The sequence below is a fragment of the Saccostrea echinata genome, unplaced genomic scaffold (assembly GCF_033153115.1).
Source record: "Saccostrea echinata isolate AGI-Se365-2 ecotype Australia unplaced genomic scaffold, CSIRO_AGI_Sech_v1 ptg000044l, whole genome shotgun sequence".
In the NCBI taxonomy this organism is placed as follows: Eukaryota; Metazoa; Mollusca; class Bivalvia; order Ostreida; family Ostreidae; genus Saccostrea; species Saccostrea echinata.
The window spans coordinates 977,807-1,106,818 of record NW_026889793.1 but is presented as its reverse complement, the minus strand read 5'-3'; the positions used below and the strand labels follow the sequence as shown (position 1 = coordinate 1,106,818).

The following is a 129,012-nucleotide window of genomic DNA, read 5'->3' as shown; positions in this document are numbered from 1 at the left end:
AATAGAGATATCATTGAGATACTTGAGAGTAAAGTAGATACAATCTAAAGACATATGCTGAGACATAGAAATGTATTCCCATTACCTCTTTTTTTAATGCAGGTTGATAAATATGTGTTTGATCATATTCAAAGTGAATTGCTTGAATTTTAAACTACCTGATGATGCTTCCATGTCAATATAACAAATGGCTATGTTGTACTTCAGAATGTTCAAAAAAAAAAATCCCATATATTCCTTTGTAAAAATTAAATACCCCATTGTGGCTTCTCCCTATCCCAGTAGTCACCATTTGAACAAACTTGAATCTACACTACCTAAGGATGCTTTCATATCAATATGACTAAACATAGCTTTTCTGTTCTTGAGAAAAAAAATTTTCTATGAGGTCTTATGTAAAACTTTCAATCCCCCATTGTGGCCCCACCCTACCCTCGGGGGTCATCATTTGAACAAACTTGAATCTTCACTACCTGAGGATGCTTCCATATCAAAATGACTAATCATGGCTTTGCAGTTCATCAGAAGATATTTTCCTATATATTTCTATGTAAGACTTTGATCCTCCATTGTGGCCCCACACTATCCCTGGTGGGTAATCGTGTGAACAAAATAAAATCTACACCCTGAGGATGCTTCCACATAAATATAACCAATAAGGGCTTTGCTGTTCCTGAGAAGGAGATTTTTAAAAATTTTCCTATATATTTCTATGTAAGACTTTGATCCTCCATTGTGGCCCCACCCTATCCCCGGGGGTCATCATTTGAATAAACAGAATCTACACCCTGAGGATGCTTCCACATAAATATGACCAATCAGGGCTTTGCTGTTCCTGAGAAGAAGATTTTTAAGATTTTTCCTATATATTTCTATGCAAAACTTTGATCCTCCATTGTGGCCCCGCCCTATCCCCGGGGGTCATCATTTGAATAAACTTGAATCTACACTACCTGAGGATGCTTCCATATAAATAAGACCAATCAGGGCTTTGCTGTTTTTGAGAAGAAGATTTTTCCCATATATTTCTATGTAAAACTTTGATCCTCCATTGTGGCCCCAACCTACTCCTGGGGGTCATGATTTGTAATGAACAAACTTGAATATACACTACCTAAGGATGCTTCTATATTAATATGACCAATCAGGGCTTTGCTGTTCCTGAGAAGAAGATTTTTAAAGATTTTTCCCATATATTTCTATGTAAAACTTTGATCCTCCATTGTGGCCCCACCCTACCCCCGGGGGTCATGATTTGAATAAACTTGAATCTACACTACCTTAGAATGTTTCCACGTGAGTATCTTTCCTGGTCCTGTGGTTCTTGAGAAGAAGCTTTTTAAATGATGCTATTAATTTTTCACTAATTCTTACTCATCTCTCCTTGAAAGAGGACATGGCCCTTTGAACAAACTTGAACCCCCTTCATCCAAGGATGCTTTGTGGCAAGATTGGTTGAAATTGGCCCAGTGGTTCTAGAGAAGAAGTCGAAAATGTGAAAAGTTTACAGATTGACGGACAGACGGACTACAGACAAAATGTGATCAGAAAAGCTCACTTGAGCTTTCAGCTCAGGTGAGCTAAAAAACTACAAATTTTGGGACGCATTTGATTGACACTTATCCTTGCATTTTCACTAAGTAAATTTATGAAATGTTGTGAATTTGTTGTGTATTAATGAACAGTGTTAAAACTATAATCCAGAAAATTCAGATTAGAAAAGTGAAAAAGCACATCTGATCAGACTGTGTCAAGTGATTTGTGTAGAGTAAACAAATTGAACACACCCGGTAAAAAATCCGTTAACTATTTGACAGAGGTCATGCCCATGTTTACAAACACAGATATTTAACGTGAGTTTATCAAGAATGTCCTTGTTATTGAATTTTAAGCATGTTCATTTAAGTTTAACGTATTAAACTGAAGTTTAACCGCAATGCAACAGTGTCCATATGTTAAATTTTATTGTGAGATAAAACATTATGATCTTTTTATTTATCATATAAAATTTTCTTTTTATCATGATTAGACATAATATTCATTTCTGAAAAAGTCAGCAACGCTTCATGCTTCAAACTATTTTCCATTTGAATCTAATGCTATTGTTGTTAACGAAAATCAATTGTTGGGAATTTGAAAAAAAAGATGGTGATATTTGGAGCAGCGGGATATTTCACCTTAAAACGAAACTAGATTATTTTTATTATCCTAAAAATGTCACTCTTTCAGATAAAAATATCTGATCCGTTTAATACTTTACCTCATGTAATAATCTCTCTATATCTCCGAAATCAGGTACACTAGTTATCCATCATTTGACGGATAATTAATGCTTCCTACAACTTTTATGGCACCCTTCAGTGACCTTCACCTTTTTTAAATACCTGTACTTTATATATAGTGCACACGTGTTTAAATGTTTTAAATTCCTTTGACGTATTTTCTGACTATTATAAAAGTGTTTGTTTTTTTCGGGAGGAGGGGGGGGGGGTCTTCCTCAAGTTTGTTATAAGTAAACACTAGTTTTACAAGGATTTACTACCGTAATTTTTTTTCTTCTTAAGTATATCCGATACTCAGCTGTATATAGGAACGATAAATCTTAAATCTATTATTTAATTTAAAAAGTCTCAAAATGAAGCTTAAAATTGAAATATATTTTTTTGCAACAATTTTCATTTTATGCATCTCCATATGATTCAAAGTTCTTTGAAGTCTTAGAAATGGTATTGTAAAAAGTTGACATTTGTACCCCATAAAAGTAGAAAAAAAAATTTAAGAGAAATTGGATTTCTTTTAATCTAGCATAAGGTACCAATGCTTATTAGCATGATATGAAGTTAGAAGTGATATTTGATGTCTTTGCAATGATAACACAAACTTTTGCACTATGTATTATAAAAGGTTATAGGTAAACAAGAATTATAATAGACCATGTAATTAAGTCAAGCTCCAGACAGCTCAGTATTACGTTACGCTACAACTCCCTATCATCGCTGCTAGAAATTTTAAATTTAGACTCCCCCTTCTTTTGGCATGTTAAGGATTTTCCAGGTATGTCGTCAATTATTTTCCCGGTCCTCAACCCTATACCACCTCTTTCCAAACATGATCAATCAATGGCGTTTGTACCTGAAAATATTTACCGGATGTATCATTAGAATGTTAAATTATTATTGAAAGGACCAAAAAATTTATTTTTCTTACTTTTCAAGTGTGGCCAGAATCCTGCCATATCTATATTATAATATCAATCTTTTTCAAAAGTTAGAAAATATATTGTAGCGATATTTTACGTAACTACTGATTGTTTATATAACATTGCTCTATAGTCTGTCCCACGACCGGAACGTCACTACTTTTTGCAAGATATCTCAAAATATATAAATACCTTGGCTTTCAACCTAGGTTCGATCGGTAGATTGATTTTTTTCCAAACTTCCTGCATTTATACGAACCCTCGAAGCCAACCAGTGTATTGACACGGCGGCAAATTCAAAGTCTACGGGGATTTAACATGGTAAACTCGTCCATTAGCGTCTAGATTACGGGGCGGGGAACCAGTTTTTGAAGGGAGTAGTCGTTCTTTCCAAAGTAAAATTCCGAAAAATCAGAGAAAATCAAAGGACGTAATTTAAAGTGTTTTTATTAATAATATGAGTATTTATTTGAATTAACATATATTTTAACACTGTATAACGAGTTTTGTCATGAACGCCGAGAAAATAGTCCGCGGTCGAATCTAATGCAGTACAAGTTGTGGATACGGATGTTGACATGGCCATGATGATGCAAGAATGTGTTTTTAAAAACGTAAGTTGTTTGTTTTATTTATTTTTTGTTGTTTTTGTTTTACTATCTAATGTACACACAAGAAAGAAGTGTTTCCAAATCGTAAGAATATGCCAAAATGCGTGGTATATGTATATTTGGCATTTTAACAGTGCCCCATATACAGAAGTGTGTTTAAAAAACGTAAACGTAAACTTTTATGGTTATAATGACACAACCAGCTGATTAAACAATTATAGGGAAAAAAATTTAAAATAACACCAAGATTACATAAAGAAAATAACAGCTGGTAAAAATCTTAAACATTTTCAATATATGAAAGACTATACTTTATCTTTCAACATTTCATGCTTTTGACAGTGAATCACTATCTACATGATGTAAAAATGCATATTTGTAGTGTCAACACCCTGGGGAATCAATATAGGGTTTTCTATATCATGTATATATAACACATAATTTTGGCATTTTTTTTTTTTTTTTTTTGTTGAATTTTTATTGAAAATTAAATGTGTCTTTTTTACAAGTTTTAACATCTAAAATATACCTTTAGCCCAAAGTTTTGTCAATTTTACAGGACCGAGTTCTAAGGGTCATTTATGTACATGTATTGATGTATAGCACAACCATCTTGGTAGATGAATATACAGAGTGTTTCAGCAATCATGTCCTGACTATTCAGTTTAAATAAGAACACAAGCAAAAGAGGAAAAAGAAAAAAAATAAAGAACAAGCCATGTCTATATAATTTCAACAGTATAAACGTTAAGATAAAACTGAATCATTTATTCTGAATGCAGACACCCCCCCCCCCCCCCACCCAAAAAAAAAATGACATCAGAGGCAATTTTCTATTTAATGCCATGTGCCACATTCAGTGTTCCAAATTGTTGTGTTGTGTTTCTCAGGCAGCAGCTTCATTTTGTCTCCAAGGTCCCATACTGCTCAAATATGGACTTAATTTGAAAAACCTGTTTCCTAGTAGGGTAGAGTGGGGTATTGAACAAAAATTTAAACTTCTAAATTCAGAACAGTTTTCAATTTGATGAAATAGATGCCCTGTATATACAGGTATGGCACATTCTCTTGATTCAGCTATGTACATGTAGCTTGATTTAGTGATAGGAGGGTAGCAGATCAGAAATCATGGCTATAAAGCAAAAATGATTTACATAATAAACCAGTCAGACTATTATAATGTCTAATATCTTCAAATTATCCTGTCTTTTTAAATATTGAACAATCAGAATGAAACGTTTAAGCTTAGCACACTTCATGTCCACATTTTACAAACTTTTTCTAATCTCTTGTGTATTTTTTGTTTTTGTCCCTCAGCATCCTCAGTGTTTAGATTTTTTCTCTTTCAATCAAGAGATTTTGACTATAAAATTTACAAGTCATTTTTCTTTGTTCAAAACTTAAAAAAAAATAATTTCAAGAAACATAATACTACCTAACTTACACAATACACACAAAAAAGTAATAAATCCTGATACAAAAACCTTACATATTTTTGTACACATTGTATACCGTGATATATAACATTTTATTAAGCTGTGTCATCTTTTTTTTAGTTTTATCTCCCTATTGCAGTCCTATCTATTTAGAAAACAAAACATTGATCAAAGAAATGTAATGATAACTAAAGCAAAAAATATTTGATAATGCCTTTATTAATTACTAAATAACATTTTTGAATGTATAATTAATTGGAGTGCAAAGTTATGATGACCAGACAGTGTGACTGTAAGACATGCAAGCATGTAGATGACTATATATTCGATTTTTCAGAATAATGCGATTGGAATTCATCTGATAGTGGACTGAACATTCAGGTTTCAGGACATTCTTCTGGACTATAGCTAGCAAGTATTTATATAAATGAACAAGATGTGTTTGTGAAACACTGATGCCCCCGTATGGCAGCTTATGGCTAAGGTTTAAGTTTCTTAAATGCAAGTCAAACTCCAGGTCAAGAAATTAAAAAATGTTGGTACCCAAAGAAGGTCTTGTCTCGAGGAATATACCTGTGAAAAATGAAAGCCCTAGTACATACCGTTGAAAAGTTATGGCGAAGGTTAAAGTTTTTTCAAAGTAAGTAAAACGGCAAGGTCAAGGTCAAATGGTGCCCAAGGGAAGTACTTGACACAAGTGATACACATGATCGTGAAATGTGAAAGCCCTAGAACCAAACGTTCAAATGTTATGGCCAATGTTAAAAATTTTTAAATGTAGGTCAAACTCCAAGGTCAATGCCAAAACTGTTGGTATCCAAAGGAAGGTCTTGTCACAAGAAATATACATGTGAAGTATGAAAGCCCTAACACCAACTGTTCAAAAATTATGGCCAAGGTGAAAGTTTTTCAAAAGTAGGTCAAACTTCAAGGTCAAAGGGTCAGGGTTGTTGGTATCTTAAGGAAGGTCTTGGCACAAGGAATGCATTTGTGAAGTATGAAAGCCCCAACACCAACTGTTCAAAAATTATGGCCAAGGTTAAAGTTTTCCAAAAGTAGGTCAAACTCCAAGGTCAAAGGGTCAAAGTTGTTGGTATTTAAAAACAAGTCTTCTCACAAGGAATGCATATGTGAAGTATGAAATCCCTAGCACTATCTGTTCAAAAGTTATGGCCAAGGTTAATTTTTTTCAATATTGAAGTAGGAAAAACTCCAAGGTCAAGGTCAAAAAGTCAAAATTGTTGGTATGCTAAGAAAGGTCTTGTCACAAGAAATACACATGCGATGTATGAAAGACCTGGCTTAAACTGTTCAAAAGTTATGGCCAAGGTTAAAGTTTTTTCAAATACACATGTGAAATATGAAAGCCATAGCTCCAACCAATCAAAAGTTATGGGCAAGGTTAAAGTTTTTGTGGACAAACAGACAGACAGACAGACAGACAGATGGATGGACAGGGCAAAAACTATATGCCCCCGAATCTTTAACTACTTGGGCCTAAAAAGCTTTTACTCTTCCTATGTATTCTTCAGGTTGGAATCTGAAATTGAAGATTGACTATGTACATGCATTTTTAATATGTATCAGTTCATGTTAACATGTAATGCAAGTTCAAGTATAATCATTTGAATTTTCATTATTCCTTTAAATTTCACTTTGCACAGACTTAAAAGTATTTTCATGCACCAGAATCTTTATGATGGATTAAAATGTGTTTCATCATCATCTTTTTTTTCAGGCCCAAAGTATTGGCTGAACGAAAGATTACCTGGTAGTCGGCCAATGGGTTGATCATTGGATGAGCCAGACACCCAACCATTTTCCATAGAAGTTTTAGTGGACAGAAACATAAACACTCCATCTCAGTCTTCATTCATGACTTGTTTCTCACTATGGATTCTGAGTCATGACTTCTTTTTTCAAAAGCATGGACACTGGCAGCATTGGACACTCAATTTTCATAATCATTTAATCTTCTAAATTTGATCTGATATCTTTAAATAAAGGAAAGACAATTTATTAATTGTTTGCAATATTTCCTGTAATCTCACTAAATGTGTTTAAAGTTTGAAGCAATTCTATTTGAAAATTTTTAAAAACATATAATTATATCTAGCTGATAAACAAGCAGTAATAAAATTTTGAAAACAATTATCTGAGTATGATTAATTACTTTGCCCATTTCAGACAGGTAGCTTACAAAAACTGATTGACATCTACTGTGGAATCATCATTGTTTGTGGGGGACCAACATTCTTGGATTTTATCACATGGATCAACTATACCCATAAATTTATATTTCCACAAATGCTTATTTTAACATTTTAATCAATCCATTAATTCCTTTGATTGTATTTTTGTTAACCTTATTTATGTCCTGTCCACAAAAAAGCAAAACTATATGCCTGTCCACAAACACTGACCTCCACAAATTAAAATGATTCCATAGTATAATGCAATTTAGAAAAAATGTATATCATGTACTAGGGAATGGAATAATGAATAAACAATTACTTTGAAAATTTACAAATACATGAGGAAAAACATTTTGCTTGACTAGGAATCAAACCTAGGACCTCTGCATTACAAATACTTGTATACTAATGAGGTATTCTGACAACTAAGGTGCCCAGACTGATACACAGATCTACAGTCCATATAGCCAAAATTACTTAGGATGTATCTGCAGCTACTTATGGCTGAGTTTATTTTATGTACTTGTTTGTTTGTGCTTGTCTATATTGTGTCTTCACCTGGTAGCTATTTTGGTATCCTGCAATTAAATTCTTGTTTCAAAAATTTCATCTATTGTTTTTATGAATAAATTTTTTTTTATTATATGAGAATCAGACTAGCAGCTGACTCTGACTTTATGTCTTGCAAATGTATTGAAAGTGTCAATATATATACATGTATAATCTTTTTTTTTCATATGTAAAACTATTAACCTTTCTACCAAAAGAAAAAAAAGAAGATTATAAAAAAGAAAAGGAAAAACTACAATAAAAAAAATTAGAATATAATCTTTTACACTTGTGTTATGTAGTTTTTGTATGTAGGATTGAGTATTTAATTTTTGGCATTCTGTTATATTTGTGGAAACACTAAAAATATATCCAAGGGCCTGAATTTACCTAATGCCGATATCGAAGGGCAAGGTCAAATTCCATTGGTGACGTAGTTTGATGCAGACAACAATTGTTGTTTTGCACCGAGATTCAAAATGTAATATTGATTGTGGATTTATGTGTTTAAAGTGTTGAAAGTCTAACAAAAACAGGATACACTGTGCAGTTATGGACATCAAGTGATACGATGCTTATTTTGACCGTGTTTACAACAAACTATAGGAAGTTGGATTTATGTGGAAGGCTAAGGAGTAAGGTAAAGCAGCAATTAATTTTAATAATCTTAATAATAATATGACTACGCTTACTAGAAGTTAGATCTCTACGTTTTGGCAATAAAAGCAGTCAAATCACTTGAGCTAAATTTGCAGTTGCCTAGATTGTTTTTAACATAATTCCAAATCATATCTCAAAGGATATATGAATTGAGTCATACCTCTTTTCTTTATGCAGTGTATAGGCTAGCTGTTTTTAAAAATCTTTGATCCCTTCTGCCTGGGTATGAAAGTTTTGTCGAAGACGCAATTTCTCCTATATATAGGCCTAAATATATACTTGGCAAGTTTCGGGCTTTATAGCTTTTTGGACGTCGATAAGTACAGAGCATTCCCGAACGTGCGTGACGTCATTACCTCACTGACGGCAATGTACGGAAAATTACGAATAATGATGGATCCCCTTCCGAAGTGGCTGCCATTTTGACAATGTTAAATCCCCGTAGACTTTGAATTTGCCGCCGTGTCAATACACTGGTTGACTTCGAGGGTTCGTATAAATGCAGGAAGTTTGGAAAAAAATCAATCTACCGATCGAACCTAGGTTGAAAGCCAAGGTATTTATATATTTTGAGATATCTTGCAAAAAGTAGTGACGTTCCGGTCGTGGGACAGACTATAAATGAGCAATGGGTTTTTGTTTACATTGCATTGCTCCGCGCGAGCAATGGGTTTAATGTATAAATATAGGAGCGATTTTAGACAGAGAGTCAGTCAGTTTTCATGTGTCATTGCAAATTTTTATACTTACTGTGTTTGTGCCAATGTGAATTTTAAAATGTGAATAAACCGTAAACTTTATTACTTGTGTATCATTTCAAGACACTTTGAAACTTTTATTTTCACTAAAGCCCCCACATGGGGTATGTGTTTTACAATTGAACAAATCAAAATGTGAACAGTTAATTAAAACACTGAGACTTATTCCCCTTAGACCGTATCGGAAAAACGTTACACTATGATTCACTTTTATTTTTAATCATCGGGTTTGAGATGCTAAAAATGTAGAAATAGTGTAAGTAAAATGTTTACATGCTCATGATGCTGAAAGCTGTAAATGTAAGCTCTACGTTGACACATTTACTGAATTTTATTTCTTGGTATGTATTAAGGAATATATCTTAGAAACTATATTAAAAGATTATTGTGCGGTTATGCTCAGTAGAGTTTGCACAGGCACTATACATATATGGGTTTTGGTGCAGTCATCTGAAGTCATGGAGTGATGGAGTGAAAACTGAACAGTGGTGAAGTGTCTGCTTAACAGCTTAATGATAATGTAAATAATGGCATCTCTAGCCTCACTCTATCTTTGTTTAAAGCTAATCATGATCTTCAATGCCACATAAATTGCTGAGAACAGTCTATTCATTTCATTTGAAATAAGGCTACTATTCTGCTGCTCTAAGATGGGAATAATGATAATATAATCTTCTCTCTTGCCAGTCTTGGACAGTTGGGTTTGAAGGGGTATAAGGTCTGTTCACCCTGTCTACCTGTTCGCATGAGTCTGTTCGCTCAGGGTTCATTTGACATAATTCTCATTTACCCTGTACCCCGTTTGCCCTATTTGAATATTATACATGTATATCAGCATTATTGTTGAATTTTAATGTCATTTCTTATTTTAGTTTTGTTAATTTATAGATCTGGTAAACTTATTTCCTTTCCATCAGTATTGACTTGATTTCTGATGTGAATGTTTATCAAAACATAATAGGTTTAATTGCTGTTAATTTAGAACTGAAATTAACTAGGGAACACTTTCTCTTTTCTTCTTGTTTAAAGATTCATTTTAAATGTATGTTTTGAAAATAATTAAGGAAATTGAGACATAAATTATGTTAAAATCGTACTTGTGATTAGTCAAAGACCACAAAACTGTACAGGAGCCATAAAAAACTGGAATTTGGGTGAAAAAACTGTACACTACCTATTAAAAAACGGTACAAAGAACGGTATAAAATATTGCTTAAATTCTTCTGATAAGGCACCTTATTTCTAAACCAACAAATATATATTGTTGCAAATGTCTTATTTTAAAAGTTGTAATGCAGATTTGAATGCTTTAGAATTTCATATATTGTGTTTTATAATCACAGTGTTCTTATGAATCGATTATAAATTAAGTTAGTTTAAATGAGAGTTTGTTTGTCAGCTTTATATAGTATTAACGTGAGAGTCAGAGTCAGTGTCAATTTACATCTTGTTCATATTACTGATATATACATCAGCAATGCTAACAGCAGCAAATACAATCATACATAAATTTCAGCTCATAAATATAAAATTAAACTTAAAACTATATCCTTTATTTCATCGTAATAATAGTAATAAACATCGTATATTTTATACCTACGGAGATCTGGGTCAGATTCATGTATACTAAGTCATGTATATCAACTTCAGAAGTTGGCTTAACTTTTTTCAATCAAGTTACGAAACATTAACAGTTATAATTAAGTACCCCTTTAAAAATAAAGCTACCTAAAGGGGTATCTTGATACAGATTTAGAGCAAGATAATTATCCCAATTGGCAGTTCACACCTTCACACGCGATGGTTTGTGTACACTACACAATTATCAGAAGGTCAAGTGTCAAACACAGGTGATGTTTTCCAGTGTCTCATGAGCGAGAATGAGAGGAAAATGGCAGTATTTAGCATTTAGTGAGAAATTCAAAATACTGTACAAATTTTCATATTCCATGAATTTTGGTGTCCCGCCAGCACACGATGAATGGACTCGAAAAAATGGTACATTTTGCATACCGCCGGTACATATCACATGTATGTAAAAGGCCTTAATTGGTGATGGGCAGTCTCTAAGCAACAGGATTATTTTTTGAAGATTCTTCTATTCTCAATTTAATATATAATATTAATATAAATTAACAAGTATCAAATCAACTATTTAACATTTTTTTTCAATTTCTTCACTTATACTGAATTTTCAAACAGAAAAAAATTAAAATTTAAACACAAAACTCATGAAATTTGATAAAATCAAAGGACCTTACGAAAATTAACTGACTACCGTAACAAATGAAGGTCAAACGGACTTTGGACAAATGAGTTTTTGGAGCAAACGGACTCTGGGCGAATGAGAATTAGGGCCAATGATGTCAAGGGCGATTGTGTTTTAGGGCAAACTAACATACATTCGTTTGGAGGAGCCTCAACCCGAGATATCTATTTTTCAGACATGCAGCAGGCATTTGATTCTGTAGTAATTTTTACCCAGTAGTATCATAATAATACTAGGTATGTTAAGCTCCAAATTTCGTGGTCATTGGAGTACAAAATGTACTTCTCCCCTAGAATCACAGACATTTATGCATGTTACACTTTCACAGAAAATTCACTGATGAACTGTTTATTACCGTAACCATTCTTTGTACAATAATTTATATACAAAACCATATCATTAATATTTTCTTTGAGCTACAAAAATGTAGCCCTCTCTGATTTTTTTAATCTGATTTTTTCTGGAGGAAAAAAAGGAGAGCTCAAGCTAGGGCTACATTATTGCAGGTAATTTTTTTTATATCTCTGTAAATGGTTCATAACTGTGCTTGCTGACTGGAAAATTTTCTGGTGATTTGGAATTAGAAACCTTGCATATTTGTTCTACTATGAGGTAGAAATTTTATTACAGATTTAACAATTGATCAGACAACCACAAATTAAGACAAGGATATTACAGTGAAACTTGTCTAACCATGATGATGTGTATTCTGAAATCTTGCCTAATGCAATGTAATTTAAAAATTTAAGTCCGTTTCATGAACAGCTGATTAAATTTAATTTGTTTAAAATGTATAATCCTGAATGTGGTCAAATCTGGCCAATTTCTTCGGAACACCTGGTGTCTGGATTAGATTATTAGATGACTTTCGCTGTATTATTGTACACAGTGCTGGGTATCGCAAATGAAAAATAGTATCACAATATATTGCAATGTTAAATTTTGTATCATAATATTACAGCAAAACTCAGTTATAGCGAAGTTCTGGGGACCTGCGAATTTACTTTGCTATATCCATAATTTGTTAAAGTATGTATAACGAATTCATTATATCAATTTTTTTCCTTCAAGCATGACTATCAAATGTATTTAGGGAAGTTTAAAATATGAAATTTATCTTTGAGTTCAAAATTTTTGGAATGAATTGAGTTTCAGATATTTATACTTACAAAATTATTATCAGGCTGAGTTCAATATTTTAAAAATTAAGTTCTTTAAAACTTCGCTATAAAAGATGTAAATTTTGTTATATTTAACTTCTAAGGGACACAAAATCAGGCCACTATAGCTGTAAATTCGCTATATCTGAGTTCGTTATACATGTATCCGTAAAATTTTACATGAAATTGTTAAGAATTTTGTCGGGTATTGCAAAAAACTTGGCCATATCTGTAAATTCGCTAATATCCATGTTCATACTAAACAAGTTTTACTGTACATTCATATTCATTTTGCTTTTTCTTCTTTTATTATATTAAGATGAAATGAAATGACAAACACAAATATTATAAAAATGGATTCTTGTTTAAGGTCGAGTTAACATCAACATTGCCTGGCCACATGGTGTGGCACAAATGGCTTCCCAATTTGGTTGTGCCACAAGAATATATAATAGTCTTGTTGCAAAAGTCACAACATACAGCTCTTACTTGAACTGGTTTCATGTAGCACCATTTCTTTTTCATCACATAAATGTTTTTTGCTGCCATTTATTAGTTGAACAATTTAAAGGCAAGTAACTTTTTCTGTTATATTTTACAGAATATCAAACTGGAACCAGTATTTCACCAAAAAAGAAAAACCCACCAAGATATATGTATTGCAGACAAACAGACAAGTGATCATTTAGAAACCACAGACAGCCCAAGGATTCCATCCTCTCTGGCTACTGATACTTGTAGAAGGAATATGAAAAGTCTTGTAAACAAGCAGTACATTCTATCAGACTGATGTGAACATGAACAGCCTCAAAGCTAGTATTCCTTTCAACTTTACTTAAACACAAGCAGTCCTTGGATGCATTAGTCATCATCTCAGGCTCTCAGCTTAATGTGAATATGAACAGTCTTGGAGTGCATCAGTCATCACAGATTACTATGAACACAAACAGCCATGGGATACAGCAGCTCTTTCTGCCTCCTTCGAACATTAACAACCTCGGAGTGCATCAGTCCAGTCAGCCTACTGTGAACATGAATAACATTGCACAGCTTAGATTTCCTTTTGTGATTTACCCTGTGAACAATCTGTGTAATATGGTGCAGGTTCCAAACAATATAGTGTTTTCATCAACAAACAATGCAAAAAATGCTGAAAATTCTATGGCAGAAGCTGGTACAAATACTACCACCTTGTTCAATCCAAATCTCAACCACAGTGCTGACAATGTACCAAGTACCATGCCTATACACCAAAATACTGCTATTACTATCTCCAACTCAAATGTTATAGATAATACAACTGTCAATAATTTCAGCATTCTGAACAATGGTGTAACTGTTCAAAGTGCTGTTGCTCTTAATCAGATTTTAAATGTTCAGACACCTGTGGTTTTGAAACATGCTTTTAATGTTCCCAGTGCAGTGGCTCCACATTCAGTGGTACCTGAAAGTGTTGTAAATCTGGCTGTAACCAAAAAGTGTTTCAAGAAAAAATTGACACCAATTAGGCCTGCACCCATGAAAAATTCAACAACAGACAATTGCAGACCAACACATGGCACAGAGTCTCAGAACAAAACATTGCCTGTGAACACTTCAAAAACATTAGTACCAGCAGATGTGGAGGTTACAGAGCAAACCTTTTCGGTCATTTTTCAACCAGTCCAGGAGCAGGATTCACCTCCAGAATCAGAAAAAGTTCAAGTGAAAATGGAAGAAAATCCAGTGTCAAATGAACTCCAGTCTTCCACCAGTATAGGAAAAGATCAAAGGGTTGAAAATAGTCTAGAGGCATTATATGTAAGTATCTAAAAAAAAGTGAGGAAACAAGTGTCTATGCTTATAATCTAAATTATCTAGGATGAAGAAATGAAAATATCATATGATGTAATTATACCCCCCGCAAACGAAGTTTAGGGGGGGTATATTGGAATCAGCTTGTCTGTCTGTCTGTCCGTCTGTCTGTAGACGAGATTTTGTCCGGACCATTTCTTGGAAACTGTTGCAAGGATTTGTCTGAAAATTTGTACACTTATTATTCGCCACATGAAGGTGTGCACCTGGTATTTTCATCATGATTGGATAATTATTTTGCATTTTACAGGTGTTTTTTTTTTCATTTTTATTGTGTGGTTTTGTCTGGATCTGTTCTCAGAGACTATTGCAAAGATTTGTATGAAAATTTGTACACTTATTATTTACCATATGAAGATGTGCACCTGGTATTTTCAACATTATTTGATAATTTTTCTGCATTTTACAGTTTTTCATTTTTATTGACTTAGTCATTTCAGGTTCATGTCGAAGGTTTGAGACATAGAATCTAGAACATCTGTACAAAAATGTGAACTACAGCTTAAAACAACTCATTGGAACTAAAATTAAAAATATCACAAAGTATTGAAAACAGTTTTTACATTACACAGCAGATAGTGTAAATCCATTTGTCCCTTGGGAGTAATGAGTGGACATGCATCCAGTTAAAGATTAATTAATGAGTTCAGTGTGGGAAGCTGTTAGGGCATCTCGGATCAAGCAGGTCTTATCTATATCTCCTGGGAATTGGGCAGAAAGAAATAAAGATCTCTGTTGTCTAAGTCTCTTAATTGTAATTTATGTCTGTCAAAATGCATAGTTACTGGAACCAGCCTTTTATTTTTAAAATGAGTTTGATATAAAGGTATTAAGATCAATTTGATTTTGTATAATTAATTATGATAATTTTTTTTTAACAATCAATTTGCAGAGTGTCATGTCTCACAAAGATGACAGATAGTTGCAAACTATTTTTTCAATGTAATAAAAAACACTGCAGGGTCCGTTAGTCTCAGACTAATACATTTTCATTCGGACTAATAAAATATGTGGCTAATTAGTACGAACGGACCAATAAAAAATTCTGAAAAACAATATGAATAAATTACCGATGTCCGATTTTCAACAACTTTTACTGGGATACCCCGCGTGTATTTTTAGATTTCTAGCTTTGGCGGGTAGTAACGCAATGCCGGGTCAATTCAGCGCTTAATTTTTTGACTGATCAATATGAAGTACAAGGTTTTAGTGATCATGATTTAGTATGACACTTTTAAGAAAGATGTTGGACGTTTTGGATGTAATGTAAAGATAAAAAAAAAAAAAAAACGAGATCGGGAATACGATCGTACTTACTGATTGCGAGATTTCATGAATCTGTGGAATAATATATTTCACGTAAATACTTTGTTTCTTTCAAAAAATAATACGTATATTAATTGTCATGTTAAATTAATGTTAAAAAACATTGATGTTTCTTTTTTTTTGACGGACTAATAAAACCGCGTGCGGACTAGTAAAAGTAATGAAGCACTAGTCCGGCTGGACTAAAGCCTTAAAAAGTTAGTGTCGAACCCTGCACTGTAATTATTAGTATTGCTGTTTTATTAGGCTGCACCTTAGTTTCATTCATTAAAAAAAATATAATGAGTAATTAAATTTTCACTCTAAATGTTTGAGCAAATTGTGAACACCTCTCATATCTAGAAAACATTAGTGATTTGGTACCTTCTTTGAAAAACCCAGAGGGGGGTATTTGTCCCTTTTGGACAGTTCTAGTTTCGGTTATTTTTATTTCTCCTTCCATGCATTGGGTACAGTATACAGAGTTGAAGTATTTTGCATTCTTCATGTTCTTTGGTCTGTGTAATTTGCTATTTTGTGATCACTGATGGGTAGAAAATGCATGAAGTTTAATAAAAATTTTATTATTTCAATGGTTGAAATGCTGTGCAACACAAGTTAGATAATTTTCTGGTGATTGAATTTTTGTACAACTTACCTTTTTTTTTTTTTTGAAAGATTTACATATGTCAGCCTATTACATATGATTAAATTATAAACTGCAATTACCCAACATTTATAAAAAAAAAAATAATATTAACTTGTCAAAGTCAAAGTACTAGGTCAAAGTCTCAGATATGTAATTGACCTGAATATACATGTTTGTACATGTTTATTGAAGTGGTTTTGAACTTGCCACATTTTAGCTCACCTGGGTCAAAGTCTCAAGCGAGATTTTCTGAAAAAGATCGAAGGTTGACAGACTGTCCAACGTCTTTTTGTTTAGTGACATTTGTAAACTTTTCACATTCAACTTCTTCTCAAGAACCATGGGTACAATTTCAACCAGATTTTTGTCTGGTTTGTTTAGACTCCTTAAGGGTAGGGGGGCCACAATGGTTGATCAGAGTTTTATATAGGGATATACTTTGTATAGGAAAAAACTTTTAAAAACTATCTTCTCAAGAAAAACAAGGCCATGATAAATCATTTTATATGAAAGCATGACCTTAGGTAGTTCAGATTTAAATTTGTTCAAATCATAACCCCCAGAGTAGGGTGGGACCACAGTGGGCAATTAAAAATTTACATATAGGATATATGATTTTTTTTTTTTATTTCTCAGGAACTGCAAAGCTTTAGCAATAAAAAGTCATATTTATATGGAAGCATCTTCAAATAATGTAGATTTAAGGGTAGGGTGGGCCCACGATATGTGATCAGAGTTTTACATTGATATATATAATTATGTAGAAAAAAATCTAATTATGGAGAAGACCAGGGCTTTAGAAACTCCTGTGAGCAATGTGGCCATGGGCCTCTTGTTCTTTTATGACTAGTTATTTGAAACTCAATATCTCAAATGCCTGAATGTAATTTTTCTTAATCGGAAATTACAATTTTTTGGGTTTTTTTTTTTTTAACTCATCATGTTTAATTACATTTTTACTTATTACATGTAATTTTATTTATATATTATTACAAAAATATTTTTACTTATGAAAATATTTCTAAATACTTCAGGTGTTCCATAAATATTTTGAGACAAATGAGTGATATATTTTCTTCTTTTTTGTATTTAGAAATGTTGCAAGAAAATACCAGAATATGATAATTATGGGAGAAAATTTACAAATCTAGAGGCATTTGCTCAGCACAAACATGACAAAGAGGCAAGATATTGTACTATTTTATGTCATAAGCCAGAGAACAGGCCAAAAATGAACGCAGATATGATGATGGAGCAGAACAAAAAAGGAAGTAGAATGATATTAGATGCAGCACATCCAGGTTTAAGTCATAAAAAGTCTGTGGAGGAGGTAAATAAGTCCTACGATTGTGTGGATTGTGGAAAACCCTACAAGAAAAAATCTTTATATGAGTTGCAGCAGGAACAGTCACACAGCACTGTAAAAGCACAAACATGTAAATGTGATTTCTGTGACAAAGCTTTTGTGTTTTCCTCTTTGCTGAGATCACATAGACTTTCTCAGAAAAGAACTAAACCATTAGCATGTGATAAGTGTCTGAAAACAATCAATTTAAAATATCTTCTTAAAAAATATCAGAAGAAAACGGAGCCTGGAAGGTTTCCATGTGATGTTTGTGGAAAGAAATTGAAGTGGAAGTGGAAGCTCGAAGATCATATGAGACGACACACTGGTGAAAGGCCATTCCTCTGTGAGATTTGTGGGAGGAGGTTTTATAGTCCATTGGCTAGAAGTCGACATATGGATACCCATAATTCCTCAAGAAAAAGACTGTGTGAGATTTGTGGGAAATTCATCAAGTGGGGGTCTTCTTTGCGACTTCATCAGATAAGGCACAGAATCCATGATGATTTAAGCATGAAAGAAAGATCAGATATTGCAGACATTCCCTATATTTGTGAAATTTGTGGCAAAGGCTTTTGTAAAAAGTTGCCATATGAAAAGCACAAATTAAACAAGCATGAGCGTAAAAACAAAGTAAAGAAAACTCCAGATGGTCGAATGATATGTGACACATGTGGAAAATCTTTCTCCAGTAGGTCGTCTTATAGGTGTCATATTGCCCTCCATAAAGGAAAGATGCAGGTAGCTTGTGAAAAGTGTAACGTGGTAATGCATAAAAAGTCCTTGAAGAGGCACATGTTGAAAATGCACAAAAGCACTTAATACCAGTCTAGATGCTTTTCATAAATAAAATCAAACAATATTAACAAGTATGAAAAAATTTACTGTATCTCTTTCAGAAAATGATATTCGAAATTTATTAAAAGATAAAAAAAAAAAAATGCCATCATACTTTTCATGTGTTGAATGCTAATATACATGCATGTATGAAAATTTTGTTTCAGTCGTAAATTTCACTTAAAAGTTTTTGTGGTCTACAGTGTAATCTTTTTACTATAGATCTGTTCATGCTTAATAAAACTTTTTAAAATCTGCTATTACTGGATGATGTAAATTTGATTTTCAATTAGTTTTAACAGATCAGTACTAGTATTTTTGCTGCTGTGCATAAATTTATTGATGAAATTTGTGGAGGTTAGCAACTGCTTTTTCTACTATTATAAATCCACTTGTATTTCTTGGAAAAATTACATTTTTATGAATTGTTTTGCATGACATATTTTAATATCTAAGAACCCTGATTTTGTAATTTAAAACTGTGTGAGCCTGAAGTCTAAAACAAAATAAATTGAAATGTATACAGTTTATTTCTTGATTATTTTTCATAGGCCAAGGTACATTTTATTTAATTGAAGACTTCAAATGCATGTATTACTGTTTCCCTCCATTTGAGGACAGATGATACAAACTTTTACCAGAAATCTTGAAAATAACAACTTAAATCTTGATTATGTAAGTAATATAAATATTAAGTTTAACTGCAGAGATTTTAATTTTTCATTCAAAGTTTCATAAAAATGATCGAGATTTAAATTGACAAAAAGTTGTATAGAATAATAAAGATGATTGCAGAAAGATAGAATTTTGAACATCATAGAAAGTTTACAGTTTCTTAATATTTTAGAATTTTATTATTTGCATGATCTACAACCAAAATAAGTCCAAAAGTATATACCAATCCCGCCATCATTTTTTTTTTTTTTTTTGTTTTTTTTTTTGTATTATCTGTCCTTAAGTAAACAACAGTGATATCTGGTCATCAATATTTTGTTTGTAGTGGTTGAAAAATTTTTTCTGGAGGTAACTTCCAGCTACTCTAATTCTGAAAATGAAATATATGAGCTCAATATTTACTTCTTTATAACAATATAATTTTCTCAATGTTAAAAAAAAAATAGTTTAATTATAGAGTGTTCTTATTTTCAAAATGTTCCCTTCGGTTTTTTTTTCCAGTGAAATAAAATGTGTTCAAAATAAAAACATTTGTTACTGGTTATCATTTTATTAACAGTTAAAGTTTGTTAGCTGGAATACTTGGGATTATAAAATTAATGTCAAAGTTACATGTAGCTGGCATTCCAAACTACTTATACTTTATGATTTTTACACAGACAATTGGGGGATGGAACCCCCCCCCCCACCCTTTTCATTTTTTTTCTTTTTAAATCTGGAATCGAAACACCAGCTAGCTTTTTACTATTTTTGTATTCTAGACTAGTATACACTACATATTATTGATAAAATGTAACCCTTTTGTCTCTGTAAGCTGTCATAAACTGGAATTAGTTTATCTGTTAAATATACAAGGACGGTGAAGAAGATTTTCCAAAAAAAAAAAAATAATAATGCATTAAAAAAATAATGCCAACTCTCAACCCCCTCAAGAACCCCTGATCCACGGGCCACAAATTTCACAATTTTGGATGTGGCACTCTTGATCATAAATATCCATGTACCTACTTCATCTGATAGAAACCCAGGAGCAGAGAAGTAGATTTTTAAAGAACTATATTACATTTTCACTCTATAATCAATAGAGCCTGGCCTTACGGGTAACACCAGAACCCCAGACCCAGGGGCCATGAAATTCACATGTTTAGAAGAGGCACCCTAGATTATTATAACTATGCAACTGGTTTGTTTGCTAATAACATAACCAGGGGCAGAGAAGAAGATTATCAAAGAAATAATGCACTTTCACTATATAATTCAATAGACTCCTCCTCCTTTTCTGCAGAACCCCTGACCCAGGGGCCACAAATTTCACAATTTTGGAAGAGGCACCCTTGATCATGACCATCATAACCATGTACCTAGTACAAACCGTGATTTTACTTACGGTGGGAGAGAGGAATATTGAAGAATTTATGCATTTTCAGTATAGGATCATTAGTGCAACCCCAACTCCAGAATCCCTGACTGTTACTGTGAGAGAATATCACTTTTATTCGATAAATAATTCACAATATTTCACTGTTAAAAATGTAATGTAGAGATAGAGTTTTGTAGATGAATATGGAATTTATTTCTTGAGTCGGACAGGATTTTTTTTTTAATATTTTCACGAGTGCGAAGCAGGGTGAAAATATAAAAAAAAAAATCCTGTCTCACTCGTAAAATAAAGTTCATATTCATCTACAAAACATTGAATTTTCTGTTTATTACATTTTGAATTCTTAGATTTTCCCTTTGACCCTTTCTTTTTGTAACACAGTGTCATAGGCTGTGACATCATAGTTGAGCGGTTGAGACATCATGTAGCTAGGCGATTGCGAGTTGAAAAATGTTGTGAACATGGATTTTTAAGGACATATTTGGAAAAACCTTGGCAGTATAAATATAAGTCTCTGTCAGGATGGCTCATTAACTCTACCTTATAACAAGCCAGGGATTTTTTAAACAATCTGCGTGAAGAGAAGGAAAAGTTTTGCCGCACTTCTGATACGTGTATTCTCACACTGTGAGAATACCATTTTGATAATCCTTTCACAATGTGTCAGAATATCACTTTTATTCAGTAAATATATATATACCCGGTATATATATATATATATATATATATATATATATATATATATATATATATATAATATATATATATATATATATATATATATATATATATATATATATATATATATATATATATATATATATATAAAATCATAGAAGAAAATGCACAATTACCCAAATTTCAACACAAGCGCTTTCTGGATTATTTCATAATCCGTCTTCAGGTGTACATAACATTTGAACTGTTTTTCAAAACAGATCAAAGTTTTATAACGTGATTTTATTTTAATATATAAATATCTAGAATTTTTTTCCAGAAATTCCAAAGCTATGATTTATAATATTGATATGCAAGAAACCTCAGTTATGGCGATGATTCAATTTTATAGCAGAGTTTTAAAGCTGACTCGGGTGAGTGATGTGGCCCGTGGGCCTATTGTTTATCATCGGGTTCGAGATACCATGCTGTAATATGAGACAAATGATTGACTGGACGAAAATTTGATCGAGATTTGCAAGCGCTCTACCGAGTCTATGTTGACACTTTCCTTTTTAGAGTATTTGTAATTAGGTATGTACTTACAGAGATGTAAACCTTAATTTTTTAAAATTCCATCATGCTGTAATTTAAACAAAAAATATTTGTTCGATCTGAGTACTCGGCTTGCTCCCGGAATGTACAGCTGCTGGTAAACTATATTTGTTAATATTTTAAAAACCCCATATTTCAGGAATAGACATTAACTTTTAGATTCACTTGCCCAAAGGGCAAGTAATCTCAAACTTTTACGTGCCCGACTGCAAAACTTGGTTGCCCAAATTAAACTTTAAGAAAGATGAAAGTAACTTAAAGTTAAATCATTGCTGAAAATGTCCATATGATAAGAAAAAAGTATGACCATATGCACTAACTGTCTATTTGACAGTTTAAAGTACATAAAAAAAACAATTCAATGCTATGTTTGTACATGAAATTCACTAGCTGTCCTTGTCAATCTTACCTGGAAACATGCTCTGCCGTCCAGCAAAAACCCAACCCCCTCTTGTTTTCTTTACTAATAAAATTCATACTTCTAAAAATTATTTTCGGGAAGATCCTTTCCTGAATTTTCATTTTCGAGATGACTAAAGGTAGTCACTTTCTACGAAGCATACGTCTTGATCAGGATCGATATCTTGTGTTACTTAAATTCTTTGAGTAAGTAAGTAATCTTAATATTTCCTAATAAGTAGGCAACAGAGTTGTTAGACATAGAGCTATTACCATGAAAGAAAATAATAACAAACCCGACTTTTAAATGAAATTATAATATAGAATGCTACTGAGGGATTCCGAATGCAAAAACAATGTCAGGCACCTGCCTGGTGGAAATAAATTTTTTAATTAATTGTTTTTTTTTAATATATAACCTAATGTAATCTTCATTTCTATCAGAAAAATTCACTTGCCTGATGGGACATGTATGTTGACAGTTTCACTTTCCCGAACTGAGATTTTACTTGCCCCGGGTAATCGGACAACTGTTAATGTCGATCCCTGTGTTTGTGTATTTATTATGTTTATATATTTAAGAAATAAACAACAATGTTAAAAAGTTCTCTGGGAAATGAACTTGGTTGGTCACGTGATCAAATCCTTTGAAGCCGGAAGGGCTTCTCAGAAGATTTGATCATGTACCAACCAAGTTCATTTCCCAGTGAACATTTTAACGTTGTTTATTATGTTTATTTACATTTGAGACGAATATTCTGAATAGAACTGAATTTATTACACGAACGGCCCGCTGTATTGCTATGTCGTGACGCGCAATGACCTAGAAGCTGTTTGGTCTTGAGAGTTCGCCTCGCTCCAACATTTGAATACTTACATTGATGTTCAGCAGTCCAGTCCAGGAAATATCTGTTTGTAATGAAAAAACAATGATCGCTACTGAGAAAAATCTTACTATTATTGTATGAGTTCTTTATATATGAAGTCAAAAGCGGTGGTATCGTCTTCAGTTTACATACCTTTAAAGGAATTTCGGGTTAAAAAGGTAAGCGTGATTTTAGGCTAGGCCTAATTAAAAACATTCTTCACACCGAAGAAAGATCTAATGATCATTTGCTGCACGAAAAAAACATATATGTTACGATAATTTTATCTTTTTCATCGCTTTAACGGCTTAGAAATTCTGACACCAGTTTCACCATGACAGAAATATGTAGACAAGATATCATCTCGCTCTGTGATTCGGTCACGCTATGACCTCTGACCCCCTAATAAGTTCATACAGAATTGAACATATTTTCTTTTCAATAGGTTCATCTAATAAGAAAAATATTTGCAAATGTAAATAGTTATTAATATAAATCTTTTAAACAACTCATTCTTTAAAATTAGTCATGTTGCTATGTTTTCACACAATATTGTTAAGTGTGCTCGTGGTAACAAAATGTGTTATTAAATTCAAAATTAAGTAACATGGTTTCAATCAAATTGGACACGGAATTGGAACGTAACCACCCGACACCAATTGCACAATCAATTAATCACATAGAAGTGTAGGAACTCAAAGAACATAAATGCATATAGGATTAGAGTTCACAGGGGAAAGTTTTCTGTCTTTCAAACATATTTAAAACTTGGAGAGTTACTCCTTTTGACAGTGTTGCAAAAGCATTTACACTTGTATTGTTTTTTTTTTATTTCTAGTTTTGATGCTGTCTTTCCAGATTCAGAGATTACTGATGTAACCTTACCATGTCCAATTTCTGAGATTGATTGCATTGTCACCATGATGGACCCTTCCCATGGGTTAGCAACTGTACACAGTTTTAAACATGAAGAAAGGCAGGATTACAACTTCATGTCTGCCTCAGAAGAAACAAAGTACCCATTTGTAGAACCATAAATCCTAGGTTGTATTCTAATTGGACTTGATAAATAATTATAATGACCACTTGTTCTAATAGTGAAATAAACAAGGACACACCTGGTGAATCGGCTTCTCCATCTACTAATTTGTCACCCACCATCAAAAGCAACTTGCATGAAGTAATTGTCGTTAAAATGAAGAGTTTCACCCCACAGAATGATGTCCACCTTAAAAACATTCCCAAAATCCAACCAAAATCAGCATCTGCTTCATGTAAAACTTCTGATGGAAGTACATCTACAACTTCTGAAAATCAGATTTCACTCACAAATTCAAGTTATTTGCAAGCAAGTGGACATTCTGCTTTGCTTAATAATTCCAAGGTAATTATTTGTACATTGAATAATAGCCTGCCAAAGATTCCAAGTTCACCTGCAACAATACTAAGTGATCCTTTAGAGAGCACAAACAGCCTAGGGGTTCATTCTACCCTTCCTACAGCTAGTAGGAGCATGAAAAGCCTTCTAACCAATAAGTTCACTCAGGCTTGTGTGAACATGAACAGCCTCAGAATCCAGCAGGCCTCTCAAACCACTTTGAACACCAACAACCTTGGAATGCATCAGTCACCCCAGCCTAGTTTGAACACAGACAGCCACGAGACACAACAGGTGTCCTCTCTGCCTCCTTTGAACACCAACAACCTTGGAGTGCATCAGTCCAGTCAGCCTAGTGTGAACATGAACAACCTTGCACAGCTTAAATTCCCTTTTGTGATTTATCCTGTGAACAATTTATGTATGGTACAGGTTCCTAAAAATATAGTGCTTTCATTACCAAACAAGGCAAAGAATGCTGAAAATTCTATGGGAGTATCTCAAACCAAGGCTACTACACTGTCCAATGCAATTCACATCAACAATACTGACAAGGTACCAAGTAACATGCCTATTCACCAAAATACTGCTGTTGCTGTCTCCAAACCAAATGTTATGAACAAAACAACTGTCAGCAATCCCAGAGTTCTGAACAATGGTGTAACTGTTTTAAGTGCTGTTACTCTAAATCAGCTTAAAAATGTTCAGAAAACTGTACTTCTGAAGCAAGCTTTAAATGTCCCTAGAGATTCAGTGATACCCAACAGTCAGGATATAACCTCAAATTGTTTTAAGAAAAAATTAACAACAGACAATTGCAGGCCCACACATGACACAGAGTCTCAGAACAAAACATTACCTGTGAACACTTCAAAAACAGTGGTACCAGCAGATGTGGAGGTTACAGAGCAAAGCTTTTCAGTCACCCTTCAACCAGTTCAGAAAGGGGATCCACCAACAGTCCAAAATTTGGATCCATCAACAGAATTGCAATGTCAAGTAAAAATGGAAGAAAGTCCCACTGTTATCAATGAACTTGAGTCTTCCAGACTAGTAAGAGGAGAACCACAGGTTGAAAAGGGACTTAAAACAGTAAGTATTCTGTAACTGTGTATGTACACAATTTAGTGTACAGTTAAACCTTCTTATCCCCTTGCAGGGTTTGACTTTAACTTCTACAAGTACCAGACCAGTCGGGCTACTTCCCATAATTTTTACTAGCCCTTACCATAAAATCACTAGCCCTGACCAAAATTGCAAATTTTAACTCTTATAACCTAGAATTTGAATGAGTTAACTTTTGAAACCATATTTATTAAAGACATCGTCTTTTGGGTGGGCCAATGTTTTGACAGTCTGTTCGATAGGTCCCAGTTAATTGAGTTCATTGGGACTTTCAAGTATTTTAAACCGTAATGATTATGAACATTCAACAAACTAAGTAAAATAATCATTATAAATATTATTAAATTAATTTAAAACTATACTTTAAGGAGGTTGGATCCTGCCATCAAAAGTGATGAGAATTTGTTATCAAGTATATTTTTAGAATTTATACACATAGCTTAATTAAATATCAAAACAAAAGATGGGGGTCAATGCACTTCTTTTGGCGCTACAGAGCATTTAGTTTGACCTTTTTGCACTGTAAATGCGTCTTACACATAAATTAATTTTTAAAGTTTTTCCTCTAATATTTTTTTATTCAAATACATTATAAGAACAAACACAGTTTTATTTCATCTTGAATAGACACATTAAAATTTGTGACAACGAAAAATTTTTCAAATTACTCCGCATGTTCCAGGGACCAACCTAGACCCAAAATTTAGGGAGACTTCACTTCTCCCTCAGAGAAATGTAGGGAGAAGTTTTGAATTTTAGGGAGACTTCTTGGCACGCATGGCACACAATGATCATTATTAAACTTTTTAAAAATAAAAAAAAAATCATTGTTTATTACTTAAATACATTTCAATAATTTTTTCTGTATTATTTAAACATCTTAGTAAAAATAATTAAAAATATTCTTTAAAAAAAAAAAAATTATATTTTTCCAATTAAAAGGTATCTAAACATCTAGCAAAATATATAAAACAGTGACAGTGTAAAAGTTTCTAATTGATAAACTTGTTTATCAAACTTTTTATAAATATCTCGCTAAACATATAAAACAATGACAATGTAAAAGTTTCTAATTGATTAACTTGTTTATCAAACTTTTTTTCATTTCTTGCATAATAGTATGCACAATTAACTTTTAAATGATTCACACGTTTTTCTCTCCTCTCAGGGTTAGATTTTCAGGCTCTTGGCATAGTCATAATTTTGTTATTTTCTCTTCAAAAGTCGTTTTCAATATTAAATTCTTTCTCTGAAAAACGTTTTGATGCACTACTGCATGCAGATTGAACTACTTATGTTTATCAGATGTGAAATTTCTTAGACAGTTAATAACTCCACAATTTAACATTAAAAAAAAATGTCTGTATTCACAGCAGGTATTAATTATTTGACAATAAAAAAGATCTAAAATCATCTCCAACATCTTTGGCATGACATCGATAGCTGTCCAGCTGTTTTGCGTCTTGTGTACAACTTGTAACAATGGACTTTTTCATGGACGGAAGCGTAAACTCTAGAGGAGTTCCGACAGAGTATTGGATGCATTGGTCATTAGTTGCAAAACGGGTGCAAGTGCCCTGCTGTTTCACTTATTTCAGCAGAAATAACACCAGATTTATAAAATAGTGACGATACTACCACGTTTCTTAATAGATTTTTTTTATGATTTTCAATAAAGGGGTTGCAAATATTAAGGCGACTTAAACTTCTCTTTCGTGATAATTTACGGCGAAGTTTGGAGCTCAAAAGCGACTATTTCGCCTCAGTCGCCCCCTAGGTTGGTCCTTGATGTTCAATTATTTGACCTTTTTGCACTCAAAAAATTTCATTTTCCTGGCATTAAAAACTTAACAAGCAAAAAAATCATTTGAAAGTAATTACATTTTACTGAATTTAAAAAGAATTGTTAAAAGTATTTTATATATTCAGAAAAGAAAATAAAAAGTGGGGGTCTGTGATGTTAATTTTTAGATATTACTTAAAAAATGCTAATTTTAAGCTTAAAATAGGGATATTTTTTTTCTTGATTTTCACAATATATTTGCTATATTTATCAAATATAATAATAGAATTCATGACAGTTTATTTGATATATAATTTAGAACCCGTATAAAACAGTTCACTACACAAAATAACTCTTTGTGCTGACTGCATGTAAAAATAGGAATCCAAACTTAACATACTTTAAATACTTCGAAAGAGAAAAAATGATCATTTTCTTCTAAAAAACCTTCCGCCACAAAATATAGTTCCTCACTTAATGCTTTTGGTATGGAATTTTATCATGAAGTTTTAACTGAATATAGTTTAATTGGCATTGTAGAATTAAAATTTATTGTAAGAATTAAAATTTTATGCAGAATTTTTGAAATATAGGCTAAGATATAAATCTGCTCAAAAGCTCAGGAGCGAACCTCGTTAAGTAACCATTTATACCATATTGATACTGAATGACAGTAGTTGTGACTTCTCTATTACAGCCGTGGCTAAAAATAGTGATTGTATGAAGCGGGGATTTTTTTTCTTTTCACAGCGATGGCTGTTTGCAGTCAGAAAATTAAGAAAATTTCTTTAAAAAAGTTTTTAAATTATATATTTAAAAGATTGATCAGAAATGGGTGTTTAAAAGTTATTTTATCAACACGACCAATCGATCTGGTTTACGTACATTTTACATGACCAGACCACTCATTTACTAGTCTGGGTTGGTTTTATGTGCCTTAATGTCAAACCCTGCCTTGTTACAAAAATGAGAAGGGGATATAGTAATGCACTTGGGTTTGTTGGTTAGTTTGCCATTGTGTGCATAGTGGAAGTGATGTAATTTGCACCTGGATCAAATACTGCTTCGATTTATACATAGATGTATTTTAATTTATTCATCTATTGAGTGATCTTTTCTCATATTCCAATCACATAAATAAAGTTTAACAAGGGGATAATGAAACATAACATACAATATTTTGCTCTTTCCAAGTGTAAATAGTTGTGAGCAATCAGGTTCTAAATTTTTGTCATCAGCATTCATTATATTTAGTTACATAGCTTGAACTACCTACTACATGTAGTACTTACTGTGAAGTGGCTTATTACAGGTTCATGTTGCCTTGATTATTGCTCGTACTTTTCAAGCATGTAATTTGTAAACATATATTTCTTACCAGCACTTGAAAATCACCATATTTACATGCAGCTATACAATCATATACATGATACATGTACCTTGAATAACCTACATATAGTGAAGTTGCATTTCACATACCTCATGACATGAAACACATCAATACTCAAAATTTTTAAAAATGACTAAAATTCATCTTTTTTTTAGAATAATGATGAAAAACAGTCATAACTATTTGGAGTTTATTTTAAAATGTATTAGACTTACTTCAAAAAATAAATATGACTGTATTTCATCATTTTTTTCAAATTGTTAGGTCTGGGCGCACTTATTTATCTTGTTAGTTTTACAGGTGCACCAATTTATTTTGGTTTCAGTTGTTTGTCAAGATGTTTCTCTACACATGGATCCATGGCAGGATAGTGTACTGTATCTTATTACTGTAGTAAATGGGTTGGAAGAATTGACTTGGGAATGGAAATATAATGAAAACAAGTCATATTTTCAAAAATAATAAAAACATGTACATTATGTAGTTAGTAGAAATGACTGTTATGAATCATTTTTAAATGTGATGGATTTCAGTCTCACCCCTGACTGTTAAATTAGAATTATATAAATATAAATTTATGTATTCTCCTAGGAAATAATAAAGTATTATTGTGTTTCCCTTGCGAAAAAAGAACAATAAAAATATTACCCTCTTGTATTGAAATTAGAGAGGATATAGTAACGCTCCTGTGCATATGTGTGTGGGTGGGGCGGGGGTGGGGGAGGATGTATGTATGTGAGTGTGGTAATAAAATGAAGCTAGTTATGATTCATATCAGGATTCATTGTGCTCTTTTGGGAGGGAATGCACCACTTTTCAGTACCTCCCCTTTGTTACTTTGAATTCAGTGTGAAAGGATATAGTTTGAGATATCCAAGGATCTTGAGGGGGGGGGGGGGGGGAAACTTGTAAAAAGTAGTTTGGACTTTCAGTGCATATCTACACACGACTGTACATTGAAATGAAAATTTTAGTATTAAAATACTGTAGAAATACCTTTTCCATTTGGTATTAATTTGACATTGAAGCATCCCCATGATGTGTGGATTCAAGATAATTACATCAGGACTAAAGTAGTACCACAATATAGGGTAAAAATTGTCAAATTAAAAAAGAGAAAAAAAATTTGATGATGAACAACAAGGCCAAGGAGACTCAGGTGAGCATTGTGCCCTGTGGGCCTCTGGTAGATGTAACTTATTCTTACACGTTCCATGATTTGTTTATTAGACAAATGAAGTAAGGATTTTTTATTTTTGTGTTTCAGAAAAGGCCAAAGGAAAATTTAACAGACAAAAGAACTAATAAAGACAAAAGTAATGCAGATAAAATGGAAGAAATTGGCTACAAGTTTTATAAGTGTGGAATTTGTGAAGAGGCTTTCAGTGATCCATTAGTCCTGCAGACACACATTCGACAACACAAGGGATTCCAAAGCGAAGTTATAAAATGTGGGTATTGTGAAAAGATTTTTTCTTGTACAACTGGTGTATTTGCACATCTGAAATGCATTCATGGTATCAGTTGCAATAAACCAAAAGCTGGTATGGTTGAGGTTAACTTACCGACGTATGAAAGGAATGAAAAATCTGTGAAAACTATTCGAGTCATTCGAACAAAAATACCAAAATGCGAGATGTGTGGTAAAATCTTTCCCAATCTAGAGGTGTTTGCACAGCACAAAGAGAGAAGTGACTGTGCTAAAGTATGGTTTTTTTGTATCTTTTGTAAGCGACCAGTTCGCAAAGAAACATTTGAGGAAACACCATTGCCAAAAGAGATAATGTGTAATATGTGTCAAATGAAATGGAACAATTTAAAAAAGAACTCAGTTATAACAGTGGAGCATAATAAAGAAGGAGAGGAAAATCTCTCAGATGCAGTCCACCCAGATTTTGTGAATTTTGGTCCAGAACAGTTCAAGGAGGAGGTAAAAGAGTCCTATGATTGTTTGGGATGTCAGAAATCTTACAAGCACAAATCTGCCTATGAGAGGCACCTGAAACTAATGCATAGCACTGTAAAACCACATAAATGTGACTTGTGTGAGAAGGCCTTTGTTTTCCCTTCTTCGCTTAGAGGACATAGACTTTCACACATGAAAACAAAAACATTTGCATGTGATAAGTGTCCTAAAACATTCAAATTAAGATACGCTCTTAAAAAGCATATGTGGAAACATGAGCCGGGGAGGTTTCCTTGTGATGTGTGTGGGAAGATATTGAAATGCAAGCAGAGGCTCAGAGAGCATAAGAGATTACATACTGGTGAAAAGCCGTTTCTCTGTGAGATTTGTGGGAGGAGATTTTATAGTAGGATGGCCAGAGTTCTGCACATGAATACGCATGATTCCTCTACTAAGATACTGTGTGAGATTTGTGGAAAACTTTTTACTGAGCCATATTTACGACATCATCTGGTAAGGCACAGAATCCATGATGATTTGAGCTTGGAAACAAGATCGCGAATTTCAGACATACCTTATGTTTGCGAACATTGCGGAAAGGGCTTCTGTGAAAGGTTGCGATATGAAAAGCACAAATCGAGCAAACATAAACATAAGACCAATGTCAGTTATTCAGAAGAGATCCATAAGAAAAAGAAAAACCCTGATGCTCGACCCAGATGTGGCACTTGTGGAAAATCTTTCACCAATAAATGGACTCTTGAAGCTCATGTAGCCCTCCATCGAGGATTGATGCGGGTAGCTTGTGATAAGTGTAATATGGTAATGCATAAAAATTCTTTGAGGCGGCACATGTTAAAAATGCACAAAACCACAAAAACTAGTCTATGACTTTTTCATGAATGTTAAAAAATATTAGTTCATAATACAAATATTTATGAGGTTAATGTGTAAGAGGAATATATACTAAAATATTAAAAATATTCAATAAAGTGTTTTAAAAAAGTGTTTTACCATTTTTTGGCTCTTCTGAGCCAAGGGCTCAAAGAGCTTATGCTATGGCCATTTGTATGGTGTGCATCAACTCTTTGAAATGTGGGCCATATCTGAAGATAAACAAAACTAGGGGAGATAATATTGGGAATATATAAAAAAAAAAAAAGAAGTGAAGGTTCCAGAAACATGAAGCATGTTTTTTTTTTCTATAAAATGCCAGCCTTTAGTGAATGTAAATATCACCCAGGCTTGACCTTTACTTCAATACAATGAATCTTCTTGAGAACCACTTGTCATACCATGTATTATCATCAAATGAAAACAGTAACTTAGGAATAAGGATATGTTAATTGTAGATCAAAAAGCTGACAACAAGGCATTACATTAGGCCAAAAATCATGGACTCAAGGTCATTTCTTTATAGTAGTGATTGATAACGGTTCATTATCTTCACCTTTTTCATTGACTTAAAATAAATCTTTATTAAAATTTTGATATTATGCCCACTTTATAAAGACTAGGATAATTAAAACTTAAGAATTTGCTAATTGTACATCAAGACATCACCCTAGGTTAAAGGGCATGGTCTCAAGGTCACTTATAAGTTGACTCTAAATGATACTTTGTTAAAACTTTGATATTATGTCAAATTTATAATGATTATTAAGAATAAGAGTGTGTTGATTGTAGATCAATGAGTTAAACATGTTACAGGGAAAGGCCTCAGATCACTTCTAAGATGACTTGAAAGATACTTTGTTAAAACTGATAATATGCCCACTATATAATGACTGATCATTAAAATTTTAAAGATGATATATCCATGTTGATCCATCATTAAATCCCCCCAAATGTAGTTAGGGAGACGTGTTGTTATTGACTTTGCCCTTGGATATGCTCAGAGATGGCTTGAACAGTCTTGATAAAACTTTTCAGAAAGGAAGTCGCTAGCTGTAAATGTGCAAGAAATAATTTCAGTTTCACCAGACAGGGGTTTCTTTGTGCTGACTCAGTTTAGCAAACTGCTTGCAGCAAAAACAATTCCAGGATACCGATGGTTGATGATGGTATACTGAGTATCACCTGGATGTCATTCAGCAAGTAAACTACCTTAAGGATAACTTTACTTCCCAGTCTGGTGATATACTGAAGATAGATTCATTTATCAAGAAGAAAACTTCAAGATATAATGTATTCAACATTCATTTCAATTAAATAAATCATTCTGTACTGATTCTTGAAAATAATTTATGAACCTAATCACTATGTATTTTTATTTGAAATTATTGAATATATAGGATTTTTTTTTATATTTTATTATCTTTTTTTCCAAGAACAATGAATCCATGATTATTACCTCACCTCTACATAGATGAACGGGTGAGCTTTTATGATACCCTCAGTGCCGGTGTCCCACCCAGATAGCATGACTATGTTGGACCAACGTTGGCGCACAATTGTTACCTGCGTTGGATCAACGTTGGAAACCTAACATTGGCCCAATGCAAGTTTGCTCATCAACCTTACGTTGGCCCAACATGTTGGCACAACGTTTGTCCATTTTATTTCTGCATTTGATCAATGTTGTCCCAACAATAGCCCAACGTCCATGTAACGCTAGCGGTTCTGCTAGAAATTGTTTTCATAGAATTAATAATTCGCTCAACTCCTTATATAAATGTACCATTCGCAAAGAAGACGTAAGATTATAAACATTAACAATTAAATTTATTAAGTGCATTATCAACAAACAATTTATTTAAACGTCGACATTCACACCACATTCATACCAAACTAATAATAATAAATAAGTTTAATAAAAAAAATGAATAATTAAATCATACCATAAAACAGACTGAAAAACCACCCCAAAAATCTAACGTATCTATTCCTATGCGTATAAAATATGTGACAACAAGTCGTAGTTATTTATAACTTTGACTTGTAAAACTTAACACCAAACTTTACTGTATTTAACAGGTTAGCTGGTTAAACTCCTAAAATACTTTATTAAATAAGGACACAAGCCGTGGTTATTTATAACTTTGACTTGTTAAACCTAACAACAAGCATTACTGTATATAACAGGTTAGCTTGTAAACACTAAGGGCGAAGAAAGATAACTCTAATAATCATGAGTAAGTTTATCGAGAAGCAACGTTTAAAAATTCCCAAGTACTGTAATAAAATAATTTCTATTAAAAATAATTGAAGAAAAATTTACGTATCTAGAATAATTAAATTACTGTATGAAAATAAAATAAATAATTGACTTTCGTTGAACTAATCAACTTTAGTCATCATAAAAGAGAAAGATAGCAAACGTATAACTTTAGTTTCATAGTTTGCATTAAAATGAAAATGAAATAAAATAGAGTAAAAATGAAAAATAAAATAATCCTAGATCAATTATAATTGCTAAAGAAGACTACTCAGTCATAGACTGTTGAGTCTTTAAAAACAACAGATAGCGGACAATAGTATTTTACTATTTAATGTCCTAGTCGGTTAAAATCTATCCTAACTAAATAAATCAAAAATAAAATAAATTCCTAAATAAAAATAAAAGATAGACAAAATAAAAGTTAAAATAAAATCCTAAGAAAAATCTAAAAGTTCCGTAAAACGGACCTACCAAATCGAAATAAGCAGAAGAGTGACTAAAAATTCTCAGCGTCTAACTTTTATATGACTTTATGACAGAAAACAACGGAAAATGCTGGAAGATGACGGATATTAATAGAATTATTAATTATGAAATTTCATTGGATTATCAATTAATGATCAATTATATCGAACAATCTGATTGGTCAATAGTAAAACGTCACGATCTTTCACGTGAACAAGTGTCACCAAATATTCTATACAAGTATGAAATAATGAATTTTTACATATTTATCAATTAAATAAAAATATATTTCACAATAAATAATTAAAACAAAACAAATTAAACTTAAAACAATATTCAGTTTATCTAAAAATACAGTCATTCATAAGATACCGCCATTCAAACTCGATATATTTATCGGTTATATTACAAATGCAAGGATAAATTTATCAATTACTTTAACAAGTTTCTAAACCGGAAGTACATCGTAATGAAGCGTGAAACTGTCAAACAATGTGACAACAGAAGTTTAGACTATTTCACAGGTATCATATCAACTAAATAGCACTAAACAAACAACAATCACATACTGTTACACACAGTTATAGTCGTACGATGTATACTTAAGTGCTGATTTACAAACGACATACTTTATTAATCTTCTACCAAACTCTAACTCAGTTCGAATCATCTCAGTCATGTTTATGTTATCAAAATATATCAATCTACCCTTGTTTCACAAGTATATACATTTACAATTAAGTGACTTAGGTACAACTCTGCGAATAGCACATTCATATAAAACAAAATAAAACTGTGAATAAACAAACTTCATCAACCCGCTCCAAATCACCACAATGCATGATAACATATTACAGACATTGACCCTATTTGATAGAAAAATCAACCCGCTCCAAGCTCACACATATATAGTAAAATATTACAGTCATTGACTCAGAATGATTAAACACTGTTGTGGATAAAATAAAAAGTTACACCATGTAACCTAACATTACTATTATTACACCATTTAAAAAAAGGGGGGGGGGGGTCACATGCACTACAGTCCACAACCAACAGTGATTGTATCAACGAAGGCCCAACATTGGCCAAATGTACTTTTTGTGTTGGCCCAACGTCCGTTAACCGACATACCATCGGTGGCTTAATGGTGGTCCAGTGTCCTTTACATGTGTTGGCCCAACAATGGCTAATTGTTCCTTTACCGACATTGATTTTTTTTAAGTTAGGCCCAACAGAGACCCATACTATCCCTATATAAATAATGATTTCCATTCAAAATTAATCCATCTTGACAACAAATAACTAGCTAATGTTAACAAGGAAGCAAAGGGAAAAATGATAAACTGTACAAGTTATTTATCAGCTTCTAACAAATTTTTTATCCTTGTTTCAATATTGTATGTGCCAAAGTTCACAGAGTTAAATAAACAATATTTTTCTTTCTTTCTTTTGCTTTCACGCTCCTGCCTTAAAAGTTTATTCAAACCGTCGAATATATTCCACACTTCTTCTGTATCACATTTTGGTGTTTTAATTGCAGCATCTCTTTCAGTTTTAGCGACTCGTGAATGCAATTATAAAGATGGCTGGTTATCTTGATTTATGTATACACTGTATTTAAGCGTCATTCACATCCTGTCCCTGGAAACTTTTAGTTTCTCATTTCTCATTGATTCTATACAAATGAAATAAGTCTTACAATTAGACTGAAATTTTAAGCTTAATTAAGATTTTAAAATTATAAAGAGAAGAGGAAAACCCCAATTTTTGATAAGTGGATACTAATAGTTTAGGAATGACTCTAATTCTTGGCCAAATTATTCGTGTATAACCTGGTTAGGGTCAGTTTACGCTTTATATAATCCGCGAAGCGGATTATAAAACAGCGTAAACTGACCCAAACCAGGTTATACTCGAATAATTTGGCCAAGAATTAGAGTCATTCCTTATAATTTAATTCTAAAATCATTAAACAACTGTGGGTGAAAAATTTCGTTGCTTTTTATTAGTTCAAATTTGCCGCTCAATAATACAACCCTAGTAACGGAAGTAATGGAAAGCGAGGGGAGGTAAAAACTGATACATAGTCCTAGCAGCCATGTTGTTTGTTTACATGTGGTAAGATCCAAGTTACTGTTTGAAGTTAAAGGTACATTTATTAAATCTGGAATTTTCCATGAATCCCGAGGACTGGAAATGAGAGGATTGCATGGATACAGACGATTCAGCTGGTTGTCGGGGGGGGGGAGGGGGGGTGTCCCCATACCAAACCAGGTTATACAGAAATAATTTGTGTTCCTTTTTGGATATTAACCAATCAGGGGCTAGAATACAAACAAAATTAAATTATTTGATAAGAAAGCTGAACATCAGTTTAATTGTCATCAATAAACTGGCCAGTCTCATTGCTATGGATGAAGCTTACCTAATTGCAGAAGCTTACTTAATTGCATGGACAAAGATTGTGCTCTTATTTCAGAATTCAAATCTCCTTAAATTAAGTAAGCTTAAATATAAAAACTTACAATATACAGTTGTATTTGTTGGGCCAACATCGGGCCAATATACTCATCCCGACATGCAAAAAAAAACAAAACAAAAAAAAAAAAAACTCGCCCTATCATAGGGCCAACGTAGTCTTACCAGCTTAAGTGATCTTTTCAATTAGGCCTAGGATATACATGTAACAAATACTGGGCCAACGTAATGTTCCCAACTCATGCACATATCGTCCGTCTAACTGTTTGGACAAAGTTGGACCAACGTACTCACTCTATAACTAAATGAAAACTTAAAACAAACACTCAAGCTTACATTGGGCCAATATACTGTTACCAGATAAAATTATCAACTTCGTTAAGGTTACATTAAAAATGCTGGATCAACGGTGGGCCAACTTTGAACCCCCTCCCCCCCCCCCCCAACTTCCTTGGAAAATAGAGCAAAACGAAATTAGTTGATGTTGGACAAACGTTGGGCCAACGGAAGAATACCAACATGGTTGGGTACTAAAGAGATGATTCACATGGTAACGTTGGCCCAACGTTCGCCCAACATTGTCTACCCAACGCAAATATCGGTCAACAATACAACCATTAGCCCACGGTGGCCTTACGAAGTCATGCTGTCTGGGCAGGTTAAAGTGTTTGGAGCAGATTTCTTTTGAAGTACATCTACACCCTATATTAATCAGAGCTACATTTTTTATTGAAAGATACCTCTAGTACGATTCATTGTACTAGTCAAGGTTTCACTTGCTGCAATTTCAGCTAAGGAATGACCTGTTTAATGTTTTGGGAACAGGTATAATTTCCAAGTAACTATAACACCTATATTGACCAAACTTGCATGGATGATACATCTAAAAATGCACACTACCAGGCCTGCTTCGGAGGCTGTATCTGACCTACATTTTCCAGATGAGTGGCCAGGTTAAAGATTTTATGGAGTAGATCCATAATCCAGAAACTATAAATCCTTTCTGAACGAATCTTGCATCTAGGGATGAACACTTTCAAACTTGCTTCAGATGCTGGATTTAACTTACTTAGATTTTCTGAATAAATTTAAATCATTAGTTAAAAGATTTTGATAACTCTATTTCAACGCTACTGGGAGCCCCATCAGACCAACCTGCATAAATATTGCATCTAATGATTATTAATTTAATTAGACTAATAAGTGTGTGAGTTTGCTTTACTTGAAAGACAACATTGATTGATTGATTGATTGTATGTTGTTTTACGTCCCATTCGAGAATTTTTCACTCATATAGAGACGTCACCATATACCGGTGAAGGGCTTCAAATTTTGACCTTTACTCGGCACTCAGGGCCATTGAGCAGTGAGGGATCTTTATCATGCCAACGCCTGCCGTGACACGGGGCCTCGGTTTTTAAGTTCTCACCCGAAGGACCCGCAACTTTCACTTCAAAGTGCCGAGCGCATGGCGAAGGAACAGTTGCTAACCATATCTTATCGACTCAGGTCAGTCGCGGCCGAGATTCGAACTCACGACCTCCCGATCTCGAAGCGAGCGCTCTACCGAATGAGCTACCGTGAACGGTCAGCATTCATTGAGGTGAGATCTGTAATCTCTGACTACCTATGCTGAATATTAATATGACATGTCAGATCTTTTTACAGACTTGTCAATTATTCATGTGTTTAAAAATTCAATGTGAAAACTGAAAACGTGTCCATGCCATTTTATGTGCCAATCGGTTGACATCATAAATTTCTGACAAGTTGACAATAATATCTGACATGTCATAATTATCTGACAAGTTGACATAAGTAAATGACAAATCAACATAGTTATCTGACAAGTCTACATACATGTAACATCTTACAAGTCGATATCATTAACTTGCAAGACTCCGTAACATCTGACAGTTCACCTTGTCAGATAATTATGTCGATTTGTCAAAATGGTATGTTGACTAGTCAGATAACTGTTAACATATTGGACAAGTATACACGCAGCTTGTCAGAAATTATGAAGACAAGCAGATGTCAGTTAAAGGTATAAACGTGCTTTAATATCAAGATACTTTCTATTTCTGATGATCTATCAAGTTGACATAAAAATCTGACACGTCTACAAAAACAACTTACAAGTCGAGGTAATTATCTGACATGTGATCGGAGAAATATGCCACCATACAAAGAGGAAATCCTTAAGTAAAAATTAGAAAACCCAGTCCTGTCTGGCAAGGTTTGTGACAAGAATGATTGATTGATTGTATATTGTTTTACGTCCCATTCGAGAATTTTTCACTCATATAGAGACGTCACCATATACCGGTGAAGGGCTTCAAATTTTGACCTTTACTCGGCACTCAGGGCCATTGAGCAGTGAGGGATCTTTATCGTGCCAACGCCTGCCGTGACACGGGGCCTCGGTTTTTAAGGTCTCATCCGAAAGACCCGCAACTTTCACTCCAAAGTGCCGAGCGCATGGCGAAGGAACAGTTGCTACCTATTTTTTATCGACTTAGGTCTGTCGCGGCCGAGATTCGAACTCACGACCTCCCGATCACGGAGCGAGCGCTCTACCGACTGAGCTACCGTGAACGGTGACAAGAATGAAGTTTAACAAGCAAATTCAAAGAATTGTGGTCCCCGGCTTTCGGTGTCTTGGTGGATGGGATGCCATTATTTATGAATGACATATGGTGTAAAATATGTACGCCCTATCATATGCCATGCAAAAATAATCACCACAGTTAATTTTTTTTGAAAATTAGGTCAAACATGAAGGTCAAGGAGTAAAAAAATTATAGCATGCTCGTAAACATCTTGTTACAGACAATACCATGTCCAATATGAAAGCCCTGTCTCTTCTCCATCAAAAGTTATGAGGAAAGATAACATTTTTAAAAAGTAGGTCAAACTTCAGATCAAGGTCACGGGGTCAAAAATCATAGTGCATTTAAAAAGGCCTTGTCACAAGTAATGCACATGACTTGTATAATATGAAAGTCCTTGCTATTCTCTTTTAAAAGTTATGGTCAAATTAATGTTAAAATTTTTGAAAAGTATGCCAAACTTCAAGGTCAAGGTCACTGGGTCAAAAATCATAGTATATTTGATAGATCTTTTCACAGGTAATGCACATGTGAAATATAAAAGTCCTATCTCTTCTTATTCAAAAGTTATGACCAAGGTTAAAGTTTTTGTGACAGACTGATTAGATTTAATGCTTTCGCGAAAGCTGGAGACAAAAATAAAACTTTATCTCTTTGCTTTGTTTTGTGTCCTTTTTCCATATTATTGTGTATTTAAGTTTTGTTGTGCATTTAATTGTTGTTTCAAATTTGTACAATATGGAGATAATTTTTGTCACGATATAAATATGTTTTAAACACATCTTGTAAAAGTCTTTAATAAGAAAGAGATGAATGCCCATTATTCACACCTGACAAACATGGAAATAGCAATCAAGGGAATGTCTATTAAATTTATAGATTAGATTATGATAATATTTCAGATTATTTTCATTAAGTAGAGCACTATAATTATGGTTTAAAAGTCCTGTAAGAAGCGATTTTAGTTGGAGGAGGAAGGATGCGCACAACCCAACATCCCCCCTTCCGGCACCTCTACAAATCAAAAATTCCTTGAAAAGCCTTAAAAGGTCATCTGATGTTATTGAGTGGTCAGTGGCATATAGTTGTTATGTTTTGTATAGTAACTATAAAATGGCAAAATTACAGGACCCCCACCCCCAGCTGCTATGACCATTATCAAATAAATTGCATTAACTCTGATTTAAAATGCTTAGTTTTAGCTGTTTTATATATCTTAACATTTCGATTTTCGATATCAATCCTGTCAAAGAAATATGTACTCTACTACATAGAGGATATTCAATGTTTTGTAGATGAATATGGAATTTATTTCACGAGTGGGACAGGGTTTTTTGATATTTTCACTCGTGCTTCGCACTCGTGAAAATATCAAAAAATCCTGTCTCACGAGTGAAATAAATTCCATATTCATCTACAAAACATTGAATTTTCTATTTATTACTTTTCCTTTGATTTTTCCTTTGCCTCTGTCTTAACACAGTGTCATAGGCTTGACGTCATCGTTGAGCGGTTGAGACGTCATAGCTCAGCAGTTGTGAGATTGAAAACATGACATAACATGGATTTTAGCAACATATTTGGGAAGAAATTTGCAGTTTTAGCTCTATCAAGATGGTTAGTTACTATCTCTACCTTATGACAGGCCAGGAATTATTTTTTACTTACTTCGATATCCTCTCACACTGTGAAAGAATATCATTTTGGTATCCTTTCACACTGTGAGAGAATATCACTATTCGATAAATAGATCACAGTATTTCACTATTGAAAATGTAATAAAGTGCTATATTTAATTTGATAAGCTCCTCTCCTCAAGAAGGAAAAAACCAGAATTTTATATCCAAATTACCTAACAATAATGTAAACATAGAAAAAATAACCATTACCAATAGAAAAGCAAACTTTTCTTGTGTTTTGCTCTCAGTGGAACATTCCTGTCAGCAAATAAGATAATGACGACAATTGTTAATTTTACTATGTCATATTAAGAAATTAAAGACTTATACTGACCATATGGCAAGAACATAGTGAAGAATAAACGGATAAAGCAAGTGATCAGATTAAAGGGGTGGAAACCTTGCTATGTTTGTGAAGGAATCTTCAGAAATTGATTATGCCTGCACTTATTATTGTATATGTACATTTCCAAATATTTTTCCTTAAGATTCTTTGCAAATTAAAAGACTGTTCATATCCTCATGAACTACCATGGATGAGCATGAATATCTCAATTGTTAACGTCAAAACTATACTGCAAGCTGTTTTGCTTTAAAAATGACAGTTGAATGGCGTAATTTAAAGAAACTCATCAGAAAATAACGTAAATATAAGAAATGAATTTAATGTTTAAAAATTCATGAGTTACATAAACTACGACGCTTCACGCCAGCATATTTATCATGAAACGCTAACGCGCTTCATGAAATATGCCGGTATGAAGCGTCGTAGTTCATGTCCTCATGAATCTTCAAACATTAATTTCATTTCTTAAATGAAGAACTCGTGAAAAAACAACGATATATTGTAATGTATACACACTGCAAGTTCATCAAACATCAGACATGTTTATTTTATTTTTTTAAAAAAAAAGGAGGGGAGAAAATGGATAAAATGCTAAAAAAAAATAATAATAAAGGAAAATAAATCTGGCATTTGAAAGAAAATACGTCATGAGAAAAATGAAAATAGATAAGGACATGACTAAATTAATAATACTCATGCACCTGGAGGTATGAATAAAGGAAATCCCCCTCCCCTAATTTTTTCAAGACTTAATTAATAATGTTTTGTTTTAAGTGGCATTTGAAAGAAAAAAAAACCAAGAGAAATTAAATGAAAACAAAATCCTTATGTATTATTGAATGTAGTTTTCCCCAAAATGGCTGTCACATTGTGTTTCAATCTTCCTAGTCTATGTACAACAATGCCCTCCTCTTAGGAAATAATTAAATTATAGTAATGGAAGTGAAAGGCAGTGGTTAAACCCAGGCCTGGAGTATAAAAGGAAATGGGAGGAGCTTAAATTTGAAAATCACATATTATCCTACATGTTCAGCTGAGCAGAGATGTTTTGAAAAGTAATCACATCTTAATATGTTGTACTGGCTCAAAAATTGGCACAGTAGTACATTTCCTTTTCAGTTATTCCAGTATGTAAAAATATTCATTGATTGATTATTTTATATGCCAAAATATACATCAAAACATCTGAAGTGAACAGATTTCAAATTTACCTCTGCTCTATATATGGCAAGTTGACCCCTGGTCATATTGAATTGTAATGAACAAAGCAGAGATGTAAATAAACAGAGCCATGTGGATTCATAAACAAGTATATTAGCCACTTACTGCATTGAAATTCCTTGCTGAATTGAATAAATCCATATACACAATCAATATTCAAAACAAAAATATTATATTTGTCATACTTATTATTGAAAATAAAGGTTTTAATGCACATTAGTTGCATAATATTTAGAGTATTATAACCACTTGTGTCCCATGTATGGCCTTCCTGAAGGATTAGGATATAAATTCCTAACTAAAGATAATACACATTCAGGCATTATTTCTCTGAGTGTCCACTCTATATTCTCACAGTCACCTTGATTAAGTTTTTCAGCCTTCTTAGCAATGTATCGCGGATGATTCCACGCATATCTTCTTGACATCATTGTCCAGAATTTCTTGTATTTGGTTTTCCTGATTGCGGAGTTCCTAACATGAGGTGGTGAACCGTTTCCAAGCCAACTCTGTCTGTTTGTAGTTACACATGGATGACAAAAACAATACATGCATTCCTGGTCATTCACCTGTGGTGTTTCATCATCATCTCCATGTCCAGGATTACCACCCGCTGGTTGCTGCTCCTCATTCTGGCCAGGATTTTCACTTGTGTTGCAGACTATTATCTCCTGGTTTACAGCAGGTCTTATCTCTTCATCGGTATTTCCCTCTGACCAGTTATTAAAAACAACACAAGAATCAAAATCCCATTCACTGTGTGAAAACAAAGCTTGGACAGAATTGAGTTCAACTTCTGTAAGATTCAAACAAACTTGTCTCCTTGTTTCAGACATAACAAAAAAAATAGCAAAAACACGATAACTCCTTCACTGATATGGCTTCCAATGGAATGGTCAAGACAAAGAAAATTGATTGACCACTGAAAAATCTTCCCGCCAAACTTCACAGCATGTACTGTGGAAGAGTTGACTAAGTCAAGGGTATGATGGCATCAAAATGTAGTGCATAATGCTGTCCATAAAGTTTTTTTTTTAAATGATTTTTAAATATTTTTAATTTTTTTGTACTGCTGTTCGATTTTTATTAAAATGTAATGTTCAAATTGTTAATAACATTGTCTAAATCGTGTAATGTATACCCCTTACATTACCCTCTATCTAATGAAGTAAACATGTCTATGGTCAGAGATGCAGAGTAATATAAAGGAGGCCACAATTTTGTTTTACCAAGTTGCACATTCTCATAGTTATATAATTAGTAAGTTATAAAAATAAAAGGGCACAAGGCAAAATTAAAGAAAACATTATAAGAAAATTAAATAAGAAACAAATATGATAGCATATGATAATGAGTTCTTAATACAGAAATCATTCTGACTACCCTATGGCACCCCCACTGACCATAGTAGGGCTGGTACCACCTGCTGACTTGACAGACAATTTACTTACATATTCACGAAGTCTGTTATTACATGATAAAGAAGTAAGTAAAGATGGATGAACAAGTACCAAAGAGAATACGGGATGAGAATAGAGAACAACAAGGGAGAAAGAAACGAAGATCTGATGCTGGAGAAGAAATGAAAGTGCGGAATGAAAGGCGCAAAGTACAAGAAAAACCACTTGTTACTGGATGTATTAGATTTTATGTTAAATCTGAAGAAGAAAAGGTTACTGTTTACAACAAAATGGACAAAATCAAACTTTGTTTGGCCGAAAAAGTGTCATCTGTAACAAATGAGCAGTTACTGAACAGTGTGTTTGACTTTTTCATCCAAATGCATGGATTAACAGATAATGCACCTCAAGAGGAAAAACTGAACTTTCAGCCTTATTTTCCATGTGACCAAAAAACAACAGATGAGGATATGTTTTTAACATCTTATTCAGCAATGGGAAACATTTGCTCTGGAATTCAACATCATGGCCAAACTTGTCAGGAGTTTTTGGATATAAAGAAATTGCAAAGGTTTGGTCATACTGCTAAGATGACATTTGCCTGCAAGGAAAACCACTTGATTTCGGCAGATTCATCACAACATTTGCCAGGTGGAATGTTTCTCGTAAATTTGAGAATGGTGCATTCTGTCTATGCAACAGGATTACGCTACAGTCAATACAAGAGACTGTGTGATGCTGGAAATATAGGGGTTATACCAGAGAGTGCATTTGAAAGCCAACATGATCTATACTGTTCTGTTACTAGAGATATGGCTGAGGAATCAGTAACTGAGGCAATCAATGAAGAAGTAGCAACAGAAATTCTAAAATCAGAAGAAAATGAAACCCAGTATAATGGAATAAATAGCATGACAGATGCCCGCCATGGTTGGAGAAGAAATGCAGCCCAATCAGATGTTGTTGCATTAGGCCAAACACACCATCGAGTTGTTGGATTGGAGGTTGTAACAAGACAAGACGATCCTGTAAGTCAGAGACATGAAATGAAAGGAGTTGAACTTCTTTACAACCATTTTGACGAGAAGGATGTTTCTGTCAACCTTCATGGTCATGACAGAAATGCAAGTGTTAACAAATATTTGTCCGAGAATAAGCCTTCCGTAACAAATGCAAATGATACATGGCACGCAAGCAAGAATGTCAGCAAGGAAATGAAGAAAATTGCAAATGGTCCACTGAAATACAGAGGCATCACTTGGCATCCGGATCTTTCAGATAAAGTTGCATCTATTAAAACACATACTTATTATGCCATGAAAAACTGCCAAGGATCATCAAAGAAACTCCGAGAATTTCTGGACAACATAGTTGAACATTATAAAAATAATCATGAAAATTGTTCCACAGAGTCAAGATGTAAATGTGATCCCAACTATGAACCATCCAAACACGTTCTTAAGGATTCAGATGCAGAGAGAATTTTGAGAAATGAAATAAGAAAACTTCAAATTTACAAAACACCAGATGATTATGTCAACTGTATTGACACTCATTATGTTGAATCCTTTAATAACGCTCTTCTTATTTATCACGATAAACGGATTAAATTTGGTGATGAGGAATACAAACGCAGATCTCATATGGCTGTTCTAGACTGGAATGAGAATGTTGATCGCGAGTATACTTCAATAAGTAATTATGAGGATGCTAGACGACCAAGAGCAAGATCTGGACATAAAAACCTTGTGCCTAAAACAAATAAATTTACACTTATCTTGTGGGATAAAATTATTAGTGCATTCTACAAAAAGTGACATTCTGTTTGTGTTGTAACAGTGAAAACTTATTCAAAAAGGTATAATTAATTGTTACAAATACTATTAATTTTGTTGACATCATATTAAAAATATACTTTATCAGATGGTAGCTTTTTTAAATTTGTAATTTTGTATGAGTCATTTATCAGAAAATCTTTTCACTACTATATTTAATTATTTGAAAGCTATTAAATAAAACATATGTTAACCTTCACACATTCTTAAACTGGTAAATTGTAGAAAGCAATGGTCAACAGATTATAAGATTAGCCATGTGCTTATCAGCTGATAAGGGAAAGTGATGCTAAATATAACCAGCTGCTCTGTGTTATCTTGATAAGCTCCTCCTATAGAAAATGCGGTAGTGACTACCGCTGCCTGGGGATTAATTAATGAATCTAAAATGTATAAAGACAAATATAAAGGTCGATCTTTGTATAACAATTTTTTTTAAAATGATGTTGCAAAAGTATTCTATAATTTACTAGTATCATGCATGTGTCTTATTGTTGTTTCTGCAATATGTTTGGGTTTATATTATGAAATCATATTTTTGCTAGATCTTTTTTATTTAAGATAAACATTTAAAGCAAGATGAACACCACTGAGAAGAAGATTTAATTTTTTTTTTTAGAATGTCAGAAACTTTAATCAAAGTGAATTGGACCTAAAAATGTCGTTTGAATTAATCCCAAGTCCAGTACACCTTTCGACACTCAAAGTCATTAAGCAGAAAGATATACAAGTACGCGACAAATTTTAATAATGCTTAATATTTTGAAATTAATCATTTTCATGCAACATACTCGACATTTTTTAATACTATATGTTCATAGAAATTTCAACGAAATATCTCTATAAATAACATTTTTCTTTTATTTAAACGAAAAGCTGTCGGAAACAGCCATTAATCGCTCTTAACTCAAATCTGAATGACATGAAAAGGTTTTCGTTAGCGGGACTTCCGGATATGCGTTGGGGGGACTTTTTATCTTCGCCTCGGCGGTAAATTGAGCTATTTTTCTTGTATTTTAACCCTCTTTTACAAAACAAAGAATGTGATTCGACCCGTTTTATTGAGTTGTTGCTTCACTATGAACTGTTTGGACTGAATTCTGTGTTGTAATGACGCTAGAAAGTTTATTCTGCAAGTTTCGTCAAACAAATCTAACCCGGGGGATACCCGTCGTTTCTGCGATCAACTAAAACAAAGCTTAATAAGCGATTGTGATGCATTTTATTTATGTCAATTTGACCCTCATGGATCGTAAAACACTATGACATATAACATAAGCAGTCCTTTATTGATTTAAGCGGTAGCTATGAATGAAAAAAAAAAAACCATGATATGAGTTAGCGGAAAAAGACATGAGTTAGTGGTACATGATATGAGTTAGAGAAGCAAAATAGAATGCTAGATAATTTGCCTTTATGTTGATATATACCAAACACGAATTTGAATAAAACCATGTTTCAGGTGTAATGATTTCACTATCATTCTAAATTTAAATTGAATACACTGATTGTCACCAGGGAAAGGGTTGGGGTGTAAATGTATCTAAAATATTACTTGTTTTAGCTTATTGTCGGTCTTCTAGGCTATTTTTATCATTGCCATTTGGATATTGTCATGTTTGGACTGAATCAGTTAAAATACAGCTATTTCTTATTCTGCTGAACATTAGATTTCATCTTATTTCAGGTTTCAATATGGGCCTTTTCAAAGGCAAACGCAGAAAAGGGATAGCCATATCACGAGTAAAAGTTTCCTCATATTATAGCAGAAAACGGTCTTTAATTGACCGATCACCATTTAAATCACCGGCTGCAAAAAAATTTATGCTATCTCCTAAATCATCAACCCCCTTAAAAAGTCTGAAGAGTAAACTGCCTCGATTTCTCTGGTCGGGTATTGAGACAATATTTGAAAACACTCAGTCCCCATTTACGACCAGTCCAGAAAAGTTGCATTTTAAACCAAATGAAAATCTCATTGACGATGAAATAAACACCACAGAAGACAGTTTTTCTTTCCTTAACATTAGTGAACTCGAAAGAGAGGAAGAATTAGAAACTTCTGTTGACAAAGAATACAAAAGCATTTTTCAAATTCTACCGTCAGTCCTACAAAACCAAGCTGAAGCTAATCAAGACATTTATTCAGTTTATGAAATTAGTACATGAAAATAAATTCCCGTTAACGAATATTTCGTTTACCTTGTGGATGGATGCTGTAAAGTGGTTTGGACTTAACGATAGTCGACAGATGAGGTATTCACCAAACACTCTAAGCTTTTTTTGGGTAGGATGGAAACTGTTTGGTGCACGTTTTATAAGATTTATGACAGAGCTACGAAATGAAATTGCATTTTTGCAGGGAGAAAATACACTAGATCCACAAGAATCTGAAACCAATTTTGCCTGTCCAAGTGAAAATATATTGATGAACTTTCATCCTTTAGGAGAAGATTTTCAAGTTGAAGGATATCCTGGTATATTGCCTTCCATGATCAAAATGAAGTCCGAGCAAGATAATGAAAATAAATCTTATGTTCGACGGTAAAAAGGTCAGAATGGGTGGCGATGTCGATACTCCTTGTGTTTGAAAAAGGTGAAACTGTGAAAGATCGAATAAAGATGCTTAACGAGATTTTATCCTAAAAATAATTGAAAATGCAGTTGAAATTTTTAAAACAGTAATCATGTTTCAAGTTGATGAAACACCTATTGACAAGAGGATATTGTTACGGGATACATTAATCCATCTGCACAGTAGGTTTTCTCCTGTATTGTATAAAATGAGAGAAATAAAGAAAACAAAGCAAATTGCACTTTCTAGACTGAAAGAAAAAACAGGGAATAATTGGAGAAGTTCCAAATTTGTCCCGGCAATTGATCTTTGTAGCACCCTAATTTACAAAACAGATAATGCTATCGAAAAAACTATGACTGTTGTCAAAACAATATGTAAAATCGGTGCTTACTTAAACGAAGTTGGGTACCTTTTTGCGAATTCTAGTTCAATTGACTTGAACAGTCAAGAAAATATACGGCTACTGAAACCACCAGATGACATAAAACAGAACTTCAATACAGTTTATATTGAAAGTTCTCTTACAAAGTAAATAACAGATGAATGGACGAATGCACGAAAAGACAAAAGAGTGACTGGGAGTTCCATATATGCTGCTATTGGATGTGATACTCTGAAAAGACAAAAAGAACACTTCGATAAAGTTCTGAGCGGTGTATTACCAGCAGCGCCATTTCGATCAACAACAAACACCAATGCAAAGAGGAACTGAATGTGAAGTTCACCAGATAGCAACTTTGTCCAGCATCGTGTTACCTTTCCTATTTCCGGACCTTGTGTATTTCGAAGAAGGTTATTTCATTACAGATGATTTCTTGGTGTCGCCAGATGGAAGCTTAAGATCACAAGATGGTACATGTATTTTATATGCATTTGAAGGTAGAGCTCCCATGGGAAATGTCTTCACGACACCCATACATGACCAGGTACCCGAGCGTCACTATGTTCGAACAGAGAGCAACAGGAGCGTCACTTGGTACAATTTACATGTCATGGTCGACAGAATGTAGCACAGTATTTTTAGTGCAGGAAAACAAAATACTTTGTGATAATATTATTTCAGAAATTCAGAATGTCTACTTCTCGAGAATACCGAAACGTCCCAGTCATTTGTCAGATCATTCGAAACAAATAAAACAAGATTTAATTGCAGCTAGTCGAACACGTACCCTCTTGGGAGAATTTCCATCAGTAGAAGGGTTTATCAGTGAATTGTCTAACAGTAGAATGAATGGAAATAGCGAATCGCCTTATGTATTACCAGTCAGGACTTCTAATTCTACTACGCAGGTTACGTTCGATGACATATAAAAGTGGGGAAAAAAATTGTGAACGAAGCATATGAACTTCAGAGGCAAATGGCTTCACAAGTGGTTGTTGTGCTCTTAGCTGACTTGGATCGTTTATGGAAATCCGAGGAACCTCATGCTGTGCCCGTCATGTATTTTTTTTTTTTTTTTTTTTTTGGTGGTTACAGTTTATCCATGGAAATCATGCGACAACTGATGAAAAAGTGTAAAGACGAATGTAAGAAAAATGGCAATGCTATAACAATTCCAGAGATGGCGAGTTTTTGCAGCTCATGGTACGAGGAAAAAATAATCAACCGCTGACGATGCACCAGCTGAGTAAGGATATCTGGGCGAAAACAAATAGACTGACTAAATCGCAATTAATACGGAAGTGCATAGACGCAAGCAAATTATACTCTTCTACAAAACACCGAATATCAAGAGTTGGTCGACAAAAAAAAGAACGTGTAGTCGTCAGTATAGAGGTAAAATCGGACAATGGATCGGTTAGTAACATTCGGACTCCTGTAAAAGGCTGGAAAACTTTAAAGAAACCATCAAAAGAGTCGCAGGAAATGTTAGAGCTGTCCGAAATGAACGACAATTTTCCTAACCCAAATGGTAATAGTCCGGAACCCGTTTTATCGGATGACGATGTAATACAAAATGCCCTCATGTCAGCGACAACTGAGAGAACAGAGAATGAAGCGAGTGCAGCAAGCACTCCAGACCTAGATGAAACCATATTTTACAATGTGGAAGTTTTCAGTAGTTTAGAGAATGATAAATCAAAAGTAGTACTGAATGAGAAGGACATTTCAGATATTCTACACTTACTTCAAACAAGCAATGAACAAAAATGGAGCAAAGTAAAGACCAATGAGTTAAGTAAATATTTCCTCTGCTGACTCGCTGAAAAAATTCATTGTGAAGGAACTGATTGAAATCACAAAATTTCTCAAAGTTAAACCAGAAGTTGCTGGAAAGCAGCTAAACCTTTGCAAGGGTATCACAAAGATAGATTTGGTAAATAAATTGTCGCAACGTGTTTACGATGGGTCAAACTTAGAGAAAAGAGTAACGCGTAGCAGATTGAAGACTCTTTCTTCGCTGAAAGAATTAGCAGCTAGAGCTATTACAAAGAAGCAGTATCCAAAAGAAGTTCTTGCAACAAAGAAGAAGGAATATCTAAGAAGTCATGGGAGAAGGTTGCTACTCAGAATCCAGAAATCTTGAATCCAGTACTCTTGGAGGTGTCAGAGGAAGGAAAAATAATGGATCAAATGAAAAAAAAAAATTAGCGAAGAATATGTTTAGCAGTTTAGTTGAAGAACAAATGATGGCAAATGGTGACGAGAAAGAAACCATTTTTTGTGGAATCATTCGGAACGCTTTATATATTGCAGATGATGAACCTGGGAAATCATCATTAGATTTTTGTAGAAAAATGCTGACGTTCATCAACTGGCTTCAAGAAGATGTAGATTTCGGAAAGTTCCCGCCGTATGGTGCCAGAATAAAGGGCCTATCCTATATATTGTATGAAGGTCTAAGGAGCAGTCAAGAAGCCAAATTATATCTGCGCGGATATGTTAAGGCTACACCCAGAGATATCCTACTTGTTTTAACAATATGACGTCATAGTAAGCTGTATGACGTGATCTTTACAAATAATGATTTCTTAAAATCTATATTTAAAGTTTAATTTCAGATTCAAGAAATGAATGGAATCATTCAAAAACATAATATAAACTAAATCTTGTCGTTTTTGGGTGGTATAAATGGCTAAATATTTATCAGGGGGGTTAAATACCAAACCCATGACGTCATAACTATTGATCAAATATTTGCCGAGTGAAAATGAAACGTGACGAGAATTCATGTAAACAAATATATGAAATAGGAGTTTTAAAGCATATACATTGAATGTTATGTGTGATTTATAAGGAATTAAAGATTAAGAATCGGGTACGCTGATATATTCTTATCATGTTTTCTTATAATGAACACAGGCAGTGCTTTGAAATCCCGATCAGCCTTTCCTCTGTCGCTCTGTAACAACAAAGATGCAAAAGTTGAGCACTACGCCGCATACTGTGAAACATGATTTTTGTTTGTATCGAAAGCTTGGAAAGTTCTGCTAGAATCGTGTGGTTAACATAAATTGATGACAATTCCTTGATCGTATGTATAAAATGTAAAAGTTTTGGTAAGGTTTCATGCGAAACTTTGGAATAATTTTTTCTGTGTTTAGAGAGTAAGATTCTAGCAGCACTTTTCATGATCCAGTGATGTTTTTACATGATTATTTTCACAAAAAGAAATGAATTATCCCCGGGGTAGTGTTGAACTTTTCACTTTTTCATTAAGGTAATTTTTCTATTTATAGACGTCACGTGATGACGTCGTCGTGGAGTGCTTCTTTTAGCCTCAGACTCAGTGACGTGTGTACAATTAATGGATAATAATAGTAAATGTTTTATCTATGGCTTTTCCGATTTATTAATGTTACATTTTACGAAAAAAGTCTAAATTCGCCGAAATATAATCTGTGTACTGCCTTAACGTACCCGCGTGTCTGCCCTTGCCAAACAAGGAACTTACTGCGTAAGAGCTCCAAATACATTATGCTCGGAATCACTTTTTCCACCATGCAGGAAATGGACCTTGGGGGCAAGGGGTGTTAACAACAACTGGAGTGTGATTGATTGATTGTATTTTGTTTAACGTCCCTCTCGAGAATTTTTCACTCATATGGAGACGCCACCACTTGCCGGTGGAGAGCTGCAAATTTTGTCCTATACTCGGCACTTATGGCCATTGAGCAGTGAGGGATCTTTTTTGTGCCAGCACCTACTGCGACACGGGACCTCGGTTTTTACGGTCTCATCCGAAGGACCGCAACTGGAGTGTGTAAACATATCAAAGAGTTCACAACTGGCAATATTTTTGGGGTAATCACGCACTGCTGAAAAAATTAACATTCGGAATATCCATACCTATATAGAGCATCAAAATTAGTAAACTGCTGAGAAATGTAACAAAATTTATTTTGTATGGTAGGGATAAAGCTATGGTGAATATTTCTGCCCCCCCCCCCTTTCCAACTTGTCATGCAGATAGTTGCGTCAACTTGTCAGATCTTTTGGTTAACTTGTCACTTATTTACGTGTTTAAAAATCAACTTGGAAATGTGTCCATGCTCAATTTAGGCCATAAGGTGACAAAATATTTTTCTGACAAGTGGACAAGTATCTAACAAGTCAACATAAAATCTAACATGTCGATATATTATCTGACAAGTCGATATATCTGACAAGTCGAAATAATTTTCTGAAAAGTCGATATAATATTCTACAAGTCAAAATCATTATCATTAAGACATTTTTCCTAAACCTGTTTGATTTAAAGTGAAGATGTGATTCGAAGGCATTAATTTTTTTTTCAGAGACCACTTCTTTGACAGCAGAGGAAGAGCTAGAAAAATGCGGCGCCTAGAAAAGCCATACACGCAAGTTGTCCTCATTGAATGAACCTATAAGAGGAGACATACCGATACGAAGCCGATATGGATATAAAATAAATGAAGCAAAGATAATCCCTTCCAAAAGACTTGGCATTAAATTGGACATATTTTGATTGTTATTGTTACCAGTACACTATGATTCCATAATTTGAGTAATATACACGTTTTGTGTTGTATTGCAAAAACTATAATAAACACATTGTTTATGTATTTATTCAAATATTTTCTCTCCCTGAGATATTTGATGTACAAAAAAATAAACTTGAAAAAAAAAATCTGGAAAGTCAAAACAGAATTTTTTAGAAACAATCACTAATAAACTCTCTGTCGGTCGATCGATTGATCGATAAATGAAAGATAAATCAAACATAAATGAAAGTCTTTTCAACATACATACATAAAATTAAAAAAACCCCAAAAACACCAATATCACAGGGTAATCATTTTAAACGTGATGAGCCTTTGAGTGGTGACTGAGTGCAGCTGGATATTTGTAACTTTTTCCACACATCTCGCACACGTACATGCGGCCTTGGTGAGCACTTTGTTTATGACATTTCATTGCTCTCTTTGTTGAAAATGTTGCATCACAAGTATCGCACTTGGACAGGTTAAAGGATTCTCCATCTGCACTGATACTGCATCATCGTTTGTGTTCTTTTAAGCTATGTTCAAATAAGTATTTTTTGTTGGATTTATTACAATGCAAATTAAAAATGTTATGTTTTGATCTTCTGTGGCCTTTTAGTTGATATGCCGTTGTACAAGCAAAGTCGCATTTGTTACATTTAAACTTCTTTTCTCCCAAATGAGTACTCAATTCAAATGTTAAAAAAGAGGAAGAAATGCATAAACTTGCTAGTGTCGTACAAAGTGCGCACGACATAAAAGCTCCGTAGCTCGTGCGCATGACATATTATCTCGTGTACACGACATATTATATCGTGCACACGAAGTATGGCGAGCGCAAGACATATTATGCCGTGTGCCCGAGAAATTTTTACTTTCAGCAACTAAAATATTATGCATTCCATAGGAATAGCCAACATTTAAGCCCTGTATGAATTAAGTATACAATGGAGTTGAGTTGTGTCGTTGTGACAAAATATTTCGTGTGCGACAAAATATCTTGTGAGCATGACGTACTCGTATTATCTCATGTACACGACATAATGTCTCATGAACATGACATAATACGAAGACAGGACTGTACAAGTTGAGGTAACCGGCCGTGCATGTGTCTGATAGTCGGTGATGCCTAGGATAATGGATGATTATGTAATGGTTAAGGGGTATTTATATAAACGCACTGAAGACCTCCAATAATGGAATGACCTGACTTCCCTTAGCATAGACTAGCCCAAGGGTATATAAAGCGAAGCGTTGGTGAATTCGGGCATTCAGAAGTTAGCTGAAGAAGCCGACAGCTGAATCAGACGCCGGCAAAAGAATAGTCAAGTAAAGAAGTAGTAAGGGTATAAGAATAGAAGCCATAGAATAGAAGCACCAGTGGTAAGTAATCCTAGGGAATTGATGTTAAGTTCTGGGTGTAGTAAATCTGAAGAAGATTGATACACCCAGTTCTTTCCTATCAGTAGGAACCTAGGAGGAGAAACACGGTGCAAGAATCATACCCAGTCCCCGTCTCTAGATAAGAGAAAAAAATTTAATACTGTGTGATTTACCCTCAGACAGAGCGGTTTTATTAATCATTGCAATTATAAACTCAGACAGAGTAAGAGGAAAACCTAGTATATATCCCTTGTAAGAACCCATTCATACATGTTACAATATCTAGGATAGTGGATGATACCTAGAATTATGGACCTAGGATAGTGGATGATGCCTAGGATAGTGGACCTAGGATAGTGGATGATGCCTAGAATTATGGACCTAGGATATGAATGATGCCTAGAATTATGGACCTAGGATAGTGGATGATGCCTAGGATTGTGGACCTAGGATAGTGGATGATGCCTAGGATTGTGGACCTAGGATGGTGGATTATATCTAGGATTGTGGACCTAGGATCACAATTCTGGAAGAAGCACACTTGTTCATCATAATTATACATTTTGTTTCTTTTCTTTATAACCAGGAGCAGGAGAAAATATTTTAAAAGAAATTATCCTTTTTCACTATATAATCAGTAGAGCCCCCAACCCTGGGGCCATGAATTTCACCGTGGCAGTTTTGGGAAAGGCATCCTTGCTTATCATAACCGTGCACTTAGTTTGTTTAGATAATACCCAGGATTTTCAAAGGATCAATGCATTTTCACTATTTACATGTGATCAATAGAGCCTCACCTTAATACCAGAACCCCTGAGTCAGGGGTATGATATTCACAATTTTGAAAGAAACACCCTTGCTCATAATAACTATGCATTTAGTTAGTTTGTTTAATACCCAGGGGAAAAGAAGATTTTCAAAGAAATAAATTCATGCACTTTTACTATATGATCTATATAACCCCACCCTAGCACCAGAACCCCTGACTTTGGGGCCATTGACTGCTTGGTGTCCAGAAGTAAAGAAGAGTTTTTTTTTCAAACATTGCATTAATTTTGGTGGTTTTAGCCCCATCCCTCAGGTCCCGGGGGGGGGGGGGGAGCATGAAATTCACACTTTTTATTCCCCTTCACCCATTGCTGGGGAATGCTCCCCTTAATTTTTTTGTTTTTATATTTTTTTCATTTAAAAAGCTAAAATTGATTAATGACATTTGTTTTATTAAAGATGCTCATCTTATTCTACTAATGATGCATTTATTAACAGCTCTGAAGCATCTCATTTGCAAATAAAACAGCATTGTAAAAAAAAAAGTGCCAAAACATCCTACAAAATATATACAATGTAATAGAGCTTTTTTTTTCAATGATGAAACCTTAGTTTAAAGCATTCCCCCTTAAATGGAATTTTAGAAAGACACTGCACTGTGTTTTGCCCAGAAACATATAATTAATCTAGGACGAATGTCAGCTTTGTAGACTTTTTTTCATCACCTGACTCACTCAGGTGACCTATTGCTGTTTGTTTTTTTTTTTTTTTTTTCCTGTCGCCTTGCGTCGTTCGTTGTTTGTTAAATTTAAACATTTTCAACTTCTCTGGAACCGCTAAACCAATTTCAACAAATTTTGGCATATAGCATCAAAACGCATATCAATAATTAATTCAAGGTCACCCGGCACACCTCGGTCGATTCGTACCTCATCATCTGATGAAGGTAAAGGAATCATTCGAGGTTTACAGAATGAAATCAAAGCAGCATTTGACATCAGCATTTGCAAATTACGTCACTTCCGTTTCGCACAGAACATAACACTCCCACAAACAAACACACACACACGCGCGCGCGATTTCGTTACTATATCCCCTCCAACTCCTTTTTTCGCGGGGATAATAGCTTTGAGCTGCATTTGTGTGATGACAAATACACACATTCAAAGGTGCTTGGACATAGATTTGAAGTTAATATTTTCTCACATTTTCTGTATAATTTCATGACTTATATGTTGCTATAGCATTTAATTCCTACCAAAATATAAGTAAATGTAAGTCCGTGCTCAGTGATGTGTGCAAAGTTTAACAATTGAACACACCCGGTGAATCGTAAACATTAACAATAACATAGTTCGTGCCCTGTTAACAAAAACAGTTTACGTTTCACAGATGTGTTTAATTTGTTAAACTCAGCACACACCACTGAGCACGGACTGACAATACTGGTGAGTTGGTTTTGCTTTCGAACATTTCTACTCTGAATTTTCTGGATTATAGATGTAATATTTTTCATTATTATACTTTCATGTTAAATACTAAAATCTGATTAGTTTAGACGCATTTAACAATCCGTAATGTTACCCACAGCGTTAGCAACACACTTGACAACGGGTAACATTACGAAAATATCACATGCGTTCAAATCATGCGCATACGGTTCACTGTAGAATTCTTAAAACGTCGGTTGTGCGTTTGAAAGAAGCCGAATAAACGACGTCAATAAAAGCTTGCGTCCGATGTAGCTTACTTGAAAACAACAAACGACAGACGAAACATCTTTGCGAGTGCAAACTTTAGATGATAAAGGACTTTTTGAGTAGCAAACAAACAATAAAGAGGTTGGTAAATCTTTTCCGAAGCTTTCTTATTGAGAAAAATAGAAGCAGGGAGTTTGAAAGCTTTCTAAGCGTGAACTTAACGACGATCTCCGAATTTTTTTATGACACCCGAAATCAATAAGACATTCAGTATAATAAAATAAATAGTGGACGTTTTTGAGGGTAACAGTTGAAATTGACACCCCTCGGAAAACCATTGTCAACCTCCGCTGACGCGTCGGTTGACAATGGTTTTCCTTGGGGTGTCAATTTCAACTGTTACCCTCAAAAACGTCCACTATTTATATATTAATACATAACAAAATTGCTTCTTTTCTTAAATATTAATGATATAAAGTTAAAATTTGTGTAAGTGCAAAGATGTGTTAATCAAACGGGTCCCGGAATTCATAGTTCCAATAATTTCCAGATAAAATAAGTTTTAAATTATATTTTCGTGTGAAATGCTATTGCAATGTATAAGTCGTGATATTATACAGAAAATTTGAGAAAATAGGCCTATTAAGTTCAAATCTGTGTCTAAGCACCTTTAAAGCACATGTATCTAGCTGTATAGACGACTGATTCCAAAATGTGAAGACACTGTTTCAGTATATATTCAAAAAATATTCACAAATAATGTTTTTCTTTATTTTAATGAATATATTTTTAAAAAATTAAAAGTTTTTCCAACTCTTCTGGGTCGATCAGTTTAACTTTTATCATCGGGTTCGAGATACTATATATGTAATGTAATATGAGACGAATCAGAGACATGAACGAATGGACGGTAATCGGTTCGCAGACTTTGGCTTGGTCAGTCTACATTGCCACTTTCCTTGGTTATTTATAATTCGGTATGTAGAAACAGAGGGTAAACTTTTTAGATAATCTCAATATTTGGTTTTCCATCCTTCAATATTTAACATGTTTATCATGTGTTTATATTGTTACATCACTCAGACCGCAGGGGCCTGAGCCTGCTCCTGGCGTGTAATAATTATTTATTAAACAATTATATATACGTAATACTGTGTTGTTTTAGTATTGCGTGTATAATTTTTTAATAAATAATTATTAAATGCCAGGAGCAGACCACTGTGACCACTCGGCTATTAGAACCACAGGCCTCTGAATTTCTATCAATAAGCCGTTATATGTTGGATCAGAATGATATATATACCCCCTCTGTATATAAATACACGTGTATTTATATATAGAGGGGGTATATATATCATTCTGATCAATCATATAATGGCTTATTGATAGAAATTCAGAGGCCTTTGTTTGAACGGGCTCTTATATGCTCTGTTCCCTATTATACCATACCATGTTTACACAAATATAATAAATATACAGGGGAAGAATCTAATGTAAACAAGAAGTCGAAAAATAACTTACTTGAGGATAAAATTAACACAAATGCTCAGATGAGCTAGTGCAAATGATGTCCTAGTTACACATATAGTATTTCAATTTACCCATGCAAGCTGAAAGATTCCACTTATAACAGTGATTCATTTTGCCCCTGTGTCCTGCTTAAATTAAGCACTAATTTTGCTCAGGATATAATTTTTGCACAATTTCAATCAATGTGCATCCCAATGGATGCAGCAAAATTAGATAGGTGTACTATTGATGTATGAGTTTCTTTTCAGATCGGTTGATTGCATCATATCCATGTGCTAAGCGGTATGCACAAGCGATTTTGTGACAAATATGTTAGGCTACCTGGCCAACATTAGGTCAGATTTTACACCTCCCCCTTTTTTTTTTTTTTTCAGTGAATAAGCAATTATTAGGGAATATCTGCAAACGCTAGTCAGCATAGTTTAAGAATGTCTACTGCTGATATCATGGATATATTATCAATGACATGATTATATCAAGTATCTGGAGCATAGTACATAATTAAAAAATGATTAAAGTGTCATCATTTTAATTATTTTCCTATAATATTGACCCATTGTTCTTTTTAACTTTTTTTTTTTTTTTAGTTAAATAACTAAGTCTTTATTTCTTTTAATGTTTGGTTTAGTTTGGAACAGCTGGCATGCAACGGAACGTGTGAGATAGATACGATCTAAAACTAGAACCAGTGAGAGTACATAATTGACAATATAATACATGTATTTTTTATATAATATACAACAAAACAGCACTTTATTAAAGTTCATCTGAATTTCCTTTATCAAATGCATGTATGTAATTTATATATATATATATATATATATATATATATATATATATATATATATATATATATATATATATATGTTAGATCAGGATGCACTGTTTTGGCATGGGACTCATTATCATCATTAAAAGGGGTCCGTTGGACACATGATAACCTTTCCAAAATGAATCACTGCTTATATCCAATGTAAACAGCTTTTATCCCAAAATAAAAATAAATGCTACAAATTTTCACTTGTAGATGCCATTTTAAAAGTTCTAGGAACATGTAGAAATCTTTTCATCACTAAAATTGATGATGCAATATGCAAGGAATTTACTAAATTCTCCCACTAGATGTACACATATGAAATCTCAATCTCTCTGATTACTCATGTGTATTTAGGAATTTACGAAAAAAGGATCACTGCACTTAAGCTATGAGAGTTGGATCCCGGTTCTTTGCCAATAATAAATTTCCAAAATTTATAATTTTTTTGAATCAGAATTATTAAACAATATCTTAAGAGCAGGGTTTGATATATTATATCACATAAAAATATTAAATAATGCCGAGCGACAGTGGTTTTTGCAACAGGGGTCTAGCAGTTTTGTCACATTTCTAATGTTATTCATATGCATACCAGTTTTCAACGACATTGTTTACATCGAGCCGCAACTTGTCCATTCTTCTCATTTGCACAGAATGTGTATTTTGATTTAAACTTATACATATCCAAAGGGCATTGTTGGACAATTTGTGGCTCATATGTAATTTTCAAAAAAATTCTCCAAACTACGCTCGGTTTAGCTACTAAATTAACAGGTCACCGAGTGTCAACCTATTTTGACCTGTTTGATATTATAATCACTTTACTCACGTGACATTCCACTATTCGATTTGCTTTCATTGTATCTATCAATAGACTTCAGGGCTGTACACATGGATGTGTATTTAAGTACAAAATCTGACTATGTATAGTCAGACTTTTAACACGGTGAATCCTAAGATTTTTCGAATCTTATAAAACTGTATTAAGAATAGGGCAATGCTCTATTTCTTAATACAAGTCTTAACTTACCTTTCGTTTTTAAACCAATCAAAAGTACTCACATTGTGGTCATCCTATTTTTATCATAACAAAAAAAAAGCATGTGGTAAATAATGGTCGACTTTAGCAGTAAAAATATCGAAAAACTCGTCGTTTTATGGGAAGAAGATCAAAAGGAGTAACTACATGTAATTGTAAAAGTTGCTCAAATGCAGCGTTATCTATTCTAAAGAAGTTTTTAAACTACTGGGGTCTTCTCTTTGCACCTCATCTAGCGATGCATTGTGTGCACCAAGTACATATACGAGTGTTCCGCCGCTGTTTCCATTACGATGTTTTTTTTTCAGTTTTATTGTAATGCTTAATACGATAACATATACTGCTAACAGAACGTCGTTTTCCATTATTGAGAGAGAGAGGGAGAGAAATATTGCGAGGGAAACACGTAGAAATCCCTAAGTCTATTAACAATCTAATAAAATGTATAAACGTGTGTACAGGAAAGTATTATAATACAAATATAATACTTGTATTATACAGTAACTACAAATCTCACCATTTGTACCAGCCTGAACAACTTCAAAATAATGAAGAATTTTGCGAAAATTTTATTAGGGTCTTAAAGTTTACCTTGTCTTCTTTCACTAAATTGTGTTTTTCGTTTGGTATTTTGAAGGAAATTCTGGTACTGCCAGTGCAAATCAAGTGCACGATTAGTATGTAGCTGTGTTAACTCGTGTCGCCTCTGTATTATGATCTGCAGGCATCTACAGACGCATCCCTAAACACTAGTATCATACCTGACAATATTTGGATTGCCGAAAAGAAATAGATATTGAAGACATAAGCGAGTGATTATCAATATAGTAACGTTGTAGAATTTTCGTTGACCATGTTTTTCAATCTGAAATGTACTTGTTACATCAATAAAATGTTAATTTAAATTATGTACAGATAGTTTGTATTTCTTGGAGTTTTCATGTTAACCTAGCGACTCAAATTTTAAGTTAAAATTTTATATTTCATTTCCGAATGTTATTTATCTATACAAGCATATAATAAAATATGTATCACCATGAGTACTACATACATGTATAATTTGTTTCACTACACGTTTGTATTACTCTACGTACTACATGTACAGTGAATTACATTTGAATGTAGTGTGACATCGAAGTCATGTACATGTGAATCTTTCTTAAAACATACATTCATTCTTTGAATTGAAAAGCATTCAGCATATAAAACGAAAAATGATAAAGCTAAAGAAAAAAGAGGGGGCATTTTTATCATATACGAAAACTTAAGATTGATCTAATTCGGTGCTAGGCATCAAACATATGGTTACGAATCATGAAAATGATCAATATGTATGGCCATGAATCATTTATTATTTGTGTGAATCATGAAACTACACAATCTTTCTCTCCCCCATTTAAATTCATACTGTAGAATCAATCTGGAAATAATGTGCAAATGTTTACATTCCACTTCCATGCGATTTAAATATCTCCGCCCATTTGCGGGTACCTTAAATTCGAAAGTGGTCCAGTTCAAATTTCCAGAATTTAAGGCTTATACATGTTCTTTTCAATGACGTTGTGTGGAATTATAGCAATATGTTTAAAAAAAAAATTCGAAGTATAAATATCAAAAGCATATGTATGCACAATAATCATAGATTAATTTAGCAATATAGTCCGATTTAAGGCTTAAAATGGGTGGCTGAAAAGGCTCCAAATGACACTCTAAAGTGCACTCATTCTTTCTATTCCTAGATTTGGAGCTGATCCTGATGTGGCATAGAGAGTAATTCTGCACTAATCTTACTTTGTCCAATACATGAGACCGTTTGCATGGTTACCATAAGGAATTTTTGACAGCGATACACAATTTCAAACATGAAGAATGGTTGGATTACAACTTTACATCTGTCCAACAGTGCTCAATATTTATACCATATGCTTTAAGGCAATTTTCTTATTTTGTCAAACTAATCAACTAAAAAATGGCCACTAGGTCCAGTGATGAAATAGACAAGGACACAGCAGTTGAGTCAGCCCCTTCTTCTACTAATTTGTCACTCACCATTAAGAACAAGTTGCATGAAGTAATTGTCAGCAGAATGAAAAATCTTACACCATTGAATGATGTCCACCTAAAACATACTCCAATTATCCAACAAAACTCAACTTTTGCTACATGCAAAACCTCCAGTTCTGTTAGAACTACAACTACTACTTCTGAAAACCAGATTTCACCCTCAAATCAAAGTCTGTTGCAAGCAAGTGGACACTGTGTGTTGCTTAATAATTCGGAGGCTATTATTTGTACATTGAATGATGGCCAACTTAGGATTCCAGGAATACCTGTGATTAAACTAACTGATTCTCTAGAGACCACAAAAAACCTTAGGATTCCATCTCCCATGTCTACAGCTAGTGGGAACAAGGATAGCCTTCTGACCAAGCAGAACACTCAGGCTTGTGTGAACATGAACAGCCTCAGGACCCAGCAGGCCTCTCAGCCTACTTTCAAATTAAACAAAATTGGGATGTACGTGTTGCCTCATTCTAGTTTGAACATTAAAAGACTTAGAATGCATCAGTCCTTTCAGCCGTTTATGAACATGGACAGCCATAGGACACAGCAAGTATCCTCTCTGCCTGCTTTGAACACCAACAGCCTTGAAGTGCACCAGTCTTGTGAGCCCAGTATGAAAATGAATAACCACCAGTCCAGTCAGTCTACTGTGTCTGTGACCAACAACAACCTTGAACAGCTTAAATTTTCTTCTGTTAATAAATTACCTGTGGTTAAGGTTCCAAAGAATGTAGTGCTTTCATCAGCAAACAATGAAAAAAATGTTGAAAATTCCAGGATAGAAACTGGAACCAAAACTACTATCTCGTCGAATCCAAATCTCAACCACAATGCTGATATTGTACCAAGTACCATGTCTTTTTACCCAAATACTGCCGTTACTGTCTCCAAACCAAATGTTACGAACAACATAAACAAAACAACCATCAACAATTCCAGCATTCTGAACAATCAGCTTGTAAATAACAAAACATCGTCTGTGAACACTTCAAAAACAGTGGTACCAGCAGAGGTTACGGAGCACAAATTTTCTGTCAGATTTCATCCGGTTCATAACCTGGAACTACAAACAGACCAGAAGTTTGATTCACCACCAGAATTGGAAAATGTTCAGGTGAAGATGGAAGAAAGCCCTGGTGCGGTTCTCAACCTGGATTTACAACAACCAGACCAGAATTTTGATCCAGCACCGGAATTGGAAAATGTGCAGCTTAAGATGGAAGAAAGCCCTGGTGCAGTTCTCAACCTGGATCTACAGCCAGACCAAAATTTTGATCCACCACCGGAATTGGAAAATGTTCAGGTGAAGATGGAAGAAAGCCCTGGTGCGGTTCTCAATCTGGATCTACAACCAGACCAGAATATTGATCTACCACCAGAATTTGAAAATGTTCAGGTGAAGATGGAAGAAAGCCCTGACCCAGTGGTTATCAACGGACTTCGGTCTTCATCCCGCATAAGAGAGAAACAAATGGTTAAAAAAAGTCTTGTGGTGGAGAGTGTTAGCACAGTAAGCAAGGTAAGTATGAATTCCTCTGTAGGGCTGGGATGATTTTGGGTTCAATCAATTTGGTTTGGTTTCCATTCAGAATGATATGGTTCAGTATTTTTCGATTTGGTTTGATTTTAGCCTAAAACAGTCTAAATATTTCTCATCATAAATGAAAAATAATAATCTCATGGCTTTATAAATTTCTTTCCTTAAGGATAACAAGCATAAAATTCTTTTTAAAAAAATATTGCAAAAGGAAAAGGTGTTTTGAAATAAAAATATTATCGGTAAATCACTGACTTAAAATTGGCACAATCACTCAATCAGCATGATCAGTACAAAAAGTATTAAAATCATGAAAATAAACTTTTCCGATTTCCTATTGGCGGCCATTTCTGTTTATTTGTGTTATGTAAATTTTGAACCAAACTGAACGGAATTCTGAATTTCCTGATCGGTGCACCGAATCAAACAGTATGAACCGCAATGCACTGAAGTTTTTGGTTCACTGCACAGCCCTATTTCACTGTGTAGTGTACATGATATACATTTAAATGATTTAATATAGTCGTGTTATTTTGAGGCCAAAAGGGAAAAAATATGTTCAAGAATCCCAATAATTCAAGATACTGAGGTTGAAGTACATGTGTAGTTCGGACTTCCATGCATATGGTACCCAAGGCATCTTTGTTTGAAAACTGAGAAAGGGCCTTCAGCTGTACATTGTTTAGGGTGTCATACCTGTTAAATTGTAATTTTTGTAGTAGATTCTTACTAGGCGTATATTGAACACTGATGATTCTGTTCTGATATTTAGTGGAATTCTGATAATTTGAATCCAAGAATCCGATATTTATGAGTGTATTTCGAAATTTTCTATTTTTGCAGCGATCCGTTCCCATATTTGTCCGGGTAAAAAATTTACATTGTTTAGTCCGTGTTTTGATCTTGTCTGTATCATTCAGATGTTTGCTTTTATCTCCAAGTACACAAGGATGATTCAGACTTCCTTACAATAGCTTTTGCCATTCAGTTAGGTCAGGATGTAAAAGTTGTTGAACAAACTGTCACACTTAAAGGATTATATTCGGTAATGACCAATATTTCCCCCCAAATCAAACTTTGATGGAGAAATCTTTAATTTATTATGTTCTAAAATAGGGGGATATCTGCTGACTTCAAAGCACTGAATATTTTCATAAGCCATGATGTCATACGTTAAATATGACGTCAGGAAAATGATGTAAATTCAAAATTTCCATGATTTATACGGGAAAAGATGTATATAACGTCAATATTTTGAGTAAAAGTCACCGAGTGCAGGTCTGCTCCAACTCAATATTTTGATATTGTAATGTGTAGAATGATAATATCAATGAAATATGTTAATATTGTTTTGGAGCAGACCTGTGCTCTATAAATTTCATAGTAAAAATTGAACAAATTTTGCCCATTTTTTCCTCTTTCTGAAAAATAAGATAAAATCCGAATAGTTTGTGACATCATAGAAACAAAAATTGAAATTAACTTACTTTGAAACTATAATATTTTTTGTAAATTTAGATTTCTCATACAATATATAATTCAGCACATTTCAAAAAAACATTTCAAAATATGACTTGTTGGGGCAAAAATATGCATATACCGCATATACATGTAGTTCTTTTTGTCACTCATTTAAACCTATTTTGGGCTTGCTAAAACCCATATTTTATCAGCCCCTCAACACCCAAACTATTTCAGATATTTTGGCCAATTCACAGAATCATCACTGATTGAGGGACTTAAATTAACACTATTTCAGCAGGGGTGTGACTAAAATCTGTAATTCGATCTAATAAATTCTAGTTTTTGCTGACAATGTAAAATGTTTACACATCAACCCTTAAACCAGTTTCACATGTGTCTTCTTGTGTGTTTGTCTGTGCACATGTGAGTTCAGGCTAAGTATGGGCGTTTCTATGCAAAGGAGCCAATAAAAAGGCATTAGAGGTATATATTTATTATTCAAAGAACGTTTTGATTTATTTTCTTATACATACTTATATCCACGATATGTTATAGCCAGTACACATTATGACGTGATATTATGACGTCATTGTTCTTACCTACTGGAGGTAATAAAACACATCAATGAAACAGCTTCAGCACAAGGGATTACCCTATTTAATTTCACACAAAATGCATATTATGCCAAGAAGAATATTCTTTAGATTAATAAAACCGCTGCACAAATCCTAAGCATTTTCTCAGAATTTGAGGAAACTTATACCCGACTGTACATTTTTACCCAGATTCAACATGTTCAACTCATAACTTTACAAATAGTAATTAAACGACAGAGCTGTTGATATTTGTGCAGCAATACCAGCAATCCTTGGAATATTTTGCCTCTAAATACACCTTGTTTCAGTTAAATTAACTTAAATAAAATAGAGCATGCCCTTGCGCCGAGGCATTTTTGTTGATGCCCTTTATAATCTTGTGTAGTAAAGAACATTGACATCATAATATGACGACATAATTTGTACTGGCTATCTCACGTCGTGGGTACCAAGTAAGTATTAGACATAACTTTATCTGTATAATAGATAATTATAGTCCTTAGGCATTTTAATTTGTTAATTTGCATAGAATTGCCTATCCCTAGCCTTAACCCACTTGCGTATGTCTTCATCTTTAATCTTCTTTGCAATTTTCAAAAAAATTATATGAAATAGAAACTAAAATTTAGTACAAAGTGCATTATAATCACTCTTGTACATGTTGAACTTCAATATCTCAGACATCAAAATCTTAGAATACTATGAATACTGTTATTTATAAAATACATTTATTTGAAAGAACTTTAATTTGGCATAATAAATTGAGGCAAAAAGGTCGCAAAGATTTCATTAGCACGCATATGTACATCAAAGTGATTTTGAAGTCCCATCCATTTCTTGAATCACCTGAGCTGAAAGGTTAACAGCATCCTTCGACCTTGGTCACATGTTAAATAAGGATGTAGGAAAAAATATTTTATAGTCTTGTCATAGTGTGCTATTTTGTGTAAAGATATTTTTTGTAACTATTTAGGATTTGACTTTAAAGTTTAATTGACATTTAGGATTTGACTTTGAAAATTAATTAATTATACTCATATGTGTTATGACAAACATTTGACAAGACTCAATCTGTTAAGATAGTTATCTGTAATTAATGGCATATGGTCACTCGGTTTCAGCTTAAATAATTATCTGAGTGGTCATCATCAGTGACTCTATATGTCTTATTTATAATTATACTTAATTAACCTCTTCATTATAAATATACTGTTAGGAATTTATTCCACAGTCAGAATATTTTGGAACATTCTACGACACACTGCTTATGTCTATACACTGGCTAAATAAGAGACTGTCCACCAGTCTGCCAGTAGACTAAGTAGTGTGGCGGCTAAATTTATTTTATTATTTTAAAAGTTTATTTCACTTTTTATTTTATCTATCAACTAAAACCTCCTAATTCATACTTCAATTTATTTGTTTTGGCTTTATTTTATTTGATCATTGTTTATACAGTAATTGAACTAAATTGTAACCTAATAAATTGTAAAAACTGTCTAGCTGCCTTCGAGTTATAGCTCTATGCATATTCGATCTTGGTGTTGTTAAGCCTAAACATAGGCTGACCCCCTGTCTCTTGGTTAGGGCAATGTCAGAGTTAGTTCCCCTTATCTACTGGTGCCCTGTACCTCGGTGACAGATGTGGTGGAGAATCCGGGTATGCATTGTGAATTGATGCTATAATTAGAAGGCAAAAGTAGGAATATTTTTGAGGCGCTGAAAATTAAGTTTACAGAGATGTACCTCCAAGATGAAGATACTGGTAAATCCACACATAAACAAAGATAAGTACAACTTTATTCATGTTCTTTCACTCTTAGATAAGTGAGAAATAAAGGTACAGAAATTCTTTGTGTGGAATTGGTAATGTTTAATTTCTTCATTTCATCTCTAGTACTTTTAGTCAGTTGAATGTCAGTAAATCTTATTCAATTTTGAAGTATGCTGACCTTCTGCAAATGCTTTAGTTCATATAGAAGGATAATACATTTCCAAAATTCTGACTAAGATTTCATAGTTTCAGACTGACAGTCCTGATATAAACATAAGTCATGGGCAAAAGAAGAGCGTCAAAAGGATGGTGCTGTGGAAAGAAGAGGTGTTCAAGGATTTCCAGTGTGACCCATGGGACCCCAGAATGCCAATTCACTGCCTCAATGGAGAGGAACTTTGTAGAAGTTAAGCTGCAGAATCTTCCTGTCAAATGTTTAATTGACAGTGGAGCCTCTATTAGCTGTATAAGTCAGCATCAACTACAGCGACTTAAACCAACTACAGCAATAGACCGATCCACAATAACGAGTGCAGTCGGTGTTTGTGGAGAAGTACATCCCATTCTAGGAGAAACGGTGCTAGAAGTCACTCTTGGACACCACACAGTGAAACAGAAATTCCGAGTTTTTGAAACACTTCATGCAAGAGCCATTTTAGGACTGGACTTTCTATGTGAGAACAAAGTACAAACAGATTTTGAAAATATGACACTGACTATTCCAATTCAGAGGAAATCATCAGGAAACAACAAGAGCGGAAGTACCCCTCATGTTACCATAGCAACAATTCGAGACAATGGTATATTTACAGCAATGGCAAAGACGATCAACTCCGTAATTCTTCAACCCCATTCAGAAACCATTTTGCCAGTTGAAATTCCAAAATTTCCACCATGCACAACAGTGATTCTAGAGCCCTGCCACAAACTTCAATCCAAGTTTCCTATAGCTGGAGGAAAAGCCATCTCTTACATTGACGAAAACAACATTGGCATTTTCAGACTCTTAAATCCTACAAGCCTTCCAATTTATCTAAGGGCTAATCTGCCAGTTGCTTTGGCACAACCTGTGAATTTTGAAAATGTCTATCCTGTTGAAGAGAAAGATCCAGCCATGTTGTGCAGTGTGTTTGATGACATCAAAAATCCTAGCACAGACTGTGTAAGTGTCTTGTCAGACTTAGGAATAAATCTAGATTCTTCAAATTTGACTACAACTGATCGACAGAAACTTTGCAAGTTTCTGTCACAAAATCAGGACATTTTTGCAAAGGATTTATCAGAACTTGGAAAGACTGACATGCATTACCATACCATCCATACCAAGGGTGATAAAGTTGTCAGTTCTGCGCCATACCGCCAGTCTCCTCAGATGCGTGCTGAGTTGGAGCGGCAGCTTGAAGAAATGGAGAAACATGGTATCATAGAAGAATCTACATCACCATTTCATAGTCCTGTGGTGCTAGTGAAGAAACGCAATAATGAGTATCGGTTCTGTGTTGACTTTCCTGCTTTAAACAAGATTACTGAGCCTCTTTCTTTTACCATTCCACATATGTCTGATATCCTTGACACACTAGCTGATGCCAAGCCAGAAATATACTCAACACTTGACCTTCGATCTGGATTCTGGCAAGTTCCATTAGACCCTGCTACAAAACACAAGAGTGCTTTTATTACCCACAAAGGCGTGTATGAATTCAACAGGTTAGCCTTTGGCATGATGAACTCTCCGATGACTTTCCAATGTCTGATGACCAAAGTCCTCAGGAACCTCAATTTCAAAATTGCTTTAGTGTACATTGATGATGTTTTAATATTTTCAAGGAACTTTGATGATCATCTACACCACCTTCACCTCGTATTCTCTAGCTTACGCAGTGCTAATCTAAAATTACATCCCTCCAAATGCAAATTTGCACAGAAAGAAGTTAAATATCTTGGACACATAATTTCAAAACATGGAATTAAAGTCAACCCAGAAAATACAGAAAAAGTGAAAAATTTCCAAATTCCAAAGACTGCCAAAGATGTGAAAAGTTTCCTGGGAATGGCAAACTATTACAGGAAATTTGTCAAGGATTATGCTCGCATTGCATCACCACTTACTTCGTTACTGAAGAAAAATGTCAAGTTTCAATGGACACTGAATTGTCAAAGAGCCTTTGACACTTTGAAAAATGCCCTCATCACCGCTCCAATCCTTGCTTTCCCTGAATTTGACAAACCATTCATTCTGTCAACAGATGCTTCTGAGCATTCTACAGGATATGTGCTTAGCCAGCTTCAGAATGGAAGAGAACATGCAATAGCCTATGGAGGAAGATCCTTGCGTGGAGCTGAATTAAAATGGCACATCACAGACAAGGAAGCTTTAGCTCTCGTTGAAGGAGTTCAACACTTCAAGCACTACCTAGCCAACCAGGAATTCACTGTGTTTACTGACAATGTATCTGTGAAGTACTTACAGAAGATCAAAGATTGTCAAGGACGTTTGGGAAGATGGAGCCTACTACTTCAGGGATACAGCTTTAAAATCATCCACCGTGAAGGAAGCAAGAATCCAGCTGATTGCCTATCAAGACAATTACACAGCAATTCTGATCCATCAGTTTCTTCCGATTTAAGTGAACATCTTTACACTATTAGCCCCAAAGAATACACAGAAACCATATTATTCTACCAAGGAGAATCAGAAGAAAAAGTAATTGCAAGTTTACAAGAAAGACCACCTCAAGAAGAACTTGATGAAAATCACATTGAACAACATCAGCAAGAGTGTCCTGACTTTAGAGAAATTTACAAGTACAAATTAACTCGAGAACTCCCTGATGATCCAGCTCTGGCAAGAACCATTGTAGCTGAAGCCTACAACTTTGAACTAGAAGACGGCATATTGAAACATTTCTATTCCAAACGAGGCAAGAAAGTCCCTGTACAGGAGCGTTTGGTGAAGCAAATTGCAGTTCCTCGCATCCTTCGTGATGATGTTCTGAAATCCTACCATGATTGTATTCTTGGTGGTGGACATCAAGGGTTTGAACGGACATATGCTTCCCTCCGAAATAAATATTTTTGGCCTTCCATGTATGATGACATTAAAAGATATGTTCAGACTTGTGAAACCTGCCAACAGTGCAAAAGGAATTATGGAGCTAAACGTCCACCTCTGAAACCTCAGATAAGTGATGACATCTTTGGACGATGGCACATGGACATATTAAGTGGACTTCCAACTACTCCAAACAAACACAAACATATTCTTCTTGTAGTTGACAGCTATTCCAAATGGTCTGATGCATTTCCTTTGCGAACACAAGAAGCAGGTGAGATTGCAAGAGTTCTGTATAAGGAGATAATATCAAGGTATGGAGCACCAAGGACTCTCATTTCAGATCGCGGGAGGAATTTTGTTTCCAATCTTGTGAAAGCTCTATCAGAGATGTTCCAAATCACAAGACATTTAACAAGCTCCTACCACCCACAAACCAATGGATCTGTTGAAAGAATGAACTCCGTCATTCTCCAAGCCATTCGCGGTTACGCTATGGGTCAGCAAGATGACTGGGATGATCTTCTACTCTCAGGGATCCTTATGGCATACAGAGCCACTCCTGCAACTCAATCTACAGAGTACTCACCATTCTTCATGCTCTATGGAAGAGAGATGTGCCTGCCTATTGATACCGCTTTAGTTCCCAAAGAACATTTAGCTCAGGATCACAAAATATTTCTTGGACGAATTTTACAGAATTTAGAAAGAACCAGGAAAATTGCATCCAAAAATATTGAACTTGCCCAACAAAAGAACAAAGAGCGCTATGATAAAACAACCCAGGAACCAGAATTTTTCCCAACTCAGAGAGTCTGGCTATATTGTACCAAAGTTCCTGTTGGTAAAGCTCCAAAATTACATCGCCGATGGGTTGGTCCATATTACATCACCATGGTGAACAGACACAACCACACATACAGGATTCGAAACTGTGCCAACAACAAGGAGGTGAAATCACTGGTGAGTGCCCATCGTTTAAAGCCTTACTATGATCCTCTAACCAGGCCAACTAACCCACCTCCAGAACATGTCAATGACAACACTCAACTAGATCCTGATGAAATTGAACAACCTAGAGATCAACTTGCCAACCCTCCAGGAAGAGTGAGAGCACCTGCTTTGCCAAATAGGACCAACATTCCTAGACAGGAAAATAATGGAAGACAACGACAACAACCACAGCAAAAGAATGGAAACAATAATCAACAAAGAGCACCTGCTTTGCCGAATAGGACGAACATTCCACGACAAGAAAATAATGGAAGACAAAGACAACAGTCGCAGCAAAAGAATGGGAACAGCAATCAACAAATTCGACCAGGAAATCCACCTATTGCTGATACCAAACCTTCATGCCAGGACTGTAACCGTGGTAGCTGCACTCCATTCCGTGAGGAGATGATTGACCGTCTCTTGGCATCCAGTAGAGGAAATGGAACCCTTTACTACAAAGTGAAGTTTACAACTGGAATCTCCGAGTGGCATTTCCCTTGTAAAATTCCATCTAAACTAGTGCGACAATTCCATTCCGACAGAACTATGAGCGGGAAAAAGCGAAAGAGACCCCTACATCAAACCAAGCATAAATTCTTCGACAAACATGACCAACAACCCAAAGAAAATGTGAATAGTGGTAATTCTCAATCAAATTCAGTGAATGTGCTTGATTCAACTGGGGAGTCCACTACCACAAAATTCCAAGGTAGAGAAGAATTGTTAGCCATACGCATCATGAGAGACCGAGCATACTTCCTCATTCAGACTGGTTCTTCAAATCCAAAATGGGAACCAATGACGTCAGTTCCATCACATGCATCAAAGTTCTTAACATACATGTCTACAAAATTAGAAGACTTGCAACTACAACAAGATATTGACGATCTTCGGAGACAACACCTGAGAGAACCACCTCCTGAACCGTGGCAGTTTTGTGTGGGGCGTGAAATCCATGAAGTTAGATTTGACCCAAAGACTGATCCGCAGTACCTTTTGAGCCATGACAATCCGTCTATAGGTCCAAAATGGGTCAATATTGAATCTCTTCCCCCAAGTATTGTTGCCTCTTTCTTTGAAAACTTCAAGGATGATTATATACGACAGATCTGCTCAGATCATACCTATGAACTTTGTAGCCAAAAGTGTGACATGTATTATGTGTAGTTATCCATGTATTCTTTTCCAAATGCAAAGAAATTCATTTGCTTAATTCCATAATACTCTCAAAATTTACAATTGTCTTTACTGTTACAGTAGTTTTAAGGATTAGTATGAGTGCACGCATATTAATTCTTATTCCTACTACTTTTGGGAATTAAATTTCAAGAGGTAAATTATCTTGCTTTTGCTCATGAATTTCTTTTCATAAGTCTAGACTGTGTACATATAATCAATTGATGATGTTAAATGATACCATTTTATTGTTAGTACAGCATATTGTATGTTTGATGTGTTCTCAAATATATACTTTTTATAATGTACATATTATATTTGAGGACAAACATTTTCAAGTAGGGGGGAATATGTCATAGTGTGCTATTTTGTGTAAAGATATTTTTTGTAACTATTTAGGATTTGACTTTAAAGTTTAATTGACATTTAGGATTTGACTTTGAAAATTAATTAATTATACTCATATGTGTTATGACAAACATTTGACAAGACTCAATCTGTTAAGATAATTATCTGTAATTAATGGCATATGGTCACTCGGTTTCAGCTTAAATAATTATCTGAGTGGTCATCATCAGTGACTCTATATGTCTTATTTATAATTATACTTAATTAACCTCTTCATTATAAATATACTGTTAGGAATTTATTCCACAGTCAGAATATTTTGGAACATTCTACGACACACTGCTTATGTCTATACACTGGCTAAATAAGAGACTGTCCACCAGTCTGCCAGTAGACTAAGTAGTGTGGCGGCTAAATTTATTTTATTATTTTAAAAGTTTATTTCACTTTTTATTTTATCTATCAACTAAAACCTCCTAATTCATACTTCAATTTATTTGTTTTGGCTTTATTTTATTTGATCATTGTTTATACAGTAATTGAACTAAATTGTAACCTAATAAATTGTAAAAACTGTCTAGCTGCCTTCGAGTTATAGCTCTATGCATATTCGATCTTGGTGTTGTTAAGCCTAAACATAGGCTGACCCCCTGTCTCTTGGTTAGGGCAATGTCAGAGTTAGTTCCCCTTATCTACTGGTGCCCTGTACCTCGGTGACAGTCTTATCAAGAATGACAATGTTACTATTAGTCATATTTATATATTAAAGCAGGTAGATTAGATAAAAGTTTGTTCAAATCTTGACCCCTGTGGGGATGAAAAGGTTTGACTGTATGATGTTGAGATTATGTGAAAACGAGCAAATTCTTTTTATTAGGATACTCAGTTCTGATAAAAAGCTTATTGTTAAAAATATACAGAAGATGAATTCACTTTTTTATTAGCTCACCTCAACGAAGTTGGGGGAGCTTATGTAATACCCTCGGCGTCGGCGTCCCAAGTTAAGGTTTTGGAGCAGTTTTCTTTTCAAGTACTTCTATGGCCTATATTAGTCAGAGATGCATGGAGGATGCTTCTAGTGTATTTCATTGTACCAGTCAAGGTTTCAGATGCTGCAATTTCAGCTAAAGAATGACCAGGTTAAAGTTTTTGGAGCAGGTTAAAGTTTTTGGAGCAGGTCTCATTTCCAAGTAACTATAAGCCCTATATTGACCAAACTTGCATGGATGGTACATCTAAGGATGCACACTACTGAACTTGCTTGGGATGCTGGATCTAACCTACATTTTCTGGATGAGTGACTAGGTTAAGGTTTTTGGAGTAGATCTCATTTCCAAGTAACTATAAGCCCTATATTGACCAAACTTGCATGGATGATACATCTAAGGATTCACACTACTGGACTTGCTTCGGATGCTGGATCTGACCTACATTTTCTGGATGAGTAACCAGACTAAAGTTTTTGGAGCAGATCTCATTTCCAAGTAACTATAAGGCCTATCTGAACCAAACTTGCATGGATGATGCATCAAGGGACGAACAATCTCAAAACTTGCTTTGGATGCTGGATTTGACTTACATTTTCTGAATGAGTGACTAGTTTTAAGTTTTCAGATAAGTCTATTCCCAAGTAACTGCAAGCCCTATCAGACCAAAAGTGCATAAATGTTGCATCTAGGGATGCACACTCCTAGATTATTAGTTTAGTGTGGGACTTTGCCTTACTTAAAGACAACATTCATTGAGGTGAGCTCTGTAATCTCTGATTACCTATGTTTTATTCTAAATACAATGTCATTTTATCAGGGCTAGACAAATAGCATTGCCCGACGCCCGGGACAACCAATTTTGTTTGGCGGGCAAGTTATTTAATAAGTGGTACCTGCCCGCGGACAAGTGCTTCTCCAGTTAACAAAAAATCGAATGTTGTTTGTTTTATCGCCGTTGAAATGTAATGAATCACAGTAGAGCACCTGTTTTTCGCTGCTGTTCATCACTACATCGAATACTCCATCGGAACTCCTCTAGAATTTACCCATTTATGTGTAGTTAAAATACACACAGGACGTAAAACATAGCAGCTATCGATTCCATGTCAAAAAAGTTGAAGAGGATTTTAGACCTTTTTAGGTATTGTAAAAAATAATGTAAAAATTCATGCCGTGAGTACAAACGTGTTATACTGATATTAAAATTGGAGCTGTTGACTGGCGATCACTGAAAGTCACAATCGACATGCAGTGGTGGTTTTCATAATCAAATACTTTATAATATTCAAAAAAAAAAAATTTTTTTCTCTTACAGTATTTTTGGGATGTTAAAGTAATACAGAGAAAAGTTTTAATTATGCGCACTGCACAAGCTAAGAAATCTCCCTGGAACAAGACTTACCCCTAAATTTTTCCGTGCAAAAAATTAAATGATTTTATGTCTAGTTTGGTCCCCATGTAGTGTATCAGTTGAGAAATAATTTAATATTTAACGATAATGCTTTAATTTTATGTTAATTAAGAAAAAGTGGGACAAGCATATTTTTGGTAGGACAAGTAATTTTACGATGGTAACCTGTCCCAGGGCAAGTACTGAAAAATTCTATTTGTCTACCCCTGATTTTATTTATATTTGTTCCATAAACTGTTTTTTTTTTAAGACAGAGGAAGTAAGATGTTATCATTTTTTTTGTTTAGAAAGGTCCAAAGAAAAGGAAAATAAAGAGAAGAACTAAAGATAAAAGTAGCGTAAATAAAAGGATCAACATTCATTTCGAGACTAGAAACAGAAGTAACATTGAAAAAATGAAAGAAATCGACTTTAAGTTTTTCAAATGTGGAATTTGTAATGAGGGTTTTAGGGATTCCATTGGTTTACAGTCACATGTTCTACAGCACAAGGGAATCCAAAGTGAAACAATAAGGTGCGGGTATTGTGGAATGAATTTCTTGGGTAAAAGTGGTGCGTTAGTTCATCTGAAGGGCACCCATGGTATCAATTATGAGAAACCAAAAGCTGGAATGGAAGAAGTAAATTTACCAACATATGAGAGTGATGAAAAATCTGTGAAAACTGTTCGAGTCATTCGAACAAAATTACCTAAATGTGAGATATGTAAGAAAATATTTCCAAATCTGGAGAGGTTAGCACAGCACAAACAGAAAAGCTGCTGGGCTTACGTGTGGTATTGTTGTGTTTCTTGTGGGAAACCAGTTGGAAAAGAAACTCGTGAAGAAGTACCTGTCCCAAAAGAGTTAATATGCAATCTGTGTAATTCAGGGAACCAGTCAAAAGAGAACAAGGATACTGTGATGGAGCAAGAGAAACAAGGAGATGAAATGATAGTTGATGCAGAACATTCAGGTTTCCGTCATAAGAAATCTGTGATGGAGCAAGAGAAACAAGGAGATGAAATGATAGTTGATGCAGAACATTCAGGTTTCCATCTTAAGAAATCTATATCCTATGATTGTTTGGCTTGTGGGAAGTCCTACAAGCAAAGATCATCATATAATATGCACCTGAAACTGTCACATGGTACAGTAAAACCTTTCAGATGTGATTTGTGTGACAAGGCCTATGTTTGTCCCTCTTCACTTAGAAAGCACAGGCTTTGTCACAGAGAAACAAAAACATTTGCATGTGATGAGTGTCCAAAAACATTCAAATTAAATCATCTTCTTACGAATCATAAGAAAAGACATGGGCCAGGGAGATTTCCTTGTGATGTTTGTGGGAAGATATTGAAATGCAAGCAGAGGCTCAGAGATCATAAGAGATTACATACTGGTGAAAAGCCATTTCTCTGCGAGATTTGTGGAAAGAGATTTCTTAATCGAATGTCCAGAGTTCTTCACATGAATACCCACAATCCTTCGAGCAAGAGTCAGTGTGAAATTTGTGGGAAACTTTTCACATATGTGCATTCTTTACGACATCATCTGATAATGCACAAAGTTCGTGATGATTTGAGCTTGAAAGTCAGTTCTAGCATGGCAGACAAATCTCATATTTGTGAAATTTGTGGCAAAGGCTTTTATGAGAGATCAGGATATAGAAAGCACAAATTAAGTGTGCATGAGTATAAAAACAAGCCTGATGCCCGACCCAGATGTTTCATTTGTAAAAAAATCTTTCTCCAGTAAATCAAATCTTAGGTCTCATATTGCAATCCATCAAGGACTTACACAGGTAGAATGTGACAAGTGCAACATGGTTATGCATAAACAATCTTTGAGAAAACACATGTTAAAAACACACAGAATCAGTTTCTAACTTTTTCATGAATATACAGTTTAATGGTTAATATCTTTTTTGATGAATATTGAAGATTCTTAAAAGTTTAATAACTTTTTCGTGAATATTGAACAGTCTCAATAATTTTTACATCACCTGAGCTGAAAGCTCAGGTGAGCTTTTCTGATCACATTTTGTCTGTAGTCCGTCTGTCTGTCTGTCCGTAAACTTTTCACATTTCCAACTTCTTCTCCAGAACCACTGGGCCAATTTTGACCAAACTTGCCACAAAGCATTCTTGGGTGAAGGGGATTCAAGGTTGTTCAAATAAAGGGCCACGCTCTCATTCAAGGGGAAATAATTCAGAAATAGTGAAAATTTGGTGGCATATTATAAAAATTTTCTTCTCCAGAACCAATGGCCCAAAAAAGTTGAAATTTATAGGAAACCTTTGTTATATACTGTAGATTCAAGTTTGTTTAAATCATGGACCTGGGGTAGGGTGGGGCCACAATTGGGGATCAAAGTTTTCTTAAGAATATATAGGAAAAAACTTTAAAAATCTTCTTGTCAAGAACAGCAAAGCCATGATTTGTTATATTGATATGGAAGCATCCTCAGGTATTGTAGATTCAAGTTTGTTCAAATCATGACCCCCGGGGGTTGGGTGGGGCCACAGTGGGGGATCAAAGTTTTACATAGAAATATATAGGAAAATATCTAAAAAAAAAAAAAAATCTCAAGAATAGGAAAGCCATGATTTGTCATATTAATATGGAAGCATCCTCAGGTATTGTAGATTCAAGTTTCTTCAAATCATGACCCCTGGGGTTAGGGTGGGGCCACAATGGGGGATCAAAGTTTCACATAGGAATATATAGGGAAAATTTTTTAAAATCTTCTTCTCAAGAACAGCAAACCCTTTTTAGTCATATTGATATGGAAGCATCCTCAGATAGTGTAGATTGAAGTTTGTTCAAATCATGACCCCTGAGGTTAGGGTGGGGCCACAATGGGGGTTCAAAGTTTTACATAAGAATATAAAGGAAAAAATCTTTGTCTCAAGAACAGCAAAGCCATGTTTAGTCATATTGATATGGAAGCATCATCGGGTAGTGTAGATTAAATTTTGTTCCACTGATTACCCCTGGGGGTAGGGAGGGGCCACAATGAGGTATCAAATTTTTACCAAGGAATATATAGGAAAAAATCTCTAAAAATCTTCTACTCAAGAACAGCAAAGCCATTTGTTATATTGATATGGAAATATCCTCGGGTAGTTTAAAATTCCCCCCCCCCCCCCCCAGGAAACTTTTCAATACTGAATTGATTTGTGCTTTTTTCCTAGCTTGTATTCAGGTGAGCGATGTGGCCCATGGGCCTCTTGTTTTCATGTGCATCTATAATGTAAGAATATTTAATGAATATAAAAGCTATTCAAGTATTAAATATATGTTTAACCATCTTTTTTGTTTTGCTTAGCTTTTTGTCTGTTTCTAGCTCACCTGAGCCAAAGGCTCAAGCTACCTTTTCTGTTCAAGGAGTGTTCAATGTCTGTCATGTTTCCTCTTCCCACTTTTCACATTTGATGTAATAAAATATCAAGACAACAAACAGTAATCAGGCTCTAAAACTTGCCACAGTCAAAGCATTCTCAGGTGAAGGGGATTTAAGTTTGTTCAATTGAAGGGTCATGTCCTCTTTTAATAGAAATTGAGAAATTGTGAAAATTAGATGGCAAATTTAAAAAAAAAACTTCTCAACAAGCACTGGGACAGATAATATGAAATGTTTGAAAGCTTCATAATATATGACGGTAAAATTTATTTATATCATGACCCTGGGACCAGTTTTACTTAGGAATAAAGGGAAAATATTAAAGTCTTCTAAGGAATAGTTTAGCCATCTGTATTTAAAAACAATCTCCTCAAGAACAGCAAATTCATAAGTACTCACATTTATACAGAAGCATCCTCTAGTAGTTTAGATTCAAATTTATTCAAAGCATGACCCCAGGGAGTAGGATTGGGCCACAGTGGTTGATCAAAGATGAATATGCATCTGAAAAATCTCGTTAATAACAGCAAAGTGATAATATTAGTCGTATTAATATGGAAGCATCCTTGAGTAGTATAGATTCACTTCAGTTCAGATCATGACCCCTGGTGGTAAGGTTTGGGCCACAACAGATCAAACTTTAACATAGGAATATATAGGAGAACATCTGTAAAAATCTTTCAAAACCATATTTATCATTTTTATATGGAAGCATTTTTAGTAAGCATAGACCTAAGTTTGATCAAATTATGTCCCCTGTATGGAATCCGGTCAAACAGCCATGAATTTCACTATTGCACCATCAAAAATGGACTAAAGGGTCGATGGCAAGTCATTGTGATGGGACGATGACCATAAAGCGATATGGTGATGCTGTAGTGGTGAGACAATGTATTGACGATAGTGCGATGGAGCAACAATGAACATTGCTTCTTCGTCATCTTGCCATTGATATCGCATCATCGTGTTATCGCTATTGCAGGATTTCAAATACTGAACTGATTAATCTCTAGCCAAAGTGAAAGGTGAGTGTTGTGGCCCATGGGCCTCTTTTTAATTGGCATTGTTTTAGCATGTATGACTCAAAACAAAAAGAACATATGATACATGTATTTGATTGCAGATCATAAGTCATTTCTTTTCATTTTTTTTACACGTATAGGATTTAATAAGAGTTACAAGTAATTAAAATAATTGTTCTTTTTATAATACAAAATGGAATTCCAATATGATCAGAATATAGGGACAGGTAAAAATTAAAATATCGAATTACTTTTATTGCTGCAATTTTATTGGAATAGCTGATTTTTCTGTTGAACAATTATCTGATTAGTTGAACGTTCCTGTAATTTCAATTTTTAGCTCACCTGATGCTGGGCTAAGTGAGTTTATGATATAAATTTGCGTTGTTATCGTATAATTTTTTTAGGTCAGCTGAGTTTACTCAGGTGACCTATTGCAATGTTTTCGTCTTCATCGTGCATCGTGTGTTAACATTTAAATATTTTTAGCTTCATCTCTGAAACCACTGAACCAATTTTGGCATATAGCATCTATGGGTGAAGGGGAGTTAAAATTGTGAATTTCATCCTCCCCCCCTGGCCTGAGGGGTGGGGCTTAAACCATCAAAATAAATGCAATCTTTAAAAATCTTCTTTACTCCTGGACATCAAGCAGCCAGACTGTTGGCATGATTGGAATCAGCATTGAGCCCTCTACCAAAATTGTGAAATTCTTGGTCTCAGGGTCAGGGGTTCTGGTGCTAAGGTGGGGCTCTGTTGAATATATAGTGAAAATGCATTATTTCTTATAAAATCTCCTTTTTTCCTGGGTATTAAGCATATGAACTTATCTACATAGCTATGATGAGGAAGGGTGCCTCTTCCAAAATTTGTGAATTTCATGGCCCCTGGGTCAGGGGTTCTGGTATGAGGGCGGGGCTCTATTGAATATATAGTGAAAATGCATTAATTCTTTGAAAATCTCCTCCTCTGCTCCTGGGTATTAAACAAATGAACTTTGTACATAGTTATGATGAAGAAGGGTGCCTCTTCCTAAATTTTGAATTTTATGGCCCTTGGGGTAGGGATTCTGGTGTTCAGGTGGAGTTCTATTGATTATTGATTCTTCTGTCTTTAATAAATCAGAAGTGAAAAAGGAATTCATAGATTACACGATCAGTTTGTACTGGTCCCAGCTGACAAAGCTGATAACAACGTTGTCTTTTTTTGTAAGGCTCATTATCTGAATTGTATTTTTGAGGAACTATAGGATTTCAACTATAGGAAGTCCAACTTACACCCATCCCTCGCTTTCTAAGGAGGAAATTCTTCAAAATCATATGTCCGTTTTAGATAATTTTAATATTCCTAACAACCAAAATGAATTTCAATTATCATACCTTTACTAGATTCCTAAACTTCATAAAAATCCTTAAAAACAAAGATACATAGCGGATTCCAGTAAATGTTCTACCAAGCCTCTTTCTTTACTCCTCGTTAAAATATTCACTGTAATGAAGGAGAAACTTCAGGAGTACTGTTCAACAGTATATTCGAGAAGTGGTGTAAATCAGATGTGGATACTTAAAAACTCCAAATAACTTTTGGAAAATTTGAAATCACAAAATTTTACTAAAATCAATAGCATCGAAACGTACGACTTTTCAACACTTTATACAACCATTCCCCACAATAAATTGAAATCCAGGCTTTTTGACATCATAGACAGCTGTTTTTTTTTTTGTTTTTTTTTTTTTTTTTTTCAATAAAAATGGAACTCATAAATATACTTACCTTGTCATTGGTCATTTACAAAATTATTTTGTTAAAAAGCACACTGATTGTACACACAGGTACTCTGACGTTGATATTAAAAAGATGCTTGAGTTTCTAATTGACAATATCTATGCAGTGTTTGGAGATCAGGTCTTCCAACAATCTGTTGGAATTCCCATGAATGGGTACCAATTGTTATTAGCAGACCTATTTTTGTATTCATACGAAGCAGAATTTATTCAAAAACTTTTACATGAGAAGAAGAAAACACTTGCTGTGGCCTCCAACTTGACATTTCGATATATCGACGACGTGTTATCAATTAACAATAGTTACTTTCATTCATATGTCGACTCGATATATCCCAGCGAACTTGAAATAAAAGATACCACAGATTCTGACACATCTGTTTCATATTTAGATATTTTACTAGAAAAAGATGTTTATGGTAATCTAACAACAACGCTATAGATAAACATGATTAACGTTATTACTTCAATTTTTCAATCGTCAACTTCCCTTACTTATGTAGCGATATACCCTTATCACCTGCATATGGGGTTTATGTCTCTCAGTTTCTGATTCGATACGCAAGAGCGTGCTCTACGTATGAACAATTTTTAAAACGAGGCAAGCTATTGACAAACAAGTTGACGAAACAAGGAAATCAACAGTCTCGTTTGAAGTCATCTTTTTGCAAGTTTTTCGGTCGATACAATGACCTTGTCAGCACATAAAACCTGTCATTGAGTCAAATGCTGACTGACGTTTTTCATACTAATTGTAATGCCATTATTTATACACTGATCGAACTATCTACGGATTTTTCCGGTTTTTGTTTCCCGATCATGACAATTTAAGGAGCACACGGCGGGTGTGACCGGTCGGCAGGGGATGCTCATTTCTCCATGGCACCCGTTCCCACCTCTAAATTTTGAGGTCCGTGTTTGCTCTGCTCCAAATTTGTATCGTTTCATTGGACTTTCGAGATTGAATATTGTTCGTTATCTTCATATTTCATAGTGAAAATGTGTGAGTTCTTTGAAAATCTTCTCCTCTCCTCCTTGGTATTAAGCAGATTAGCTACCTACATATTAGTAATTAGAAATGTATGATGAGCAAGGGTCCTTCTTCCCGAATTTTGAATTTCAAGGCCCCTGGGTCAGGGGTACCATAGACGAGGTGGGTGGGTGGGTGGGGGGGGGGGTTCTCTAATGATTATATACTGAAAATGAATTAATGCTTTAAAATCCGCTCTTTGGTATTAATCAAACACTTATGACGAGCAAGGGTGCCTTTTCTAAAATTGTGAAATGTGTGGCCCCAGGGTCAGGGGTTCCTGGGGTGGGGGCACTACTGATTATTGCTGATTATCACTGATTAGTGGAAATGAATTTGTTCTTTGTTCCTCTACTCTGCCAAGGGTATTAAAAAATAACCAAACTAAGCATGCTAAGTGTATAATTATGATGAACAATGGTGTACAGTGGTACTCTTTCAAAATTGCAAATTTCATGGCCTCTGGTTTAAAACACAAACCAAGTTAAATTTTTACAAAGTTTACAGGTAGTGTAGATTCAAATTTGGGTGGGTGTGGTAGGGTGGAGTCACAATGGGCGATCAAAGTTTTATATGGGAATTCCTAAGAAAAATGTTTTAAAATCTTCTTATCGAGAACAGCAAGGCCATGGGTGGTCATATTTGTATGGAAGCATTCTCAGGTAGTGTACATTCAAATTTGTTTAAATCATGACCCCCGGGGGTAGGGTGGGCCACAATGGACGATTAAAGTTTTATATAGAAATTCCTAAAAAAAAAAAATCTTTAAAAATCTTCTTCTCAAGAACAACTAAGCCATGAGTGGTCATATTTATGTGGAGGCATCCCAGGTAGTGTATATTCAAGTTTGTTCAAGCCATGACCCATGGGAATAGGGTGGGGTCACAATGGGTGATCAAAGTTTTACATAGGAATATATAGAAAAAAATCTTTTTAAAATCTTCTTCTCAAGAACAGCAAAGCCAAGATTGGTCATATTTATATGAAAGCATCATCAGGTAATGTAGAATCAGGTTTGTTCAAATCATGACCCCCGGGGGTAGGTTAAATTGGGACCACAGGCGATCAAAGTTTTACATAGGAATACATAGGAAAAATCTTGAAAAATCTTTTTTCTCAAAAACAGCAAAACCATGATTGGTCATAATAATATAGAAGCATCCTCTGGCAATGTAGATTCAGATTTGTTCAAATCATGACCCCCATCCCACCCCGACCCCCGGAGTATAGAGGGGCTATAACAGAGGTCATAGTAATATAAAGGATATATCAATAAAAAAAATTCTTCTCAAAAACCGGAAATTCAAATTATTTCAGAAGTGTCCTGAGGTAGTGTAGATTGAAGTTTGTTCAAACCCCATCCCTCACCGGACCACTTTTATATTTAAACTTTTCAATACTGAACTGATATCTGCTTTTTTCTAGCCAAAGTACTCAGGTGAGCGATGTGGCCCATGGGCCTCTTGTTATTTTGATCCAATCAAAAACAAGGCCACTTTTATTCAAAAAAGTAATGGCAACATCTAGTTAACAATTTTCAAGTTCAATTTTTCATTTTGCCACTTTTACTACAGATAAACAAAAAACAACAGCAATAATGCATTTTTTTTACTAATAATTCAGAAATAAAAGCAGATAAGTAAAGTCTGGCAAGGATAAAAATAATCACAATCTTTAGATTAAGCTACATGTATTATTAAGGAAATTCACACTCATGTCAGAGATTTAAGGTATAATGATTTTTAAAGCTTTTGAGTACCTGAAAATGATTTTTAAAAAATCAGAATCATATAGTATACACTGGCGGATTTAGAGTAGGTCCAGCCCCCCCCCCCCCCCCCCCCCCACACACACACACACACACACTTTGTGTCCAAAATATACAAAAGATGTAATAAATCAATTTTTTTTTGTATGGCCGTGGGCCCCTACCTCGACCCCAAACTGGTCGCCCTCCCCTCTTTTGAAGATTCCTGGATCCGCCATTGGTATAATATGATTAACTCGCAATTGTCTTTCATATTTCAACAAAATAAAAAATAAATTTGAACAAAAAATCGCAAATTCAGCAAATTCTTTACCTGTCTGATCCACAGCTTTTCAACTCAATATTTACTGACGATTATTTTAAAGTTAAAAGTAAATAAAGAAATATATGAATAAAATATGAATTTGAATTTTAAAATATGTACATTTCACATTGATATTAAAAGTGAATAAATGATCTAACTGTATTAAATAATATATTTGAACATTTTAGAAGCAGATGAGGCTACTTTGAAAAAAAAATCGATATTCTTCTGATCATTACAAAAATGCATAAATTGATTTACCCTCTTTCCTGCAAAAATTTCCATATTAGATTAACTGGTAAATCATGCTGAATTTATGCTTTCTCCTCATTATTTTTTTTCTGTTTTCTACAATGTACATGCATGTTTCAAAAGTATTTTAACATTATTTTACTCAATATCTTTTGTTGCAGTAAGTTTAACGTTGAACTTTTTTTTGCAGGCACAATGTATTTATCGGATGGGGAGTCCTGTGGCGGATTTAAAGGGGGAGGCGCACCCGGCGCCCCTCCAACCCCCCAAGACTGACAAAGTTGGTGTAAATCATAGTTTCGTCGAGAAAATGTAAAAATGTTACTCGGTAGACTTCATTTTTACCATACAAAACACGATGTTTAACTGTCGATTTAATGTTCATTGACAGACCAATAGTCTTCCTTTTTTTTTTAAGTAAATTAAAATCCTCCCCTTAACGAGGATGGATCCTGATATTTAAAGTCTTAAACTTTTTTGTCAAGTATATCTTTAGTTTCTACACACATAGCTTAATTAAAAATCAAAACATATCCTTCTTTTTGCGCTACAGTACATTTAACATGACCTTTTTGCACTGAAATTTGTGTCTTAATCAAAAATCACATCTTCGACGTTTTCCCTCCAATGTTTTTATCCAAATAAATCATGGGACAAAATAAACTGTTAGCCTATTTCAAAAAAGACACATTAAAATTGTGACTAAGAAAAAGTTTCAAATTGCTTCGCATAATCAATTATTTGACGTTTCTGCACTCAAAAAATGTGATTTTTCTGGCATCAAAAATTTAACAAGCAAGAAAATTATTTTAAAGTCTTAAACTTTTTCCGAATTTAGGCAGATTGATCAAAGTTATCTTATATATATTCAGTGAAGAAAACCAAAAGTGGGGGTCTATGATGTAAATTTTTAGATATTAATGAAAAGGTGTCAATTTAATGTTAAAATTGGCTAAAATTTTTCCCGGACTTTCAGAATATATTTACTAATATTTACTATATTTGTCACATTATAATCATTATATTATGAAAGAATTCATAAGAAACAATTAAATACATATTTCAGAACCAGCATAAAACATTTCACTGCAAAAACAGCTCTGTGTGCAACCAGCATGGAAAATAGGAATCTAAATTTAACAGTATTGTATATATTTCAAAAGGGAAAAAAAAACCTTCTGCCACAAAATATAGTTCCTGGCTTAATCCTATTTGAATGGAATTTAATCGCGTTTTTTTCATTGGATATAGTTTAATTTGCATTGTAGAATCCAGATTTAATGTTTGAACTTAGAAATGATGCAGAATTTTATAAATAAAGGTCCAGACCAAAATCTGCTCAAAAGCTCAGGATCGAACCTTCTTAATCATGTTAATTAAAAAAATATCAAAGACCACAAATTATTGGGTTCGGGATATGCACACTACTTTTTTATCATCGGGTTCGAGATTCAATGTACATTAGTTGGTGAAAAACAAATTGTTACGTTGACACATATCTTGAATATTTTTGTATTTTTTGGTATGTATTTACAGAAATACCGGTATATGTTGATGATCTGTGTAAAGAAATTGTACCATGCGATTTTACTTGTAAGAGGTCTTTGACTGTATCGATATTCGGTAGTCGGTAGACATGGTAGAACTTGAGAAGTAGAAAGGCCTTCAAAGGGTAGTGTTTTTTGATGGGTTTTTTTTCCTACATAATCCACTGTGGGCTGTATATAAACAGTTGCATGTTCCTGTTGCCGTAGACGATAAATAGGTCTATAATATGTATATTACACTATGTACATTTCATGCATATAGAATGATCTACACCTTTATACCATTTTGAGCTGTTTACGAAAAGTTATAAATGTTAATGACCACTCTGTCGTAATTCTTCCTAATTTTCAATATAAACTTTGAAAGAATGCTGATGGGAAAAAATAGATAGAAATTCAAAACTGATCTTCAGCTTTCAACATGTTTACAATTATTTTTATTCATTAAGTGTGCTAGTCTAGCATATGAATGTGGCAAGTGTTTACAAGACATTGTGGTAAATTTGTGCAGCAAAATGTTATTGAATTAATATGTTGATGGAGTACTGGCAGGGCCTGTGGAGATGCCTTCTGGTATTCAGTTTTAATTTAGATTGGGCTCTTCAATTGCACGTAATATTTCGTACGTCTAGACTCTGACGTCACATGTTGTTGTATGTAAGTTGCATTACCAACATAAAGTCTCAACAGTGCTTATTTTAATAAAGAACGTTTAATCTACTATTTATCTGCTATATATCCATTAAATCAAGGTGAATTTATTTTTTCTTGGAACTTCTGGGTACCACAAGATCGTAGTTTGCAGCGAGATACAATTCACAAAGCATTATGGGACCACAGGTGACTGCGGAAAAAAATTCATTTGGATCAATGTGCAAAGTCCGAATTTTCTCTTCGCCCAGGCGTTGCTTTAAGTGCTCGCAGTGGCAAGCGGCGCTTTGTGCCGCTCTCTGCACTCTCTTTTAAAAACATATAGTCTAGATTGATTAAAATGACTAAAGAACCTGGTTTCATGTTCCGTGTGTGGTCAATGTAGCAAAATAAACAGGGACAAATAATTCTAACAGGGTCTACACATTCACTATGAACAATCCAGAAAGTACAGAAGGTCAGCTTGGCATGTAAATTTGAAGTAAAAAAAATGCTGAGAAACAAATTGAATTTTTGTCTTTATATGAATTATTTTTGTAACTTAGAAGGCAGAAGGCATGTACAAGCTCCAAAATGTTTCATTATGATTAATTAGGTAGTTATTTTCAGTGTAACTCCTTTTTGTATCCTTCAAATTAAAATTTAAGGTTTAGAGCACAGATCTGCTCTGATCTTCAGCACTGCAACTATATGCATTGGGACATATTCTAGTTGTGGTACTTGGAGTAAGACACATAAGTTATGTACATGAATAACTTCTCACTGTGTGAACTTTTCATCAAATTATATATTTATACATAATTTAAAGAATTACTCCTTTTCTTTTTTTTTTTTTTTTAAAAAAAAAGCAAGTACTGGTAATGCAAAAGCATAAATAATTTTTTTTCTTTTTTTAGTTTTGCAGTTATCTTCCCAGATGTGATACTGAGATTACTATCTAACTCTGTCCAGTTCCTGAGTTTGATTGGATATTTACCATGGATCCCTGGGACCAGAACAGGAACATAAAGAAATGCTTCATTAAATCTAAAATTTGGCCTTCATCATGTTAATAACAGAAACAAATTACTAAATACCTGAGAGATTGTAATTTAGTCAAATTAGGCCAAATTAAACAAGACAAATGGCTACTACTTCTATAAGTGAAAAAATCAAGGATGCAGAACTGTTTCAGAAGCAGTTCTTTCTACTTTGAATAATGGTCAATCAAAGATCCCAAGGAAATCTGCAACAAAACATTAGAGACCTTAAGGATTCAGTCTACACTGCTTACAGTGCTTGAGGGAGCTTGAAAAGCTGTCTAACTGAAGAAGGTCAATCAGGAAATGTGAACATGAACAGCCCCGGGATTCAGCAGGCCTCTCAGACCACTTTGAACACAGAGAGCCTTGGAACTCAGGTATCCCAGCCTAGTGTGAACACAGGAAAAACACTAAATACCATGCCTGTTCACCAAAATACTACAGATGCTGACTCTAGCACAAATGTTATGAACCGTTCAATTCTCAGCAATCCTAGCATTCTGATTAATCTGAACAATGGTGTTCAAAGTGCTGCTACTCTTAATCAGCTTGTAAATAACAAAACATTACCTGTGGACACTTCAAAAACAGTGGGACCTGCCGATGTGGAGGTTACAGAGCAGAGCTTTTCAGTTATTATTCAATCAGTTCAGAGATTGGATCCACCACCACCAGTCCAAAATTTTAACCAAACACCAGAACTGGAAAATGTCAAAGTGAAAATAGAGGAAAGCTCAGTTGTTGATGAAATCCAGTCCTCCATCCCTATGAGTGAAGAAGGAAGGGTTGAAAATAGTCTTGTTGCAGTAAGTATAAGTACTTTAAATTGTATACATGGTCATTTTCACCCATCTTATTTTCACCTTATAACACTTGCAAACAATTGTGCCCTATTCCAAATTTGCCTGGACGTAGTTGCATTAAAGAGATAAATAAATGCTGTTTATTTTGAAATCCACCTATTTTAAAAATTAATCCACTTGCAACGAGGGTGAAAGGGGTGAAAAAAAGGGGGGCAAAAATTTCCCTGTTTACAATAATTGTATGAATGTGAAGTGAACAATTAGAGTGTAAAAGTAATAGCTATAGACAAACCTTGTTACATGTAATTTGAAGTCGGTGGGAAAGAGAATGTTCAAGATATTCATGATATTCAACATATTGAGTTACATGATGTACAATACAGCTATTTTAATAAGTATTTATTTGCTGCTAGCATTATAGTTTTTGGATAATTGCCTGCAAGCTTCTCTCCACAGCAGGTGACTTAAAAGATCCAAGGACTGCAATATATAGAATCTGAAAATCAATTAGAAATTAGAAATTTATTCTCTAACACTCAAAGCTAAATGAATAAGAAAATTATTATGGAAGCTACCTATAAAGGTAGTGTAGATTCATGTTTTTTATATCATGAACCTCAGGATTAGGGCAGAACCACAACAGTTTATCAAAGTTTTACACTGAAATTAGTTTAAATTTTAGTTTGTTCAAATCATGACCCCTACTGTTAGAGTGGGGCTACAAAAGAAGATCAACACTTTACATAGGAATATTTAGGAGAAAATATTTTTAAAATCTACATTTTATCAATATGGAAACAATCCTAGATAGTGTAGATTCAAGTTTATTTGAATCATGACCTCTAGCTGATGACCCCTTTTCTTGCTACCCTAGCAGCCAAATTGACTCAGGTGAACACTGTGGCCCCAATAGCCTCTTGTTTTTAGCTCAGGCCAAAAAAAATAATAGTCTTGTTTCCTGCTACCAGCCTGAAAAAAATAGGGTAGGTAGGTAGGAAAATTATTTTATTTTATATTTTTATTTTATTTTTTTCCGACAGCATTTTTTGGATATGAACTAATACAAGATAAAATTAAACATGTCACAGGTCAATATTGTCTTGCATCTAGGGATAGACACTACCAGACTTGCTTCGAATGCTGGTTCCAGATGAGTGACCATGATAAAGTTTTTTGGAGCAGGTCTATTCCCAAGTAAAAATGAGCTCTACCTGGACCAACTTGCATGGATGATGCATCTAGGGATGAACACTACCAGACTTGCTTTGGATGCTGGATCTGACCTACATTTTCCAAATGAGTGACCATGTCAATGTTTTTGGAGTAGCTCTATAATTATTATATGACCTGTTATGATTTAATTTGCATGGATGATGCATGGAAGGATGGACAATTCCAGACTTGCTTCAAATATAGGAAATGAAAGACATTTTCTTGATTCAGGGCTTAATAACCCTTGCATACAGGTCCTGTAAAAGGACCCTGTCCCAAATGAAAATTGACTTTTTTCTTCCAAAATTTAAGTAAAATTTCCCAAATGATTGCAGATTGCATTAATCAGTACTATTTATATTAAATAACACTTAAATTTTGAGATTTTAATTATTAATAAGATGTGAATAGGGAATAAGCCTTCAGAGTTACTCTTTAATCATGTTAATCAACATTTTAATTTGATATGAAACATCAGTATTTCCAAGGTTTTCCACTTTTTCCATTAAAAATTCCCAAAGGAAAGGGTACAGGACTCTGTACTAAAAAGGGTCAATTAAGCCCTGTGATTAGTGAACAGGTTTAAGTTTTTGGAACAGGTCAATTCCCAATGAACTATAAGACCTACTTAAACAGAACTTGCATGAATAATGTTGTCAGCATGCACACTAACTATAAAGCAAATATGATGTGAAATTTGCGTTACTTATACTGATCATAGTCTGATAACATTCGTTGAGGTGAGGTTCGTAATCTTTGATTACCTTTGTGTTTTTATGCCCCGCCATGAATATGGCCGGGGCATATAGTGTTTGTCATGTCCGTCTTCCGTCCTTCCGTCCTTCTGTCCTTCCGTCTGTCCTTCCGTCACACTTTGCGTTTAGCTCTGTTCAAAGCTCAGTTTCAAAGAAACTATCCAAGATATTTTTATCAAACTTCATATGCTGATAGATATTGATGAGGGCTATGCAACTGCATCAACATTTTTTGACCTTGACCTTTCCTTTGACCTTGACCTCACTTTTCTTAAATTAGTGTTTAGCTCAGTTTTAAAGATACCATTCAAGATAGTGTAATCAAACTTCATATGTTGATACATACTGATGTAAGCTATTCAATTGCATCAACATTTTTTTGACCTTGACCTTTATTTTGACCTTGACCTCACTTTTCTTAAATTAATGTTTAGCTCTGTTTTAATGAAACCATTCAAGATATTTTTAACAAACTTCATATGCTGATACATACTGATGAGAGCTATTCAACTGCATCAATATTTTTTACCTTGACCTTTCCTTTGACCTTGACCTCACTTTTCTTAAATAAGTTTTTAGCTCAGTTTTAAAGATACCATTCAAGATAGTGTTATCAAACTTCATATGCTGATACATACTGATGAGAGCTATTCAACTGCATCAACATTTTTTGACCTTGACCTTTCCTTTGACCTTGACCTCACTTTTCTTAAATTAGTGTCAAACTTCATATGCTGATACATACTGATGAGAGCTATTCAACTGCATCAATATTTTTTGACCTTGACCTTTCCTTTGACCTTGACCTCACTTTTCTTAAATAAGTGTTTAGCTCAGTTTTAAAGAAACCATTCATAATATTTTCATCAAACTTCATATGCTAATACATACTGATGTAACCTTTTCAACTGCATCAACATTTTTTGACCTTGACCTTTCCTTTGACCTTGACCTCACTTTTCTTAAATTAGTGTCAAACTTCATATGCTGATACATACTGATGAGAGCTATTCAACTTCATCAATATTTTTTGACCTTGACCTTTCCTTTGACCTTGACCTCACTTTTCTTAAATTAGTGTTTAGCTCAGTTTTAAAGAAACCATTCATAATATTTTCATCAAACTTCATATGCTAATACATACTGATGTAACCTTTTCAACTACATCAACATTTTTTGATCTTGACCTTTCCTTTGATCTTGACCTCACTTTTCTTAAATTAGTTTCTGAATCAAATGTCATATGCTGATACATACTGATGTAAGCTATTCAACTGCAGCAATATTTTTTGACCTTGACCTTTCCTTTGACCTTGACCTCACTTTTCTCAATTTGTGTTAAAATGTTGCATTACTAATATGATTGCGCCCATGACAAAAGGGCCTTATGGCAATTTTGCTAAAACAGAGAAATAACGTCATAAAGATATGACGTTGCAGACGGTGAGCGTCGACGCAGATTTTTTTATCCACGTGTTTTATGTTTTGACACGTCTAGCTCACTTTTGTGGTTGTTCTCAACATTAAAATAATTATTTATTTTCATTTATATCTTTAATTCACGTCTTGATCTTCTAGTCCACTGATAGTAATTAAAATATTTAAAATTTTATTCGAGACCCATTTCTTTACTCCATGTTATTGTAGCTTTATACGTCTCTGATCTGGGCTATGCATTTCTTGTATGTATAGAAGCTTCAGACAAGGTGATTTTCTGGATAATTGAATATAGATGAACGAATGCGATTTTGATATATAGACAAATTGAAGTTTTTTGTTAAAGACAGGTATATTATCAAAATATTGCAGAGGAAATCGTTTTCCTGTATAAGATCCGCCCCACCATTCTCAACACATCGATCATGTAAACATTGAAGCATTGGTACATCGTGTATAAATTTTTGCTGTAAAATACTTAAATTGCCAAAAATTTGAAACTGATCACACTTCTTCCAACAGAAAAGAATTTTAAGTATTCTTGTAAGTTTTCACAAATCTAGCAAAAGTACGAACGAATGACAGACGTGATATTAATTTTAAGAACTACATGTATAAATAAAAACAAGAGAGGTAACTCTGACAAGCGAGATACTAGAGAGGTACCAGAGAGGGACTTTCTTTTTTTTTTTCTTTTTTTTTTAACACCATTCAAAATCAACATACTCATACAAATTTGCTCCTGTAGTATAAAAAATATTTTTAAAAATCTTACTTATCATCAGTTAAAAAACCGTTTTAATTATAAGTATTATATTTATATTTTCTTTAAAAGTATTTTTGAAAGCTCATGGAACTAGCTGCTGTCAAAGTGAAAGAGAAAAAAAATATAGAATAAGAAATAGATGCTACCAGACTTTCATTTATTTTTTAAATCCGTTACATGTGCATCTATTTATTTTAACATGAAATTATTTTTTTAAAATAACTTGAATTTTTTTTCAGTAATAATGATCATAAATTTAAATAAAATAAAATGAAATTAAACAAAAAATTGTTTCATCTTATTTTTGTTGTTGCCGCTTCCGATGTAAGTACTTGAAAACAAACAAAAACTATCGAATGAAATAAAATTGTTCTAATTGTTCTAGCTTAAAAAAAGTTTACATGTATGTATACCTGATGTGTATGTGAGAGAGGGAGAGAGAAAGAGAGAGAGGGAGAGAGATGTTACATTAAATCCAGTTTATTAATACAATGCGAAACTTTAATGAAAAGGCGAATTTTCAAAAACACAACAATATCGTATTATGAAAAGAAATCTCTATCTCTTTTTTTTCTTCTTTTGCTGTCTATCTATTTTCAGTAACTCGAAAATATAACATTTTGGTACTCGTGTTGTGCATAAAAAGTTCAAAGGTTTTAGCTTTATCTGCAGTTTTTAGTCACTTAAAAGTCAAATACATGTATATGTAATCCTTGTCATTCATACAATCTCAGCATTGTATTACAGTTCTATTATCAATCTATAAAACTCGTTTTCTTATTGAAATAATAATCTCAGTTATCGGTTTAGTATGATATTGCTTAACTTGCCGTTGAATTATGTAAACGGGCTGATTTTGTTATTTGGATTTATTGAAATAAATCTTGTTAAGATCAAATTGTATGTAAACATGCATTGTACAAATTAAATTAAATGCTAAAAATATACTGCACAAAAGACTAAAAATATGTTTGAAAGATTTTATTTTTGTGGCAGTGCAGGAGACCGGGGAAGAGGGCCGGGGTCATTTTATATTACGGGGACCTAACTACTTTACAGTGTATCTGTAAAGCTTTACAAGGATAAGCATATCCAAGTCTCTGGCATGGGGCCAGAATGGAATTTTTATATTGTAAAACTTCATTTTTAATAACATTTGAAAACAATAACATTAGAATTTCATACGATAAAGAAGCCGCGAGAAATGGGGGGGGGGGGGGATTCTACACACACCATCACATAACAATATTTACATGTACCTAAATGTGTGCCACATCGTAAAAATTTGTCATTTAAAAACTCAGCCAGTCAAGGAATATTATGAACCAGTCGCATTTAACTGACTGGATATATAAAACTTTCAATTAATTTTACACTCCCCCCCCCCCCCCCACCTCAGCCGAAAAAATTCTATTAATTAATCTGCCTGTCATTGATTCATAACGACAACATATATATATAATTATTGATGATTTATTTCTTAGAAAAATCTATTTGATATTAATTTTAAAAAAAGACATATTGATTTCATTCAAAGTTCGGATAAAATTTGTTGAAATGACAATAAAATACCCGATATGTATTAATACCCAGTGTATACATGTTCTTCTAAAACCTTTTAATTTACAAAATCAAACAAAATCGTTATTCTAGGACGTAATTTTTCTCATGATTAACTAGATTTGATAGCAGTTACGTTTCCAGTTCCAGGCATGTGGAGCTCATGATCGCTGTTTGTTTTGAAAATGACCTTGCTCATATACATGTACGTAAGGAGAGAGTTCAAGGTGCAAAAATAAATTGAGGAATTATTTCAATATTATTTCAAACCTAACCAAATGATGTATTTGGAGGTTATGGGGTTGGTGGTGGGAAGGCATCCCCCCTGCACATCTAAAATGTAGGAAGATTTTTAAAATACGACAACCCTCGTATGCTATTAAACTCATGTTAACTACAAGTATTGCATGTTTCTGTCATTTAACTTTTAACCCCCCACCCCCACCCCCACACACAATCTAACCACTGGTCATCCTGGATCTGTTCCTTTCATTTTAAATGCATGTGAATTATAATTCATCCATTTGTTTATAATTTATCAACCTGCTTACTTAAAATTAATTATTCAAAAATTTTCCTTGATGTGACTGAAAAAATGTGTATCATTTCAATTTTAAAAAAGAAGTTTTGTTACCACATGCGGGCAGAAGTCCTTCTGATTTTTTGTTTGAAGATTTTTTTTTTATCGAATATTGCTTAACATGCAGTGTATCAACTTAATGTCCTTAAATTGTTGTACAGCGTATACGGTAACTCACTACATTTCACAAATTTTCTGTCTAATTATATTTAGAAAACGAAAACAAGAAAACCCAACAAATTTTCACTACCCAGCAGCATCTATTTTATTGTTGTTCCCGATAATTTTTTTGAAATATTTTTTAACTTCACATTTTGAAAGAGATATCGTTTATACTGGATCCTTCCCCCCCCCCCCCCCCCCCCCCCAAAAAAAAAAAATTGACATCTTGTCCTATCGAGAGCCATGCTTAAAATGAGAAGATTTTCGAATAAATTCTACAGGTTTCTCAAACGATTATTACATGAGATAAATACTTTGGTTTTGAGAGAATAAATTGATATTGAACAGAAGCCGCTTGCTTCTCGGGTTTTCCTGACATTCCAGCATAGTGAAATGTAAAACAAACAAACGAACAAACACTCAAGATTCTATACGCCACTGCATAATGGATAATAGTTGATACAACTATTTATTATCATATATTATACAATTATTAAAAGAGACAATGACCTTAAAATGTTTCTGGAAATGCTCAATAACATACATTTATTACCTAGTAACATTACAATGCAAAGTGAAAGTCATGTTCACTCTGAAAACTTTTGACGGTGCGAAAGTAACATGACATCATTGTTTACCTATTCAAGTATCATTGATATAAATGAAGAAAAAACCTACTTAGAGTTGACGTAGGGCCATAAAAATTCAGATTTGGCAACTTCTAACCTTGCTCTATTAATATCCATGAAAAACTTAAAATGTGTAAAAATTGCCATAAGGCCCTTTTCCCATGGGCGCAATCATATACCCTTGGCGGGGCATTCATGTCCTATGGACATATTTCTAGTTTAAAATTTATTTTAACCTCAATATCTAAAATACTTGGATAGCTCAAAGTTAAGTCACGTATCCATTGTATTCAAGTTGACATGGTTTGACTGTACAGCATTTTGTAGAGGTTTACATGGTCAATGTAAACCAGTAAATTTTCTTTTCCATAATTTACTGGGAATTTGAATTTTGCAAATGTAGCTTGTATGATTTGTAATTTTATGAATGGATTACAGTGCTTATAAATATTCTTAATACCATGTACGTTGTTTGTAATCCATAAATCAGTTTAATAAGACATTTGAAGGTATTGTCTTTTCTTTTTTTCTCTTTTAGAAAGGTCCGAATGAAGATTTAACAGACAATAGTAGCAAAGATAAAATGAATGAAACTGGCTTCAAGTTTTTCAAGTGTGGAATTTGTGATGAGGGTTTTAGTGATTCATTAGTTCTAGAGACGCATGTTCGACAGCACAAGATATTCCAAAGTGAAGTCATAAAATGTGGGTATTGTGAAGAGAGTTTCTCTTTTAAAACTGATGCATCACACCATCTGAGGTGTATCCATGGTATCATTTGTGAGAAACCAAAAGCTGGAATGGAAGAAGTTAATTTACCAACCTATGAGAGTGAGGGAAAATCTGTGAAAATTATTCGAGTCATTCGAACAAAAATACCAAAATGTGGGATTTGTGGAAGAATATTCCAAAATTTGGAGAGCTTTGCACAGCACAAAAAGAACAGCAGTTGCGCTTATGTGTGGTATTGTTGTGTTTCTTGTGGGCAACCAGTTGGGAAAGAAACTCGTGAAGAAGTACCACTCCCAAAAGAATTAATGTGCAAACTGTGTCATAAGTCAGGAAACCAGCCAAAAGAGAACACAGATACCATAATGCAGCAAAACAAGCAAGGAAGTGAAATGATTTTAGGTGTAGTGCAACCAAGTATTGTAGGTTCTGGTTGTAATAAGTGTAGAAAGAAAGAGCAAACCGAACAAGGAGATGTAATGATTTTAGGGGCTGTGCAACCAAGTATTGTAGGCTCTGGTTGTAATACATGTAAGTGTAGAAAGAAAGAGCAAAGCGAACAAGGAGGTGAAATGATTTTAGATGCTGTAAGTTATTTTGTGAGTTGTGATTCAAAGCATGCGGATCAAAATAAACAAGGAGATGAAATGATGATAGATGCAGTGCAGCAACCAAGTAATGTACCTTTGGGTGGTAAAACGTGTAAGAAGAAAGTGAAAGAGTTTTACAATTGTTTGGATTGTCGGAAATCTTTTACAAAAAAATGTTCATATGTGATGCACCTGAAAATGTCGCACAGTACCGCAAAACAGTATAAGTGTGATTTGTGTGAGCGGGCCTATATGTATCCCACTTCTCTGAGATTACACAAACTTTCACACTCAAGTATGGAAACATTTGCATGTGATAAGTGTCCGAAAACATTCAAATTAAAGGAGGTTCTTAAAAGACATCAGAGAGTACATGAGCCTGCAAGGTTTCCATGTGATGTATGTGGTAAGAAATTGAGGTGGAAATCTCGGTTCATAGAACATAAGAGACTACATAGTGGTGAAAAGCCATTTCTCTGTGAGATCTGTGGGAAAAGGTTTCATAGTTGGATGTCCAGATTTTCTCACATGGATACCCACAACTCCTCAAGCAAGAGACTGTGCGAGATTTGTGGGAAACTCTACATGTGTGCTTCTTCTTTGCGACTTCATCAGATAAGACACAAAATCAATAACTGTTCAAGCACGGAAGAAAAACTGCGCATTGTACCGTGGGTTTGCAATGTTTGTGGCAAAGGCTTTTGTAAAAGGTTGCCATATGAAAAGCACAAATTAAATGTACATGAGAGTAAAAACAAGAGTGGTCATTTAGAAGAGAAAAATCCTGATAGTCAAATCAGATGTGACATTTGTGGAAAATCTTTCTCAACTAGATGGACTCTTTTATCTCATATTGCTCTCCATAAAGGAATGATGTGGACTGCCTGTGAGAAATGCAATATGGTAATGCATAAACACTCTTTGAAAAGGCATATGTTAAGAATGCACAGAACAAATGTATAACTATTTATATGACTATTGACCAATTTGATGTTAACAAGTTACTAATATTACTTATTAAGTTAATGTATATGTTAGAAATAAATCATGGAAATCAAAATATTTAAGTGAAGTTAGTTTATCTTCATATATATGCTATAGTTATTCTGTTACTAAATTATATATTTTTAGAGAGCCAGTTTGTTTTTATGCTGTTTATAACAATAGTAAGATATAGTGTTTTGCAAAAGACCTACCTGTATATGTAGAGAAATTTGAAATACATTAAGATATTTCAATGCACCAAGGCCTCCCATTATGTTATTTATTTATTTATTGGGCATCAACATTTTTATATCTTTTGACCTTGTAGTTTGACATTCTTTTTGAAAAACTTTTAACCTTAGTCATATCATTTAAACGGTTGGGAACCACTTGTTGTTACGCAGCACTGTTAAGGCGTACTTCGAAGAAATCAACAGAATATATACGTGCATAAATACATACCTTTTTAGACTGAATTTATTTTTGTAAAGGTACTATATTATCTTATGACTTTAACATTCTTTGAAATAACATTGTATACCTCGCTCTGTACTGAATTTGGTTTGGTCACGTTATTTGATAGTCACGTGATAAATGCATGTAATGTGTACTGTATGTAGGTCACAAACAAATTTCAATATCGCAAGGGCATACCCTAGTTAAAATTAAAAATTGAAGTAATAGATTGTTTCAACATAACTTTTAGTTTATGGAAAGTGCTGCTGCCTTAAATAGAATTCGCATTTTATTAGCTTAAATTTCAAGTTATCTGGCTAATGTCGAAATATGTGTGACCTTTACCAAGTACTTTATGTATTTATTAAATTATGCTATCGATTTCAGGAAAGCAGCAGCACTTTTCAAGTTAAGGAATACGTCCGTTATGTGTATTCAAAAAATGGTCAAGATCTATTAAGTGTATGCCCTTGCGAAAAGGCGATTTAATGAGGCACCTCGGCGTGAAACAGGCACACCCTGTAGACAAAAACACGGTAGAATTAATTCAATACATTCTCCCGATAGTTTTTAAATAATGGTACTAAACAAACGTTTCAGATTTGTATTAATGGTCTACCTAAGATTTGTAAATAATATTCTGTTTAATAATAAAATGCATTTTTCACTGTGAAAAAATTACTTGATCCGCCTCTCACTGCACATAAAATGCGTCAAACTTTACCATGATGACGTCATGTCGACAAGTACATTGCGATCAATGACTTGTTTATATCTTGTTGTGTGGGATTTAACTAGCGACAAAAATGAATGCAGTGGTAAGTTTTGATGTAGTTCATTACTCTTATGCAGTTTAGATTCGCAAATTATTTCATTTTCTGTTATTGTGAGGAATTGCTATATTTGTGTGATGTCACAGTAAAGTTTTCCCGTATAAATTAGGCCCCGCCCCCTTTATGCAGCCTTAACAGAGCTGCGTAGAAGAATGTCCAAAGTAAGAACATCTATGTATAAAATTTTTCATAACATGGTACCCAAGTATCTGAAAGAATATTTCCAAACATTCAATAACACGAATCAAATTACGTAACAAGACAATCACAAAATTATTGCATCCCTAAGTGTAGATGAAATATTTATAAATCATCTTTTGCCCCAATGGCAAGAAGGGAATGGAACTCTCTATCTCTTGAAACAAGACAATCCACTACTATAGGTTCCTTCAAAAATATATAAACGCTCAGAAAACACTTATTCCATCTTTTTTTTTTTTTAGCTCACCTGAGCCGAAGGCTCAAGTGAGCTTTTCTGATCACATTTTGTTCGGCGTCCGTCTGTCCCTCCATCTGTCTGTCTGTAAACTTTTCACATTTTTGACTTCTTCTCAAGAACCACTGGGCCAAATTCAACCAAACTTGCCACAAAGCATCCTTGGGTGAAGGGGATTCAAGTTTGTTCAAATGAAGGGCCACACCCTCTTTCAAGGGGAGATAATTAGGAATTAGTGAAAAAATAATGGCATCATTTGAAAATCTTCTTCTCAAGAACCACTGGGCCAGGAAAAATGAAACTTATGTGGAAACATCCTCATGTAGTGTAGATTCAAGTTTGTTAAAATCATGACCCCTGGGGGTAGGGTTGGGCCACAATGGGGGATCAAAGTTTTACATAGAAATATAGGAAAATATCTTTAGAAATCTTCTTCTTAAGAACAGTAAAGCCAAGATTGGTCATATTTATATGGAAGCATCCCCAGGTAGTGTAGATTCAAGTTTGTTCAAATCATGACCCCCGGGGGTAGGGTGGGGCCACAATGGGGGATCCAAGTTTTACATAGAAATATACAGGAAAATATCTTTAAAAATCTTCTTCTTAAGAACAGCAAAGCCATGATTGGTCATATTTATATGGAAGCATCCTCAGGTAGTGTAGATACAAGTTTGTTCAAATCATGACCCCCGGGGGTAGGGTGGGGCCACAATGGGTGATCAAAGTTTACAGAGGAATATATAGGAAAAAATCTTTTTCTCAAGAGCAGAAAAGCCATGATTAGTCAAATTGATATGGAGGCATCCTTTGGTAGTGTTGAATGAAATTTGTTCAAATGATGGCCCCCAGGGGTAGGGTGGGGCCTCAATGGGGGATCAAATTTTTACAAATGTATATATGGGAAAAAATCTTCTGCTTAAGAACAGCAAAGCCATTGTTACATTGATATGAAAGCATCATCAGGTAGTTTAAAATTCAACACACACTCCCTCCCATGAACTTTTAAATACTGAACTGATTTTTGCTTTTTTTCCTAGCCAATGTGCTCAGGTGAGCGATGTGGCCCATGGGCCTCTTGTTCTTTTGGTGATCGTTACTTGAATGTAATTCATACTAGATTAAGACACAATTGTGTTCTGAATAAAGATTTATTTAGGTATAATATCATTGACAGTCTTCTATGCACTTGTGGAAAAGTAGAAGACGCATATCATTTCTTTCTTTCTTTTTTTTTGGTATGAAATACACTGCCCCCAAGAAACTATTTTTAGAATGATTAATTTACATATTGTAGACACTCATGTTGTGTTTTGGGGAGATGATTCGATCAATATTTCTGAAAATGAAAGTTTATTTTTAAATGTGCAATTGTTTATTAAGAGATCTGGTCGTTTTTGAATTTATGTATTTAGATTCAGTTGTACACATCAAATTAATTTTGTATATGCAAAACCTATGTAAGTTGATAAACATATTGACCTTTGGTTCCAGTGTAGTTTAATTTTTGAACATTATTTTATGTAATTAATTTTTATAAAGGAGAGGACATTCGAAGTTTTAAGAACTTGTGTCCTTTTGTTGTATCATCTAAACAATAAAATATGTTCAAACCAAACCAACGGTTGATGCAAAAACTTTCATATTTGATGTGTGTCTATTTCCCTCCTTAAGGTTTTGTGTTTTTTTTGATGATTGTACAGTAGAATATGAAACTGAATGCCAATATGTTTCTTGTGTGAGTAAAGGATTACGAAGACAATGACGTAAATTATTTGCCAAGACCTTCACTTGAGTACCAAAATTTTGACCTCATGACCTTGGAGTTTGACCTTTTGTAAAACTTTACCCTTGACTATAATTTCTGAACGACTAATACAACAGCTTTGATATTTCACATGTATGTTCCTTGTGAAAAAAATCTTTCTTTGGGCTCTAAAATTTTTGACCTCTTGACCCTGAAGTTTGTCCTGAATTTGAGAAACATTAACCTTGACAATGAACTATAATATGAAGGCATCATGGTTTCATAAAATATATCTTGTTTATATTATTATACCCTCTCCCATGAAAAAAAAGGGGACAAATTGGTTTATATAGGTCTGTCAGTATGTTCCTTGTTAAGTTGAGTGAAAGAACAAGTGCTGTCCAATCAGTATCTTGAAAAGTCTTTGTACTGAGTCAATGACCCTATTGGTTTGAGGTCAAGGGTCAAAAGTCAGACTGAACATAGTAAGACTACTTAATATCTTTTGGGTCCAGGGTTGTGCATACCACCCAGGGGCAACAGAATTCCCATGCCTATTTTACAACTGTTGTACTGTTCAATGGCCCTGAGTGCCGAGTATAGGTAAAAAATTTGCAGTTCTCCACCGGCAAGTGGTGGCGTCTCCATATGAGTAAAAAATTCTCCAGAGGAACGTTAAACAACAAACAAGCAATTGTTGTATTTTAAAATATCTCCTTAAACGGTTAAGCAGGTCAAACAGAAAATAGGAAGATAATGGCTCCACTGTGTCTTGAAAGTCTTTAATAAAGTAAATTGCAACCTATGATAGACATCAACCTTCATTTGAAAAGAAGGCGAGGACAATCCCCCACTCTAAGAAAAGATTTCTCAATTCTAAAAGTTCATGAAAATTTATCTTTTTTAAAAATTGTATTGTTAATATCATCTTACATTTGCTTCCTTTATTTTATTGAATAAATTATATATATATATATATATGATATTCCTGATGCGTGTAATTATTTTCAGAAATGTTCAATTTCATGTATAGAATGGGTTCAGTCTCCATTCTTTTGAAACATGAAATAGATCAGTTTAACATTTATTTTTCCGTCAAATAAATTAACGTAAATGAAGAATGGAGACTTGACCCATTCTTGTTCAAAAATCATTTTTATGGCTCTAATATACCCGTTTCCCACTAAATATGCTTATAACCGTCAAGTTTAGAATTAGATTATCAATTAAAAAGTCGTTCAATAAAATAAATAAATAAAACTTGGTGAAGAGGACATTACTGAAAATAAAATTTTAGTGAAATAAAACTTTTCCATAAATTTTAAAAATTGAGAAATATATTATCTCAGAGCAGGGGATTTTGCCCTTGCCTTGTACGCCCTCTTTCTTTAAGGAATGCATAATCAAACTTTTTCTTAATTTTAATATTAAACTAATATCGAATATATGTAGCTAATAGAAATCAATATCTTATAAAAACATATCTAATGTAAGAATTAGTATATGTTTATTTATTTATTTTGTTTTTATTTTCTTTCCGTTTCTTTTCTTTTCCACTTATCCACAAACAGACAGACGGACGGACAGGGCAAAAACTATATACCCCCGAATCTTCGATTACAAAAATGTTAATTTTGCTCGTGACACTGAATATTATCAATTTGTTTTGATATGACATGTCTTTGATGATCATCTGACAGTCATTTATACATGTATTTTTATCCCCCCTAATCGAAGATTCGGGGTGTATAGTTTTTGCCCTGTCTGTCCGTCCGTCCGTCTAGCTGTCTGTCTGTCCTCAAAAACTTTAACCTTGCCCATTTCTTTGAATTGGTTGGAGCTATCACTTTCTTCTTTCACATATGTATTCCTTGTGACAAGAGCCTTTCTTTGGGTAGCACCATATTTGACCTTTTGAAATTGGAGTTTGACCCACTTTTACAAAAAAATTTCAAACTTTAATAATCCTGGCCATAACTTTTGAACAGTTGGAGCTAGGGCTTTCATATTTCAAATATGTATTTACTGTGACAAGAGCTTTCTAATGATATAAACATTTTTGACCCTCTGATCTTGACCTTTGAGTTTGACCCACTTTAAAAAAATAACCTTGGCCATAACTTTTGAACACTTAGAACTAAAGCCTTCACATATCACAGATATATTCCTTGTGACAAGGCCTTTGTTTGGATACCAACAATTTTGACCTTTGACCTTGACCTCGAAGTTTTGAAAAACATAACTTTGGCTATAAATTCTGAACAGTTGGTGTTAGAGCTTTAATATTTCACATGTATATTTCTAAGGTCAAGGCTTTCCCTTGGGTAGCATTAAAATCAATCCTTTGACCTTGCCTTTGTAGTTTGACCCATATTTAAAAAAGTTTAATCTTGGTCATAACTTTTGAATGGTTGGTGCTTGGCATTTCATATCTCACAGATATAATTATTGAGAAAGTCCTTTCTTTGGGTAACAACATTTTTCATCTCATGACCTTGGAGTTTAACTTGAGAAACTTTAACTTCCTCCAAAAGATGCCATGGGGTTTCTTTGATTCAGTTTCAACACTGTTCAATCAACTTTGCCATATGTAAATTTTGATATTGGAACATTCTTTTCTGTCAACGAATCGCAATACACCGGTATAAATTTTAATTTTTTTTTCACTGGAAAGTTTTGCAAAAATGGACAAAACAAAACACAGCCACAAACACACAAAACAAAATAACAAAAATAAATAAAAAGATAAAGGATATTAAGGGGATACGTGGTAATGAAACTTCTGAAGGCTAGCCGATTATCTTCATATGCATAAACTTAAAATCTAACAAGGGATCTGTGTTACCTTGAAGAGTACTATTTCATTTACGAAGGAGATCCCCCCCTCCCAAACTCGATCCTCTTCTAAACAAAAGAAGTAAATAGGCAGCCGTCACGAGAAAAGGGTGCTTAAGTATGGAGGGTAATCGTGTTCAAATATCCAGACTTGCAAGTTTGTAAATCCGAACTTGCAATCGTAGCAGGTTCATAGTCAAGACATGTAAGTAGGTAATTCCGATTAATTTTAGCACGTAGTTCCGAATATACAACTTCAGAATTTACTGTAATGCAGTAAACAAGACATTAAACTTGTATGTGTTGTAAGTTATCCTTTCATCCCTCTTCATGCTTTCTGCTGTCTATATTGCCGAGCCCTTTAAAAAAAACACAAAGACAATTTACAAGTCTACAAATGTAAAGTCTAGACGTTTGTCAAATTTTGATAATGAGAAAGTATGGAGGAGTATAAGCACCACATTTTTTAATGTTTTATTTTCTAGCTGTATTCTAACTTTTTGTTCTTCCAAATATATCTATACCCCCCCCTCCCCCTTAAAAACGTTGCCACGAACCTGCATTTATTGGGTGGCTATTTTTAAAAATTTGATATCATTGCACTTAAATTAGTTCTTAATAACTGCAGCACTGATCACAGTATCCTAGTGTCTATTGGCGATAGCTTCGTACGCCGTGGGAGCGCAGAGTTCGATTGTAAATCTTTCTCATGCCGTGCCAGTCCTACATATTTCAACATACATGTAGATAGTGGCTATTCCTTCGGCATTGAAAGCCAATGATCTTTCGGCTGGGACCTTAAAAACCGAAGCCCATCTAGATCCCCGCATACCGTGCATAAGCGGGAAATTATTCATATCATGAAATATGGTCATAAAGATCAGTACTCAAGCTCAAAATTTCATTCAACAAAACTTATCAGGAGCAGAGCAAACAAGGACCTCTTAAACATCAGAGGTGGGATCAGGTGCCATGGAGGTGTGAGCATCCCTGCCGACAGGTCACACACATCGGGAAATAATGGAAAATTCCATCGACAATTCAGTGTGTAAATAATGGCCTAACTATTAGTATGAAAAATGTCAGTCAGCATTTGACTTAATGATGGGTGTTTTTGCTGACAAGGTCATTGTACCGACCAGAACGTACGAAATGATGTCTTTAAAGGAGACTGTTGAAATTCTTGTTTCATCAACTTGTTTGTCAATAACTTGCCTTGTTTTAGAAATTGTTCATACGTAGTGCATCCTATTGCATGCGTAACGAATCAACTGAAAGATATAAACCCCTTTTGCCGGTGATAGGGGTATATTAAGTTGACGATTGAGAAGTTATTCATTACGTTTATCATATGAAGCTTTGTTGTTAGGTTATCATTAACGTCTTTTTTCTAGTGAAATATCCAAGTACATGTATGAAACAGATGTGTCAGACTTTGTGGTATCTTTAATTTCAAGCTCATTGGGATATATCGTGTCGACATATGAATGGAAATAACTATTGTTAATTGATATCGTCGATATATCTAATTGTCGAGTTGAAGGACCAGCAAGTGTTTTCCTCATGTATAAGATTTTGAATAAATTCTGCTTGATATGAATACAAAAATAAGTCTGCTAATAACGGGGTGAAATTGGTACCCATGGGAATTCCGACAGATTGTTTGAAGATCTGGTCTCCAAAAACTACATAGATATAGTCAACCAGAAACTAAGTATATCTTTTTGATATCAACTTCAGAGTGCTTGTGTAATCAGAATGTTTTTTTAACAAAATAATTTTGTAAATGACCAATGACGAGGTAAGTAAGTTAACGAGTTCCATTTTTATTGAAAAAGCAGCTGTCAATGATTTTAAAAAAGCCTGGACTTTAATTTATCATTTTGAATTGTTGTATATAGAGTTGGAAAGTCGTATGTTTTTATGTTATTTTGGAAAAATTTTGTGATTTTTAATTTTCCAAAAGTTCCAACGAATTTTTAAGTATCTACTTCTGATTTACACCAATACTTGAATATATTGCTGCACAATACTCCTGAAGTTTCTCCTTCACTGCCATTAATATTTTATGAGAAGTAAAGAAAGAGGCTTAGAAGGACTTTGACTGGAACCCGCTAATCATTACATATTGTTAAATAAAATGACATTAAGAATAATCATGGTAAAAATAACCTGAAAAAAAAATAAACTTAAAGTCAGAATTAAAATAAGAAACAAAATTAAAATTTTTGAAAAAAATTTGGAAAAACACTGTTATCTCTCCATAATTTCTCATTATCAAAATTCGACAAACTTGAAGACTTTACTTTTGTAGACTTGTGAACAGCGCAGCTGTAAAACTGTTTGGTAGCTTGCAATACATTCAAGTAAAATATCCTAAATATTCAATAGAAATTATATCAAGCTCTATCCTATCCCGACTCTATGTCCGTAACAACCTTTCCCCATTCCCTCCCTATACCCACTGTCTCTCCCTCACAATCTTTCCCTCCCCATTTTCACCCACCCACTCTCTATCCCCCATCCCATCGCAACCCGACTCTCTCTCTCTCAACCCAATATCTCTTTCTCCCTCCATTCTCTCTCTCTATTTTCTCTCCACATTCTATCTCTCTCTCAATCCAACCTCTCTTTCTCCCTCCATTCTCTCTCTCTATTCTCTCTCCACATTCTGTCTCTCTCTCCCCACTCTCTCCCCCTTTTTATTTGTTTCTTGCCCTTCTGACTCAGTTACTCAATCTCTCTTCCTGTGAAATAAATTATATATAAGCATAATACATAGATGTTTTATAGTTATTTACAATAAAAATAATGGGAAAATACTTATTCTGTAACAAAGAGAAAATTCTTATCGTTATTTTAAAAGAAATTATAAAATGTTTATTCTTGATCTTTTTACTTTAAAATGGTTTTGACAGAATTGTTATTTATGCGAAAAATGAAAGTAATTTAAAATTTTAAGGGCGATAACTCCACACAATTATATACTGTACACAATTAGATCATTGCGTGGTTTGTTTGCGTATTTAATGAAGAAGAATTTTATCAGTTTGAAGAACAATACTTATATGATGATATGTCAGCTTGAAATTCCAGTTGTATATTATTTGTTGTACCGTTATGAAAAGTATTTAAAGTATCCACATGCTGAGAAGAGGTCTATAAATATTCTTTATTTGACCAAGTATGCCTTCACTATCCCTTTCCCTTGTATGCACTCAGTTTACTTAATTTTCATATTTTTATAATTTTTGTCCTGTTCAGATATCGTGTCGTTGCGTTGAATATTAGCCAAAATTAATGTATTTGCATCATGACTCACACATTACTCGGTATGTCATATTTTCTCATTGCATAAATGTTCTTTTGGTGTTTTATTCAAATGCGTAGTGTTAAGAAAACCTACATGTAAATTTTACTTGGTGCATGGTTCTTCTCTATTAACCATAGATTTATACATAACACTTTTGAATGGATAGTGTTAAATGATTTACCGTTGGCCCATCAGTATAATTTGAGTAAATGTTCACCTTATAACATGCCTTAGCCATGCTTCTGTGAAAATAACAATCATTCCATTCAGCAGTAGAGCCTTTCAATAAAAAAAGATAGCCATGCAAAATGTGTGCTTAGAAAATGTTACAAGGTTGCCTCGGTCGTGCATACCGCCCTCCTCAAGCCATGTATCATCATAGAGATAACATTTGTAAATCGTAGTGAAATTAAAACAATCTGCATTACAATGCACATATGCATTATGTAATTAAAATCCTTATAAGAGGATTTTTGATGAAAGGAAAAGAAGATTTCTTCTCACTTTTATCCTAAAAACACTCTAATATTTTTAAACCTCGCATCAGACAGCAAGAACGCTGAATTTGTTTATAAGAAAGACGTACATGGCTAGAAGGGAATTTTTCCTATAGGGCGCTTTTGATTGGCATTCAGCAGGAATCTGGGCGCACTTGAAAAGTGAAAATTCCATTGTTTCGTCACATGAAGTTTTGCCATTCTTTTGATGTATAAGGTTCCTGTGAAATTGGAAAGGGGAATATTTTCCCGATATTGTTTTTTTTTTATTTGCTAGAAATAACTTGAAAATAGGGTAGATGATTCATTTGGTTCAAAATGTCACATTTTCAAACACGTTTTTCTAAAATTTTGCTATCTCTGGGTCATCTCTCCATGATTTTCAAACGTTATTTGTATGCAATCTAATTCAAAGAAACAAACAATCATTTGTAAAAAGATGGAGAGAAGACCCAGAGACCATAAAAAATGAACTTTTTCCAAAAAAAATTCCAAATGTGTAAATGCGGTGTTTCATTGTCCTTTTTAAAATCCAGCTTTTTAGTTTTAGCGATGATAGCAAAATCAACTCTTTTTGTCAGTTTAATTTTTTTGTACCGATTTATTTTAAAATGGATAAATTCTGGTTCTACTGCATCGAGAGCGAAAGCAATTCTCCAACCTACTGATATTTTAATACATGTATACAGATGTATACTTGTAATTGCATTTAACTATACCCTTATTATATCTTAAAGGTGTTTATTATTTATGTGAAGCATTACTATGTTACAGTTGCATTATTAAGATAAGCAGATCTAAATATTACAATATGACATGTTATTTCAAACTGTAACATTTTCCTATGTGCGTAACTTTGTAAAACCTGTCCAGCTGTGGTCAGCCAACCAAATCGTGGAAATTTATACTATAAATGTTTCGTACATGTACACATGATTCCTGCAGATCACCCCTTCAAAACTTGCCACTATAGATACGCTTATATGAATCTCGCATTATACTTGATTCCAACACTATGTGTTACAATACTATTTTGTACAGTTCTTATATTTTTTGCACACACAACTTCAAATGTGCTAATATTACCAATCATACTCAGAAAAAATTATGTGAATTAGACTGAGAAGCTTTTTTCATAATGCGACATTCGTTTTTTTTTTTCTATTGGTAAATTACTTTACAAGTAACTAGAAAGGGGAAAGACGATACTACCGTGTATAAATGTGTCAATTTTTGGGACTTTATTAATAGAAAATCAAAGATATTTACTGTACGAGATCAAATTTTCTTATCAATCTTCCATTTTTTCAAGCAAATTTATTTGGGTAAGGTTCCAAAACGTTAACCTTTCTTATAACTTCTAAAGAAAAAAAGAAGACTATATTTTTATCTGTTGCACATTATTTTCCCAGAGTTCAAAGAAGATTACAATTATGGAAGCTATATATATACATTTTTTTTAAATTTATATAATTATGTCTCTCTTCAGGCGCGTAGCTGCCTATACGCAAATACGCGAGTGCGTACACATCATTCTCAGAAAAAAAAAAAAAAAAAAAAAAAAAGAGAATTATTCGGATAACAAATCTCAATACCTTCCAACAAATATTCGTGTTTCAAACTATTCTGTGTCACACTGTGTCGATTTAAATTTTATATTATCATGATTGTATGATAAAATTTGAAATCTTTTATTAAATAACTGCAAAATCCAAATAAATCAATCATTATTTTGTCATTGTTCTATCATACATTGATATTTTTTTTTAAAGATCTTTGAAAAATTAAATTTCAGCCACATCGTTCAATGCTTTGATCTACTAGTCTGATTTACAATACGATATTTTTTTTTGTTCATAATTAAAATTTTGTATACGTGTTTTTAAACGTTAAGAAAGACTATATAATACCAATTGATATATCGGTTAAATTTTTAGCCTCAATTATATGTGCAATAAGTTTCCATGGAATATAAATTTTCGTTAAAACAATAAATATTACTATGTCTTTTATTTCCTAAACAAAAACTAAATGGCATATTTTTTTATATTTCAAGAAAATGAATGAAATATTTGGAAAAACTCCGGAGCTTCAGCAGGCACGTAGTATCAGGGGAGCCTCCCCTCAACTTATTCCCAAAACCTAACCTTTTACTATTGAAAATGTACATTGAAAGGGTGGACCCCCACTGTTTGTTGTAAAAATTTGGTTTTTGAAAGTTGGAACCCCCCTCCCCCCTTAAACAAACACACAAGAAATAGGACTTCCAATTTTGACAATCTTCCTTTTTCGTCCTTGCTTGTCAAAATTTTTAAAGTTGTAATTTTTTCCTGGCTGGCAAAAACTTTATTACGTGCCTGACCAGAGCCCTTAAACACTAGGGGGGGGGGGGGGGTCAAGACCCCAACCCCCTGCCGTTCTCTGCGTACACATCATTTCAATTCTGGCTACGCGCCTGCTCTTTCTTACACCAGCTAAGAAAATGATCTTCATTTTTTTTAAATAATTAGAACTATGAAAACTTATTTTATTAAATGTAATAAAACAAATCAAAGAATGTACGCACACATATTCTTGGTAGAACATCATTATAGCGTCGTTAGGTTTTCCTTTAATGGGGATAAAATATCTTGTATTATTAATGTATAAAAGTAAAGTATAACCTTTTAATTTTGTCATTTGAATTTTAAAGCTTTTAGAAATGAACACTTCATATCATAAGGCTGCGTGATTTAACCCCTATGTATTTGTCTGACAAGAATTTTCCTACCAAAGCCATGATGTCGGGATATTTCTGTTTTATCATCGGGTTCGAGATACAATGTGGTGTTACGAGTCGGACAGAAACCTGCAGGCTGCAATGAAAACAGTATTTCGTTGACACATTTCTTAAATATTGTTTGCATTTCTTGGTAATGTATATATATATATATGCTGAATATCTTTTTATAGAAAACTTAACTTGCGATTATATTTAAAAGAGGTCTGGACTGTATTGGTAGTCGGTGGACGTGTAGTTAGAATAATCTGTGTCTCGGGACAAGCCCTCACCACAGTTAGAATACGTCCCATATACTTGCAATGTAGCAAATCGGAGTGGATCCACTCCGAAATGATTTTGAAGAATACAAAAGGAGTTGCACTGAAAATAACTACCAAATTAATCATAACAAACCTTTTTGAGATGGTATATGTCTTTTAAACTAAAAAATAATCCATATAAATACGAAAAATCAACTCATTTTCTCAACGTTTTTTCCTCGCTTCAAATTTAACGCCATGTTGACATTCGGAACTCTCTAGATTGATTATAGAAAATGCACAGAGTACGAGTTATCGCCCCTGTTTATTTTGCTACATTGCCAATACACGGAACGAATTCTATCGTTAAACCGGGTCCGTAGGACAATATCATTTTAACGATGGAACGTTTTATCTAGTGGACGTGGTACACACTACACAGTGGTGAATGGTCGCAGGCACCTGAAGCGTGGATAACTTACAACTCTTTAGTCTTAATACCCTCATCCTAAGTATTTTATTTGTTGTAATAAAACAATGTATAAATTTAACACATTTTTTAAAATATGAAGTTTGAAGGGATGCCGATAGGGAAACTATTAACAGGTTGGGCACACCCCACCAAATGGTCATTTATCCCCCGTTTGGTGGACAATCTCCCATATCGGAGACGAATTTTACTGACCAATTGGTGGACTTCTTTATTCTATTCCAAATTTTATTAAAATAAAGCAAAAGCGCATTTACTTAGGCATTGGGGAATTTTAGTGAACATATTCGTCATACAATTATCATAGTTCGGTCGATTTCCCATGTGCAATTTCTCCATAACTTCCTAAAAACGATATCCATAGTTGTCCTTAACAGCCGAACTTCTTGATCACTCGATCAAAAAAAAATTTATTATGTCTAGGAGGATAAAAATTCTATTTTATCCAGTGGTTGAACTCTTCATAAGTTAAGTTTCAATCGCTTTTTGGATCTTCGTCAATATTTATTTCCATAAAATCCCGTTAAACACAAGCTCCTTATTACTTTACTGGTACTGTGGGCACTTATTGCTATAAAGTTAAATTTTTAAATACTTGAACGTAATATCTGTTGTTATTTTTCTTTTAGGATGAAGTTGCATATTCCTTACGACCTTTTGTGGTTTAATATGTATATTACTGATGAATTTAATATACTTGATAAATAATTTTCAATAAAAGATTTACAAAGTGACTTTTGCAATTATTCTTGTATTCGTTCGAAGTACATGGTTTTAAAACAATAATTATATCATAATCTAAATTCATTTACTATTTTTATAGAGAACAAAGCTATTGCGTACAAAATAAAATGAAATAAAGGCGAAAACTTATTTTTCTTTTGATTTTCTAATTGAAAATTGACACTAATGTGCCTCCGTAGTAAAATCCGACTTTTGACCAGGTTAAAAAAAGATCATCGTTTTTATTGGTTTGCATTATTTGATTAGTTGCCCGGATAATCGAAAGAGAAAGTAAAGAACATGATTGACAGGTGCAGGATCGTTGAAGAAGGAGGAAATTTTCTTTTTAAGTAAAAACGGAGAAAAGTTGTACTTGTTTACATACGTGACATTTTTTGTCAAATTTCTGAACGACTCTACGCAAAAAATTACACGTTGAATTTTCAATTTTTTTCACTCAAAACACCGATAAATATTTATATTTTATTCCACATGGTTTAAAATTATGTGCCATTCCACGACATTCTATGTAATTAAACACAACCATTTTTCTCTCCCAATTGGTCAGTAAAATTCGTCTCCGATATGGGAGATTGTTCACCAAACGGGGGATAAATGACCATTTGGTGGGGTGTGCCCAACCTGATTAATATAGCCTGAATGCTGCCTGATCAAAATTCAAAACTGATTTCTAGATTTTAACATGTTTAGGAGTTAAACTTGATTTGGAATGACAACAAAATACCTTAAATGTTAGTAATATATGTATTACTAACAGCCATGCAAAGGTTTTTGTCTTAATCCACTTGCAGAATGCTAGTATTTTACACATACTGACATTGTTTTTTTTTTATTTTTTTGCCATTCAATTTCAGTGTACTGGCACATGTGAAAAGTGTTTACAAGACATTTTGGTTAATTTGTGCACTGAAAAGTTATCAAATTAAAGAAATGTGTAGGAGTAAGATAGATAGAACAAGCAATCGTTAAAAATGGTATTGTCCTACGGGCCCGGTTTAACAATAAAATGTGTTCCATGTGTTGTCAATGTAGAATGTATGTTCGTTCGCTCACCCTCGCATTCACCCTTGACACTGTTCGCCCAAAGTCGGTTTGGCATTTGCTCTAAAACTCGTTCGTCCAAAGTCTGTTCGCCCATAGTATGTTAGTCGATTAATATTTCATAAATTCCTCTTGTTATAAGTAATGTGATATATAACGGTAAATTAAATTGAGAATAAAATAAACCCTTTGCTCAGAGGCTACTCATCCCCAATGAAAATGGCCTATTATCACGATTAACACCACTCTCAATTTCCATAATTATTTGCAAAACATACATGATGCAGGTCCAGATCCAGGAATATTTTCCAGGGGGTTTTTTTCCAGTGGGGTCCACCCAGTCCAAAAAAATTTCCAACCCAAAAATTCCTTGACAAGCAAAAAAAAAAAAAAAGAAAAGAAAAAAGAAAAAAACACCTATTTTGTGGTGTCGATGGTGGGGTCCACATTTTTTAAGGGGGGGGGGGGGGGTGTCCAAAGTCATTTTTTATTTGCTTCAGTATATACTTTAATACCTCTGCAAATTATGGGGGGGGGGGGGGGGGGGTTAACATTAACTGCAATTAAGCCAAATAAGTTTTTGATAAACGTTTCATTAAGAAAATAAAAAAGAAAACAACTTATAATTCAAAGATAATGTTGGCGTAAAATATTTACATTAGGGTGATCAGGATATATTTCAAATAGGGTACAGGGCAAACAAGAATGAAGGCGAACAAACCCTGCGCAAACGGACTCATGCAAAAAAGTAGATAGGGCTAACGGACCTGATACCATCAATGTAGCAAAATAAACAGGGGCAGATAATTTTAATCTTCATGTTTACTATGAACAATCCAGAGAGTTCAGAATGTCAACATGGCATGTCAATTTGAGATAAAGGAACATATTGATTTTTTTTTTTTACATATGAATTATTTTTTTCAAGATAGAAGACATATACAAGCCCCAAAAGGTTTATGATTAATAACAGATTTATTTTCAGTGTCACCTCTTTTGTATTCTTTAAAACTGTTTTGAAGCAGATCCACTCCGATTTGGTACAGTGCAATTAAATGGGACATTCTTATTATAGATAGTTTTCATTAAGCCCAAATTAGCAAGAGTTCTTTCCCGTTGGCTGCCATATTGGTGGTCAACATGCTTATATTCCTTCATTATTCAACCAACTTTAACTTTTTATACTGGCCATTGTGGGGTAGGAGGCATTGTTTTCCTGAAAATAGATATGCATTTATTAAAGCCTCCTTTATTTCATAGTTTTTATTCTATTAAGATTTTTTTCCCAAATATTTCTGCTACACCCTCTTAAATTTGGTAAGACAAAGAGGAAAAATGACCAGGTTGACCACCAAGATGGTGGCCAAGAGAAATCACTCGGAGAGAAAATATGTCATATGAAAACTATCTATTGTAAGGGCTTTTGCTGTCCAGAGACCCTGTTAAATATTGTAACAAGGAGTAAAAAGCTTAAGTACACAGAGAATGAGTTCTCACACTATGAACTTTCATCAAACATATTTAATATACACAAAAGAAATACTCCTTGACACAAAACGCTTTAAAGCATTTACTCTTTTTCTATTTCTAGCTTTGGAGTTATCTTCCCTGGTGTGATATTGAGATTACAACCTAACTTAGTCCCGTTCCAAAGACTGATTGGATAGTTACCATGGATCCTTGACACCAGAACAGGAACACATAGAAATGCTTGATTTAATCTAAAGTTTGGCCTTCATCATGTTGATATTAACAGAAATAACTTATTTCATCAATACTCTAATGGGAGAGTCTGTAATCTAATTTGGTCAATCTAAGCAATAACAAATGGCTACTACTTCTATAACTGAAAAAGTCAAGGATGCAGCAACTGATTCAGAAGCAGTTCTTTCTACTCTGAATAACAGTCCATCAAAGATTCCAAGCACACTTGCAACAAAACTGTGTGATCCTTTAGAGAGCACAAACAGCCTAGGGGTTCATTCTACCCTTCCTACAGCTAGTAGGAGCATGAAAAGCCTTCTAACCAATAAGTTCACTCAGGCTTGTGTGAACGTGAACAGCCTCAGAATCCAGCAGGCCTCTCAAACCACTTTGAACACAGACAGCCTTGGAACGCATCAGTCATCCCAGCCTAGTGTGAACACAGACAGCCTTGGAACGCATCAGTCATCCCAGCCTAGTGTGAACACAGGAAAAACAGTAAATACCATGCCTATTCCCCGAAATACTGCAGTTACTGTCTCTAGCACAAATATTAAGAACCCTGCAACCCTCAGCAGTTCTAGCATTTTGATAAATCTGAACAATGGTGTTCAAAGTAATTTTACTCTTAATCAGATTGTAAATAACAAAACATTACCTGTGAACACTTCAAAAACAGTGGGACCTACAGATGTGGAGGTTACAGAGCAGAGCTTTCAAGTCACTATTCAACCTGTTCAGAAACTGGATCCACCACTAATCACAAATTTGGATCCACCAACAGAGTTGGAAAATATTCAAGTGAAAATAGAAGAAAGCTCTGTTGTTGAGGAACTCCAGTCTTCCACCCCTATGAGTGAAGAACATGAGCAACAAAGGGTAGAAAATAGTCTTGTTGAAGAAAGTGTAAGTATTTGTTAAATATGTAACCTATATCTTGTATATAGGTTTAATGTCTACAGACAAACCTTTTTTTTGAAGTCAACAGGGATAAAAAAGTTTATAACTTTATAAGGTTAAAATATGCATGGTGGGAACATTTATCGATGCTATTAGAGGTGCTTGGACAGGGTTTGAAGTTAATATTTTCTCAAAGGATGACTGCACTTAATGCCTATTTTTGGGTCTTTTTCGGTTGCTTCTGTTGCTTTTATATCTAAACCTCATTTCACTTTTGTATGTTTTTGAGAGAATCCTGTCAATTTGGAACCAAATTTAAATCTTAAAATGATTTTAGACTGTGATACAATAAAATTATTCAATGTTTTTTGTCCTTACTGCTTTCCAAATATAGTGAATTTACACTTATCTGCCCTTGATTGAACATTAGGTATGCATGAGAGGTGGAGCTAACATTGTAAGAATGGGTCTAAAATTAGACTTGATAAATAACAATGACATGTTTGGAAAAAAGAACGTGATCACTCTTTCCAATCTCCCTCTCCATTCTGTATGGCACAAATACACTTCTGATAAAGGTTTCAAAACGAAATTAACAATATGAGCACGTCAATGTAATTAAAGCAGACTTTATATCAATGCCAGATGACTTAACGTGTTTGAACACAATGTCCTAGTTAGCACAAACATGCTACCTTACAAGTCACATGACGGAATTTAGTATTCACAAAGTTACCCGAGGTAAGAAATCATGTGGTGAATTATTATATTCAGCATGTCACAATCCTTGGTTACAACACAGAGAGCGAATGTAAGAAGAAGCAGTTTTTTTCTCCTTTTAACCATGAGCGCATGTTTGTCTATTAATCTCCTTTTGACACATTATTATTTATGCAAATATACAACTACTGTTAAACGTAGAACAATAGACAAACATGCGCTGACTATGTATAAAGTCAGTAAAAAAGTGGGCGTCCTCATTATCGAACGGAGATTCATGGAATTGTGATGACCCTGCCTTTGAAAACAGATTCGAACTTCGTAAATACAAACTTTTATTAAACGTAATTACATAAAGTTGTAGATTGGATGTTGACCATTCTTGCAATGAAAAGAAAAATGCTTGTTTTAAAAGTTTATTTTGTCGCAAATTTCACATGTCCTTAAGTGCAGTCATCCTTTTCAGTATTATATCATGACTTATATGTTGCTAAAGCATTTCACATGGAAATATAAACATGATAAAAAAAAAAAAAAACTTGTTTTTTCAGTTTTATATGGAAATTACTGAAACTACAGACCCTGAAACGTGCTACTACTCCACCTGCACGCTGCATGAACGGTACACGCTCGCTACACGGTTTGCATGAAACGCTACATGGTTTACACGAAACTCTTTGCACGAAAGGCTGCACGGTTTACACGAAAGGCTGCACGAAACGCTTTGTACACGTTTCTCACATGCTTTGTACACGATTCTCGCATGCTTTGGCCTCGATCTGGATTTTCTATTCGGAATCTCTCAGACTTTATTTAAATTATTACGCATTAACCAAAAATTATTTAAGAATTGCAATCATTCAAATGAAGTTAAGATTAAAAACTCGCAATATCAGTACTATATTAACAGATAAAATACTCAATGTTCAGGTTTAATTAATTAATAACTGTCATTGAGTATGTGACCCACCCGGTGAAATGCTTAAATCATCGTCTGTCTACAAACCTTTTTCACTAGACTCTAAATTAAGCACTGAAAAAAATTATTATATTCGTAATTCATAATCTTTTACAACATTTAATGTTTTTTTTTACAATTATAGTTTGATATTAAAAAGTCGTTTTAATACTGACAAATAAACTTAAGTTATTGATTTAAAAAAATTGAATAAATTGCGTATGATTTCTGTAAACGGATTGATTTTCTTTTCCTCTTTTTTTCAGTATTGATTGATTTAAACGTTTTTTGATTTAGTAAAAAAAAATAATTTCATTTGTTTAAATTAGGTTCTGTTTATAATTTGCAAAGGTAATACATAAACTGCATCAAACAGAAACATTGTGCAGGAATGGGGGTGGTAGATTACCGAGATCTTACTGTTGTATCTCCAAATCTGTACATGGCTAAATATAACGGGCACTTGTTTCAGTAAGTATACCATTGGGAAAAAAATATTATAGAAACAAGTGTCTGTTCTAAGAAAAAAAAAAGGACATCCATATTTCCAGCGGGACCCGATACCTGTAACTCTTTAAATACACTTAATTCAGATTGGTAAATATATCGTTTCATTACAGAGTTCGTCTTTATCATTAAAATTTTACATGGTAGAGAAGCCGGGGGATATAGGTATTGTAGTTCTTTAGTTCTCTTTTGAGGCATTGTGTTTATCAAATGAAAACAATATACCCACCACCTTTTAAAATACTTGATTTCAAACCCCGTCTAGACAAAAAAATTAATACTTATGTAATCAATAGTCGCGGCTCTTAACAATACATTCAATATACATGTATACATGTCCAATGTCCTAAAGACTATAAAAAAATATGCTCTAGAACTGCATGATTAATAAAACAACTAATATATAATTTTTTAGGATTTCTTTCTTTATATTATTTTATTCATGAAGACACTCAGTCTGGCAAATTAAGTCACTGTTTACAGACAATTGGATAAATTTAAGAAATAAAATCCATGTGTATTTATTTGTACCCATGAAATACAAATAAAGCCGTTTAATTTTCATGAATAAAAAATCAATCCTTATTGTCGGGTGTCATCTTAGCTATGATTGACAAGAGATAATCATGATAATAGCAGAACAAGTTGTCAGGCCCGGCACGCGGTGTCCATGATCGCTGTTGTAAATGACCTTGATCACAGTCGTAAGTGTAAAGAAGATTCCAATATATTTTTTAAGGGGTGCATCAGGAGCACCCCGAAAAAAAGCAATCATTTTCTTTAAAGGGAAAATTATCAATAAAACACTTGTTTACAACAAAAACTTAGTTTGTGTTTTTATTTGATCCCCCCCCCCCCCGGAAATATTTAACCCTGTATTTGCCGATGCATGTGAATTATAATTCATTTATATGACTATTATTAATCAACCTATTTTATGCATTAAAAGACTATAAATAACTCATCGTTTCAAAATTGTTTGTATTACAATCGTGTAATATAAGAAAATTATGTTCGTTTATAAAGAAAATCAATTAACTGTGCTCCCTAACATAGAATCCCAATACTTCACATTTATAGCAACACACTAAATTTTGCATTTTATTTTTCACGCATTTTCTTTCAAAAAATGTTCAGTATTGCATACTCCCTTTAAAAAACGTATTGAATCAAATACCTTAAAATTGACGTGCAAATAATTTATTACTTTTAACACATTTTCAGTACATCTTTATTTAGATAAAAAAAGAAAGAAAATCTAACAAATATGTAATTATACATTACCGAGTAATTTTATTTTGTTGTTTATGTATTTTTTTTCACTCTTAAAATACCACTGGTATGATATATCTGAATAGTATTAGTTACAAACAACATAGAATGACATGTTGATCTATCAATAGCCATATTTAGAATAAAAGGACTTCCGAATGAATCCTACATGTTTCTTACACGATTCTTGCACGAAAGTCACACATATCTCACACGATTCTTACATGAAAGTCACATGTTTCTCACACGCTTCTCGCACGCTCGCTACACGGTTTGGAGCTTACACGAAACGCTACACGGTTTGCATGAAACGCTGCACGGTTTACACGAAACACTACACGGTTTGCATGAAACGAAAATGCACGAAAGTCACACGCTTTTTTTGGGTAGTAGCACGTTTCAGGGTCTGTGTGAATTTCGGGTGCGTTTGATTGATACATCCTTGCACTTTCTCAAAGCAAACTTTATTCTTAATACTTATGAAAAGTAGAAATTTTGTTGTGTATTAATGAAATATAATTAAAATATAATCCAGAAAATTCAGAGTAGAATTGTGAGAAAGCAAAACCAACTCACCAGTATTGTCAGTCTATGCTCAGTGATGTGTGCAGAGTTTAACATATTGAACACACCCGGTGAAACGTAAACATTAACAATAACAGAGTTTGTGCTTTGTTTACATTTCATGGTTATGGTTGAATATTTTTCATTAAAACACAACAAAATTTCTACTTTTCGGATAAGTTTACTTTGTGAAAGTGCACAGATGTGTCAATCAAATGCATCCCCAAATTTGTAGTTTCAATAATTTCTAGAGAAAAAGTTTTTTTTATTATATATTTCCATGTGAAATGCTATATAAACATATAAGTCATGATATTATACCAAAAATTTGACCAGGACTTTTTTCCTTGGCTGCACCTCGGGAAATGGTCCTGGCCTTTGGGAACTGGAATCTTGCTAACTCCCTCAATAATATACTTTAACTGTATAATATACATGTACACAGTAATTAGCAAATTATTTAAGAAATAAAGTATAATTATTTAATGTCCATTGGGATATAAATATGGTTTGGTCACTTGATCAAATTCCAAAAGGACTTTATGGTAAATTTGATCAAGTACCAACTTGTATTTATATTCCGATAAATATTTTGAAATCATACCTTATTTCTTATATTTACATTTGTGACTTATATATAATTATTATAATATTTAATGCTTGAAATGATTTATTTTCAAAACTCAACGGCTCACAAGTTTTATCAATTGAATGCATCTCAATCTAGTTAGAATAATCTGTGTCTCGGGACAAGCCCTCACCACAGTTAGAATGCCTCCCATATACTAGCAAAAAATTGCAGAATTGCTCCGAAATTATTTTGAAGAATCAAAAGGATTTGCACTGAAAATAACTACCAAATTAAGGACATTGGCAAGTCAGGGTTTTCCGGAGAAAAAAGGTTTAATACATGGTTTTTTTTTCACTTATAACATGTAGAATTCTCTAAGCGGTGAAAACCAAGAAAGCGTATGTTACAGAGGTAAACAAAAGCATGTGTACTTCCTTCAACGTTTAGAATAATCTATAAGAAAGAAAAGTAGTAATGGCTTTGTTGTACATTGTATTCAGGGACAAAGAGCCAACAGGTCATCATTTACCATAGTTATGCTCAGTATGCTGGGAAGCTGGGCAAAGATGTGACATAGAGATGCTAAAAGGTAGATCGACCATGCTGACTGAGAACAGTTCTTAGGTTGTGTGAAGGAATCAGCATTTAGTAACTACGAATAAAAGTTAAAAATAAATCCATGCCAATATTTTTATGACAATGTGTTTCAATCAATTCAGTCAATTACATGATAAAAACAATCAACCAGTTTCTTGACCAATTTTAGCTGTTAAGGGACGCAACTCAAAAATGATGATCGATGCCGGTATATCCATGTCTTGTTTCTATATATACATTTTCAGCCAAAATATCTAGAAGTCATAGGAAATGAAGATACAATAATGTATATAATACAAAAACTGTATGAAATAAATGGGTTTTCAGGGTTCGACACTAACTTTTTAAGGCTTTAGTCCTGCCGGACTAGTGCTTCATTACTTTTACTAGTCCGCACGCGATTTTATTAGTCCGTCAAAAAAAAAAGAAACATCAATGTTTTTTAACATTAATTTAACATGACAATTAATATACATATTATTTTTTGAAATAAACAAAGTATTTATGTGAAATATATTATTCCACAGATTCATGAAATCTTGCAATCAGCAAGTACGATCGTATTCCCGATCTCGTTTTTTTTTTTATCTTTACATTACATCCAAAACGTCCAACATCTTTCTTAAAAGAGTCATACTAAATCATGATCGCTAAAACCTTATACTTCATATTGATCAGTCGAAAAATTAAGCGCTGAATTGACCCGGTATTGCGTAACTCCCGCCAAAAGCTAGAAATCTAAAAATACACGCGGGATTTCTTAGTAAAAGTCGAGAATCGGACATCGGTAATTTATTCATATTCTTTTTCAAAATTTTTTATTGGTCCGTTCGGACTAATTAGCCACATATTTTATTAGTCCGAATGAAAATGTATTAGTCTGAGACTAACGGACTAACGTTAGTGTCAAACCCTGGTTTTGAAGAAATATTAAGGTGAAAATTTATGTAGATCCCTTTTATCAAAATGCATTAAGAAATGTAAAAACACTAATTTGACAAAATCTAAAAAAGAATGTTGGATTGGTAGGTAAAACGATCCAGAATATAGCCTGTTTAGTGCATTAAACCTACTCAAAAGTTCTTGAAAAATTCTATTACAATAACCAGGAACCTTGCCAATGTCCTTAACTATAACAAACCATTTTTGAGGTTGTGTATGCCTTTTATATGTTTTAACCTTAAATATAATCCACATAAATATGAAAGTTCAACTCATTTTCTCAATGTTTTTTTTCTTGCTTCAAATTTACATGCCATGTTGACATTCGGAACTCTCTGGATTGTTCAAAGAGTATGCACTGAGTTAGAGTTATCTCCCATTTTTCTTTTCTACATTGCCAATACACAGAACGCATTCTATTGTTAAACCGGGTCCATAGGACATTTATCATTTTAACATCAGAACATTCTATCTAATCTCAATTCTTTAGGCTACAGCTGCAACAGACCTAATTCAACAAAAATAAATAACCATTATTCCTTTGCCAAACATTCAGCACTTTATGTTCATAATGTTTAAAATGTAAGTTGTGTCCTTCAAATAGGACCTTAAAAACCCAGTATAGATTCTAAATTGTTTAAATTATGGCTCCCAGGGGAAATGTGGGGCCACAATAGGGAATCAAAAGTTTAACATTTTAATATATAAGGAAAATCTTTAAATTTAAAATCTTCTTGTCAAGAATAGGGGTGCAACAATACATCAACCTCACGATACGATACTTATTCATGGTATTCAGTTCACGATACAAAAGGTATCACGATACATGACAAGGTTAAGAAGTCTTTCAAGTTTGTCATCATATTTTTTTTTTACACTTGACAGGGTTATATCAAATGTTCATATTTTGTGATAATAATTAAAATATCATTTTGTTAACTTGAATTGGATTGATACATGTAGGTAGATCTTTGAGTTGTGACAATATTCTAAACCAATGATAAACATTTGCAGGGAACTACTGGGACCTTTCCTAATAATCTTCCTTTTAAATTGGAATGAAAAAGAAAGACATTCATTCTTTTATTCCTTTTATTTACCTAGAAAACCAGTTGTAAAATTTCTCGTGTTAACATATTTTAGTCAACAAGACAGCGAATTTTCATCGAAATACACGCGTGATGAGATATCGTGTATTACCAAGAATACATTTAGATCTAAAGGGTTAATCATTTGTCTTAACATCTATAACTTTTAATCATGAGGTCTGTAAGATGCTGGAGATGAGTTTAACTGCCATTAATGTGTTCGTTAACCTCACGTTTTGTGTGGAAGCCATTTTGAAATTGTAAACAAGGAAATAAAACAGATGACTCGGATAATTCTGGACCAATTAAACCAAATCGCGATATCAGTTTAGTGTATCGTGAATTGATCCGTGGAAAAATATACTGCGATATACCGTCAAACAGTTTATCAATGCACTGTTAATGAGTCAAGAACCACTGGGACAGAAAAGCTGAATCTTCAGGGGCTGATAAATCCCATTGCCTGAGGCCCGAGACTAGTGAATTTTAGGGATGGGCAAGTGAATTTTTATTAACCACTTGCCTGAGGGCAAGTGACTTTTTCAAGACATAAAATAATAAGTCTTAGTTTTAAGTGGAGATGGGCACTTGTAATAATCATTTTTTTGTCTTCCTACTTTTCATAGTTTATGGTGAGGCAAGTAAAAATTCAGGTAGGGCAATTGAATTTTGACCATGTACTCGCCCATGGGCAAGTACTTGAAAAATCTATTTGTCAGCCCCTGATCTTATGTGAAATCATCCTGGAGTGGTGTAGATTCTGAATTGTTCATATCATGGCCCCCAGGGGTAGGGTGGGACCAAAACAAGGAATCAAATTTTAACAATGAAATATATAGTAAAAATCTTTAAAAATCTTCTTCTTAAGAACCACAGACTGGGCCAGAAAAGATGAAACTTACTGTAAACCAACTTTTTTTCGATTGTGAGAAATATTTGTGAGTTTCGCGACCTGCTTTAACTCTCGAATATTAATTGCTGTGAATTAATTTATGCTTTGTATTTGTAGAGAATATTTCCTAAGTCTCAAAAATTAAACACCGCGGATTGATTTCAAACTGACGAATCACGAATAAAAGATGACGCAAATAATAGTTGGTTTACACTATGTGGAAGCTTCCTTGGGTAGTGTAGATTCTAAATTGTTCAAATCATGACCCCCGAGGGTAGGGTGCAGCCAAACATGGAATCAAAGTTTAATGTTGCAATATATATATAGGAAAAATCTTCTTCCCAAGAACCACTGGGCCAGAAATGATGAAACTTATGTGGAAATATCCTGGGGTAGTATAAATTCTAAATTGTTGAAATCATGGCCCCCTAGGGTAGGGTGGGGCCAAAAGGGGGGATCTAGTGAAGAGCGGTAAGGCCATGGCCAAAGTTAGTCAGGTGAGCGTTGTGGCCCATTGGCCACTTGTTGACTTTCATAACATTCAGATTACCTCAGTTCTACATGTTCAAATGTAACCCAGTAAATTTTCTATATTTTGTTTGCTGGGAATTTGAATGTTGAGAAAAATGAAAGCTTGTAGAATTTATAGCAATTGGAAGTGAATTTAATTGGACTTGTCAATGACTCTAAAACTCATACATTGTTTGTGTTTCATAATTGGTTTAAGATAAGATATTTCTTTCTTTTAGGAAGAAAATGCAGACAATTGTAACAAAGATAAAATGAGTGAGACCGACTTCAAGTTTTTCAAATGTGGAATTTGTGATGTGGCTTTTATTAATTCAGTAAATCTAGAGAAACACGTTCACCAGCACAAGATATTCCAAAGTGAAACCATTAAATGTGGGTATTGTGAAGAGATTTTCTATTCTAAAAGAAATGCACTGCATCATCTGAATCACACTCATGGTATTATTTGTAAGAAACCAAAGGCTGGAATGGAAGAAGTTAATTTACCAACATATGAGAGTGATGGAAAATCTCCGAAAACTATTCGAGTCATTCGAACAAAAATTCCAAAATGTGAGGTTTGTAAGAAAATATTTCCAAATCTGGAAAGGTTTGCAGAGCACAAACAGAAAAGCATTTGCGCTTATGTGTGGTATTGTTGTCTTTCTTGTCGGAAAAAAGTTGGCAAAGAAACTTGTAAGGAAGTTCCACTCCCAAAAGAATTAATATGCAAACTATGTCATCAGTCAGGGAACCAGTCAAAAGAGAACACAGATACTGTGATGGAGCAAGAGAAACAAGGAGATGAAATGATTTTAGGTGTAGTGCAACCAAGTATTGTAGAATTTGGTTCTAAGAAGAAGGATGAAAACAAACAAGGAAATGAAATGATTTTAAGTGTAGTGCAACCATGTATTGTAAAATTTGGTTGTAAGAAGAAGGATAAAAGCAGACAAGAAGATGAAATGATTTTAGATGAAGTGCAACCAAGTATTGTAGAATTTGGTTGTAAGAAGAAGGATGAAAATAAACAAGGCGATGAAATGATTTTAGATAAAGCACAACCAAGTATTGTAGAGTTTGGTTGTAAGAAGAAGGATGAAAATAAACAAAAAGATGAAAAATTAACTGACAAAAAATGTAAGAAGAAGGTGAAAAAGTTCTACAATTGTTTGGATTGTGGGAAATCTTATGCAGAAAAAGATACATATGAGATGCACCTGAAAATGTTGCACAGTACCATAAAACAACATAAATGTGATTTGTGTGAACAGGCTTATGTGCATCCCTCTTCCCTTAGATTACACAAACGTTTACACTCAAAAATGGAAACATTTGCATGTGATAAGTGTCCAAAAACATTTAAATTAAAAGGGTTTCTCAAAAAACATCAGAATGTACATGAGCCTGCAAGGTTTCAATGTGATGTATGCGGTAGGAAATTGAAGTCTAAACCTAAACTCATAGAACATAAGAGATTACACAGTGGTGAAAAGCCCTTTCTCTGTGAGATCTGTGGAAAGGGATTTCATAGTCGGATGGCCAGAATTTTTCATGTGGATACCCACAATCCCTCGAGCAAGAGACTATGTGAGATTTGTGGGAAACTCTACACATGCACTTCTTCTTTGCGACTTCATCAGAAATTGCACAGAATCCATAATGGTTCGGACTTGAAAGAAAGATTCTGCATTTTACCATGGGTTTGTGAAATTTGTGGCAAAAGATTTAGTAAGAGGCTGCGATATGAAAATCACAAATTAAATGTGCATGAGCGTAAAAACAAAAAAAACAAAAAGAGAAGTCATTTAGAAGATAACCAGAAGAAGAAGAAGACAAATTCTGATTGTCGATCCATATGTGACATTTGTGGGAAATCTTTCTGCAGTAAATCGGCTCTTAGGTCTCATGTTGCAGTTGTCCATCGAGAAAACCCTGATGATCGAATCATATGTGACATTTGTGGAAAAACTTTCTCCAGTAAATCAACTCTTTCTTCTCATTCTGCCCTCCATAAAGGACAAATGCAGATTTCCTGTGAGAAGTGCAATATGGTAATGCATAAACATTCTTTGAAAAGACACATGTTAAGAATGCACAAAACAAATGTATAACTATCTTCATGAACATTGAACAGTGTCAAAAAGATATTAAGTATAAATATAACAAATGAATCACAGAAGTATATTAACAGGTTTAAATGAAGTTATTTAATCTCATTAGTAAAATATCTATTTTTAGAATGTCAGTTCATGCTGTTTACCACAATAATAAAATACAGTACACTGTCTTGCAATATTCCTATGTGTAGAGAAATGTGTAGACAAATAATTGAAACCAAAAGGAAAGTAATGTTTCTGGCAAAACAGTGGTATCATAGATATTTTAATGCACCCATACTACTCTTATGTTATAAAAAAAAAAATAAGAGGCCCCAAGGGCCTAGAATCACTTCTGTGTTAAATTGTACATCAACCTAATCATTTCTACTCTAAGCCTCTTAATTAGTATAAAAAAAATCAGATAAAGTTTTGAAACTTGTAAAGTAGGTCATGGTCAACATGACTAATCAAGTCACAAAGATTGACGATTACAGATCTTCTTATTACATATGTATCCGAAATATTTTGATATAATCCTATTCCAAAAGAATGATTGTGACCTACTTTTTGGATTACACAATCTGAGGACCCAAACCAACTAACAAAGTTTGATGATTTTAATCTACTTACGAATCCTAAATGTTCAGTTGGTTTGATATTCCAAAATTAGGACACAGTAACCAACCTTTTGGTTGATACACCCCAATGATCAAAGATGAATCAACTTACAAAATATGATGGTTTTAAGCATCTTATTATCCAGAATATTGAGATATAGGTGTAAAATTCCAAAAATAGGTCGAAGTGACCTACTTTTCATTGTTTTGATTGAAACACTCTGAGGATCCAAAGTGCATAAACTGACAAACTTTAATGATTTTAAGCCTCTTGATAACTGAAATAGATATATTTTGTTAAAATATCAAAATAAGGTG

The 129,012-nt window shown here is 33.9% G+C and overlaps 5 protein-coding genes and 1 long non-coding RNA gene across 7 annotated transcripts; 5 read left to right on the top strand and 1 right to left on the bottom strand.

Moving 5' to 3' along the window:
• Positions 1–6,686: 6,686 nt before the first annotated feature.
• On the bottom strand, positions 6,687–8,860 carry LOC133201512 (uncharacterized). Its single transcript, XR_009723099.1, has 3 exons — positions 8,811–8,860; positions 7,015–7,240; positions 6,687–6,786 (listed from the first exon to the last, which is right to left on the bottom strand). It is a non-coding gene; the product is annotated as an uncharacterized LOC133201512 (long non-coding RNA).
• An 830-nt stretch (positions 8,861–9,690) lies between these two features.
• LOC133201514 (zinc finger protein 574-like) lies at positions 9,691–18,878 on the top strand. Its single transcript, XM_061337313.1, has 3 exons — positions 9,691–9,749; positions 13,439–14,637; positions 17,739–18,878. The coding sequence occupies exons 2-3, from the start codon at positions 13,735–13,737 to the stop codon at positions 18,810–18,812; spliced, it is 1,977 nt and encodes a 658-aa protein (XP_061193297.1). The 5' UTR covers positions 9,691–9,749; positions 13,439–13,734; the 3' UTR covers positions 18,813–18,878.
• Positions 18,879–22,049: 3,171 nt separating this feature from the next.
• On the top strand, positions 22,050–31,958 carry LOC133201423 (zinc finger protein 184-like). The gene is made up of 3 exons (XM_061337226.1): positions 22,050–22,134; positions 24,279–25,890; positions 30,364–31,958. The coding sequence occupies exons 2-3, from the start codon at positions 24,499–24,501 to the stop codon at positions 31,891–31,893; spliced, it is 2,922 nt and encodes a 973-aa protein (XP_061193210.1). The 5' UTR covers positions 22,050–22,134; positions 24,279–24,498; the 3' UTR covers positions 31,894–31,958.
• A 26,525-nt stretch (positions 31,959–58,483) lies between these two features.
• LOC133201422 (uncharacterized) lies at positions 58,484–78,106 on the top strand. Its single transcript, XM_061337225.1, has 3 exons — positions 58,484–58,554; positions 62,703–64,546; positions 76,658–78,106. The coding sequence occupies exons 2-3, from the start codon at positions 62,933–62,935 to the stop codon at positions 78,104–78,106; spliced, it is 3,063 nt and encodes a 1,020-aa protein (XP_061193209.1). The 5' UTR covers positions 58,484–58,554; positions 62,703–62,932.
• Positions 78,107–89,019: 10,913 nt separating this feature from the next.
• Positions 89,020–99,398, top strand: LOC133201513 (zinc finger protein 43-like). Of its 2 annotated transcripts, none has more exons than XM_061337312.1 (2): positions 89,020–89,940; positions 97,577–99,398. In XM_061337312.1, the coding sequence occupies exons 1-2, from the start codon at positions 89,446–89,448 to the stop codon at positions 99,317–99,319; spliced, it is 2,238 nt and encodes a 745-aa protein (XP_061193296.1). In that variant the 5' UTR covers positions 89,020–89,445; the 3' UTR covers positions 99,320–99,398. The 2 variants fall into 2 exon arrangements, with proteins under 2 accessions (XP_061193296.1, XP_061193294.1); XM_061337310.1 differs by having other exon boundaries at positions 89,020–89,950; positions 97,581–99,398.
• A 12,892-nt stretch (positions 99,399–112,290) lies between these two features.
• LOC133201421 (zinc finger protein 728-like) lies at positions 112,291–128,265 on the top strand. The gene is made up of 3 exons (XM_061337224.1): positions 112,291–112,366; positions 116,342–117,360; positions 126,215–128,265. The coding sequence occupies exons 2-3, from the start codon at positions 116,578–116,580 to the stop codon at positions 128,087–128,089; spliced, it is 2,658 nt and encodes an 885-aa protein (XP_061193208.1). The 5' UTR covers positions 112,291–112,366; positions 116,342–116,577; the 3' UTR covers positions 128,090–128,265.
• The last annotated feature ends 747 nt before the right edge of the window (positions 128,266–129,012 follow it).

Coding starts and splice junctions, on each gene's coding strand:
- LOC133201514 (XM_061337313.1), top strand. CDS start 13,735: ATGAACAGTCTTGGAGTGCATCAGTCATCACAGATTACTATGAACACA. Junction 14,638..17,738: donor ATAGTCTAGAGGCATTATAT/GTAAGTATCTAA, acceptor TTTTGTATTTAG/AAATGTTGCAAGAAAATACC.
- LOC133201423 (XM_061337226.1), top strand. CDS start 24,499: ATGACCACTTGTTCTAATAGTGAAATAAACAAGGACACACCTGGTGAA. Junction 25,891..30,363: donor TTGAAAAGGGACTTAAAACA/GTAAGTATTCTG, acceptor TTTGTGTTTCAG/AAAAGGCCAAAGGAAAATTT.
- LOC133201513 (XM_061337310.1), top strand. CDS start 89,446: ATGAACAGCCCCGGGATTCAGCAGGCCTCTCAGACCACTTTGAACACA. Junction 89,951..97,580: donor TCTTGTTGCAGTAAGTATAA/GTACTTTAAATT, acceptor TCTTTTAGAAAG/GTCCGAATGAAGATTTAACA.
- LOC133201422 (XM_061337225.1), top strand. CDS start 62,933: ATGGCCACTAGGTCCAGTGATGAAATAGACAAGGACACAGCAGTTGAG. Junction 64,547..76,657: donor GTGTTAGCACAGTAAGCAAG/GTAAGTATGAAT, acceptor TTTTTTGTTTAG/AAAGGTCCAAAGAAAAGGAA.
- LOC133201421 (XM_061337224.1), top strand. CDS start 116,578: ATGGCTACTACTTCTATAACTGAAAAAGTCAAGGATGCAGCAACTGAT. Junction 117,361..126,214: donor ATAGTCTTGTTGAAGAAAGT/GTAAGTATTTGT, acceptor TCTTTCTTTTAG/GAAGAAAATGCAGACAATTG.